Source organism: Oncorhynchus clarkii, chromosome 2, assembly GCF_045791955.1.
Source record: "Oncorhynchus clarkii lewisi isolate Uvic-CL-2024 chromosome 2, UVic_Ocla_1.0, whole genome shotgun sequence".
Classification (NCBI taxonomy): Eukaryota; Metazoa; Chordata; class Actinopteri; order Salmoniformes; family Salmonidae; genus Oncorhynchus; species Oncorhynchus clarkii.
The window spans coordinates 32380282-32522120 of NC_092148.1; the positions used below are offsets into that span (position 1 = coordinate 32380282).

Genomic DNA, 141839 nt, shown 5'->3' on the forward strand with positions numbered 1-141839 from the left:
CAACAGTGAAGAGGCGACTCCGGGATGCTGGCCTTCTAGGCAGAGTTGCAAAGAAAAAGACACATCTCAGACTGGCCAATGAAAATAAAAGATTAAGATGGGCAAAAGAACACAGACACTGGACAGAGGAACTCTGCCTAGAAGGCCAGCATCCCGGAGTCGCCTCTTCACTGTTGAAGTTAAGACTGGTGTTCCCGCCCTCTTCGACACATACAGCACCCGATGCCATAGGAAGGCCAAAAAGATCAAGGACATCAACCACCCGAGCTACTGCCTGTTCACCCCGCTATCATCCTGAAGGTGAGGTCAGTACAGGTGCATCAAAACTGGGACCGGGAGACTGAAAAACATCTTCTATCTCAAGGCCATCAGACTGCTAAACAGCCATCACTAGCACATCAGAGGCGGCTGCCTATAGACATAGATTAGGAATCACTGGCCACTTTTAGAAATGGATCACTAGCCTCTTTTAATAATGTTCCGTATCTAGCATTTCTCATCTCAGATGTACAGTATAAACTGCACTCCACACTATTCTAGGTATCTTAGTCACTTTTTAATTGCGTTTATATATCGCATCACCCATTTCACATGTACAGCATATACCCTATTGTATTCTATACTACACCACTGACTGTTAAACAGCCATCTCCTGCACATCAGAGGCTGCTGCCTATAGACATAGACTAGGAATCACTGGCCACTTTAAGGAAACTAAACACTAGCCACTTTAATAATGTCTCCGTATCTTGCGATACTCATCTCATATGTATATACTGTACTCTATACTATGCCACTGTATCTTAGTCCAATGCCGCTCTGACATATATGTATGTATTCTTGATCCATTCTTTACTTAGATGTACGTGTATTTTGGGTAGATGTTACGAAACTGTTAGATATCTATCACTTGTTAGATATTACTGCACTGTCGGAGTTAGAAGCACAAGCATTTCGCTACACCCGCAATAGCATCTGCTAAACACGTGTACGTGTATGTGACCAATACATTTTATTTGATTATAGCGTATGGTTCGGCAGCCCAGACCTCATTGGAAAGGATAGATGTCATACAGGGGCAAGGACTCAGAATATGTATTGGGGCGTTTCGGACCTCCCCAGTGGCTGCACTACAGGTGGAGATGGGGGATATGCCATTGCAGATTAGGAGCCAGCAGCTGGCAATGAATTATTGGGTCAACCTACAGGGACATGGGGTGTCTTCTCCTGCGAAAGGGATTTCACAGGCATGCTGGGAACATGAGCGAATACAGAACATGAGCTTTGGGTGGGTAATAACCAGGCAAAGGAGATGGGACTGTACGGAAGGGAGTTTAGTCCAACAGTAACTGTTCCTGTAAATCCACCACGGCTAGTCCCGCCTCCAGTCGTTGATCTAGAAGTGTTGGAGAGACTAGACAAGACCTGCTTTACGAGGTACAACAAACCCATGGCAGGATTAGAAAAATGGGTAAACAGATACGACTTACTTGGGTCCCAGCCCATGTGGCGGTGGAAGGGAACGAGGCAGTTGATGTACTGGCTAAACAAACACTTATTAGTTGGGATGTTGATGTTGTAGTTTCAATGAGCAAAGCAGAGGCAACAAGCCTGATATGGACAGTGGATGGTGCAGAGATGGCAGGAGCAGTGGAATAGAGATACTAAGGGCAGGCATTTATTTAAAGTACAGAGGAAAGTCGGGGAGGGGAGGACGGCAGGAAGGGACAGGAGAGAGAGGAGGCTATTTTTTTTATATATACAATATTAAGGGTGGGACACAGCCGGTTGAATAAGACCTTAAATGTGATAGGAAAGTATTCAACAGGAAAATGTGATTATTGCCAGGAAACAGAGACCGTGGAGCACGTCTTGCTACAGTGTGGGTCAGAGGGAAAGAGAGAGGGAATCAGAGGGAAAGAGAGAGGGAATCAGAGGGAAAGAGAGAGGGAATCAGAGGGAAAGAGAGAGGGAATCAGAGGGAAAGAGAGAGGCTGAGATGTAGTGTGAAGGAAAAGGGATACAGAAGATTAGTTTAAATATTATATTGAGTAGGACGTCATTAGATTTAGTCTAAAAATATTTGGTTATCTATTTAGTTTCTCCCTGACTCTGGCACACATTCCAGTACAGTAGGTGACGGTAATGCACCGTAACGTTGGATGCCAATCGCTGATAAACCACATCGAAGAAGATAATATTTTGCCACCAGATGGCACTATTTTAAAAGCAACCATCTGGTCCGCTCAGTCAATTCAATTCAATTGACTTTATTGACATGGCAAGTTCATTATTACTTACTTACATTGTCAAAGTATACATATCGAAAAATAAAATAAAACTATATATTTATATATAAAATATGGTGGGATCAACAGCAATAATAATAGTAGTAGTGGACATGGGATTACCATTAACAACAACTACAACAGCAATATTCATGAGAACAACAATACATTAAAGCAATGGTAGTAGACCAGTGTCAACATGACTGAGATATATGACATGACGTGGTATGAAAGACAAAACAAAACAAGATGGGAAATATTATCGACATTACTTTGCACTTTTCACTGGCTGTCCCTCAGGTTGTGGCAGGAGGACACATATTTGTCTGCCAAAACTGCACATTTTGGCTTTTCACCCAATAAATTTTAGATTTTTTCTTCATCTTTTATAGCTTCAAATTATTTGTATTGAATTATAATTTGGGGAAAGAAATGTTCTCTTAGGTCTGAGTATTTGTCACAGTGTAATAGGAAATGCAGCTCTGTCTCTACCTGTCCCCTGGAGCAGAGTGAGCACAACCTGTCCTCTCTGGGCAGCCAGGTTTGTCTGTGGCGACCGGTCTCTATAGCCAGACTGTGCTCAGCCCCTTGTCAGTCAAGACAAACACTACCCTCCTCCTTTTCACGTTTCGTCCAATGAGCAGGGATGTTCTCCTTTGCTGTCAAACGTGCACTGACCGCGGAACTGAGCGATTCGGGGGACAGGCTATCAACTTGAGTTTGCTTACCAATAAGGTTATTTGTTGCTTTTATTTTATTTGAACATATTTGTAAACTAGTTTTTTAAATAAAGGTAATCGCACGGTTGCCCTTGCACCACTTAACTACGTTAGAGTTGAGTCGGTAGATAACGAAAAACAGGATAGAGGCCTAACGTTACCGCTTTACAGTCATGTTGTGGTAACTTTAGCAGCAGCTAGCATGACTCTTCATAGTCATACTACAGTAAGTTAGCTCTTATGTGTTAGGTTTGCTACCTAATTGGGTCAAACTTTAGCAATCTTTTTAGTTTGTGCTCCGTTGGGCCCGTTTTTAAGTAGCATTTATCTTGAAAATATGCCATAAAGAGCTAGTGAACTAACGTTAGCTCGCTTCTAAGCTAGCGTGCAATCGGTTGTTCATGACTGTGACGCTAGCTAGCTAACATTAGTATTAGTCAGAAAATCGGTCCCTGCCCTGGGACTCGGCATTGAATGAGCTTGACTCAAAACACTCCACACTAGGGCCAAGTTTAGTAGGTCGAACGATGTAGATATAATTGATCTGACATGATTCCTTATTTTACATGTCAGTGAATATTTTCCCTACTGCCCTACTGAATGTGCCCAGGTTAGCCTACAGTAGCCGACTATTTGAGGGTAACGTTAATTGGCTACCTAAATAGCTACACTGTGAAGTAGTAGCCAAGTGTCCAAAGTCATGATTATCTGACAATGGCATGGAGTGTCCTAGTGCCCAGCCTAGGAAGGTTACTACTATGTAGCTAGCTAGGCTATTTGTAAGTACTGTTGTGTCTCCCTAATAATCTCTCCAAATAGCACAGCATATCAAATACAAATAGGTTAGATCTCAAATAATACATTCTCAGTGCTTTTAGTAGGGCCAATTTCATAGTCATATTAAGCAAGGCCCATTTAATGATGTAAAAGAATAATCTGCGTCTGACTAGCTTTGACCAGAAGGGTGTTTTTCAAAACACTTGCCTACACATCAGTTTACGAGAGTGAAAATTGAATTACTGACTTGGAGTCTTGCCACAAGGGCTATTCATATGATTGTTTGGTTAGACAGAGCTACAGGCATACATTAATAAAGTATTAAAGTTGTCTTGCTATTAAAAAAAAGAAGCTGATCAGCCTCTCAAATGTAAGATATGCAGTATTAACTGTTCATTGAAGGCCAACTATTTTATTCAAGACATTCTGTCTGTTTTTTCCTTTCCTATCTTCCCCCTTTCTCTCACACTCTTGCATTATCTGTCATTACTTCTCTTATCCTCATTTTGTCTTTCTCCTACTCACTTCTGTTTGCCTTCTGTCTTTTTAGCTCCTGCACATACTCTCACTCGGTCTTTCTCTCTCTCTCAGATGGAGGTAGAGCAGCTCCTCTCTCTCTCAGGCCCGGCGTTGGCCCAGGCCATAAGCTCTCTGCTGGAGACACCAGGCCTCTACGTGTTCTCAGACATCCTTGAGCTGCCCAACGTCAGAGAGGTAACACACACACTCACATGTAAGCACACTCACAAACAAGCACACCGTCACAGCCATTATCAAGGCACAGCTCTCACAGGAGGTGGTATAGCTAGAGACCATAACAAGCCCCCTCTATCTGTCCCCCACCACCCACCTTCTCCTCTACCCCAAGCTGGAGACAGGCCCGCACGCACCAGTGTATCAGCTACTCAACCTCTTCGCCTATGGAACCTACTGTGACTATAAAGGTATGACAGTGGCAGGCAACGCTGCTGTGTAAAGAAGTCATCTAATATCCCTGGAGCTGTTTTATTATTAGCAGTATTTCTCTCCCCGCCAATTGACCCTGCAGGCCAGGCTTCTCATCACTGTTGTAGGTTGTCACAGCCCCCTGTAACTTACAGAGTCAACCACAATACTTTATTTTGATCCTATACGAGGAGCCAAGTGACAATTTTTTTGCACGACAGAGGTTGGTCCCCAATAACCTCTCCTTTCTCTAGAAGTATGCACTTGTTCACTTTCCTTTGTGGATTTGGAATTAAATAACTGGTATATGTAAACTCCCTCTAGCATTCCTGGTGAAAAAATGGGGTCCCCAGAAATCTGGTTGGAAAAAATGGGGTCCCTGCTGAAACAGTTGACTACCATTGCTGTAGCCTGCCTACACCAATCCAATGCTTGTACATTTGTGGGAAGTAATGACACTTCAGGAGGAAGGAGAGATTATTGGTACTCAACCAGGGACAGACTTCTCTCAGGCATTTTGTTAGACATTCATATTGGTTGTAATTGGTTGCATTGTCACAAACTGCCAAATGAAATCCTGAATATCCTTTGAAATACCTGAATATGTAAAGGACTTGTCATTCTTTAGCAACACATTTAGTAACAAGACTTAATAAGAGACAAGAAAAAACGGAAGAGAGAAATACAAATATTTTTATGTCAACACATCGTATTCACTTCATAGTGCTTTTTAGAATTGCAAAATGGAGCACTGAGGAAAAACTGTCAATACTCAAGTTTTTTTTAAAGCAACCACATACGCAGGCAACACACACTCAAATGATTTTTCATTGTATTCCCTTGTGGAATTTAAAAGGCAGCAGCAGTTTCTGCCTGGACAGAGCCTGTACCCCTGTGTTTGTAATGATGTGTCCTTGTTATGAAAGGTCCCTGTCATGATGTGTCCCTTTCTGTTGCTCTCCCGCTGTCTGTTTCTTTTCCTTGTCTGTTTGTGGTATGTTATTCTTTCAGAGAGGGCAGCCTCTCTCCCAGAGTTGACCCCAGCTCAGAGGAATAAACTCCGTCACCTCTCCATCATCAGTCTGGCATCCAATCTCAAGGTAGAGTACAACCCATTCATCTGGTTTTAAATTCCTTACTCTGCTAGCTTTAGTACGCTCAATGTGGGTCACTCACATTATAATTATGGAAATAGTTGACAATGATATGTAATATAATGATAGCCATCATCCGTTTGCCATTTAATCTGAAGGTAACGCTCTCTGGACTTATCTTGTCTAGTTTTTCTGTTTATTTTGTTATTAAAGAATTGCAGGTCAAATAATAATTCTGTGCAGTTTTTCCATGGACTCCAATAGCCTACCTACAATTGTAGTCCTAACAATACTCAGAAAGCTTCAGTACCAAAAATAGCAAGTAATTCACTCAACTTTGATTTTAATGATGTGGTTATGAGACAACTTGCTTTGTAACTTTGACACATTAACAAGATAAATTACTCTGTGTTGTGAAGGACTTTATTAAGAGCCTGTCTGTGATGTGATCTAACTTTATTTATATCACATAGATGAGAATGATAGCAGCTGAGAATTAAATCATTATGAGATACTGTGTTAAGTATCCTGTCCTTTCTTCTTTGAGCTCTCTGTCTCTTTATGTATTTGTTGCTCTCTGCTGTCTATTCATCTAACTCTAAGATTGGCTCTCTCACCACCTCATTTCAACCCTATCCCCATTTCATATTTTTTCGCCCTCCCCCGTCTCTCTTTCTACCTTGCTTTATGCCCATCTCTCATTCTCTCCACTCTCCCTAATAAATAATTTATTGATTCATTTCTCTCTTTCTCTATTACTCTCCCTTCTCCCTCCCCCATTTCTCGTCTCGTCTTTCTCTTTCCGTCTTATTTTTTTATATTGTCATAGTATAAGTATGCCACATTGAATGTCTGTATGGGCACACCTTAACGCAAAGATTCACCCATTAAAATGTTATATCGTTATATCTCTGAGCGATGTTCTATCGGTTCCCGGGGTCATTTCATGTTTTCATGTGTATCTGAGTTATTTGGCCGGCTCTATTTCTGTGCTTTAACGGTGAATCGCTCAGATACACATGACAACATGAAGTGACCCCGGGAATCGATAGAACATTGCTCAGAGATGCACAAAAGCATTCCAAATGGGTGAATCTATCCTTTAATTGCCCAATAAAGACCTAAAGCCCCCATGCAGTCTTTGTCATTTTATTTTTAAATCATCATTGTATGTCTAATAAATCACTGTTTATTAAAAGAAAATAACTACAAAATATATTTGTAAGAAAATATGTCCCCGAGCCTCCTTTGGCCCTTGAAATGCTCAGTTTGATCGTGTGGGCGTTAGGAAACAAATTTGAAGATATTTACATACACCGCCCTGATTGGCTGATAGGATGGCCTAGAGCCCACACACTTACCCTTAACAGTCATTGGTCTATTTAATCATATCACATTGTGGCATTATAATGTGGGCCAAATGATCCATCCCACCTGAACAGGCTGAAATTCCAAGCATTTTTTTCAAACAGCTTTTACACAAAGTGCATTATCATAATTTTCACAATTTCTGAATTTCTGACCGAATAGTATGGAAATATATAAATAAATAAAAGTTATATCCAATTTTTTCTTGCACTGCCCCTTTAAAACTCCAAACTCCCCTCCTCTCTCTGGTAGCTATTTTGATGTAATGGTTTTGTAAATTTATATTGACCCGCCCTCCCTTCCTCTACCCCTCTCTTTTACCTTTCCATTCCTCACTCGTACATCATCTCTTCTCTCTCCTCACTGAAGTAATAAAGAGCATCTCAAATTCAACATCTTTCTCTCTCTGTGCCAGGTAACTTCTATTGACCCAACATAGTAGAATTTGACGTTCTTTCTTGCCCTCTGTCCCCACCACCCTCACTCAACTCCCTCCTCACTGACATCATAAAGAGCATCTCAAATTCAACATCTTTCTCTCTCTCTCCCTGTGCCTGTTCACTTATATTGACCCAACATAATAGAATTTGACATTCTCTGTCTCCCTCTTCCCCCAGTGCCTGCCCTACTCTCTGCTCCTGCAGCAGCTGGAGCTGAAGAACGTGCGGGAGCTGGAGGACCTGCTGATTGAGGCGGTCTACTGTGACATCATTCAGGGCAAGCTGGACCAGAGGAACCAGCAGGTGGAGGTGGACTGCAGCGTGGGCCGAGACCTGGGGCCCAACGAGCTGCCCAACATAGCAAACACACTGCAGGAGTGGTTAGTTAGTGATATGTGTGTGCGAAAGAGCCGTGCATGTGCCAGGGTTTTGAGTCAATTCCATTTCAATTCAGGAAGTAAACTGACCCCCCCCCCAAAAAAAAATTGAATTGGAAGTGCAATTTCAGTTTACCTCATGAATAGACTCCAACCCAGGTGTGTGTGTGTGTATAGGACAAGGTTAAACTTTATTTATAGAACACATTTCTTACAGTGGATGCATAATAATGACCAATACGATTTCTAAATGAGACAAATTAAAATAGTAAAACAATAAAATAAAAACAGTGGACATGATAGATACAATAAATTATGTATAGAATGGGATAAAAATAGATAGTATGATCAGTCATATCAGTGTCTAAATAATTATCTCTCTCTCTCTCAGGTGTTCAGGATGTGAGGCGGTCCTGTGTGGGATCGAGGAGCAGGTAACCAGAGCCAACCAATACAGAGAGAGCCAGCTGAAGGTCAAAGTTCAGGTGGAGACAGAGGTTAGTACCAGTAGCCACTTTTCTCTGGGTACCGTCAAAGATCATCTATTATATTGACAAGATAGTCAAGTGACAGCTCTAACAATGGAAATACATCTCCTCAAAGATGGAAGGCAGGCTGGAGGCGGCGAGATCTGGTGGGTCTATTCTAGCTAATGAGGCACAACTCCGATATAAAGTTGTTTTGCCACTTGCTGAAATGGCACCTGCATCCACTTATATCATTGCATTTGTAAACAACTTAACCATTACAATAGCACATTAGCAATTAAATGTTTTGTTGACCAAATTTGACACCCATTAATCTCAATGCAAAAATTCCTCACTTCGTTGTCTTATTTTCGTGGACAGGTTTTGGCTGGAGTAAACCCTCTCGCTTCTCTTCTTCTTCTCTGGTAGAGGTGAAGCCATAAGCAAAACGTATACTCATTACTCAATGACCTAATTCAGTGTCCAATTTAGAGCTCTGTCCAGTGTCTTTATTTAGGCTGTAGGCCAGAGGTGGCTTTTCTGTCCTCTGAGTCAGTCTTTTTCAGCTTGAGGTAGAAGTTACTCTCCAACCTCTTCTTATTAGAAATAATAACAACACCTTAAGCTTTTCACACTACTGAGCCAAACCAGTGCCAAGCCAAGCTGTATTGGGCTGGCCTGGTTACGCATCCACCATAGCTGCTGGAAAGGACCTTGTGAGAAGAAAATATCCAAGACAGCCCAGTACATTCCGAGTCGGCCTTAGTTTGAATCAGGCACTTCTGTTCTGTCCTAAACTCCATTAGTTTACCTTTCCTTCACTCTCTCTCAGGTGTCAAACCTCCAGAAAACGCTAAAGGCCAGCTCCGCCTCCCCGTCGTCCGGCCCCGCCGCCGCTGGAGCCGCATCCAATCAGGATGCAGACCAGCCGGCCGAGCCACGAGACCCCGCCTCCTCTCAGGAACCACGGCAACCGGGCAAGAAGAGTTCAAAGGTCAAAGGGTAAGTAAGGTGATGTTCCTTAGGTCAATCCCATATTTTCATTGTTTGTGTGTCCATTCTTTTGGGATAGGTGTTACCATTTGATGTTGGTGGGCTATCCTCAGGGTCATGTTCTTTAGGGCAAGCAAGAGAAACCATTTTTTAAACATTTCGCATCAAACAAAAAAATATTAGTCCAGGTAATACCTGTTTCAGTCCTAGGTGTCTTATGAACATGACCTCGTCCTTCCAGGGTCACGGCAGAGGTGTGGTTCAAGCCAAGGCAAGAATAAACATTTGTGTGTATTTTCAAAAACATTCCAATCACTTCAGACGAATTCAAACGGCACGGAATCGATTATGCAACCACTGGATTTCATGTCATTTCACAGCATCTTCAACTCAAACACAGTAATATTTTGGTTGTTTGTACAACAAACATCCATTTAAACGCCAGCTGCCAGTGGAAGTGGGAACAGTGACTGTGTGTGTGTCTGCATAGCGTATCTTCATTAGCCTGAGAGGCTGTGCTTTGTAGTGGTACTCACAGTGGTACCAGTGGCCCTCTCTCTTCTGGGCCAATTACAACACTAATTCCTTATCTGTCCTGGATTATTTTTTTATGTCACTGAAGTGAATAAAAAAATATAGAAATAAAAAAGCTTCAGGTGTTAAAAGGAAATGTTTATTTTTTATTACATGAGTTTTTCTGTTCCAGTTAAACGAGTGATTATAATTCATTTACTAGGGGACATTTTGACAATGAAAGAAAAATGTAGAGATGATTTAAGATTCTTGGTGGCATTGGACTTCACTGAAAACAGTTTAACTGGAGATTTGGATTGCCTCACATGAAAAGCATTCACAGTATCTACTGTAAACCACCTTCTCGTGGTAGGAGTAGTACAGTAATAGTAATTTGTTTGCCAACATTGTAATTGAAACATCCCTGCAATAATATGTGGCGTAATGAGTTGAACCAAAGGCCATCATAAACAAACCTTGTTCATAACGGTGTTGTGTTACAACTATCATACAACTTGAACTAAAACAGCCAGGAATGTATTTGCTTGATTTGAGAAATTGGCATATAATACAAAGCAGGTTCAATGAGTTAGCCAGTCCGTCTCCCCCATAATATTTAGGCAAGTTAGCTGGCTAACTGATTTATCCATCGCCCTATACTACGAATCTGGTTTGAGAAATTAGCGAGGTAACTTTGGTCAACTCTGGGTTCAACTTGGGATAACCGGTGACATGAATGTGGCTATATTTCTATAGCAAAGAATCCTTCAGAACTAACCTGCTCTGGGACAGACTAGGGCTAACTCGTTTTATTTGAATAAAGTGTCTGAGCCGCGACTTAAGGATCAATGAAATCAGATTGCCTCCCCCCGTAAATATTGCGTCGTCATCCTCTTCATTTGAGGAAGACGACTCATTTAAATATTTTATTAATCAAATGTTTTTTTTGTGTACATATTTTTTTTAAATGTTAAAATACCTAGCACATTACACATTTAGTAATGACAGAATGCATTTGAAACATCACGCACAGTAAAACATTTGTACGACTTAATCAAAATATGTTATCGATAGCACACCAAAGACGGCATTCCGATACGTGATAAAAGAAAAACGGCACTTCTAACAGCCCATTTCCCACCATAGTCTGCTGAATTAGCAAGATAACTTTTCTTTCATTCTGATTTCGGGCACAAATGAAAATGTGACACCGACTGGCCCATGGATTTACGTGTTAGCATTGTCTTTGTAAAGAGTTCGCCGTTCGAAATGAACACGCAGTTACAAGCTCAGCTCGAGCAAGCGGCGGGTGCACGATCAATATCCACCTTGCACCTTCGTAAAATGAATAAAGGCCTGAGCTGGAATGTGAAGCTGAGTAGATCTAGCTTGTCTCTTGTACAGGATGCGAACAGGTGACTGACGTTTCGACGTCAAGCTGACATCTTCCTCATACCCCTCTTCTGTTTAGTGAAGACAGGAGTGTATTGGAGATCGGCCTTTAAAAGCCGTTTGAAGTGGGGACTGTGAACATGCGCTACCTGTTATATAATATGCTGGTCTGCTCCTACCTGTAGATTTTATTCAGACTGCATGAAATGAGAGGGGATACAGAGACGGGGAGATGGAGGGTGGGGTCGGGATTCATACACCAACCCAATGTGGGTATGTGTGCTGCATGCGGTGGTCTTACACGCTAGACCAGCCGCAGTCATTCATATATTTGTTAAAAAAAAAATAGTTTTGTGATTTAGGGGACATGCAGGGATCAATCATCTAGCGTATTGTTTCTCGGTCCTGGGGACCCCCAAGATGTGAATATTCAGTTTTTTTGCCCTAGCACTATTACAGCGGATTCAAATAATCAAAGCTTACTGATGAGTTTGGGAAACGCTGATCTAGCGCGAGTTGCAGCGTGTGAAATGACCTCGGAGCAGAGCGACAATCTGCCTTCAGGAGAAATTCCACTTTGATACCCGCCTACGTCTATTGGAGAGCGGCGTTTATCTGCTGCAACGTGAAGAAGAAACGGCTGCTTGTTGGAGACCTCATTTTAGGGTAATGTAATAACTGTTGTCTGTTTTTGTTTGGTCTCAGGCTCCGTGGAAGTGGGAAGATCTGGTCCAAGTCCAACTGAAGGCAGAGATGCAGAGAGACCCGGGAAACACCCCCACTGATCCACTGTCAGATGGATGGACAGACACATAGACCCACACAGACTCATAGACCGATAATGTGACCAATGCACAGACAACACTAAGATTTACACACACATCCATGCACGCGCATACACACACACACTGTATGTGTGTGTATGTCTGTATATATGTATATACAGACACTGAGTCAGACAGACACACTTGCAGTGTCTGACACCCATTCTGATAGGTGTGTACACACAACCAGACAGACGGACTATCTGCACTGTGTATATACACAGACCCAAACCCATTCTAACATGTACACAGAGACAGACAGAGAGAGACAGACTGAGTATAATCTTTTCTGGGCAGAGCTTCGCTGCTGGCTGTATTATCAAGAGAAGCAGAGCCACAAGCAGTGAAACTGAATGTGCGTATTTGATGTGTGTACTCTGTGTTACACTTTTTGTTTGTTTGTATTTTTTTCTGCTGAGGATTGAGTCGAGACGTATAAAATCAGGATATTAATTGTTGGTAATAAATTGAACCCCCTCTATTCATTTAGTCTCTGTTTTTTTGGGCATACTTCAAAGTGCAATTGGAGGTTGCATCACTAGCTAAATGTTAACTCACAGAAGGGGGATATCTGTGTTAGGTCAGACCCTTAATTAGGTTATCCCCAAAGAGACTAATATATTAGAGCGCTGGAACTACCCTTGTGATCAGTCGGCTTGGTTACACACACTCTCTCAGCCTCATTTTCTCTGCCACATACACACATCAGACAGACACACACACATAGGGCATTCATATTTGATATCGGTATATTTTGCCCAAAGCTTCTATTTCACCGTCAAAATTGCCTGTCGGAATTGTCTGCCCTCCCTCCCCCCAATCACACGCTCCAAATTTCATTTTTCACGTTCAATCCTGTTCGGGTCTCTTTTTCGCTCGCTCGCTTTCTTTCTCTCTCCTCAGCCTCCCTCTGTTTTCTCTAAAAACCCTCTCTCCCTATCCTGCATGACGTTAATGGTAGCTATTAACTCCCATGGAACCCACAGAGAGAGAGAGAAAAGGGGGATGGAGAGACAGGGAAATTATCCTATTCCGTTTTAACCCCATTTCCACTTCCCAACTTTTTTTCTCCCCCTTTCCGTCCCTCTCTATAAATAGCCGTGTTAATTTCAGTCAGTGTGATTGAGCTTCACTGTTTCACAGTTTGCTCGGTTCCTACCAGATGGGAGCTGTGAGTTCTAGCAGCTGTACACCTAGGTGGCGAAGTGGTCTAAGGCACTGCATCTCATTGCAAGAGGCGTCACTGCAGTCCCTGGTTCGAATCCTGCATCACATCCGGACGTGATTGGGAGTCCCATAGGGTGGCGCACAATTGGCCCAGCATCGGCCATCGTAAATAAGAATTTGTTCTTAACTGACTTGCCTAGTTAAATAAAGGTTACGAAAAAAAAAGTGTGTTTATGTGGCTGTGAGAGGGATACTTTGTGCGTAAAACTTCAGATGTGACTTTGCATGTGTATACCTAACTGTGTGTCCTTCCTTAAACACACAGACTACGGAGCTCTACAGCGTCTGCTGGTTGGACTCATAATCAGCCAGTAGTTAACTTTGGAGTGGACTTCAGCCAATCAATTACTTTGATTGATCATTAAAATGCCCAGAGGAAATGAAAAAGCAACAGCAGACACTGTCCTCTGTCTCTCTCACACCGCAGCTTCTAATACTTCCAGTAAATGTAGGATTTTCTATGGGTATGTCTCGACAGTGTAAAGTGGCTTGCTCTCCTGTATCTTATTACAGATTCGAAAGCACATTAGTTTAGGATGATGTAGTGTAGACCTGACAAGCATCACCTGACCTAGGATAAAATAGAGAAGAAGAGAGATTGTCATGATCAGGAAGTATAACTGCACCAGTGCCATATATTTATATTTTAATACATGGCTCTGATCTGCACTAGAAGCCAAATGGAACTCGCAGTTAATGGATTTGAATGACACAATTAGAACACATGGCTCCCATGTGTATTTCCTGGTCTCTTTTATGACAATCTCTCTTCTCCTTCTCATCATAAAGTTTAGTACAGATGCTAGGTTGGAGATAATGGTTAAGACATAATAATTGTAATATCCCATATGTCTTTGCATAAATGAGGTAGGATTCTAAACGAAGGGATTGGGGATGTTAGTTAGCAACAGCACCTGTCCCATGAATCTGTTGCTTTTTCATAAGTCTCCTCATGGAATTATTAGGTTGTCGTAACCTGGGTATCTTCAACCTAGGACGGATGAAGGAAAGGAGGCAACTCAGGCCAGTTGAGATACATCCATTGTTCTCCTGTAAGGCTGGCCCTCGCACATTGTCAATTCTATCTTGACCCAAAGCCACTGGCCAGTAAAGTCCAGTCGGATACCATGGTAAAACACCAGTGTTGAGTTTTTATTGTTTTTCCATCATACAGTGGAACCACACGTCTACAGGTATGCTACTGAGAACCAAGGAACACTAGACTGCAGAACGACACGAGTCACGTATGATGTCACAACACTATGTGTACTAGTGTAGTGGAAGTCCAGAGGGTCATTTCTCAAAGCTGGTGGAAGAGTTGGACAGGTAAATTACCCTAACATCCTACAGTAAACACTAGTGTAAGCTTTGAAGTCAGTGAAGAATTTTGATAGAAACAACAGATGATGGTAATATGACTCATTAATTCTGGACTGAATCATTTATACCCATTATGTTAACCTGCAACCACCATTGATTGTACCACATGTATCGTTTGATTGTACTGATTGCAATATATGCAAACATGTATTGCACATTGTTTACACCACTATTTTCATATACAACAAGGATAACTTTCCGCAAGTTCCCTGGTTTTCCAGAAATCCCGGTAGGGAAATTCCTGTATTTCCTTCCCTCCTAATTCCAGGAATCTTCCAACCGGGATTGGCTGGAAAACCTGGGAGTTTTGGGAAAAGTACAGAATTTCACAACCCTATATAGAGCAGTACTATATAAAACACTGCTCATCCCCATGCTCCAGAGACAAAATAACACGCTCACAAAGGCACAACAAAGAGAACCGGCAAAGAAGCGAGAAAATTAAAGGAACAAATGAAGAGAATAATTTATGGAATAAAAAACACCCAGAAAACACATTGCGAATGTGGAAGCTGCAGTGGGCCTATTTGCATTCCAAGCTTCCAAGCGGGAGTAAACAGCGATTTTTGGACCGTGTCATGTTAAGAACATTGGCTGCTGGCGAAAACATTGCCAACCAGCTTTGTGAAATACCCCCTTCAGTCCTAGGCAACAGGGATTGTTTTAACCCTTCACCAGCTAGCTGAAAACCTATATTTCAGTTTCAGATAACACACATATTTCACGTTCAACTAAGTTTCAACAACCAAGTCCACTATTTCATCATAGTTCAAGGTTCAGCTACACAAGATAGCTGTATGAATATTCCAAAATATTCCCCATATAGCTATGCGGTTTTGGCACCGGCGGGACTGAAACGTTCTATTGATATCTAACACTGTTTGCTTGTGAATTAGTCAAAGCGGATAAAGCAGAGGGAGCTGTACGTGTGTTGCTGCTACAGCCCGGGGCAGTACAGACAACGGAATATAAAACAGAGCGGAAGGCTCAGTCGGTCGACAGTGACAGAGAGCCATAGGAAAGTGGAGAACAGAGGCGTGGGAGGATGGCAGCAGGAAGGAAGGGATGAGATCGGGCTTTTCTCCGTCAGGAAGAAGGGATGGAGGGAAAAAGAGGTTTTGCCATGGCTGGATACCTGGTTTCCTGAAGTTCATTTTCACAGTCAAAGATAAATAGAAGAACGCGGTGGGCCACGGCGGGCACACCCTCCGGCGGTGTTGACGTTCTCCGTCGCATCCCGTAGAAAAGCCTCAGAGGTTCACCACGGGGATCCTGACGGAGAAAGAGAGAGAGAGAGAGAGAGAGAGGGGGCAGAGGAAAATGGTTAAGGGACAGGAGAAGGGTAGAACTGGAAAAAGGGTTAAGGGACAGGAGAAGGAGAAGGGTAGAACTGGAAAAAGGGTTAAGGGACAGGAGAATGGTAGAACTGGAAAAAGGGTTAAGGGACAGGAGAAGGGTAGAACTGGAAAAAGGGTTAAGGGACAGGAGAATGGTAGAACTGGAAAAAGGGTTAAGGGACAGGAGAAGGGTAGAACTGGAAAAAGGGTTAAGGGACAGGAGAAGGGTAGAACTGGAAAAAGGGTTAAGGGATAGGAGAAGGGTAGAACTGTATAAAGGGTTAAGAGATAGGAGAAGGGTAGAACTGTATAAAGGGTTAAGGGACAAGGGGGTAGAACTGGAAAAGGGAGGAGGGGAAAAGAGCACTTCTAGAATTAGAACATAATACGTTATTAGTATTATATAACACTAGAGTAGGGAGAATTTGGAGTAGGTGAAAGAAAACTAGAGTAGGGGAAAGAAAGAGAGAAAAGTAGGACTGGAGCGGGAATGGGGGGTAGAAAGGACAAGAAGGAGAGGAGAAACGAGGAGAACTGGAGTAGAGTCCAATTATCCTGATTGAAATTAACTTTAAATCCCCGGCTATAAAAACATCATTTCATGGGTTGTGCGCTCACTGCTTCCAGAGCTGTGTGACTCATAGGAGAGGAAGTTCTTAAACACACACACATCTCACATCCATAACACTTCAGGCCTGTGTACTCCACAGAGACTAACACTGACGCCTAATTATGCACATATACCATTATGATGCTCATACACCACACGGGGAGAGGGAGCAAGCACTCCTTGACACATCATCCACTCACTGACAAACACACACACACATGCATCCACACATATATCCATGCAGACATTCGCAGACAAATTGATTCAGACACAAAAGCGCGCACACACACACACACACAAATCAATGTACTAACAACTCCACACAAATACACACAAACACTCTCCCTCTCTCTCCAGTGAGCTGGTGAGGCGACTCATTACCTCTCCCTGTCGGTAAAGGAGGGGGTGCCGTGCAGCGTCTGCCGGCTGTCCTCCAGAGCCAGGGAACGCGGGAGGGCGAGAGAGAGAGGGGGGGCCACGCCACGGGAAAGCGGGGGCGGGTGCTGGGAACAGCTGCGGTCGTAACTGGCAGAGAGAGAGAGAGACGGAGTAAAAGAGAGAGACGGAGAGCGAGACTGAGTGAGAGGAAAAGAGGGAATGACATGGGCATTTAACAGCGGCGAACACATTACAACGCCTCTGAGAGAGAGTTAATGCACTCATTTGACTCATTAAAGCGCTGTCAGACGAGAGGGAGAAGAGGAGAGAGGTTGCAAGAAAGGGAGGGAGGGAGAGAAAGAGTGTGGTGGTCGAGGTTGAAATAGCGGGTAGAGAGAGAGAAAGAAAGAGGGTAAAGAGGTGAAGGAAACAGAGGGTGTGAGAGAGGTAAATAAAAAGAGAAAGGGGGGATACCTAGTCAGTTGTACAACTGAATGCCTTCAACTGAATTGTGTCGTCCGCATTTAACCCAACCCCTCTGAATCTTAGAGGTGCGGGGGGGGCTGTCATAATCGACATCCACGTCTTCGGTGCCCGGGGAACAGTGGGTTAACTGCCTTGCTCAGGGGCAGAACGACAGACTTTGACCTTGTCAGCTCGGGGATTCGATCCAGCAACCTTTTGGGTTACTGGCCCATTGCTCTAACCACTAGGCTATCTTCCCGAAACGGGGATCGGGGGGGGGGGAAATGAAAAGGAAGAAAGGGGGAGTGATGAAACGAGAGCGTGAGAAGAGGGGATACAGGGCTGATGTGGGGAAACATTATTCCAATCACGTGTATGAGTTATGATGTTGTTGGCACAGTGAGAGTCACAGGTACACCATACACACAGCTCTTTGGAGCACTCACACACACAACAAAGACTTTTTCACAGCCACACACTGTAGATCAGACATGCAGTTCCAGTCATGCAAACTATTCACATATGCATGTGTGTGTGTACTCACGCGCACACACACACACACACGCACACACACACACACACAGTGAAACGTTCTCCAACATCGATTGCTTTTCCATTATCACAATCAACAGAATTCTATTCAATTCTATACGGTCTTGTCTCTATTCAATCCCCTACTGTAATCCGTCAAACACCTATTCCATTCCCACTGTAACCTTCCCTCCATTCCTCACCACAATTTACCCAATATGTATATTTACAGTCATACTGAAACTGCAACAAAAGCCCACACTTACACAAGACACAGAGAGAGAGAGAGAGATACTCTTGCTCCAATTAAGCACTGCAACAACACTTGTTTCCAGCACAATCACTTTCAACCAGCCTACAGTGGAGACAGAGAGAGAGAGAGATAGCGGGAGAGAGAAAGAAAAAAAAAGAGAGAGAGGGAGAGGGAGGGAGGGAGCGACAGAGAGAGATGGGGCTTATCGTGTATCGGCACACAGTGAGCAGAGGGATTATCTGAGGATCTGGAGCTGGCCCGGGCAGTGCTGGGAGTAATAGGAGACTGGGGAAGAAGATAAGAATACTGTGTGACGATCAAGGATCAACCAGAACCCAGTATTACTGAAAGGTGATGAAGCTAAATTAAAGTAAAGGATGAAGAATGGGGATGAGAAAGAGAGAGGGGTGGGGGGGGGGGGGGGGGTTGAAAAGAGAGAGTAGAGACAGGAAGGAGAGAGAGAAATTAAGAGTGACAGAAGGTAAGAAAAATAAAGCAGGGGAAAGAGACAAAAAGAGGGCAAGACCGAGAAAGAGATGGAGAGACAAATGGGAGAATAGGAGGAGTGAAAGAGTGAGAGAGCAGGTGGGAAGAAGAGACCTCCATTGTCAAACAACAGAAGCGAACAGCACGAGCCCTCCTCCACATTCCAGAGGTCAGAGTTTTCATTTCACGTTAGAGTATGCACAACGCACACCCAACTGATTTTGTAGGTGAATGGTACATCAAAGATGATATGAAAACAAAAGAGAACACAGCGTCAACCCGAAGTGGTTGAAATTGCACCACCTTCAACCTCTGAAAGCCTTTAAACATCGGGAAGGTATTTTCATCCGCTATCTACAGTAGATCCGAGTTTTACCATTCCCATGTTCAAACAAATAACACTGTTGAAGGTCCCTGATGTACATAACAACTATGTTTCAGAGAAGGGGTAGAAAGAAAAAGAGAGGGGGGGGGATTCTTACCAGAGTTTGGCTGTTATGATGACAGCAGTCAGGATGAGCAGAGAGGAGATGGTCACTGTGACGTAAAACTGAGGGTCCACTGGAGAACACGCATGCACACACACACACACACACACACACACAGAGGAGTTACCGTTCACATGGTTGGAAATCAGCACAATAGAAGCACAATAGAAGAAAACCAGTGTCATGTGCATTAGAGCATGCAACGGAAAACGCTTTGAAATGTTTTGCAACCAAAAACAAAAATGTGTGTTTCTTATTGGACAAGTCCAGGTAGACCATCCCTGTTTCAGTCATTTCTCTTCCGTTTGGTGCCTTATGAATATAACCCAGGTCAACTGCAATGATGTAAGAAAAAAACACAACTCTGCTTTTCGAGAATTCCCATACTGTCAGTAAAGAAACTCAAAGGAGAATGAGCCGATGAAGTCATCCATTACATTGCTTGGTGTGTGATGTCACCCATTTCCTTTTGGTGTGTTTTTGTGAGTTCAGAAAACTCTATTAAGCATTCTCCACCACCAAGACACAGCCATCCATCCACACAAAGCCAGCCCAGTGGGAATTGAAGTTACTCCCTGATGCCCTCAGAGTTCTTCTGATGTCTTTGTTCCAAAACACTCTATTCTCATGCCCACCAACACAAATCCTTTCTTTCTTTAATCTTTACTGATTTCTATGGTGCCCACCTTCCTCAGGCTCTCTCTCCTCCGCCTCACTTCCTCCATCCTCCACTCCCTCTGCGTCCGGGGCCTCCAGCAGATCCAGGGGCTCCTGGGGCAAAACGCTGCCCGGTGCACTCTGATGATGCAGCCAGGCCTCAGCGGTTGTCGTGGGGACTTCGTGGCCATGGTGGTACAGGTCCGCTTCCTGGCTGGACAGGAAGTGATGCGTCTCGTCCTCCAGGGCTAGTGTGGGGCCCCAGTCCACGGACCAAATAGGGGTGGGTGTGACCTGTCCTGTGATGGACAGCTGGGCTGAGAAGGCCTCCACCTGCCCCTCGCCCTCGTCGTCACGGTTACAGGTTGAGGGTCGCGTCACCGCGGCAACCAGGAGAAAGAAAAGGCAGCGGTGGGCGGTCAGTCGTTTGACAGGAGAGATGGAGCTGAGAGAGAAAGAGAGAGAGAGAAGAAAGGAAGGAAGGAGAAAAGAAGAGAAAGACGGAGGGAGAAATAAAGAGAAACAGAAAGAGGTGGGAGAGAGAAAAAAGGGAGGCAGAAAGAGAAATAGAGCACGATTAACACTACAAATGCATTGTCCACTGTCTAACTGGACTCCTCATGCAACATGCATACAACCAGAGGGTCTGACTCTGTGTCCGTCTAAACATCCGCTCACTCTCTCCATCTTACCATCTCTCCATCGCTTCGTTCTGTTCACTGAGCCCCAACTCCTCCGATCATCTCTCTCTCTGGGAGGAAAGAAGAAAAAGAAAAGAGAGAGAAAGAGAGAGAGAGAGAGGGAGGGTTCACTTCTCTTCTGACACTGATATTGAAAATGTAAACAGACACTCATAGACGGCAGTACAGGAATATACACACACCCCTCTCTCTCGCTCTCTCTCTCTCCTGGGCAGTGGCACTCCTGGCTGTCCAAAATGAGCGCTTAATTTTGCCACATGCTTATACAGTTCGCACATCAGACATGCAAGCACACGGCTGTGCACAAAACATTCATCATACGCATTCATGGGGCCAATATCCCATAAGGTGGTACTTTTAGCTCCAGAAAGATTGACTTCATATCTACTACCGCTGTCACTCAGTCAACCAGACAGGAACACACACTCTCTCTCTCTCACACACCCACCAGCAGACAACTCACTGTCACACAAGCACGCACACAACATTCACTCAGACAGATATCAGTTAACATGCCTACCTCTGGCTGAAGAGAGAGGGAATGAGGGAGACGGTGAGAAAGGGGGAGATATAGAGAGCGAGTAGGAAAAGGCATTGGTTGCCTTAGCGACAGAGACATGTAGAGTCAGAGAGAGAGAGAGAGAGAGCGAGGAGGAGGACGGAGGGAGACTGTAGGAAAGATTGAAATGCTAATTATGCTTTTAACTCGCTCAATTAAAAGGACAGCAAAAAAAATGAAATGTACTTGAGGACGGAAATAATGAAGATACAGAAGATGGCGTTAATGTTCTCATTTTGGGGGCAGAGGGAAAAAGTATTCTGTTATGTTCAGAAAACACTGATACAAGCCAGAGAGTGGCGAGACAGAGAGGTGGAGGAAAATCAATATACATTAATTTACACAAGGACAGGTTGAGTGGGGTGATAAACAGAATAACTAGTGTTCATAATAAATGAGGTGCCACCACAGGGATACACAATATGAAGGAGAAATATTTGGAGGCAGGAAGGTCACAGTATGACAGCTTTATTGCATACATGAAACGACAACATTTACATAGAAAATGATCTGTCTCTCGCTCGCACTAACTCCCTCTCCGTATGCTCTCTTTCCACCTCCGCCACTCTCTCAATCTGTCACACACCCCCCCACCCCCCATCGTTCTCCTCTGTCCCCCTCACTCCCTTCCTCTAGCCTTCGTTACTTCACTGCGAGGAGCAGCGTCTTGGGCATGGTGGCGGCGAGAAACTTGCTCTCACTGGAGAACACAGCGAAGCCACGACGTTGAGCCCGACTCTGGTGCATCTTGGGATGTGTAGTCCTCTTCTTTGTCATCATCGTAATCTACAGTAATGTGGGGAGTCATAGTTAAACGCGTTACATCCTTTTCCAGTTCATGCTCTTTTAAAAAGTTGACATGTTCAATCTTCAGGGCTCGATTCAATCTGTAGCGCTGAAGATCTTCGCTGTAGGTCATTTCCGATTGAGCCCGACATATGCAGCGTTTGCCGTGAATGCATCGCTTTTACATTTCTACCCCTCTGTAGAGCAGGTCTTCAGCGCTACAGATTGAATCGAGCCCATATCTTTATCAAAGCGATCAGTCTTGAAGTTACTTAGCTATAATCTTACAGCTACGTTTTGGGGTGTGATTTATATAGATTTGTCTACAGCTGAAGCTAAAGGAGACACTTTGAACCAATGGCTTCTTGCAGTAGAAACCCTTTGAGACGTGTTGCTTTGAGTTTTTCCTGATCTATGTATATTACTTGTGTGTGTGTGCGTGTTTCAGCCCGCTGTCACCCCCCTCCTCACCATCACTGTCCTCCTCGTCCTCGGAATCTCCCTCTGATTCTATCAGGGAGGCGTCCAATCGGTTGTCTCGCTTCGTTGTGACATCACCCCTGTGACAACATCACCATTAGAAACTGGGTGGTTCGAGCCCTGAATGCTGATTGGCTGACAGCCGTGGTATATCAGTGTACCACAGGTATTAAAAAACATTTATTTTTACTGTTCTAATTATGTTGGTAACCAGTTTATAATAGCAATAAGGCACTTCTGGGGTTTGTGGTACAGTGGGGCAAAAAAGTATTTAGTCAGCCACCAATTGTGCAGGTTCTCCCACTTAAACATATGAGAGAGGCCTGTAATTTTCATCATAGGTACACTTCAACTATGACAGAAAAAATGAGAAAAGAAATCCAGAAAATCACATTGTAGGATTTTTAATGAATTTATTTGCAAATTATGGTGGAAAATAAGTATTTGGTCAATAACAAAAGTTTCTCAATACTTTGTTATATACCCTTTGTTGGCAACGACAGAGGTCAAATGTTTTCACACACTGTTGCTGGTATTTTGGCCCATTCCTCCATGCAGATCTCCTCTAGAGCAGTGATGTTTTGGGGCTGTTGCTGGGCAACACAGACTTTCAACTCCCTCCAAAGATTTTCTATGGGGTTGAGATCTGGAGACTGGCTAGGCCACTCCAGGACCTTGAAATGCTTCTTACGAAGCCACTCCTTCGTTGTCCGGGCGGTGTGTTTGGGATCATTGTCATGCTGAAAGACCCAGCCACGTTTCATCTTCAATGCCCTTGCTGATGGAAGGAGGTTTTCACTCAAAATCTCATGATACATGGCCCCATTCATTCTTTCCTTTACACGGATCAGTTGTCCTGGTCCCTTTGCAGAAAAACAGCCCCAAAGCATGATGTTTCCACCCCCATGCTTCACAGTAGGTATGGTGTTCTTTGGATGCAACTCAGCATTCTTTGTCCTCCAAACACGACGAATTGAGTTTTTACCAAAAAGTTATATTTTGGTTTCATCTGACCATATGACATTCTCCCAATCATCTTCTGGATCATCCAAATGCTCTCTAGCAAACGTCAGACGGGCTTGGACATGTACTGGCTTAAGCAGGGGGACACGTCTGGCACTGCTGGATTTGAGTCCCTGGTGGCGTAGTGTGTTACTGATGGTAGGCTTTGTTACTTTGGTCCCAGCTCTCTGCAGATCATTCACTAGGTCCCCCCGTGTGTTTCTGGGATTTTTGCTCACCGTTCTTGTGATCATTTTGACCCCACGGGGTGAAATCTTGCGTGGAGGCCCAGATCGAGGGAGATTATCAGTGGTCTTGTATGTCTTCCATTTCCTAATAATTGCTCCCACAGTTGATTTCTTCAAACCAAGCTGCTTACATATTCAGTCTTCCCAGCCTGGTGCAGGTCTACAATTTTGTTTCTGGTATCTTGGCCATAGTGGAGTTTGGAGTGTGACTGTTTGAGGTTGTGGACAGGTGTCTTTTATACTGATAACAAGTTCAAACAGGTGCCATTAATACAGGTAACGAGTGGAGGACAGAGGAGCCTCTTAAAGAAGAAGTTACAGGTCTGTGAGAGCTAGAAATCTTGCTTGTTTGTAGGTGACCAAATACTTATTTTCCACCATAATTTGCAAATAAATTTGCAAATAATAAAAAAAATGTTTTTCTCATTTTGTCTGTCATTGTTGAAGTGTACCTATGATGAAAATTACAGGCCTCTCTCATCTTTTTAAGTGGGAGAACTTGCACAATTGGTGGCTGACTAAATACTTTTTTGCCCCACTGTATATGGCCAATATACCACAACTAAGGGATGTATCCAGGCACTTTGCGTTGTGTCGTGCATAAGAACAGCCCTTAGCCGTGGTATATTGGCCATATACCACATCCCCTCGTGCCTTATTGCTCAATTAGAAACCGACAGCCCATTATTCTTGTTATACTGTGGCCTGGGGTTATCTAGTGATTAGCATCACCCCCTCAGCACAAATATGAAATGTAGTTTATTTGATAATTAAAAGGTGTCAGGCTGTTCTAGCCAGAAGGTTATTTCCACTGTGGTACTCATATGTCAGTAGCCTACAAGCACGGGATCAAATCCCAGTTCCATCGCTACTTCGGAAGAAACTCTCTTCTCTCTTCCCTGTTATTCTACACTGTCCTATATGTTAAACAAACAAAAAAACACACAAAAAAGAAGGGAGTCTCCTCTCTTTTACAAAAACGACAAATAAATATTATTCAACTGACATTGGTTTGGTGTAAAGTACATAAAGAAGTGAGGTGAGGGTCACATGAGTAATAGTGAACTTTTTGTCAGGTGCACCCATAAAGAACTTCAGAGTTCTAATAAACTGCAAATCATTAAAACATCAGATCAGTATTCATTGACCTAGAGGAGTACTGACAGAAAGGTGTTGAGCCCACCTCTGCTTCCCGGAGCTGGGGAGCTGCTCCCACACCGTAAGGGCGCGACCTCCGGTGACCCAGCGGTGACCCCCACTGCCCGTGAGCCATGCCGCAAAGCAAAGGATTCTCGGAGCATCCGCCCAGGTCAGCGAGGCCAGGTACCTGCACTGAGGTAGAGAGAACACTGGGAGAGATGGAAGGAGAAAAGGGGAGAGAGAGAAAGAGAGAGAGAGAGAAGGAAAGAAGGAGAAAAGTAGATAGAAAAAGTTGATGAAAACCAAAATAGATTTAGGGAACAATGCATTCTATGAACAGCGTGGCTCTATAGGTTGGCAATTGTACCATAATATTCAGGGAAGAACCAGTTGTGTTAGCTTTACTCACAGTTCAAGGTGCTTTCCCCATTCGTCAAATCATAGCATGAGCCAATGAGGAGTCCCCCCGTCTGATGTACACAATCTGTTACTCCAGCGATGCTGCTGTGATTGGTTAGCCTGGACACGGTGCCTGTGGTGATTGGACAGAGGAACGGTAAACATCAGATAGTACACAGATCTGTAAGGTCTAGCACTGTACCATATTAAGCTGGCTCTTCTATATAGTGTGCTCATGCACACACACGCACACCGCTTCGCACCTGTCCTCCAGTTGAGAATCCTAAGGTTGGCTCTGCCGTAGGCAACGAAGAGCCTATCACCACGGGGACTGAGGGTCAGACGACCTTCCTGACTCCCGCAGCCCGTTACCGTTGCGTCCCAATGATGTAACAGCTGCAGGGGGTCGCGGTTGGTGCAGAGCCCCTCCCACACAGACACCCCACCCTCTGCTGAGCTGCTGAACACCAGGGGACCCTGGGACTGTGGAGGATAGATAGGGGGCAGTTGTCATGGAGACTGAATGCAGTGGCTGAATACAATGCATGGATACGTGTGTGTGTGTATGTGTGTGTGAGTGCATGTGTGTGTCTGTGCGTGCATGCCTGCGTGGTTTCACATGGTTTCGCATAATTTATGAACAAAGGTGGGGATGGTGCTTTCACTGCTTTGGCTTAAATGTGTTGAGCATATAACACTACATAAATGTAAGTCTTAAAGGCCCAGGGCAGTCAAAAACGTGATTTTCTTGTGTTTTATTTATATTTCCACAATATGATGTTGGAACAATACTATGACATTGCCAAAATTATGATAATGCCCTTTTAGTGTAAGAGCTTTTTGAAAAGGCTGCTGAAAATGTCAGCCTGTTTTGGTGGGATAGCGTTTTGGCATGTCTGGTATCAAATGAGTTAATAGACCAATAAGAAAGACAGTTCCATACCTCTCTTCCAATAACAGCTAGTTTTCAGTTTTCCCCTCCCCACTCAGACCACTCCCAGACAGAATTGTCTCTTTGCTAATTGAAAACAATCACAGTAAGGTACTTAATTGTTACCAATAAATGATTTGATATTGAGATAACCCAGCTGCATTGGACATTTAAACTACATTTAAAACAGCCCCCAAGGAACCTGTATACAGTGCCTTGTAAAAGTATTCATACCCCTTGGCGTTTTTCCTATTTTGTTGCGTTACAACCTGTAATTTAAATTGAATTTGGATTTCATGTAATGGACATACACAAAATAGTCCAAAATGGTGAAGTGAAATGAAAAAAAAAAAGCTTGTTTCAAAAAGAAAAAAAAACAAGAAAAGTGGTGCGTGCACATGTATACACCCCCTGTGCTATGAAGCCCCGAAATAAGATCTGGTGCAACCAATTACCTTCAGAAGTCACATAATTAGTTAAATAAAGTCCACCTGTGTGCAATCCAAGTGTCACATGATCTGTCACATGATCTCAGTATATATACACCTGTTCTGAAAGACCCCAGAGTCTGCAACACCACTAAGCAAGTGGCAACACGAAGACCAAGAAGCACCACGAAGACCAAGAAGCACCCACGAAGACCAAGAAGCACCCACGAAGACCAAGAAGCACCCACGAAGACCAAGAAGCACCCACGAAGACCAAGAAGCACCCACGAAGACCAAGAAGCACCCACGAAGACCAAGAAGCACCCACGAAGACCAAGAAGCACCCACGAAGACCAAGAAGCACCCACGAAGACCAAGAAGCACCACGAAGACGAGGAAGCACCCACAAAGACCAAGAAGCACCCACAAAGACCAAGAAGCACCCACGAAGACCAAGAAGCACCCACGAAGACCAAGAAGCACCACGAAGACCAAGAAGCACCCACGAAGATGAGGAAGCACCACCACCACCAAACAAGTGCCACCATGAAGACCAAGGAGCTCTCCAAACAGGTCAGGGTAAAGTTGTGGAGAAGTACAGATCAGGGTTGGGTTATAAAAAAATATCAAACTTTCAACATCCCACGGAGCACCATTAAATCCATTATTAAAAAATAATTTGGGAGACTCCCCAAATACATGGAAGAAGGAACCCTGGTCAGATGAGACTAAAATTGAGCTTTTTGGCCATCAAGGAAAACGCCATGTCTGGCGCAAACCCAACACCTCATCAACCCCTGAGAACACCGTTTTTCGTAGGCAGGGACTGAGAAACTGGTCAGAATTGAAGGAATGATGGATGGTGCGGGGAAATTCTTGAGGGAAACCTGTTTAAGTCTTCCAGAGATTTGAGACTCGGACGGAGGTTCACCTTCCAGCAGGACAATGACCCTAAGCATACTGCTAAAGCAACACTCGAGTGGTTTAAGGGGAAACATTTAAATGTCTTGGAACAGCCTAGTCAAAGCCCAGACCTCAATCCAATTGAGAATAGGTGGTATGACTTAAAGACTGCTCTACACCAGCAGAACCCATCCAACTTGAAGGAGCTGGAGCAGTTTTGCATTGAAGAATGGGCAAAAATTCCAGTGGCTAGACGTGCCAAGCTTATAGAGGCATACACCAAGAGACTTGCAGCTGTAGGTGGCTCTACAAAGTAAGGACTTTCGGGAGGTGAATAGTTATGCACACAAGTTTTTTTTGTGTGTGTGTCTTATTTCTTGTTTGTTTCAACAACAAAAAAATATTTTGCATCTTCAAAGTGGTAGGCATGTTGTGTAAATCAAAAAATAAAATATTTATTTTAATTCCAGGTTGTAAAGGCAACAAAATAGGAAAAATGCCAAGGGGGGTGAATACTTTCGCAAGCCACTGTAGTCCATTTCTGATCCTCTATCCTCGCAAATATAATGTATTTATTTTTGAAAGTAACGACGAAAAGAGCACCGAATACTCTTTTGGACTTCTGTGGAATCTATATATCTTAATTTATTTGACATTTATTTCCACACTGCCTACAAGTGTGTAACATATAAGGAGAACAAGATATTTGGTCCGTTGGGCTGCCATTTTTGTTTCTGCCTCAGCTCATTTGTTTGGCGTGACAACAACTAAGTTGGCTAAAGCACACACATCTGTCAACAGTACGGAAATATTTGCTTTAATTTCAACAAGGCCTTGATGAAAACACAAGTTTTTGATCATTTGGGCAGAAAACTAAAATTAGCATTTGTTATTGGACCAGTTTCAGTCCATTTTCTTCCGTTTGAACACAACCATAGTTACAGAAGCACAATAGCTTAAAAGCCTAGAATGTGACACTATTGGCTCTTGATTATGGCAGCCACCTGTAGGGAGGTCACAGCCTCCTCATGGGCGTTGATTGATTGACAGTTGTCCATGGTTTGCCAGCTCCAGGCCTGTACTTTACCCCCATCTGCAGACAGAGAGAGGGAGAGGGTAAAGAGTGAGTGAGGGAGAGGGAGAGAGGTTGATAGAGAGAGGGGGGTGAAGGGAGAGAGAGAGAGAGCGAGATGGAGTGAGAGATGGAGGGAGGGTGAGAGTATGGGAAAAGAGAGAGGGGAGGGATGGTAAAAGAGCAAGAGAGAGAGAGAGAGAGACAGGGAGAGAAAGAGAGGTTAAGTAGGCCTGACAGTTGCTGGCAGACATTACTGATGTCTTGCATAAATACCTGTGAGCTTGAGTCTCCTCACTTGTCTGCCTCTGTCAGTCTGACGACACTTACTGTCAACTGCAGGGTTAGGCAACCCTGGTCCTGGAGTGCTGCAGGCACTTCATGTTTTTTATTTAACCGACATGGAAGACCAGGTGTGTTGAATTTAGGCAATCACTGAACTGATCAATTAGGCTAGTTGGAACAAAATCCTTCAGTACCTGCGGCATCCCAGGAACAGGGTTGCCTACCCCTGATCCACTGAGTCTGTCATAGACAGTCACAGACACACAAACATATACGTACACCCCCCCCCTCACACACAGAAACTGCATCCACTCAAACCTGATCCTGTGATGATGTAGCCATCGCCTTCAGGCACAAAGCAGAGAGCAGTCACCGCGTTAAAGGTGTAGATGGACTTTACACACTGGCCTGGATGGAGAGGGGAACACTGATTTCATTGTCCACAACACGCACAGGGAATTACGTAGGCACACACACACACACACAGACGCACACACACACAGACGCACACAGGGCACTCACCCAGACAAAGCTGTAGGGCTCAGACTGTGTATGTACGAAGTGAACTAACCAGTGCTTAAAGCCCAGATCCTCACACAACAGTCCGCTGAACCACTCAGGATGAACCTCTCCTTGTCTCCCAGAGACAGTTCCCAGGCTAGAGAGAGAGAGAGAGAGAGAGAGATTGACAGTAGGGAGGAGAGGGGGGGGGGGAAAGACAAGGGGGTGTTGAAATGAAGAAGAATATATGGGGGAGGGAATTGTAATAATTTTATTTGTTGTCATTGTACAGTTCATAGTCAGTATGCATATAATTATCGTCCATGTTGTTATTGATTTAATATGATGTGTTCCCGAGTTCTCGTCTTGGTAATGTAAGCCTGACTTATGCCAAAGTAGCTCATGGAATCAGAGAAAAAACCTGGAGAGCGTGAGATAGAGATACGGAGAGGGAGAGCGTGAGATAGAGATACGGAGAGGGAGAGCGTGAGATAGAGATACGGAGAGGGAGAGCGTGAGATAGAGATACGGAGAGGGGGAGCGTGAGATAGAGATACGGAGAGGGAGAGCGTGAGATAGAGATACGGAGAGGGAGAGCGTGAGATAGAGATACGGAGAGGGAGAGCGTGAGATAGAGATACGAAGAGGGAGAGCGTGAGATAGAGATACGGAGAGGGGGAGCGTGAGATAGAGATACGGAGAGGGGGAGCGTGAGATAGAGATACGGAGAGGGAGAGCGTGAGATAGAGATACGGAGAGGGAGAGCGTGAGATAGAGATACGGAGAGGGAGAGCGTGAGATAGAGATACGGAGAGGGAGAGCGTGAGATAGAGATACGGAGAGGGAGAGTGTGAGATAGAGATACGGAGAGGGAGAGCGTGAAATAGAGATACGGAGAGGGGGAGCGTGAGATAGAGATACGGAGAGGGAGAGCGTGAGATAGAGATACGGAGAGGGAGAGCGTGAGATAGAGATACGGAGAGGGAGAGCGTGAGATAGAGATACGGAGAGGGAGAGCGTGAGATAGAGATATGGAGAGGGGGAGCGTGGGTGGAGAGACAGAAAGGGCAGAGAAGTTCAAGTAGTGGCACGATCCCTCTTTCAGTCAGAATGAGAGTAACCCAGAGTGTCTACTGCTGCTAGTTCTCTCTGTGGATTTGACCTGATGAACTAAAACTATAATTACACTGCCTGAAATATAAGGGTGTGTGTGTGTGTGTGTGTGTGTGTGTGTGTGTGTGTGTGTGTGTACATGTTTTACTATATTTGTGAGTACCAGCAGTCCTCACACGAATAGTAAACCGGTCCTCACTTGTATACAGGCTATTTTAGGCTTAGGGGTTAGGGTTAGAGGTAGTGGTTAAATTTAGGGTTGGAATTAGGGGTAAGGTTTAGGGTTAGGAGTTAGGAGTTAGGGTTAGGAGTTAGGGTTAGTATAGTAAGACATACTGTAGGTGTGTGTGTGTCCGTCCATTCCCTACCGAGTCTCCTACAGTATTCAGGCGGAGGGGCAGATAGACAGGTGACTCCACCAGTGTGACCTCCCAGATTCCGCTGCTCGGTTGCCGTAGGAACGTGCCACACCTTTACTGTTGTGTCTCGACTGAGAGAGAGAAATAGAGAGAGAGATGGAGAGAACAACAGAGTGAGATGAAATGACTGTGAGAGACAGAGAGAGACAACGAGAGACAGAGAGTGAGAGCAGACAAGCTTGAAGTAGATCAATAACACTGTTCAGGCGAGAATGGCTCTCAGTGTAGGAGGAGAAAGTTAGCATATTAAGAGTTACAGAGAGAGGAGGGAGAAAGAAAGAAAGAAATTAATTGAATTATTCACAGTTATGCGATCTATTATTAAATCGGAGAATGACTCACTTACCTGCCGGAGATCACCAGGTTGTCAACAGCAACCACACAGGTGACGATGTCACTGTGACCCTCCAGCGACCTCAAGCGAAACTTGGCTTTCTCCCATGATGCTTTGAGAGATGTAAACTCGGCATCTGAAAAAAAGGGACCCATCATAATCACCATGAACCCAGAACCCAAGTCTTGCGTGAACTTCTTTACAAAGGGACAGATTCAGACTTGTACGCCTTTCTTATGCACTTCTCAGTAGTTGGTATTCAGATGTGTGTGCGTAACGGGCTTTGCGCAGGTGCGTAACGGGCTTTGCGCAGGTGCGTAACGGGCTTTGCGCAGGTGCGTAACGGGCTTTGCGCAGGTGCGTAACGGGCTTTGTGCAGGTGCGTAACGGGCTTTGTACAGGTGCGTAACGGGCTTTGTACAGGTGCGTAACGGGCTTTGTACAGGTGCGTAACGGGCTTTGTACAGGTGCGTAACGGGCTTTGTACAGGTGCGTAACGGGCTTTGTACAGGTGCGTAACGGGCTTTGTACAGGTGCGTAACGGGCTTTGTACAGGTGCGTAACGGGCTTTGTACAGGTGCGTAACAGGCTTTATACAGGTGCGTAACAGGCTTTGTACAGGTGCGTAACAGGCTTTGTACAGGTGCGTAACAGGCTTTATACAGGTGCGTAACAGGCTTTATACAGGTGCGTAACAGGCTTTATACAGGTGCGTAACAGGCTTTATACAGGTGCGTAACAGGCTTTGTACAGGTGCGTAACGGGCTTTGTACAGGTGCGTAACAGGCTTTGTACAGGTGCGTAACAGGCTTTATACAGGTGCGTAACAGGCTTTGTACAGGTGCGTAACAGGCTTTGTACAGGTGCGTAACAGGCTTTGTACAGGTGCGTAACTGGCTTTATACAGTTGCGTAACAGGCTTTATACAGGTGCGTAACAGGCTTTGTACAGGTGCGTAACTGGCTTTATACAGTTGCGTAACAGGCTTTATACAGGTGCGTAACAGGCTTTATACAGGTGCGTAACAGGCTTTATACAGGTGCGTAACGGGCTTTGTACAGGTGCGTAACGGGCTTTGTACAGGTGCGTAACGGGCTTTGTACAGGTGCGTAACGGGCTTTGTACAGGTGCGTAACGGGCTTTGTACAGGTGCGTAACGGGCTTTGTACAGGTGCGTAACGGGCTTTGTACAGGTGCGTAACGGGCTTTGTACAGGTGCGTAACGGGCTTTGTACAGGTGCGTAACGGGCTTTATACAGGTGCGTAACAGGCTTTGTACAGGTGCGTAACAGGCTTTGTACAGGTGCGTAACGGGCTTTGTACAGGTGCGTAACAGGCTTTGTACAGGTGCGTAACAGGCTTTATACAGGTGCGTAACAGGCTTTGTACAGGTGCGTAACAGGCTTTGTACAGGTGCGTAACAGGCTTTGTACAGGTGCGTAACAGGCTTTATACAGGTGCGTAACGGGCTTTATACAGTTGCGTAACAGGCTTTATACAGGTGCGTAACATGCTTTGTACAGGTGCGTAACAGGCTTTGTACAGGTGCGTAACGGGCTTTGTACAGGTGCGTAACAGGCTTTGTACAGGTGCGTAACAGGCTTTATACAGGTGCGTAACAGGCTTTGTACAGGTGCGTAACAGGCTTTGTACAGGTGCGTAACAGGCTTTGTACAGGTGCGTAACTGGCTTTATACAGGTGCGTAACGGGCTTTATACAGTTGCGTAACAGGCTTTATACAGGTGCGTAACAGGCTTTGTACAGGTGCGTAACGGGCTTTGTACAGGTGCGTAACAGGCTTTATACAGGTGCGTAACAGGCTTTGTACAGGTGCGTAACAGGCTTTGTACAGGTGCGTAACGGGCTTTGTACAGGTGCGTAACAGGCTTTGTACAGGTGCGTAACAGGCTTTATACAGGTGCGTAACAGGCTTTATACAGGTGCGTAACAGGCTTTGTACAGGTGCGTAACAGGCTTTGTACAGGTGCGTAACTGGCTTTATACAGGTGCGTAACGGGCTTTATACAGTTGCGTAACAGGCTTTATACAGGTGCGTAACAGGCTTTGTACAGGTGCGTAACTGGCTTTATACAGTTGCATAACAGGCTTTATACAGGTGCGTAACAGGCTTTATACAGGTGCGTAACAGGCTTTGTACAGGTGCGTAACAGGCTTTGCAGGCATGGTTCCATTGCATGCGCTGAATACATTTAAATCAACCGCTGAAAACCCTTCCACTTGATGGCCGACAGACTTCCCCTGGAGTTTTCATTCAATATGGTTTTCAGTACAGTTATATACAGCCATCCCTTTAAATTTGATGTACCTTTAATTAGAATTTAGTCGACAGACTCACTAGAATATATTGAGAGAACTGTTCCCGAAAATTAGGGATCAATGAAAGAAAGCCATGTAAGTACACAAATATTTGTCTCCTTCTCAGCACCAATTGGTCGATTTAAAAATACTCTTGATCTTTTTAGGGTTCGGAAAGCATTTATGAATAATAAAAAAAAACAGGTTTGGAGAGCCTTTACGCAAGAAAATATATTGGTGAATCAAAAATACAGTGGTTTGATTCCTCCTGAAAGTTGCCATATTCAATTAATCAATCCATGAAATATTGAAAGGTGAGAAAAGTGTACAATTAGGGTTGAAAAGTGGTCCTATAAATCAATACTTTTAAAAATGTTTTCTGTTATTTTACCAGGTAAGTTGACTGAGAACATGTTCTCATTTATAGCAACGACCTGGGGAATAGTTACAGGGGAGAGGAGGGGTATGAAAGAGCCAATTGTAAACTGGGGAGGATTAGGTGACCGTGATGGTTTGAGGGACAGATTGGGAATTTATCCAGGACACTCTTACATACTCTTACGATAAGTGCCTTGGGATCTTTAATGACCTCAGAGAGTCAGGACACCCGTTTAACGTCCCATCCGAAAGACGGTCCCCAACCACTGCCTTGTGGCATTGGGATATTTTTTACACCAGAGGAAAGAGTGCCTCCTATTGGCCCTCCAACACAATTTCCAGCAGCATCTGGTCTCCCATCCAGGGACTGACCAGGACCAACCCTGCTCAGCTTCAGAAGCAAGCCAGCAGTGGTATGCAGGGTGGTATGCTGCTGGCACTGTGATGAGAACAGTCCAGTCGTTGTGAACCGTGCCAGTCTCCAAGTTTAAACTGCTGCATGTACTGTATGTATGGCCTGCAATCCATAATGTTTCCAATAGGATACATGTCGCAAATGACTGCACAACTTGTAATACGTTAGCCCAATATGATCCACAATTACTAGCGATCCTCAGGAACGTGACAGAGGAAAGAAAGGTAAACTAACTGTGTAATGGAATGATGCAAAATGTAAGGAAACAAACACTAAAGTGACCGTAAAAAATATGTGTGGGTATAACTGACAGTGGCTACCGATAGTGGCTAATATTTAACATGATACAAATTGTAAAACACAGAGGAAAAAAAGTAGACATAATTCAAACACTCTAGAAAACCAGAAATCAACTCTAGGTTTGGTGCTATACTCTCATTTGCGGATGGCTACAGAAGCCTATAGTTTAGGTCTCCCAACGTTATTCTAGCAAGTTATAAGGCCTTCATTTTATAAACGTCACTGTGGGAAAGTTGATATGTGGATATGCTTTAGTTTGCTGCCATATGACTGGTTTCACATTTGTCTCCAGCGATCATCAGTTCAAATAGATCTGAAACCATTGTCATTAATATTTACAACCCCCTTATCTAAGCGGCTTACTTTACCTGGATCTTACCAACAGCTCTTATCAATTTGTAAATTACAGTGCACGGAGAACGCTGACATTTCAAACGGAAAAAATAACAAAGATGTTATTCCACTTGGAACCGACAGGTTGCTCGACCTTATTCATCGTTACATCGCGCATAAAGGGGATGGCATTATGAGGGAATGAAGTCAAAACTGATCTAGGATCTGTTTTGCCTTTGAGATCATAAAGAATAAGACAGGGAGGGACCAGGGCAAGTATCCACAAAGCGTCTCAGAGTAGGTGCAGACCTAGAATCTGTCTATACAATCTTATTCAGTATGACCTAAAAGGCTAAACTAATAGTAGATCAGCGCCCCTATTCTGAGACACTTGGTGAATACAGGCCCTGGCCTCCGGCCTGATCAGGGACATTGGGAGAGACTATAATAGCCATGGTTGACTCAACACTTCTCTAACCTTAGTTGATCAATAACTACTGTACACGTATTTGTCAGCTCTAGAGCATGAAACTAATTATGTTTCTAGGAAACAAACAGTACAAACAGATCAGGCTTGTGTTCAGTAGGCACGAAGCTGAAGAAAACCGTCTGAAACAGGTAGGTACGATCTGAACTCATGAAATGGTAGTTTTGGTTTGTCGTTCTGAAGCGTTTTGCTACAGTGTGCCAACAGTGGACCCTAATGAACACAACCCAGGTGGGAAAGACAGATCAATATTATTCTCTTTCCTTCAATCACAGTACATTTGTGAGATACCAATGAGTATGAGAATGTGTCTACATAATCTAACAAACCCTAGTTTAAAGATAACCCCACCTTCCTGGTTTTCCTTGGGGCTTGTGTCGGTCACAGCTAGACAGGGCTCTGACTGCTCTTCCCCTGCTCCTGTCTCTCTCCGTCCTCCTGTCTCCTCCTTTCTTCCTGTCTCTCCCCTTGTTACCGTCTCCTTCTGACTGCCTGTCTTCTTCTGTCGGCCTGTCGGCTCTGCTTCTCCCTTGGGGATCTTGGTAGCAGAGGGGCTGTGTGATGGAAGAGCCTCAGAGGTGGCTTCACTGTGCCCGAGCAACAACAAAAAAACACACCAAACACCAAGAGTGAATTGACAGTGCAGTCACATTCAGGAAAATGTTATGTGCACAGACATACAGAACAGTGCATAGGCTAAGCCATAGACACACAAGCAAGCTTACAAATAAGGATAATCCTTTATTACATTTCTATAGCACTTCAGTACAAGTATAATCTCAAAGTGCATAAATATACAGTTGTCACCATGGCGTGGAAAAACAGATTGATGTTGTCGTTGTGTCTTTGATTAACAGATTATCACTATCATTTTCATTATCGTTTATACTACTTTGTGATAATGACATTTACCCTGGTATTCCCTTGATATTTCAAAGCCCTGGGAGAGTGTGCCCAGTCGTAACTCTGTGGAAGGAATCCCTAAGTGATGGCTACACGACGTTCTATCCCCTCTACTACTCCAATACATTAGGATGCCTTGAAAGAATGACTGACTGACTTTGACCTATGTCGGCTAGACTCAAGCCAGATCAAAGCATCAAAGTGAATGTTACAGCTTGTGAACAGGGAAGTTAATCTCCCCTATCTCCCTCTAGCTCTCCCTCCCTCTCTCTCTCTCTCTTTCCTTACACTTGTCTTTTCATCTTCTCATGTTTTCCTCCTCCCACAATCCCCGGAGTTTGCTGGGGGCCAGAAAGCTGCAGCAGAAGTTCAGCCAATCTGGTGCGGAGCTCCGCCTTCCTGGAGATCTGAAGATGGAGGGGGGGGGGGGGGGGCTTAGATTTGTTTGAGCCCATAATTTAGGTTAATAATAACATGCATGACCGTAGAATTCTCCCTGGGTACGTCTCAATAGTCCAATGTCGCTCCTCCTTCATCTGTACTGATCTGAGAAGAGATGGACTGATAAAAGACAGTGAGTAGACATCCGTCCATTATAGTACTGTCACCGATCCTATGTTTCCAGATCAGAGCAGATGAAGGAAAGGAGACAAAACGACCACTGTAGACTATTGATATGTGTCCCCCAATGATTTGTATAAACCCTGAATGACTGACAGGGGGCACTGTATTGAAGCCACCGCGCAGCAATCTTGGCACTCCTCCTCAATTGTAAAATAATATTTCGGAAGCTACTGAAATGCATTTATTAATGTTCATTTTTGACACAATTATTATATTACAGGCACCTTAATGTATACTTTCAAATTATATTATGTGAGGTAAACATAATTTAAAAAAAATAAAGATCTACAAAGTATTTATTTTTTTGCGAGCAGTAATGTTACTGTCCCCACTACAATATATATTTTTTTAAATACATGTAATTTTGTCCTAGAAACAATTAATTGAAATACTGCAGAATTCCATTCATTCCTATGGAGGTCTCCTGCTAGGGAGTGCCAATATGGCCGACCGGTGGGTTCAAATCCTCTCACAGCATCAGCAATCCAAGGTTTATAAACGCAACCCCCTCCCTACAGTTTACAAGGTGATTCAGATTGCCAAAACCCCAATGACACCAAATCAAGATTAGAAAGGAATGATACATCTCGACACAAGAGAAGGGTATCATTGTTATGCTTACATTTGATATATTCAATTAGTGGCAGTGTAGATGAGGTTGATCTAAAACTCGGCCAAAACCCAATGAGAACGCTAGATTTCCGAAGATTGTGATCTAGCGAGCCTATGCTCTATCTCACATGGGTGAAATGATTTAATGATCAGCTGTTCAGTCTTGGTGTGCTCCAGCTAGGTTGGCCTCAATTGAACTCACTCACGACCGAGACTGTAATAATATCAAATGTAACCTGCAAGATTGTATTGGAGGATTAAGGTGCTACATCAAGATCTCTCTTGGGAGCGAGTACAGTCATATCCGGGAGTATTAGTACCATGGGAAATCTATTCAGGATTGTGGAATAAGCACCGGTGCGCTCATGACACGACTGATATTAAAACTATGGCTGAAGATGAGAAGTGAAAGTCGTGTTCTGTACCTTAACTCTTTCTTCTGGAGTGAGAGATTGAGAAATGTTGATCTCCAGATTCTCAATCTGTCTCAGTTTCTTCTGGAGCTTTCTCACCTCCCCCATCTGAAACCCTTATTCTACAAGCACCAACAACTGTTCCAGATTAGTATGTCTACAATGTTTCACTAGGCTTGTGGGTCATGCAACATTCATGTTTAAGTGTTTCTACCGTGTTTCACTAGTTTGTTGTCCTTTCTCTGCCCAGTCAATCGTTTCCATAGACGTGTCTCATCGCTGATGACAACAATGGTGGATAGCCTGTGTGAGCGTGTTTGAGGGGATACATTTGAGCAAGGATCTGCGCAAATTCGCTAATCTTCACCACATAATGAGCAGTAGTTTTTCCCGGGAGATGATCTATGTAGATCAGTGATCCTGCGCAGTCTGACTGCAATGTAGTAGATCTCAAACAAGCACGGGCGCTTTATTAACTTCTTCTCTGGTCTCCCGGACAGTTACCGATATTGCTCTGGTTTACAGTGACACTAGGTGGAATGGAGAGGAACTTAATTTACAAAAATCCAAATACCAAGGCAGCGTTTAATTTTTATTACATGTGCTCCCTCATTTCGACCATCGTTCACTTTTCCCCTATAGTGACTGATTTGATAAGATTTAATTTGGTGTTATAACTGAATAATTATTTATATTCAGTGTATGAGAATAGGACTTGGTCTTCAATAATTCCGTTTGTGAGATAAAACATTTAAATAGCAATTTAATTCAATAACAAATAAGTGCTCAACCATTACGCCAATATGCACCATTTGTTATAATTAGTTGTAATAACATCCATAGTAAACATTATGTATATGTCTAGTCTGTGTATAGTGCCTAGAAAAGTCTGGATTTCTTCACATTTTATTGTGTTACAAAGTAGGATTCAAATAGATTTAGACTAATTTTCCTATTTGGCAACTATCTACATGAAATACTTTATAATGTCAAAGTGGAAGAAAAATAAAACACTACTATACCTTGATTAGATAAGTATATACCCCCTCAGTCAATACATTTTAGAAACACCTTTGGCAGTGATTACAGCTGTGAGTCTTCCTGGGTAAGTCTCATAAGAGCTTTGTATACCTGTATTGTGCCACATTTGCCCATTATTCTTTTCAAAATTCTTCAAGCTTTGTCAAGGTGTCAGGGATTATAGCTAGACAGCCATTTTCAAGTCTTGCCAAGCAGATTTAAGTCAAAACTGTAACTTGGCCACTCAGGAACATTCACGGTCTTCTTGGTAAGCAACTCCAGTGTAGATTTGGCTTTGTGTAGTAGGTTATTGTCCTGTTGAAAGGTGAATTCCTTTCCCAGTCTGGTGTAAAGCAGACTGAAGCAGGTTTTTCTCTAGGAGATTGCCTGTGTTTAGCTCCATCACATTTATTTTCATCCTGAAAAACTCTGCAGTCTTTGTCGATGTCAAGCGTACACATACCATGATGCAGCCACCACCATGCTTGAAAATAAGGAGGGAGTTACTGAGTGATGTGTTGTGTTGGATTTGCCTCAATCATAAGGCTTTGCATTTAGGCCAAAATGTTTATTCCTTTGCAGTGTATTTTTCCCCCAGTATTACTTAGTGCCCTGCTGCGTACATATGCATGTTTTGGAATATTTTTTCTGTATATTTGTATTATTCTTTTCACTCTGTAAATTAGGTTACTACAACGCTGTTGATCCATCCTCGTTTTTTTTTACCATCACAGCCATTGAACTCTGTAGCTGTTTTGAAATCACCAACGGCCTCATAGTGACGTCCCTGAGCATTTTATTTCCTGTCCTGCAGCTCAGTTCAGGAGGAAGACTGCATCTTTGATGTGCCTAAGTAGTTTAATACATCATCCACAGCGTAATTATTAACTGGACCATGCTTAAAGATATATTTCATGTCTGATTTGTTATTGTTACCCATCTACCAATCACTGCTCTTCTTTATGAGGCTTTCGAAAAGCCCTCTGGTCCTTTTAGCTGAATATGTGCTTGAAATTCAATACTTGACTGAGGGAACTTATAGATGTTGTATGTATGGGGGACAGAGGAAGGGTTAGTCATTCAAAAATCATGTCAACCCCTATTATTTCACACAGAGTCAGTCCATATAACTTAATATGTGATTTGTTACATTTTACTTACTTTTCATCATATCCAATTACGATCTTGTCTCATCGCTGCAACTCCCCAACGGGTTCGGGAGAGGCGAAGGTCAAGTCATGCGTCCTCCGAAACATGACCCACCAAACCGGGCTCCTTAACACCCGGCTGCTTAACCCAGAAGAATGTGTCGGACATTGTTGAATGTTCAACTGACGACTGCAAGCGCCCGGACCAGTACAAGGAGTCGCTAGAGCGCGATGAGCCAAGTAAAGCCCCCCCTCAGCCAAACCCTCCCCTAACCCGGACAACGCTGGGCCAATTGTGCGCTGCCCTATGGGACTCCCGGCCACTGCCGGTTGTGAAACAGGCTGGGATCGAACCCGGGTCTGCAGTGCACCATTCGGGAGTAGCCCCAAATGTTACTTCGAAACTAATTTAGGATTGCCAAACGAAGGGGATAAACACTTATGTGACAACTATAGTTTAGTTAAACATTTTCTATTAATTTGTACAAATGTGTAGAATTTCCTTTTCCCTTTGACATTATGGAGTATTTTGTGTAGATCAATGGCAAAAAATTACAATTAAATATAATTCAATCCCATGTTGTTAAAGTTCAAGGGGGTACAGACTTTCTATAGGCATTGTATGTGTGAAAGCATTTTTGAAAACAGGTGGAGGTATTGCTTTCCATTCGACATCTTGTCTCTTCTATGTTCTGCTGTGCGTTTTCCAGCACTATCAACGTTTTGTCATTTTTCCAAGGCTTAATGCCTAGCCTATCCCTAGCCCACAATATGTCATAGGCATCGTCTGCATGTGGCTCCATCTATCAGACAGAGAAAGAAAATATCAAGAAGAGTGTAGATACACAACTTTATTTGTGTCACGTTCTGACCTCTATTTCCGTTGTTTTGTATTTATTTAGTATGGTCAGGGCGTGAGTTGGGTGGGCAGTCTATGTTTGTTTTTCTATGTTTTGGGGCATTTCTATGTTTTCGGCCTAGTATGGTTCTCAATCAGAGGCAGGTGTCATTAGTTGTCTCTGATTGAGAATCATACTTAGGTAGCCTGGGTTGCACTGTTTGTTTGTGGGTGATTGTCTATGTTATTGGCTTGAGTCAGCACAGGTCTCATTTTGTAGCTTCACGGTCGAATTTGGTTTATTGTTTTTGTTACTCTTTTGTACAGTGTTCAGTCTTTCTTTATTAAAGATTTTACCATGGATACTTACCACGCCGCATATTGGTCCTCTGATCCTTCTCGCCTCTCCTCTTCAGACGAAGAGGAGGACGGCCGTGACAATTTGTGTATCTGTATGATTATTACAAGATCATTTGGGTTAAGTCTTTCATGGTGTTCAATCATGGAAACGGGTCAGCTAGGTCTACAGTACCAGTAAATATAGTAGGCCTAGTCATAGAAGTTATTCTTATGTTGTTGCCACTGTTGTTGCAGAAGTTCTGCAGAGTCCTGTGCAAGGAGAGCATACCAAGTGTTACATTCGAGTTTGAAGTAAGGCAGGTGCAACCATCAGCCCCAACTGCAGCAAAAACGGAAGAGTCAGAGGTGCTTGCCCCCGATTGCCTACAGAGAAGATAGAGGGAAGAGAGAGAGCAAGAGAAGGAACTGAATTTCGACACTCTTAGAAAAGGGGCTACCTAGAACCATAAAAGCTTCCTCTGCTGTCCCTGTATGATAACCCTTTTTTGGCTCTATGTAGATCAGATGTAGAACCCAACTTACCCAACTAACCATCGTATAACCTTTTAAGAACCCTTTGGTGATAAGTTACTACCTAGAACCAAAAAGGGTTCTCTCGGACAGCCGAATAACCCTTTATGGGTCGTTCTTGAATTGCGGTGGCATTTACATCCACGAAAAACACTTCAAAATTACAAAGAGTTACCCATCATACATGAACTGTTTATCAGTCATAAAACATACTGCAAGTGCTTTATACTGCAAAACGTTATGTTTAGGCATTGTTTAAAGTACTTAGGCCAAGCAAATTGGCTTGTATCAGTAGTGACCCAGTACAACTGTAGTGACATGTTTTAGGGGTATTTAAAGCTATCAATCTATGTATTATTTTTGAATTCTATAAAGTAAACAAAAGTATTAAACATCTTGTATAGCTCAAAAACAAAACAGGCTATTAAAATAACTATTATTTTTACAAATATAATATGTGTCCCTAAGTTTTATCCTATTGGTGTAACAACCTTGAAAATCACTCATTACAAAGATATACAAGGACCTTCCATTCCCTCCAGTTGCAAACCATTGCACTGGGAAGGTCTATATTAAAAACAATTATTAGTTAATCACACCCTTTTAGTGTCTCATACATTTGAGGATTCCATTGATCATTTGGTGTGTCTAAAGAGTGTAATTTGTGTTACACCTTTTAAAGGTAGGGGAAATACAAAATTATGAAACAAAAACAGTTTAGTAAATTATTTTTAAAAGGGTTAATGGCCTTAGATTCGAGCACCTGTGTCCTCCATTTAAGAAAATCCTCAATGACCAAAATGTTGTCATTGGAGTTACCGTCATTGGTGTAACTACTCCTGCTGGTGACACAATGTTATATTAATAGTAAAACATTATTAAAAGGCATTAAGCTACCATATTAGTTCACTTAGAATGGGAAGATGTACCCAATACATTTAAAAAAATAATAATAATTGAGAAAAATGAAGTACATTTTTTCCAAAAGGCCAAGCCCAAATGCCACTGCATTTCAAGAACAACCCTTATTGTAGGTAGGCCTATAGACACATTAGCTCAATCAATTTGTAAAAAAACAAACAAGGGAATACCCTGTCTGGCATTTTGGTTCCATTCACCTGAAAGACAAAGGAAATAGAACCATTTTAGACATTTCACAACAATTTAGGCTGTTGCTTAAACGTTAACACAATACCTGGAAACGAATCATCACAGGTAAGTGCTATTCATGATATGTATACAACTTCTGACCTCTACATTGCTGAACTCTACAATTAATATGGCTAATCTCTACTTAATACTTTACTAATATTGATATTTTGGTTCTTACATTGACTGTGGTTGAAGGATGCCTCACCTTGGCCTCTGTGAACACAGACAGCACCAGCAGGATGAAGACAGCACAGACCAGAGCTTCGTTAATGTTGAAGAGGGTTGAGTCTCTGAACAGCAAAAGTTTATATGTGTTTATTTCAGCTAGAAGAGGATGGGTCTGAAAGGGGTGTGTGCACCATGACTGCATGGGCACAAGTACAGAGATCTGTTTTACAGTCATGAGCAGTGTAAATGAACTTTAATAGGGCCTACAAATACTTGTTTTGATATTTGGCACTAGTGGGTATTTTTGTATTCTTCATTTTTTTCCATATATGCCAATAGCCTATTTAATGTCTTGTATTGTTTTGTTTTGTATAGCATGCAATGGTATGTGTTCTGATGTAGGGCTAGGTGTGTGACAACTTTTGAAACAAAAGTAGACAAGTGTTTGGGTACATCATTCCATTTATATCAATGTTTGTCGATGGATGATCACAATGTCATACTTTGAATAACAATGTATCACTTTGGCTGGTTCTTCACCGTGTGAAGGAGGGTGTATTTAATTCTGGAACCAGCAACGAGCCAATGAAATGTCACGATCCACGTTACCAATGGCAACGAACTCCAAACAATCATCTATATGTAAAAGAAGAGCGAGCATAATATTCCAACCTACAGAATCTAGAGTCATTCACTTGTAAGTCATTCATAAATTCCTAGCATGACAAATAAACGTTGATTTCGTTTATTAAGCCTATTAACTGAACCAAGTGTACACTTTCAGGACTTTTATTTTGCGTTTTTAGCTGCTATGTGCTTGCTTGTCAACCATGTCAATGTCAGCCAGGTGCTCATAAACATTGTTTTTTGTTTTTTTAACTTGCATTGTTGAATCACAAAATTACCTCTACACTAGTCTGCTAGCCATTTGTGAATCCTATCGACCCCAAGTGTTTTATGAACGTAAGGAGATGAGCTCACCACTTTCAATGTTGAGGAAAAACCGACGTGTGCCTCTTCCCGGGCCCATGAACCAGCAAGGGTATGTTCAAGAGAAACCAAAGTGGATCTTTTCCTAGACAATAAGTATTGAAATTAGATGGATTTTCATGTTCATTTGCATTACTGATGATTGCTAATTTTTCTCAAATAGGAGAAGAGTGCCTTTCAAGGAGAATCCATTTTCAGGTATGGGATTCAGGTCTTTCAAAGACGATATTTTTCTTGAGCAGATGGCCAGGAGGCAGAACATAATTACAAATAATTTGTAGACTGCAAATTGACCACAAGAAGATATAATATTTTACTAAATCATAATAATTTCAAACCTTGCTTAGGTTGGGTTGGTATATGATCACATACTGTATCTCTCTATTGTGCATGGGAATGCTTTGGAACAGATTTCCAAAATTAAAATAACTTGGAGCTGATTTGCTGGTGTTTTTACAGTCTTTTACGGCTAACAATAAAACATTTAAAAATAAATATCATTTTAGTATCCTTTTTTGCTCATAAAACTTGAATGGTCAAATAAAATCACCCACGCAGGCCGTCAGTTGGGGAACCCTGCTATAGTCTAACTATGAGATATCCAATTATTTGAAACATATACTGCCTCTGAATACAGCTCTTTAAAAACCTGGGGTCATTCTGGTTGTGTTCTTGTCTTTTCTTTCCTTTAGAATATGAAGCTACTCTGCTGAATGATGTATCTGCTTTGAATCACCCTGCGCCTCAGGCTCAAGCCACTGATAGTGCCTGTCCTTCCAAATCAAAAGCCAAACAAAGGAAAAGCAACAGTTGTTGTATGTTTGTTTGATGTCCTTACAACTCGCCCTGTGCTGAAATATTCACAACCACAACCAATCACATTTCGACAACATTAGAAATCTCATGCATGGTTGTTAGATCAGTATGTGGTGTGCACTGACCACAAAATAATGTGTCTGATTTTCCTAATACAGCACTGTGGTCACAAATGTGGGTTTCCAAAAAGCCCGTTTGGGTTTCTGATAATGCACAGTAACATTGAAACAGAGTGTTCTCAGAATCAGTAAAAAATGTATGCGTCATTGTACCTTAAGACACTTTGGGGAAAAGAACGTCTGCCGAGTGTCACACAGTAGCCTTTATTATACAGGTATTACGCTTCCTGATCTAGTGAACTCTGACTGAACCCTACAGATGCACCCCCTAGTGATTTTGAGCTGATGTCCTCTATGATACAAAGGCTGACCCTGCTGGAGACCAAGGTGAAGACCCAAGCCCTGGACATTGACCACAAGGTGAGCCAAGTACCACACACGTTCAGACAAAGAAATTACATTGTACATTACATTTGAGGTATTTAGCACACACTTATCCAGAGCGACTTCCAGTGCAATCAATGGAAAAAAAACGGTAACAGAGCTTCTGTGAACACCTCCAGCGAGACAGCGTTTTGGTTAGATCTGAAATTGACCTCAACCACATCAACCTCTGTGATCCTCCGCAACAACCAATCAGAAGCATGCATTTTAAAGGAAAGCTCAACCACCGAATGCTGGTGAAGTTGCACGTACAGGATGCCTGTCACACAAGTATCATACATACATACACAAGTATCGGTATGGTATGTATGAACAGTAGCTAAATGGTGCTACTAAAGGTTTTCTAAACAAAAACAAAAACAAGAAATCTGCCAAATGTGTGAATGTTGCATCAGTATTCTGTGTTGGACCTTTGTTCGTTGTAGTTTTCATGACAATAGACTTATACTATAGTTATACTTATACTATAAGTGTGTGCTATAAGAGACTTCTCATATTTTGATTGGCAAGATACTTATTATAGTTTGTATGATGAGGTAATAAGAGACCTCCTCAAGCAGCAGCATATTTTCCAAAGTTGATACTGGCCCAAAGCTCTAACCACTAGGATACCTGCCGCCACTCTAACAGTGGCAGCCACCCCTGTAACAGTGTAGCTAACTACTGCAATTACCCATTCAATGTTTCACCAAAATAATATACAGCGTACAGTGCATTCGGAAAGTATTCAGAGCCCTTGACCTTTTCCACATTTTGTTACTTTACAGCCTTATTCTAAAATTGATTAAATTATTGTTTTTTCTCATCACTCTACATAATGACAAAGCAAAAACAGTTTTTTTTAGAAATGTTTGCATAACTATCCAAACACTTTGCTATGAGTTGAGGTCAGGTGCATCCTGTTTCCATTGATCATCCTTGAGATGTTTCTACAACTTGAGTGGAGTCCACCTGTGGTAAATTCAATTGATTGCACATTACTTGGAAACGTCTCACAGTTTACAGTGTATGTCAGAGCAAAAACCAAGTCATGAGGTCAAATGAATTGTCTGTAGAGCACTGAGACAGGATTGTGTCGAGGCACAGATCTGAGGAAGGGTACCAAGAAATGTCTGCAGCAATGAAGGTCCCCAAGAACACAGTGGCCTCCGTCATTCTTAAATGGAAGAAGTTTGGAACCACCAGGACTCTTCCTAGAGCTGGCCACCCGGCCAAACTGAGCAATCTGGTGAGAAGGGCGTTGGTCAGGGAGGTGACCAAGAACCCGATGAGCACTCTGACAGAGCTCCAGAGTTCCTCCGTGGAGATGGAAGAACCTTCCAGAAGGACAACTATCTCTGCAACACTCCACCAATCAGGCCTTTATAGTAAAATGGCCAGACGGAAGCCACTCCTCAGTCAAAGGCACATGACAGCTGTTTGAAGTTTGCCAAAAGGCACCTAAAGGACTCTCAGACCATGAGAAACAAGGTTCTCTGGTCTGATGAATCCAAGATGGAACTCTTTGGCCTGAATTCCAAGCGTCACGTATGGAGGAAACCTGGCACCATCCCTACGGTGAAGCATGATGGTGGCAGCATCATGCATTGGGCGCTCAGGACTGTGAGGGCTCAGGACATCTGACTGGGTCAATGGTTCACCTTCTAACAGGACAAAAACCCTAAGCACACAGCCAAGACATCGCAGGAGTGGCTTCGGGACAAGTCTCTGAATGTCCTTGAGTGGCCCAGCCAGAGCCCAAACTTGAACCCAATCGAACATCTCTGGAGAAACCTGAAAATAGCTGTGCAGCAACCTTCCCCATCCAACCTGACAGAGCTTGAGAGGATCTACAGAGAAGAATGGGAGAAACTCTCCAAAAACAGGTGTGCCAAGTTTGTAGCGTCATACGCAAGAAGACTCAAGGCTGCAATCGCTGCCAAATGTGCTTCAACAAAGTACTGAGTAAAGGGTCTGAATACTTATGTAAATGTGATATTTCAGTTACATGTTTTTAATACATTTGCTACAATTTTGCTTTGTCTTTATGGGGTATTGTGTGTAGATTGAGGCGAGAAAAGGCAATTTAATACATTTTATAATAAGGCTGTAACGTAACAAAATGTGGAAAAAGTCATGTGGTCTGAATACTTTCCGAATGCACTGTATATATTTTTCAACCCAGTACATTTATATGACTTTTCAGACTTAGATATAATACTTTTTTACAAGGCAGTTTTGATGTAGTGAACTACTTTTTCAAAGTAGCTTCAGTTAAACAAACTATATTTCTCTTAAGGGTAGCTTTACTGTAGCTCAACTTCTTCCAGTGTGAAGTAATTGGTAGCTTGGTAAACTATATTTTCAGAGTAGCTTCCCCAACTCTGAAAACGGATACTAAAAACAGTAGTAGTCTATACACATCCGGCTAGTATTCTATTCATGAATACATGCCCAAATATTGATATATGTACAGACCAAGCTCTTGACTTGACAACATATCAATGTTTAATTTGTTATTTTCTATTTGAAGGAGAAAATAATTACATCTCTGGAGGAGAAAATTAAGCTTCTTCAGAAGTCAAAAGGTAGTTATTTCAGCCTACCATATATATCATACAGTTCTGGAACCACAGAGTTCCAGTCACAACACATGTAGGCCTAGTATGCATGTATTTATAGGAATACAGCCCCATGTAGGCCTAGTATGCATGTATTTATAGGAATACAGCCCCGTGTAGGCCTAGTATGCATGTATTTATAGAAATACAGCCCCATGTAGGCCTAGTATTCATGTATTTATAGAAATACAGCCCCATGTAGGCCTAGTATTCATGTATTTATAAGAATACAGCCCCATGTAGGCCTAGTATTCATGTATTTATAAGAATACAGCCCCATGTAGGCCTAGTATTCATGTATTTATAGGAATACATGTAGGCCTAGTATTCATGTATTTATAGAAATACAGCCCCATGTAGGCCTAGTATTCATGTATTTATAGAAATACAGCCCCATGTAGGCCTAGTATTCATGTATTTATAGAAATACAGCCCCATGTAGGCCTAGTATTCATGTATTTATAGAAATACAGCCCCATGTAGGCCTAGTATTCATGTATTTATAGGAATACAGCCCCATGTAGGCCTAGTATTCATGTATTTATAGAAATACAGCCCCATGTAGGCCTAGTATTCATGTATTTATAGGAATACAGCCCAATGTAGGCCTAGTATTCATGTATTTATAGAAATACAGCCCCATGTAGGCCTAGTATGCATGTATTTATAGGAATACAGCCCCATGTAGGCCTAGTATGCATGTATTTATAGTAATACAGCCCAATGTAGGCCTAGTATTCATGTATTTATAGAAATACAGCCCCATGTAGGCCTAGTATTCATGTATTTATAGAAATACAGCCCCATGTAGGCCTAGTATTCATGTATTTATAGGAATACAGCCCCATGTAGGCCTAGTATTCATGTATTTATAGGAATACAGCCCCATGTAGGCCTAGTATTCATGTATTTATAGAAATACAGCCCCATGTAGGCCTAGTATTCATGTATTTATAGAAATACAGCCCCATGTAGGCCTAGTATTCATGTATTTATAGAAATACAGCCCCATGTAGGCCTAGTATTCATGTATTTATAGAAATACAGCCCCATGTAGGCCTAGTATTCATGTATTTATAGGAATACAGCCCCATGTAGGCCTAGTATTCATGTATTTATAGAAATACAGCCCCATGTAGGCCTAGTATTCATGTATTTATAGAAATACAGCCCCATGTAGGCCTAGTATTCATGTATTTATAGAAATACAGCCCCATGTAGGCCTAGTATTCATGTATTTATAGAAATACAGCCCCATGTAGGCCTATACACTGTTCTCTACTTCCGTCACTGCCCTCATCTCTGTTAAGTGAAAAGAAAAGATATTAAGAGTATGGAACAAGTTATGTTTGGTTAACCAAAACCATTCTGTTTCTGTGATTTTTAGAGAAAAACAGTGATAGGAGCAGAGAGGATGATCTCATAAAAACATGCCACAAGCTTCAGGGCCAGGTATCGGAGATGGAGGTAAGATCATCATCGCCATGGTAATACAACGGAGCAATGTTTTTTTTTGGTCCTCAGCGAACAGTTTGTTACATTGCACAGACGTAGATGGACCACCCAGTATTGAAAGCCATAGAAGCACTAACCTGTGTCTGTGTGATTTACAATATATCTTAATAAGTCAGTGCATGTCCAATTTAGACTTGAACTTTTCTACATACAGTATAACAGAGAAGTTGAGTTGTGGTGGTTGAGTCATCTCTAAGTCTGTTCTAAATAGTTTAGTTCACCTCTTTAACTGATGTCACTGCAAACTTTTCTTTAAACTCACAGTGGGTTTTTCCCCACTCAGCGGTTTCTGAACGACTACGGCATGATCTGGGTGGGGAGCGGAGAGGAGCGTGACACAGCCAGTCAACAGGAAGTAGAGGAAGCTGAGCAGACCCAGAGCTCCGAGAAAGGGGTGTGGCAACCAGGTAAAGGAACCAGGGAGTTATTAAGTGCTGAGCCTTATGCTGCAGATAGAAATCTAATTAACACAGCTGCTAAGATTCCCTGTTCTATCTGACAGGCAATCATATTCTTTCTACGTGATACATTTCTATCTGAACATGCTGTAACAGTACACCCTCCTTAACAGGCAGCTAAGTAAAACCTAATCGAATCACATCTTCAAACGGTAACTTCCAACAGTACAAAGGAGCTGCCATTGTTTCAATGCGCCAGTTAAAGTTTCACGAGCTGTGCTCATGTGATGCCTGGATGATTTTCAAACAGAAAATCTTAATTATGCATTCACTTATTATGGTGGTCTGTCTTTTGCAGAGACCTCTGTGGCCAGGAGGAACTTCCAGATAAACTTTGACCTGGTGCTCCAGAACATCCAGCAGTTGAACATCCTGGCTGGGGAGGGAGAGTCCTACGTCAGGGTCACGTCCAGAGGGGCACAGCTGGCCCAGCAGCAGCTCATTCCACTACGGCTCTACAGCAATGGCATCTTCATGTTCAATGGGCCCTTCCGCTCTTACCAGGAAGCCAGCACACAGGTACAGATAGAGACTATATAGGGAATACTCGCTATACTCCGACTGGCTAGTCAGTACATAATCTCATCACCCAGAACCAAATCAGCTACTGTTAAGGTTATTACGAGAGAGTACAACACACACCAGGTAATGAAACAGACTAGATATTTGAACCAGGCATGCTTTTTGATACATTTTCACAGAAGATTCTTTGATTTCAATGTTTCGACTCTCTCTCAGATTGTAGCAGACAGAATAAGTACAGAAAGCTCAGTTCGTATATCAGTCCAATGTGTCTGACACCCTGCCGCTCATGACTTTGCAGCAGTGCATGCAAGACCTGATGGACGGATACTTCCCTTCTGAGCTACAGGACAGGTTTGCAGACGGGGTGCCCTTTCAGGTGTGTGTGTGTGCTTTGTGTGCATGCGTAAATTTCAAATGTGCTTACGGTAGGAAAACGGACTACATGGACAATGTATTTCCTGTTTGTTTTGTGGTGAGTAGTGGGACGTCCTCTTTCGGTGTACACAGGTTCACGACAGACGAGAGGAGGAGTTCCAAGAGAGGCGACCGTGGGCGGAGTTCCCTGGGAAGGGGCAGGCTGTGGTTGGATGCACAGAGGGGGAGAAATCAACAGACAGCTTAGAACACGCCTACTGTACCGTCTCCCAGATACCCGGTCGGTCCCCTCTGTATCGCTTCAATTTGTTCCCAAAACAAATGATACACTTTACACTCTAGTTGAACCAACTGCAGGGGTGGAATCTCAATTGTATTTTTTGGGATTCCTCGAGTCCTCTCTCCTCGCCTCCTCCTGAACATGCATGAGATGGGGAGAAAGCGTGGATCTTCTTTGGGGAGGCGAGGAGAGGACACAAGGAATCAATTAAATAATTTAATTTAATATTTGAAGTTGGTTTAACTATATGTATATCACTTGAGATTCACCCCAAGCCTCTTTTGCTCTGACTTGAACATTGACTTACCCACAGGCAGAAAACTGACAATGGACCAATTCCTGAACAGGCTGCCCAAGGTGGTGGTGAAGGCTGGTAGGGTGATTGACATCAGGGACTCCGTGAAAGCCAGTCTACAGGTGAGACTGAGATCTGTTGCATGTTTCAGCATATACCTGTAGATGATGGACACGCGTATACTATATGCTAGTAAATGCCTGTGTCTTGTGTTTAGGGCTCTTCTGATGCTTCAAACAGCCATGCTGTGACCCTCATAGACACACCAGAGCTACAGGCTATGAAAGCGAGGTATGCAGGTGTCTAGAAGTATTCACAATACCTTCACTTCCACCACTAGGGGGCCTTGCGGGACCTTGTGACAGAGGAGACCCTGGAAGAGGGACACACATTTACTAATGTGGATTATGAACCTGTTCTCTCTACTCTAACTCAGGTTGGAGTTGCATGAGACTGATCCCCATAACTCGGTCCGTGATGTCACCACACTGAGGGTGAAGTCAGAGGATGGCGAGCACACCTACATCATGAAGATGCATTTCTCAGAGACCATAGGTCATCTGCGCCAGTATCTGGACAAGCACAGGTGGGTTGGGAGCCACAAAATGCTGTGCAGAGTATTTTGCCCAGGAAGTCCATCAGGTTCACAGTACTTCATCTCAGTCACAGTGACTTTTGGGTCATGTTAATCTCGGACGCCCAGAACTAAAATCTTGCATTCCGCAAAAAATGGAAGAGGCAAATGGAAGGGGGAAAAAGTAAGGAACTTGTATGTCGACCCTGCATTAAATAAAAAAAGTATACCCGTTTAATTTAAGGACCCAAAAATTGACAGCTGTGCCATACAGATTGCAAAATAATTGGGAAGAGATTTTTCGATGTACCAATTCCATGGCACATGGTTTATGAACTGATACACAAAATAACACCAGATTCAAAACTTACAAGTTTTTCAATTTAAATTATACAAAATTCTTGCAACAATAGAATGTTATGTACAGTGCCTTCGGAAAGTATTCAGACCCCTTGACTTTTTCCACATGGAATAATAAATAAAAAATCCTCTGCAATCTACACACCATAATGACAAAGCGAAAATAGGTTTTTGAAAATGTATTAAAAATAAAAAACATATCTTATTTACGTAAGTATTCACAGACTCTTTGCTATAAGAATCGAAATTGAGTTGAGGTGCATCCTGTTTCCATTGATCACCCTTGAGATGTTTCTAGAACTTGATTGGACATGATTGGGAAAGGCACACACCTGTCTACACTACCGGTCAAAAGTTTTAGAACACCTCCTCATTCCAGTGTTTTCTTAATTTTTTAAAACTAATTTCTATATTGTAGAATAATAATGAATACATTGAAACTATGAAATAACACACATGGAATCATGTAGTAACCAAAAAAAAGTGTTAAACAAATCAAAATATTTTTATATATTGGAGATTCTTCCAAGTAGCCACCCTTTGCAATGATGACAGCTTTGCTAATTTTCCAACCATCTTGAAGGAATTCCCACATATGCTGAGCACTTGTTGACTGCTTTTCCTTCACTCTGCAGTCCGACTCATCCCAAACCATCTCATTTTGGTTGAGGTCGGGTGATTGTGGAGGCCAGGTCATTTGATGCAGCACTCCATCGCTCTCCTTCTTGGTAAAATAATCCTTTCACAGCCTGGAGGTGTGTTGGGTCATCGTCCTGTTGAAAAACAGATGATAGACCCAAACCAGATGGGATGGCATATCACTGCAGAATGCTGTGGTAGCCATGCTGGTTAAGTGTGCCTTGAATTATAAATAAATCACAGACAGTGTCACCAGTAAAGCACCCCCAGACCGTAACACCTCCTCCTCCATGCGATACGGTGGGAAATACACATGCAGAGATCATCCGTTCACCCACACAGCATCTCACAAAGACACGGTGGTTGGAACCAAAAATCTCCAATTTGGGGTCCAGGCCAAAGGACAGATTTCCACCGGTCTAATGTCAAGCAAGTCTCTTCTTCTTATTGGTGTCCTTTAGAAGTGGTTTCTTTGCAGTAATTTGACCATGAAGGCCTGATTCACACAGTCTCCTCTGAACAGTTGATGTTGAGATGTGTCTGTTACTTGAACTCTGTGATGCATTCATTTAGGCTGCAATTTCTGATGCTGGTAAGTCTAATGAACTTATGCTCTGGAGCAGAGGTAACTCTGGGTCGTCCTTTCCTGTGGCGGTCCTCATGACAGCCAGTTTCATCATAGCGCTTGATGGTTTTTGCGACTGCACTTGAAGAAACGTTCAAATTTCTTGAAATGTTCTCTTTTGACTGATTGTCATGTCTTAAAGGAATGATGGAATGTCATTTATCTTTGCTTATTTGAGCTGTTCTTGCCATAATATGGACTTGGTCTTTTACCAAATAGGGCTATCTTTTGTATCCCACCCCTATCTTGTCACAACACAACTGATTGGCTCAAACGCATTAAGAAGGAAAGAAATTCCTCAAATAAACTTTTAACAAAGCACACCTGCTAACTGAAATGCATTCCAGGTGGCTACCTCATGAAGCTGTTTGAGAGAATGCCAAGAGTGTGCAAAGCTGTCATCATGGCAAAGGGTGGCAATTTGAAGAATTGGCTATTTGAAGAATATATTTTGATTTGTTTAACACTATTTTGGTTACTACATGATCCATGTGTTATTTCATAGTTTTGATGTCACTATTATTCTACAATGTAGAAAATAGTAAAAATAAAGAAGAACCCTTGAAATGAGTATGTGTCCAAACTGTTACTGTATGGCAAATAGAAATCAAAACTGGATGGTCTTCAGAGATAATGAGAGGGGTTGAGGGGAGCTGAAGGATGGTACTAAAAACAAACAATAACTAAAGGAAAATATACTGTGTCTGTAAAATGTATATAGTATGTACAGTGCCTTCGGAATGTATTCATACCCCTTGAGTTTTCCCACATTTTGTTAGGTTACAGTCTTATTCTAAAACGGATTGTTTTTGTTGTCCCTCATCAATCTGTACAAAATACCCCATAATGAAAAAGCAAAAACAGGATAAAAAAACCCAGTTGAATTTAAAAAATAAATACAATTAGATTATCACATTTACATAAGTATTCAGTCCCTTAGTACTTTGTTGAAGCATCTTTGGCAGCGATTACAGCCTTGAGTCTTCTTGGGTATGACGCTACAAACTTGGCACATCTGTATTTGGGGAGTTTCTCCCATTCTTCTCTGCAGATCCTCTCAAGCTCTGTCAGGTTGAATGGGGACCGTTGCTGCACAGCTATTTTTAGGTCTTAAGAGATGTTCGATCGTGTTCAAGTCCGGGCTCTGGCAGGACCACTCAAGGACATTCAGAGACTTGTCCCGAAGCCACTCCTGTGTTGTATTGGCTGTGGGCTTAGGGTCGTTGTCCTGTTGGAAGGTGAACCTTCGCCCCAGTCTGAGGTCCTGAGGTCTCTGGAGCAGGTTTTCGTCAAGGATATCTCTGTACTTTGCACCATACATCTTTGCCTCGATCCTGACTATTCTCCCAGTCCCTGCCGCTGATAAACATCCCCACAGCATGATGCTGCCACCACCATGCTTCACCGTAGAGATGGTGCCATGTATCCTCGAAGTGATGCTTGGCATTCAGGCCAAAGAGTTGAATCTTGGTTTCATCAGACCAGAGAATCTTGTTTCTCATAGTCTGAGAGTCTTTAGGTGCCTTTTACAAACTCCAAGTGTGCTGTCATGTGCCTTTTACTGAGGAATGGCTTCAGTCTGGCCACTCTACCATAAAGGCCTGATTGGTGGAGTGCTGCAGAGATGGTTTTCCTTCTGGAAGGTTCTCCCATCTCCACAGAGGAATTCTTGAGCTCTGTCAGACTGACCATTGGGTTCTAAGTCACCTCCCTGACCAACGCCCTTCTCTCCGATTGCTCAGCTCGGCCTGGGCGGCAGGCTCTAGGGAGAGTCTTGGTGGTTCCAAACTTGTTACATTTAAGAATGATGGAGGCCTCTGTGTTCTTGGGGACCTTCAATGCTGCAGAAATGTTTTGGTACCCTTCCCCAGATCTGTGCCTCGACACAATCCGGTCTCGGAGCTCTACGGACAATTCCTTAGACCTCATGGCTTGGTTTTTGCTGAAATGCACTGTCAACTGTGGGACCTTATATAGACAGGTGTGTGCCTTTACAAACCATGTCCAACCAAATTAATTTACCACAGGTGGACTCCAAACAAGTTGGAGAAACATCAAGGATGATCAATGGAAACAGGATGCACCGGAGCTCAATTTCGAGTCTCATAAAGAACTTTCTTCTGAAACTCGTCAGTCTATTTTTTTTCTGAATACTTATTTCCGTAAGTATTCATAACAAGAATAGACTGACGAGTTTCAGAAGAAAGTTATTTGTTTCTGGCCATTTTGAGCCTGTAATCGAACCCACAAATGCTGATACAGGAGTGATGGTTGCTGATAATGGGCCTCCATATGCCTATATAGATATTCCATTAAAACAAATCAGCCGTTTCCAGCTACAAAAGTAATTTACAACATTCATGTCTACACTGTTTTTCTGATCAAGATGATGTTATTTTAAATGGACCAAAAAACGTGATTTCTTTCAAAAACAAGGACATTTCTAAGTGACCCCAAACTTTAACGGTAGTATATATATATATATATGTATAAATAAAAAAATAACACATACAGTACCAGTCAAAAGTTGACACCTACTCATTCAAGGGTTTTTCTTTATTTTTACTATTTTCTACATTGTAGAATAATAGTGAAGACATCAAAACTATGAAATAACACACATGGAAAAATGTAGTAACCAAAAAAAAGTATTAAACAAATGTAAATATATTTTAGGTTCTTCAAAGTAGCCACACTGCCTTGACAGATTTGCACTCTTGTCATTCTCAAAACCATGAGGTTGTCACCTGGAATGCATTTAAATTAACAGGTGTGCCTTGTTGAAAGTTAATTTGTGGAATTTCTTTCCTTCATAATGTATTTGAGCCAATCAATTGTGTTGTGACAAGGTAGGGGGAGTATACATAAAAGTCTGATTTATTTAAAATTCAAGGCACACTTAACCATCATGGCTACCACAGCATTCTGCAAGAATACACCATCCCATCTGGTTCGGGCTTAGTGGACTTGTTTTTCAACAGGACAATGGCCCAACACGCCTTCAGGCTGTGTTAAGGATATTTGACCAAGGAGAGTGATGCATCAGATGACCTGGTCTCCACAATCACCCGTCCATGTGTTATTTCATAGTTTAGATGAATTCACTATTATTCTACAATGTAAAAAATAAAGAAAAACCCTTGAATGAGGTGGTGTCAACTTTTGATTGGTACTGTATTTCTTTAAAAACAATATGGGGAAATGCAGACAATTACATTGTGGCTTTTATCAATCTATTTGCAATATTAAAGCTGATCCACCCCCTACATAAAAATAAATAAATAAATAAATAAATACATCAAATATATATATATACACACACACACACACACACACACACACACACACACACACACACAATTGTGTCAGATGCTTGATTAAATTCTTGGGGAGATGTGCTTGAAAAATGTACTAACGAGGCTAGCGAAGTATCCACTCCTCTAAATGGGAATCGCGATTTGTCCAAATGATCAGTGACGAAGAATCTGCATGGCAGAACAAAGTCGCATCCCAGTCTGTTTGACATGTTATGAAAGCCCTGTCCTGTCCTATTCCATCACTATCAACTCTCTCTCCCTCACAATTTCAGATGGACAGATGCCACAGCGTATGATATCATCAGTGCGTTCCCACAGCGCTGCTACAGTGAGGACTCTCAGACACTCCTCTCCTGTGGGCTCACTCCCAATGCTGCTCTGCTGCTTAGGACTAGGCCAGGCCCTCGTCAATGACAGAGCAACAAATCACCCTGTCACTCTCCTCATGGTTATAAAATACTGTATTTACTTTCATAAACATGTATATTCAGATCGGATAGGGATGTGACACTAAGGGGTGCCAACACTTACAGAACAATCCTTTTCAGGATCATCATGACATGGGAAAATCCTAATTTCCATAGGGACACATGCATAATTATTGATGTAGATAATTCAACTTGAACCACCAAAAGGTAGAGTTAGCGAAATAACATTACATGAGCAAGATGCAAGACTCGCTCTCACACACACAGTATTTGTACAAGGGCATGGGTTTCTTTTCATACTCTTAGGGACCAAAACAGCAGAGAGGTTTAGCCTGGCGCGCCAATGATCTTAGTTGTTGCGGAAAATTGGCCCACTATGCATCTTCGTCATATCGCTGACTCTACCTTTAAAATGTAAGGATTTTAATCAAAGAAAATTACAAGATCAAAGCCAACTTATTGAAAACAAACTTTATTTCTAAAATGTGTAAATACAATTAAGGATAAAAAAATATATTCAATATAAACATTTACATTTTTGCAAAATATTTGACACAAGGCAAGTTTATATAACTTTGTTAAAGCTCAAATGAGAACTCACATTACTCTCATCTAGACAATGTTAGACATCCAAATGTCTGTCCCAACTTAGTGCCATGATGTTCGTCAACTGAAGGAAAGCATTTGACGTGACGTTCCATCAATAAATCAAACCACTGTTTTCTTTTGCTCTTCGAACACTGAAACAAACTAGATGAAAGTTAGTGTTGTCATGTCGCACATTTTTTTTTTCATGGCAAAATACAGGCATCCATTAGTTAAGTTATTAACTTGGAACCAAAACATTTCTCGCTATTAGATGGAAATAAAATAATACTATCAACACGGATAGCAGAGACATTTTGCTCGTACAGATATGGGCACCAAAGTGAACACAGTGTATCAGGACAAAGTAGGCACAGGGACTCACCTGTTAAAATACAGTATGTTGCTCTGTAAGACAGACCCTTACCAACAAACCAGTACCACAAAAAGTGTTAAGGAGTGTGTAAAATGGCTTCAGTCCTCATTGCCACGGACCGTTATCCCCAAAACTAGCTGTGAGGGAGATATCTTCTTCTTAGAGGACAACCCACAAAGAAATGTTTCAGGAATGTATTGAGTTGCTCTGTTGGCTTGAAACACTAAAATAAGTAAAGTTTTGAGAAAGAAAGCCACTAGCAAATTTTACTGGTGACGACAGCAAAAGCGCAGAACCTTAACAGTTTTGATCTACAGATTGATCATCAAAGCAAGCCCACTACCTGAGAGAGATATCTGCAAACATGAAAAAAAAATGTAACTGTGCTATTGTACAGACGGGACGGATGTCCCTGAACAATATCTCAGTTATACTGCTGACAGAATGTCTTTTCAGTATTAGCCCTACCACTGTTAGCAGCCACCCACACGCCAGACTTCAATGCTACAAATGTACCATTTTAAATAATGGTGGGTTAGTAACATTCCCTGTTGAATCACTCAAAAAACACAATTAAATATTTTCAGTTGATTGTCAACCACATCCAACATTATTTCCCCAGAGGGAAGATTTAAATAATAAGTGCTATTTATTGAAAAAAGATAACACAACCCCATCTATGTGTGTCATAAAAAGAGCGGAGGGCATATTTGACAACAAAGACAAACATTTATAAAAACAAAAAAACACACTGGTTTGAGAACAGTTCTTCCACCGTAAGCCCTTTGACTGAAATGCATGACCCCGATCAAGGATTCCTTCCCCAAAGGGCCAACATGACATTCCAGTTCATACTCAATGAAGAGAGTAGAAGAAGCAAGGCCAATATGGAAGCCTTACCCCATTAGGCTGATGGTTCAGTCTGTTTTAGAGAAGCTAGCAGCTGGGGCTACTGGGTAATGCAGTTCTCTCCCATGTCCTGGGCGTAGCGGTCTGAGACAGTGGTGCGGAGCTCCTCCAAATCACGACGCAGCTGCTGGGCTTCAGTCAACTTTCCTCTGGAGGACCTCAGGACTCAGCCAGTCCTCCACCTGCTCTGCCATGGGCGGGGGAGCTGGAAAGAAGACTAAACAGTTACTTCACACTATGAAAGTTACTTATTTTTTCTCTCAGAATGTAGCCCGTTCATTTTTGAACGGTCTTCAATTGGCAAAAATGTAGCGCAAATGGTTTTCAGCACAAAAACATAAGGCATCTGGCAGATGTAAAGTCATCCTAAAAAACACAAACACACACCCCTTAAATCACCAAACATTTTCAGGATTAGGTGACCGGACCTGGAAGTATGACGACAACGTATTACAACACTTGAAAAACCATGTTACACATGTATATAGCTGGAAGTATTCTGTGGCTGCAACACTTACATTGATCAAACATTAATCTGTGACTTTTACCATCGCTCAAGCTGCAACTGATTAGAAGCGTTTCAGGTTTAAGTGAAAAATAGAGGCAGCCTTTTTCGTTCTTCTTTAAATGCTACTAAACCTGTCGCGGCGCGGTGGTCATCACTCACAGGAAACGCCAAGCAGCAGCGAGAGGTTGGGGTCTCGGCCCTGTGACCGCTGGGTCAGGACGTTGTAGAGGGAGCGCAGGTCGCAGAGGCATGAGGCCATCTCCCCGTGGAGACGTTGGGTGAGGCGGGCCCTGGCCGGCCGCAGCGAGGACGACGTCCGGTCCAGGTTCACCTTCTCCGAGTCCTCCAGACGCTCACTGAGGGTCAGGTTCTGCTCCGTTAGTTCCTGGTTCTGGGCCGACAGCTGGGAATACGCAGAAAACACACCGTTGGGAATGACAGAAATAGGCAACATATTCAACTCAAAGTTCTTCCTACACCTAAAATAGTTGGGTGCTGGAGATACAGCTTACTTTACAGCTTGTAAAATAAAATGGACAGTTACAGCACTCCAAAGGTTCAATTTCAATACTTATGTGCATGCTTAATGAACAAGTATTGAAATTTAACCTGTTTTCCAGTTCATCATTTTATGCATTAGGACAGAACATGAGCTCTGGAGGTTCTCAAGACAATTCCACTCAGAACATGGAACAGAGCATTATTTCCAGTAGTGGTGTAGTCCTGTCCTACCATCTCACCTCCTTCATGGCTGTGCGGAGCTGGAGCAAAACCTGCTCTTTAGAACAAACCTCCTCTCTCAGAGCATGGGAGCTGCTCTCCTCCTGAGACACCTGCTCCTCCAGGGTCTACACACACACACACACACACACACACACACACACAAGGTTGGATATGGGTTAGGCATGGCTTGTAAGACCATATAGGTTACTAATAGAGATATCATCCAAGGTGTGAACAGATTCAATTTGTATCACGTACTACGATCTGGGTGCCCAGTTTCGTCGTCATCCTCAGCTGCTTCTCTATGACCTGGAGAAAGAGAGAATGGAATGTTTTAGAACCAGCACTAGACGACAACCACAAAAAGCAGCACAACATTTCAGAATGTAATGTACCGGTGAAATGTCAAATGTAAAAGCTGAAGTAGGCCAAGAAAGAAGGAACAAGATGAAAAGACTGGCCTTTTTAAGTCTCTGCTGTTCCTCTCTCAGGCTGCTGTTCTCCCCTCGGTGTTTCTCCACATCCAGAGAGGGTAACCTTTCCCCGTCCTCCAGGCCCTCCTGCACCCGCTCTTGTAAACTGACACACACAAAACTAATGACCAAAACAGGTCATTATACAAACAATGTAGGTTATACGAGTATGCATGCATGTTAAAATGAGTATGTGTGTACAGTCGTGGCCAAATGTTTTGAGAATGACACAAATATTAATTTCCAAAGTGTGCTGCTTCAGTGTCTTTAGATATTTTTGTCAGATGTTACTATGGAATACTGAAGTATAACTACAAGCATTTCATAAGTGTCAAAGGCTTTTATTGACAATTACATGAAGTTGATGCAAAGTCAATATTTGCATTGTTGACCCTTCTTTTTCAAGACCTGTGCAATCCGCCCTGGCATGCTGTCAATGAACTTCTATGCCACATCCTGACTGATGGCAGCCCATTCTTGCATAATAAACACTTGGAGTTTGTCAGAATTTGTGGGTTTTTGTTTGTCCACCCGCCTCTTGAGGATTGACCACAAGTTCTCAATGGGATTAAGGTCTGGGGAGTTTCATGGCCATGGACCCAAAATATTGATGTTTTGTTCCACGAGCCACTTAGTTATCACATTTTCCTTATGGCAAGGAAAAGGCATTGTTCGTCACCAAACTGTTCCTGGATGGGAGTAGTTGCTCTCAGAGGATGTGTTGGTACCATTCTTTATTCATGGCTGTGTTCTTAGGCAAAATTGTGAGTGAGCCCACTCCCTTGGCTGAGAAGCAACCCCACACATGAATGGTCTCAGGATGCTTTACTGTTGGCATGACACAGGACTGATGGTAGCGCTTGTCTTCTCCGAACAAGCTTTTTTCCAGATGCCCCAAACAGTTGGAAAGGGGATTCATCATAGAAAAGGACTTTACCCCAGTCCTCAGCAGTCCAATCCCTGTACATTGTGCAGAATATCGGTCTGTCCCTGATATTTTTCCTGGAGAGAAGTGGCTTCTTTGCTGCCCTTCATGACACCAGGCCATCCTCCAAAAGTCTTTGCCTCACTGGGCGTGCAGATGCACTCACACCTACCTGCTGCCATTCCTGAGAAAGCTCTGTACTGGTGGTGCCCCGATCCCGCAGCTGAATCAACTTTAGGAGACGCTCCTGGCGCTTGCTGGACTTTCTTGGGCACCCTGAAGCCTTCTTCACAACAATTGAACCGCACTCCTTGAAGTTCTTGATGATCCGATAAATGGTTGATTTAGGTGCAATCTTACTCGCAGCAATATCCTTGCCTGTGAAGCCCTTTTTGTGCACAGCACTTGTTTCCTTGCAGGTAACCATGGTTGACAGAGGAAGAACAATGATTCCAAGCACCACCCTCCTTTTGAAGCTTCCAGTCTGTTATTCGAACTCAATCAGCATGACAGAGTGATTTCCAGCCTTGTCCTCGTCAACACTCACACCTATGTTAACGAGAGAATCACTGACATGTCAGCTGGTCCTTTTGTGGCAGGGCTGAAATGCAGTGGAAATGTTGTTTGGGGATTAAGTTAATTTGCATGGCAAAGAGGGACTTTGCAATTAATTGCAATTCATCTGATAACTTTTCATAACATTTTGGAGTATATGCAAATTGCCATCATACAAACTGAGGCAGCAGACTTTGTGAAAATTAAGGTGTGTATCATTCTCAACTTTTGGCAACACCTGGTATGTGATCATGTCAGAATGAGTGTATAGCTGTGTACCTGGTGACAGTGGTGAGCAGCTCCCTCTCCCTGCGTCTCTTCTCCTCTAGCTGGTTGTCCTTCTCCCGGGTGTGTGAGCGAGCCTCCTCCAGACACACCTCCAGCTCTCTGACCCGGCCCTGCAGCTGGAACGCCCGCTGCTCCACCTCCGACAGCTAAAAACACACACAACGAATATCAGAAGATTTATACATCTTATTAATGTGATTCCTGAGACAGTGAACACCAGTTAGCAATAAAAAGACGACCTGGGACGTGACCGTAGAAGCACCCAGTCATTTTGACGAGGTAGGACGCAGTTGTATTGAGTGAGATTAAGGTATGTGTGTGTAATGCGGTCTGTGCCGGTTTTGACCTGTTTGCTCTGGCCCTGGTAGTCCTCCATTGTGGGCAGGTCAGCGAGGTAGCGCTCCAGAGTCTCGATGCGCTGCTGCTTCTCTCGGTTCTGCTCTGCCTCCTTCTGGTCCTTCTTCTTCAGGCTGTTGATGTGCTTGTCCCGGCTGCGAATCTACACACACAACGTCAAGTACGGAATAGCGGTCACTTTAAAAAAATATATATAGAACATTTCCCGACTGCAACACCACACACACCCATTTATTAAGTCACATGAAATAACTGCCACGTTGTGTAATTCCAAAAGGGAATCAGTTTATATAATTAGCAACTGGACTATCAATGTAGCAGTGTGATGTTGTGGCCCGGCGCTCAGGTTCTCACCCTCTCCTCCTGCTTTTTCATCTCCTCGGCGTGCCTCTCGCTGGTCTCCCTCAGCGCATCGTTCAGACGCCGCGTCTCCGCCTCCACGGCACCGAGGCTGCGCTCTGCCTCCTCCAGGGCGGCACAGTCACCGCGCTCTGCAAACTGGGCCCGTAGGAAGGCATTCTCCCTCTGAGCCTCCTGGAAGACACACAGGAAAGACTTCGAGGTCATCCGTGGTCGTGCGGTATCAGCTCATGAAGTATGTGTGTGGCACTGGATAAGAGAGATGAAAAATGCCAAAGAATGTGCGAGTGTGTTCAGCTCACCTGCAGTCGGAGCAGACAGACGGCGCCGGTAGGAGCGCCGTGGCCGAGCAGGGCTCCGTGGACCTGCAGCTCGCTCTCCCGCAGCTCCAGCTGAGACATCTGCTGCTTCTGTCTACACAAACACAGCCCAGAGTAAACCCCAGTGACATGGTCAGATACCACACACACTTCCCCTGATCCAGCCCACTCTAAGTGTATAGAAAATATTTTGCTTTTCTGGGTAGGGCATTAGATATCCCTCACCCCAGGACACTTTAAAGGAGCGTCTTCATGGATCCGAGCTTATTTTCAGCCTACCCAACACCCAAGGCTCTGATGAAGGCGTGCTACGCCAGAACATAGGTCAGTTTGTCCCCCCAAAAAACCCAGCTCTATGCAGGCACTTTTTCCCTTATATTCATGGATAGTCACCACTTGAAGTGTCCTGGGGTGAGGAATACTTTCTTGGGATTACCGCGCAGTCGCGCACCTGATTCTTTTGTTCAAGCAGCGCCGGAGTGAGTTTGGTTACCTTTTCAATCTGAGGTAATAGGTGTGTACCTCACTATGGCGAGCGCCTTCTCCTTCAGAATGCTCTCGTTGACTTTGATCACCTCGTCCCACTTCCTGGTCTCTGGTGGCATGGAGGGGGTGGAGTAGAGAGCAGGGTACTGGCCCACTCCAGCAGTCATCATCTGCGCAAACACATTGGACATGCCCAACTCAACTATAACGAATACCGAACAGCCTTATCACCAAGGAGGAGGCCATCTTCTTTAAATTTGGCAACATTCAACCATTTTCCTCACTTAAAAAAGTGATTCCATTGTCCCGACATGCATTTTGAGCAGGTCTAATGTTGAGAACTACATGTGTACTCCAGAGTGAAATGGGGTCAGTCTCAACGCTTTTTGGTCCAACTGCTCAGCTTACCTGCATCTGCTCCACTTGCATGCGGAAACTCTCCAGCTGCTGCTTGTGCTGCTGTTGCCAGCTGGGCAGCTTGCTGCATCTCTCCTGCAGCATGGGTTCATAGGCCTTGGCCTCCCTCAGCAGAGCCTGGGTCTGCAGATTTTTTTATTTTTTTATTTCACCTTTATTTAACCAGGTCGGCAAGTTGAGAACAAGTTCTCATTTACAACTGCGACCTGGCGAAGATAAAGCAAAGCAGTTCGACACATACAACGACAGAGTTACACATGGAGTAAAACAGACATACAGTCAATAGTACAGTATAAACAAGTCTATATACGATCTGAGCTAATGAGGTGAGATAAGGGAGGTAAAGGCAAAAAAAGGCCATGGTGGCAAAGTAAATACAATATAGCAAGTAAAACACTGGAATGGTAGATTTGCAGTGGAAGAATGTGCAAAGTAGAAATAAAATTAATGGGGTGCAAAGGAGCAAAATAAATAAATAAATTAAATACAGTAGGGAAAGAGGTAGTTGTTTGGGCTAAATTATAGGTGGGCTATGTACAGGTGCAGTAATCTGTGAGCTGCTCTGACAGTTGGTGCTTAAAGCTAGTGAGGGAGATAAGTGTTTCCAGTTTCAGAGATTTTTGTAGTTCGTTCCAGTCATTGGCAGCAGAGAACTGGAAGGAGAGGCGGCCAAAGAAATAATTTGTTTTGGGGGTGACTAGAGAGATATACCTGCTATACCTGCTATACCTGTGCTACAGGTGGGAGATGCTATGGTGACCAGCGAGCTGAGATAAGGGGGGACTTTACCTAGCAGGGTCTTGTAGATGACATGGAGCCAGTGGGTTTGGCGACGAGTATGAAGCGAGGGCCAGCCAACGAGAGCGTACAGGTCGCAATGGTGGGTAGTATATGGGGCTTTGGTGACAAAACGGATTGCACTGTGATAGACTGCATCCAATTTGTTGAGTAGGGTATTGGAGGCTATTTTGTAAATGACATCGCCAAAGTCGAGGATTGGTAGGATGGTCAGTTTTACAAGGGTATGTTTGGCAGCATGAGTGAAGGATGCTTTGTTGCGAAATAGGAAGCCAATTCTAGATTTAACTTTGGATTGGAGATATTTGATATGGGTCTGGAAGGAGAGTTTACAGTCTAACCAGACACCTAAGTATTTGTAGTTGTCCACGTATTCTAAGTCAGAGCCGTCCAGAGTAGTGATGTTGGACAGGCGGGTAGGTGCAGGTAGCGATCGGATGAAGAGCATGCATTTAGTTTTACTTGTATTTAAGAGCAATTGGAGGCCACGGAAGGAGAGTTGTATGGCATTGAAGCTTGCCTGCAGGGTTGTTAACACGGTGTCCAAAGAAGGGCCAGGAGTATACAGAATGGTGTCGTCTGCGTAGAGGTGGATCAGAGACTCACCAGCAGCAAGAGCGACCTCATTGATGTATACAGAGAAGAGAGTCGGTCCAAGAATTGAACCCTGTGCCACCCCAGATACAGAGAGCTTGGGTACACACCTGCTGACACAGCCCCAGTTCCACCTGGCTGGCTGCTCCTCTGGCTGTAGGGGTCTGGAGCTCTGGGGACCCCCGGCCATGTCTCGGGGAGAGCCTTGTAAGAGTGCTCCATGGCACCCCTGTAGGCCTCCCTGCTTCCCTCGGGAGTCTCCCCCAGGCTGGTCATCTGGAGCTTGAGTCGGACGTTGGGGCAGTAGCCCGCCAGCAGAGCAGATTGGTTAATTGTGGGCTCCATGGCGGGCATGTTGAACCTCTGGCCCTCATCCATGGTCCCCCGAGGGGAACAGAGAGTGGTCTAGTCTGTTCACCAGGCTGCGGCAGCGGCTCAGGCAGTCCGGCTTGGGCCCGGTGGGGTCGACTCGCCCCGCGCCGCCTTGTGCCATGTCCAGGTTGGGCAAAGAGGCTGATTTGGAGAGGGAGGACGACTTCGAGTTGGAGGTTCCACCGGAGGTTCGGGAGCCTGAGGAGGGCCGGTGTGCCTCGGCAGAAGCCTGGGAATCTTCTTGGGAACGGGGCTGGGGATTGGAGGCCGGTGGTCCGGCCGTGGAAGGCATGACATGGGCAGTGGGGATGGGAATCTGACTGCGGATGGGCTGGAACGAGGGGCTGTTGCTGGAACTGCAGAAATCTGGGTGGGGTAAGAGAAAGGAACCGTTAGAGTTGGGTCCGAATTTGAAGCAGCATTCATTTAGTAACAATAAAAGGTACTTTGCTTTCACTGGGAAGTGGTGAACAAAAACTGCCACTCAGGTGGCATTGAATTCAGTGAATGGCCTTAAACAGTACAACTCTTCATTTCTCCAAACAATCTCTGGCTTAAGATTCCTTTACAGAGAGTTGGTATGGTGTACGTACCCAACACCAGCCACACTATTCTCAGATGGTGATGTGAATCATACTACACACTGTGACTGGGGTCAATGGGTGGCCCAGATGACACCACTAGTACTGACTGACCTGGTAAGTAGACCTTAAGCAACCCAACTTAAAAGTAACAGGTCGTTACTAGAACATGCATCTTAGAGGTCGTCCCTGGTCCTTTCAATGCATTTTTTTTTTAAAGGGCAGTGTAATTCAAATAAATCTTAAGACAGTCGTGTTTGCTTGAATTCATTGCAGACAGAAAAGACCATTCATTCACGAACCAAGAAACCCATTGCGGTCTCCTTACCACATGCGAGAACAGACAGGCAAATAGCCTAACCTCAGATCATTAGACTACACATCAAAGAAATTCATTTTGATAGTGTCATAATGGCTATATTTTGAAATGGAAACCGTTAGGCACATCAGTTTTCAAATTAAGAAACCTCTGCATTTAAAGCACTGGAAACTAGTTAAAAAAAAATTTAAAAACTAGGCCTGTGTGACAGCTAACAGCAGACCCCATACACAAGCCCTACTTCATTACATCTATTTAAAGAGAAACCGACAGAGTACTGCTCACCTGGCACTCAGTCCGACACTGGGAGAAAAGTGTTATTAGACGTGACATTTTTTAACAACCCAGCGGAAGGGGTGAGCTGCAGCAGCAAGATGTTATATACGGTTGCCGAATTCCTTCCAATGCATTTTTTTTCTGGAGGCTCGAAGGTTCTAGGCTGACAGCAGTGTAGTGTCGCGGACAGGAAGGCCTTGTACAGCAGGGAGTATTGTCCTAGAGAATAACCAAGCCAGGCTGCCCTGTACAGAGCTCGGAGCAACCACCACACACAAACAGGCAGGAAAGGTTAGGGGTATTTATAGCCCCACTCTCAGGTTACAGAGTGATCTGTGCTGGCTGCTTATTTAAGCACCTAGCCCTCTCCCATCGTCCCGCGCACGTCACATGCGTACACCCCAAAAGCGAGACTAAAAACAATGAAAGGGAGGCTAAAAAAACTCCCCCCAAAATGACGTGTCTCATTTTGGACAGAGTCGTGCTTAGAAAAGGCAGGGGGAAATAACAAATTAGTGAGCACACAACGGGAAGGAACTGGCAAAGACAGAGGCTCTTCCAGGGAAAACATTCTTCAAATGAAAAATGTTCAGGTGCCCTCGAGGCTCGACTGATTCACGAGTGTCTGGCAAGGACAAGTCCAAACAGAGGGAGAACAAACTAAGCCTATGTGGAATTGAAGTTGAGCGTTAACTCTCCAGCAGGTAATGGTTTATAAGCTCACTCAAAACCTAATTCGGCAAATATATGCTACCCCAGCAGTACCGGAATAACTGTGACCAAAACATAAATGTATCACACACTGAAATACACAATTGGAAAGTAGGATACAATGAGGTGCATTCAAAGACCAAACAACTTCGTCCAGGGCCCCAAAAACATGCATCAGTGCCTATGAAGGATGACCTGTCAGAGTGACCTTTGAACTCTGACACTACACTGACCCTTTCCTTTGATGGTTTAGACTGGAGTAAGGGAGTTGAAGGAGTCAAGACTCATGTTGCTAAGCACTTATCAGTTACAGCACGGGTGTATCAGCGGCACTAGCTTGCTTGACAGTTGGGCCCAAATAGACGCGTCTCGTTAAATGCAATTCTCCTTTTAGTGTTCAATTGTGAATGCAGATGGCATGGCGTTATTACAATAGTTTAATGGACTCACCCCAATTATTTGAAGAAAAAAAAACTATAGACTCACAAATAGGCTTACCACAGGCAAACACACAGACATACCAATAAAGCACTCCAGTCTCACCTTCACTAGGGCATACGGACAGTACATACACCTCCAGTCCTAGTACTTCCCAAATTATGTTCTAATATAAACCGCATTGGGTGCAGCTAAGCTGTGAGCATTAAATGTATCACTCAGCAAAGAAGAAGGGGGCAAGGGTTCAGAGTTTCCATTTAGCCATCCAGTCCTAGCATTCCACCCCCCTAACCCCCAATTAGGTTGGCAGAGCCACCTGGTAAAGGAATGTAATCTACCCCTGTAAATCTCCTGAGCATCCAAGGATCATGAGCACATCACCCTGCATATAAATAGGCTATAAACAACAACATAGAGGATGCTGACTTAACAGTCGCAGAGAGAAAACAGCAAGCTGCTGTGGATTTCTCCTTTTCGTTCACATCAACTGCTCTGAAATTTATATGGTAGGAAGGGGTCAGGTACCCTAGCTGTTAAGAGTGTTGGACTAGTAATCTGGGTAAGAGAAAGGAAACCCAGCTGAAATGCATACATGTGTGAAAAGCACAACCAACATCCACAAGGTGACACTAATAGCGCCGCCCCCCTTCATTTTGATGAGGCTAAAGGCGCCCGCACAGCTACATAGGTTCTGTTTGCTCCAAGAAGAACTTGGTTAGGCGAAGCGACAGTGTGTTCTCATACATATTCTGCTTAAAAATAAAATAAAAACATATTGTTTGTCCCACTTGAGCCACCGTAGTAACATTGCCAGAAACCCTTCCTCAGTATAACCTCTATTAATCTAAGGTAAATCAAGAAAACTGTCATTACTTTTGACGTTTTTGCCGAGGACATCTTAGTTATGCAGTATTTCTCAAGTGAATTGAATGACAAACACTCCTACTTGGAGTAGTACTGTTGACCAATCACCAACGAAGGGGCGTAGACTTTTTTGCTACCCAACTTCAACTTGCCTCAAGAAAAGAATGTAGTGTGCACGAACAGCCGGAAAAAAACCTGCCAAAGACCAAAATGTCATAATATAGGCAGGCGCAAACTGTTTAGACTGGGAAGCTTTACCTGTCAGCTTAGACTCCAGGTATCTGTGAGGTGGTCATTCCACCTGTCAAGAAAAGAGCGTGATAATATGAGTATCTGTGTGAAGTTCTGGGCCACATTCAGTTGCAGATAGAAATGCCATAAATAGATGACTCCTTGTTCTACATGTTGGAGATGCATGTTTGTTCTACATAACATATTTATATCTGGTCGTTTCAAAACGTTGTGTCCTGCTGAACCTGCTCCTTGAGTGGACAACGGTTCTAGCCCTAGAATAATGTGATGTGCAGAACAGTGAGAGAAAAGTATAGGAAGGAACAAAACACAAGCCCTTCCCTCCCCCTTGTTATATATCACAGCAATTGCTCAAGAGGCTACAAAGTAGGGCCACAGCAACATCAGGAATTTCAGTGAGTATTTCTGGGCAGACACAGATCAACTGTGCTGGCAAGAACACGCACCTCGAAATTACATAACGGGGGCTTGAGTGGTTTAATGGAGGGGTGTGAGAGAGTCTAAACTGAGCCAAGGGGGATGCTATACAGTTGTATCAGAAACACAGTATCAACATTAGCTGAAGATCCCATATTCCAGTTGACGTTAGTCCAAATGACTGGAAAACAGCTGATTCTCGCTCTGATTAAATTCGCCACACAGATCTCGCTTTCTATCTACCTAGATATAGTTTATGCCAGTTAGATATTGGTATATTGGCTAGCTAAATAACGTTAAATAACGAACACGGTCAGTAATACCCAGGATCCTTGGGACGTGCATTCACTAAAACCTACCCCTTATCTTAACCATTTTAAAATGTTAACTTCAATAGGGCGGAAGAATAGCATGGACCCTTTTTCTGCCATACCTGAAAATGAACTCCTTGAGTGTGCCGAGATTAGCACATGTGTAATTTCGGGTCGAGAATACGTTCTCCTCTGCCAGCTGCTGTTCTAGAGTTTAGCTAGCTAACCGTCTCTGTTTTGACTCAAACAACACTACAAGCTGCTAGCAACTGCAGAGTCCTTCCCATTTTAAAATAGAAGGGGAACGTTCCATTTGTCTAGATCTGATTATGATAGAATTGGTAGACGGTGCAGTAGAATTAATGAACATAGAGCAAACAAACTTCATTTATTGTCTTGAGACCCAAGTAAATTACAACAGAAGTCATTTCTGTGCCTTTGTAGCATTGCGGGCCTGAGAAACAACATAAGAAACACATACGCATATAAACATTTAAGAAAGAACAAAACGAGTTAAGCAATTATCTCAAATAAACGTTTGGCATAAAGCATAGTAGACTATTTCGCATTTGGAGGACATATCGATCACAGTGTTGACTTATCAGTCACCCCAGAACAGTAGTTAAGATTTCACAGTCCGGGAGCTAGTATTGTTCACCTTGGCATACAGTGGTGAACGTCTTGATGAGTTCGAGCAAACTTTGGTTTTGTTGACTTTGGCATAGACAGGGAACGGAACTTCCCCCGTTTCATCTTCCTCCTCCAGGTGGTTGCTGCCGTCTGCTGTCTGTTGTTGAGAAGCCTTGTTGTCTGTAGTGGGCCATGGATTACAAACCTCTGTGGCGACAACGTCATACACTACGGACCCAGTGTAGCTGCTGTGTCTTCGGACACTGCTCTTCTCCAGCTCAGGTAAGGGAGGCAACTGCCTCAAAGCCTTCTTCACCGGCCTTGGGGTGTCCTGCCCTGGGAAAGACCCTGCATAGAGAGAAAAATAAACAGTGAGCTGAGTGTGATGTGGGGAAACATGTCCAACTCCAAGTGTGATGAACAACTGACTCTGACCTCTGTGCTCTCTTTGGGACTGGGTTGACTTTCTTTTTGAGGATGCTGGTCCAATGATCTTCCTTAGTTCTGAAGTCTTGGCCTCAGTTGAATCTGGGGGCTGCAATGAGCAATCATATAAGTATCAGCAGAGGGAGCCATTGGTTTCAGTTCAGTTTGATTATTCCATATATTTGAATTCCAGCTTTACGTTAAGTTTTTATTTATTTACTATTTTCTGGAGCAGGACATCCACAAACAACAGTTAATGGTAATGTAAATGAATTGGTAAGGTGAATGGGACATTCCCAGGTATTTTGTACACTGACCCTTTCACCAGAGATTGGTCCCATTTCAGCCAATGACAACCTGGATGTCTTTCTACTAATGGAAGAATGCAGACAGGATGTCAGCAATACCTTTAAAAAAAATGCTCATAAAGGGCCATAATACAGGAAGAAGTATTACCTTTTTGAACGGATCGCACATATCATTGATACTATGGGAAGCAGAAGGGATAGAAGACACAGGCTCCACTGCAATGGTGACAATAGTCTCCACACAATCTCCAGAACCATGGCATTGACTTCCTGACATCCACAGAAGAAGAAAAAAAGCACACTTAGTTCCAAGTTTCAGTTTATGGCACAACAAATCGATCATAGAATTAGAGGCTTAGTGCTGCCTGGGTGAAAACAGGTGTACAAAACATTTTGAAGGTAGTCTTTGGATGACTCGTGATAAAATTTTCATATTTGAAGAAATACCATGTCACTCCTCATTTTTGAGGTAAGTTAATGCCTTTATGATCTTGTCATGTCCACAAGGATCATTAAAAGCACATACGCACGTGTTTTGGCTGCTATGCCTTCTTCAGAGTGTGTAGAAGAAGCCTCTGTGCCAGGCTTTGCCAAGGGTTAAATCACACATTCAGAATTTCTCTTAAGAAAGAAGTTGAACATCTATAGAATGGGTGCTTACCCTTGGATGCCTGTCTCCAGCTTGTGAACGGAACACTTTGCCTCACCAAGACAGACCACCAGCTGTAATAAATAGAAGCTGCAAAGAAGTTTGGGGAAATTCAGCACTACCTCTTTGGTTGTTATTTTAATTGCACAGCAGCAAGGTTCACCTGTGACTTCCGCGAAGCTGAGTTCTCTGCTTCTCTATTTCAAAAAGTCAATACTCTAAAACAGCTTGCTCTCCTCATCTGCACTGATCTGATATCATAATGTTGATACAACGGTGAGCACTGGTGAATGTCTACAGGGGCGTTCCACTTTATGAGACGATTGTCCATGCCACTGGACCAGTCTCACTGACATACAGTAATATCATGATTGAGAGTAATGAAATGCCATTTCAAATCAAATCAGTTTATTTGACGCGTACTTCGAATACAACAGGTGTAGTAGACCTTACAGTGAAATGCTTACTTACAGACCCTAATCAACAGTGTGATTTGTAAGTTAAAAAAACAGGTATTAAGTGAACAATAGATAAGTAAAGAAATGAAAGCAACAATAAAAAGACAGTGAAAAATAACTGTAGCGAGGCTATATACAGGCACCGGTTAGTCGGGCTAATTTAGGTAGTATGTACATGTAGGTATGGTTAAAGTGACTATGCATATATGATTAACAGAGTAGCAGCAGCATAAAAGAGGGTTTGGTGGGGGGGGGGGGGGGGGGGGGGGCAATGCAAATAGTCTGGGTAGCCATTTGATTACTTGTTCAGGAGTCTTATGGCTTGGGGGTAAAAACTGTTGAGAAGCCTTTTGGTCCTAGACTTGGCGCTCTGGTACCACTTGCCATGCGGTAGTAGAGAGAACATTCTATGACTGGGGTGGCTGGAGTCGTTGACAATTTTTAGGGCCTTCCTCTGACACCGCCTGTTGTAGAGGTCCTGGATGGCAGGCAGTTTAGCCCCAGTGATGTACTGGGCCGTACGTACTACCCTCTGTAGTGCCTTGCGGTCGGAGGCCGAGCAGTTGCCGTACCAGGCAGTGATGCAACCCGTCAGGATGCTCTCGATGATGCAGCTGTATAATCTTTTGAGGATCTGAGGACCCATGCCAAATCTTTTCAGTTTCCTGAGGGGGGATAGGCTTTGTTGTGACCTCTTCACGACTGTCTTGATACATTTATATATCCAGATTTACATTTACATATGTATCAGGATATATCTATTATTTTATGAATAATTTCAGGATTAATTTATTATTAATTCATTATTTTGTCCCACAGGCCACACTCCTTCATACATCTCACCAGGAAAACAGTGCTGAATGTCATTGCTGATCTCATGTTGCATTAGGTTAATAAGTAGAAAATACAGACCTGGATAAAGTATCCAATTTTCATACTTGAGGAAAAGTAAAAAGTAAAAGTCACACAGTAAATACTACTTGAGTAAAAGTCAAAGTATTTGGTTTTAAATATACTAAAGTATCAAAAGTAAATGTAATTGCTAAAATATACTAAAGTATCAAAAGTAAAAGTATAAATAATGTCAAATTCCTTATATTAAGCAAACCAGATGTACAATGTTGATGATTTTTTTAATTTACAGACACTTAGACATAATTTACAAATGAAGCATTTGTGTTTAGCCAGTCCACCAGATCAGAGGCAGTAGGGATAACCAGGGTTGTTTTTCTGTACTTTTGCTTCACAGGGAAAATGTATGGAGTAAAAAGTACATCATTTTCTTTATGAATGTAGTGAAGTAAAAGTAAAAGATGTAAAAAAATATAAATAGTAAAGTAGAGATATCCCCCCGAAATACTTAAGTAGTGCTTTAAAGTATTTACAAAAAATACTTTCCACCACTTTTTCATTTGTGGAATTGACCTGTCACTCAACAGTACAGTCGTGCGACGAAGAAAAACAGCGGTGCAATTCACAGAGCGGTGCACTCGTAATTTTTTCCCTAAAAATCATATCCAAAGGCTAGTTCACGTCAGCTATTTTACGTAAGGGTAGTGGGAGGGTTCAGTCAGTTGATAAACCCATGTAAGTAAGCATTGCCAGTCAACACTTGTAAATTCTTTCCAAAAATATGTCATATGAAGCGCTCTTGTTACAGTTTGTCTTTCATTGGTAAGGAGTAGCTAAAGTGTTAGATAGAGAACTAGAGCATAGAGAATTCCCTGTTCCTTTATTAAATAATCTCATGTTAGCTCAGCTAGCTAGCAATTGTAGCTCAGACAGTAACTGGCTGGATAGCTGGCTCTATCGTAATCTGGACATTTTGGGCAATTTTTTAAAACGATATCGAGTTGAAGCCCAGACGACACAGGTACAACGTTTTTTTTTAGGGAATGATAGAAATATATAGTTAAGATGACGGAGCTGTGTCTGTATTTTTGGGGAGGCTAACCTAGACTGCTGTCACTGTGCGTATACGGTTTGTTGTTATTGGCCATTGGTAGCTAGCTTCCCAGCAGCTAATCCAGCTAGCTACCGTTAACATTAATTGGCTAATGTAAACCACCAGTCGCAATGGCTAGTAATTAGGAAGGAATTTTGTGTACATAGCTGTCTGAAGACCACCGCTTGGCTAGTTGAGATATAACCAGTTGTTGTTCTAGTTAGCTAACAGTTATGTTTCAGTATTTAAACCTCAAACACTTGGGAACCCCTCATCAATTTAGGTGTAAATTACTCCAGTGTCCATTGACTGACGTACCTAGTAGAGGAACAAACATCTATGTTTGCACATTAATCCTATTTAAGTAACCATATTCTTTTGTGTGATGTCTGTTCTATTCTATTTCTCAAATTGCAGCCCATTCTTTAGAGACTGTGCAGATGCCATCTGACCTTTGACCCTCGGACCCTGCACCTCTGGTCCGTGCTCTATGACTTGCTGTGAGGCCATGTCTGCTGTGAACATCACCAGAGATATCCTGCACAGGCAGATCAGGGTGAGTCTAATGTTTTAAGCCCGTTTTTATGAAATAAACAAACTGCCCTAACTAATTCCCACAGAATTTAACATTTTCATATTTTCTTTTCAGGATACATGAGCAAAATCAACAACTCTGAAATGCAATCTATTCACCAAAATGCTGTAATTATGTTGGACAGAGTGAGACAGGAGATTTTGGGGAGAGACAGGTGATGTTTTGCCTTAATGTCTGCAGGACAAGAGAGCATTGGGCTTCCAAAGGCAGTATCATGTCACAGACCCCTTCATCAGTAGACTTGGACTGGAGGCAGAGTTGCAGGTGATTTGTGTGCGTGTGTGTGTGTGTGTGTGTGTGTGTGTGTGTGTGTGTTACTGCACACATACAACATTAATTCCTTTGCCAATCTGACAGCCTGTTACTGTTGTGTCAACAGGGCCACACTGGGTGTGTGAACTGCCTGGAATGGAACGAACAGGGAGAGTAAGTCCTGAGCTGAAACCAGGGTTCTATTTAAATGACCATATTTAACACTCCTACATTTATGTTGGCCTATCTGTAATGTTTACTCTTGTTCTATGCAGTCTGCTGGCATCGGGCTCAGATGACCAACATTGCATCATCTGGGACCCCTTCAAACACAAGAAGCTCACCACTATGCACACAGGGCATGCAGCAAACATCTTCTCTGTGAAGGTAAAAACATAAACTGCTTGATGGGAAAATCTATTTGTGTAGAAAATAAGCTTCTTTCTTATTTTATCCTCTCCTTTTCCCCCCGTGCCCTCTTGCAGTTTCTCCCTCACTCAGGTGACCGTATCCTCGTGACGGGTGCAGCGGACACCAAGGTTCACGTGCACGACGTGTCGGTCAAGGAGACCATCCACATGTTCTCCGACCACACCAACCGCGTCAAGCGCATTGCTACGGCCCCCATGTGGCCTAACACCTTCTGGAGTGCTGCGGAGGACGGCATAATCAGGTCAGAGCCCCAGTAGCTAGCTAACCATTGGAGCATCCTTGTCGCATCCGAATATGTTCATTGGTTAAGGTGACACTGTGTCAGATACATTGTCAGATGCATCATGTTATATCTACTGGCTTGTAGTAGAATATTGAAGGTGAAAAGATGACATGAAACAGTAAGGTTGGAGTGGAAGTGTTATGCCATGGGCCTCTTTCTTACCTCAAGCTGTTCCCTACCAGTTCCTTGGCTCTCCCAGGCACCTCTTCTCTGGGTCTCTGTGGCCACATGCCTCCAGCAGCACTTCCATCACACACTGTCTTGGAGGTTAATGTATCTCCAGATAATACCCTTTAACTACCCTTCAAAGCTCAGGTGGGTGGGCATTGGGGACTACTGCAGATGCGTGGTTGGCTACAGGCAATGGTTCCCATAAGGGGGTCAGCTCAGACAGAGGCAGTGGGGGGGGGGGGGGGGGGGCTTTAGTATCTTACTCTCTTTATAGTACGTCACTGCCTGACTGCCCCCGCTGCTTATGACTCAACTGGCCAATGTTGCAATCGTGGCTTGTGTTTTTTTTTTTTTTGACTAACCTAACCAGTAGTCTACAACTTCAAAATATGTCTCCCACGTACAGATAGTGTAGTAGTTAGTCGTTTCTTTTTGAACAAGCTGGCTTTGGACACAAATTGCAGTTTTAATTAAACCTTGCAATTAAACCTTGCAAAAGTCTAGTATTTGATTAAAATTCAAAACAAACAATATTTTAAAGAGCTTAGTTCTGACTCTCTGGAGATGATTAATGTCCTCATGATGTGCTTTCTTCTATTACTATTTTAGGCAGTATGACCTGAGGGAGAGCAGTAAGCGTTCAGAAGTGCTCATCGACCTGACGGAATACTGTGGTCAGCTGGTGGAGGCCAAGTGTTTGGCTGTCAACCCGCAAAATAATAACTACCTAGCCGTGGGGGCCAACGGGCCCTTTGTACGCCTCTACGACATGCGCATGATCCACAACCACAGGTGTGTAGTAGTCAGGCTCGAATCCTAACTTGAGATCGATGCATGTGACTCATGTTTCCATTGACCTGAAAGTCCAAGTCATCTCAAGTCTGACGTTAGGATTTAGCTCTCGCTGCCTTTACTGTCAAATTTGAGTTTAATTGAATCGTTTTTAATTTCATATCACGTAAAGGAATATGCACGACTATTGGATAGAACGTCTAATATGTCTCCCTACTACTCTGGGCTATCATCAGTCATACCAATGTTATTTTCTCAGCTTTGAGACTTCTTATATACACAGATGGAGCATGATTTGGTAATAATTTATGTTTCTCTCCTCCACTTCCATTCACAGGAAGTCTGCGAGTCAGAGCACATCGGCAGGAGTGCACACATTCTGCGACAGACAGAAGCCCATCCCAGACGGAGCGGGGCAGTATTATGTCGCAGGTGTGTGTGTGTGTGTGTGATCGTATGGTTTGGCTTATTGCACAAAATGTATTAATTTAAAAAAAACCCGCTGTGAACACTTTCTATGAAGCCCATACAGTATCTACAATGCATTATAAACAGTAAAAACACACATGGACAATGTGTGGGTTATAACGCAGTCATTTTCAGTATATGGAACTAAACTAGTGGGACAGGTAAGGTGATTCTGTATGCCTCTCACCCAACTTCTTCTCCTTGATCCGTTACCTCAGGGCACCTGCCAGTGAAGCTCCCTGACTACAATAACCGCCTGAGGGTCCTAGTGGCCACCTACGTCACCTTCAGCCCCGACGGCACCGAGCTGCTAGTTAACATGGGAGGAGAACAGGTAAGGCTGCTTCCTAGAAGAGGAAACGTCCTAGAAGTTAAACATCCAGGTCAGCTCACCATCTATTTCTCAGATTGTCAGGTTTGAATTGCAACAAGCATACTACTTTATGCAAATCATTAAAGTTGATGATTACCAGTGGTTGGTTCAAAAGGGTAACTTTGCCAGGAATGTGTTTTCTCTTGTCTGCAGGTGTATCTATTTGACTTGACGTTCAAACAGAAGCCGTACACCTATCTGCTTCCCAAAAAGTGCCAATTAACAGGTATGACTATGGAAATAGCCCAAAGCTTACTACAGTATTTGGCCATTAAAATGACATATACAGAATGTATTATTTATGACCAATGGAGTGGGGTAGTTGCTCGCTGAAAGTCTGCCCATAGTTTATATGCAGATCTGGGCATTAAAAAGTGAATTCTTCAAAATGCCTTGCAGCAGCAATCTACATCAAGGTACATTGTCTATGTGACAAATTACTCTCTCGCAGGGTGACATCAACCACCAAGGTCATTATCAATCACTTGACAATAACCCATGTAATGAAATGCATTTTTGACAAATGTTCCTGTCAGTGCAGTTACACCCACTTTGCGGCAAATGTTCTTTACTGTGCCGCAGTACAACTTTGTAATGCCCAGAACTGTATGGGGATTTCTAAATTCTTGATATCCCAACAGATGTTCAGAATGGAAAGACAACCAACGGTGTGTCAAATGGAATTCACTTGCCAGCCAGCCGACTTCGATTCGCAGAAAGCAAAGTTTTCTCTGGGTAACCTTTTTTCTCATGTTTGATTTTAAGCGTTCATTTTCACCCATATGTTACATTTCGCAACAGCCTAGCCCCAGTGTATTTATAGAAACACTACGGTAGGGTGACATCCCTAGTTTCTCTCTTATCACATTCTCATCTCGTCCTCATCTTTCTTCCCTAGTTCTGGCGAGCTGCCTCTTCACTTGGAGCGGATAAAGCTACAGGCCAACGACGCGTTTGCGCGGCAGCAGTGGACGCAGGCCATCCAGTTCTACAGTCTGGGCATCCACGAGGCCAGTCACAACGCCATGCTGTACGGGAACCGCGCCGCCGCCTACATGAAGCGCAAGTGGTAAGGCAGCTTTTTCGACCTAGAGCCCGAGCTAACCCATTAGCCTTGTTTACTCTCCTTCTGTGTTTCTCCTATTACAGAACACGGTCATGTTCAGTAGGGCATACTGTAGCAAAATGTTTTGCAACGGAAGAACAAAACAAAACTTTGAGTTCAGGTATAACGTCCTTGTTTCGTCACGTTTAAAGCGGTTTACCACTATGCTGGTATGTGTGTGACTGTGTGGTATTTACTGTTGTGTGTGATGTGTTCTCTCTCTCCCCCAGGGACGGTGACCACTATGATGCGCTGAGGGATTGTCTGAAAGCCCTGTCCCTCAACCCTGGGCACCTGAAGGCCCACTTCCGGCTGGCACGCTGCCTCTTTGAGCTGAAGTATGTGGCCGAGGCTCTGGACTGCTTGGATGACTTCAAGGGCAAGTTCCCCGAGCATGCCCACAGCTGCGCCTGCGACGCCCTAGATAAGGATATCAAGGCCGCCCTCTTTTCCAAGATGGACTCTGGTGAGAAGGGGTTAATGGTGATGCTGGGTTGGTTAATCGTCTATTTCCCCCCACAAATAAAGTGTGATTTTGGCTGACCTCTGACTTTTCCCATCACCTTTCCACATTGACTTACAATATGTGTTTTTATATGATGTCGATTCAATTCAAAATACCTTATGTATTCCACAAGGGCAATTGTGCAAATTAATACAGTGTTAATTAGAGTACGGATATTTTCTTTGTTTATTTCCATGTCGTGTCTGTTTGTAGCTGAGGACAAAAAGGGCAACAGCTCAATCCGCTTCCACACGTTCAGCAGGAAGGAGTCCATCCCGGAAGACGAGGTCGTCTTGAGAGAGCGCAGCTACGACTACAAACACCGCTACTGTGGTCATTGTAACACCACCACAGACATCAAGGAGGCCAACTTCTTTGGCAGGTCAGTGGAGCATTTTAGACACTGATATATTATACGTTCTAAAAACACTATGTTAATATTAGTTGTTGACCTAAAAAAAAAGCATGAGCTGACGGCGCACATTTTTTTTGTAGAGGTGCTGGCTAATGTATAGTCAACCCTGAAGAAGACACTGCATTCTAAAACGTTGGTTATGTTTCCCCATTACATTTTTGGGAGGATACAGTGCATTCAGAAAGTATTCAGACCCCTTTACTTTAAATCAAATTTTATTTGTCACATACACATGGTTAGCAGATGTTAATGCGAGTGTAGCGAAATGCTTGTGCTTCTAGTTCCGACAATGCAGTGCTTCTAGTTCCGACAATGCAGTAATAACCAACGAGTAATCTAACCTAACAATACCACAACTACTACCTTATACACACACAAGAGTAAAGGGATAAAGAATATGTACATAAAGATATATGAATGAATGATGGTACAGAACGGCATAGGCTAGATGCGGTAGATGGTATCGGGTACAGTATATACAGTGGGGCAAAAAAAGTATTTAGTCAGCCACCAATACATATTTTCCACCATAATTTGGAAATAAATTCATTAAAAATCCTTTATGGATTTGTTTTCTAATTTTGTCTGTCATAGTTGAAGTGTACCTATGATGAAAATTACAGGCCTCTCTCATATTTTTAAGTGGGAGAACTTGCACAATTGGTGGCTGACAATACTTTTTTGCCCCACTGTACATATGAGATGAGTAATGTAGGATATGTAAACATAATATTAAGTGGCATTGTTTAAAGTGGTTAGTGATACTTTTTTTCCATCAATTTCCATTATTAAAGTGGCTGGAATTGAGTCAGTATGTTGGCAGCAGCCAACTTAGTGGTGGCTGTTTAACAGTCTGATGGCCTTGAGATTGAAGCTGTTTTTTTAGTCCCTCGGTCCCAGCTTTGATGCACCTGTACTGACCTCGCCTTCTGGATGATAGCGGGGTGAACAGGCAGTGGCTCGGGTGGTTGTTGTCCTTGATGATCTTTTTGGCCTTCCTGTGACATCGGGTGGTGTAGGTGTCCTGGAGGGCAGGTAGTTTTGCCCCCGGTGATGCGTTGTGCAGACCTCACTACCCTCTGGAGTGCCTTACGTTTGTGGGCGGAGCAGTTGCCGTACCAGGCGGTGATACAGCCCGACAGGATGCTCTCGATTGTGCGTCTGTAGAAGGTCGTGAGTGCTTTTGGTGAGAAGCCGAATTTCTTCTTTGCTGCTGTGCCTTCTTCACAATGCTGTCTGTGTGGGTGGACCAATCCAGTTTGTCCGTGATGTGTACGCCGAGGAACTTAAAACTTACTACCCTCTCCACTACTGTCCCGTCAATGTGGATAGGGGGGTGCTCCCTCTGCTGTTTCCTGAAGTCCACAATCATCTCCTTTTGTTTTGTTGACGTTGAGTGTGTGGGCCCTCACCTCCCCCTGTAGGCCGTCTCGTCGTTGTTGGTAATCTAGCCTACCACTGTAGTGTCGTCCGCAAACTTGATGATTGAGTTGGAGGCGTGCATTGCCACGCAGTCGTGGGTGAACAGGAGAAAAAGGAGAGGGCTCAGAACGCACCCTTGTGGGGCCCCAGTGTTGAGGATCAGCGGGGTGGAGATGTTGTTACCTACCCTCACCACCTGGGGGTGGCCCGTCAGGAAGTCCAGTACCTAGTTGCACAGGGCGGGGTCGAGACCCAGGGTCGAGTTTGGAGGGTACTGTGGCATTAAATGCTGAGCTGTAGTCGATGAACAGCATTCTCACATAGGTATTCCTCTTGTCCAGATGGGTTAGGGCAGTGTGCAGTGTGGTTGAGATTGCGTCGTCTGTGGACCTATTGGGGCGGTAAGCAAATTGGAGTGGGTCTAGGGTGTCAGGTAGGGTCGAGGTTATATGGTCCTTGACTAGTCTCTCAAAGCACTTCATGATGACAGAAGTGAGTGCTACAGGGCTGTAGTCGTTTAGCTCAGTTACCTTAGTTTTCTTGGGAACAGGAACAATGGTGGCCCTCTTGAAGCATGTGGGAACAGCAGACTGGGATAAGGAATGATTGAATATGTCCGTAAACACACCAGCCAGCTGGTCTGCGCATGCTCTGAGGACGCGGCTGGGGATGCCGTCTCATCCTCAGAGCATGCGCAGACACATTTTGTTACGTTACAGCTTTACTCTAAAATTTATTTTTTAAAATAAATAAATGCATCATCAATCTACACACAATACCCCATAATGACCAATCAAACAGGTTTAGACATTTTTGCAAATGTAAAAAATAAATAAAAATAACATTGCATTTACTTTGGCAGCGATTACAGCCTCAAGTCTTCTTGGGTATGATGCTACAATCTTGGCAACCCTATATTTGGGCAGTTTCTCCCATTCTCTGCAGATCCTCAAGATCTGTCAAGTTGGATGGTGAGTGTAGCTGCACAGCTATTTTCAGGTCTCCAGAGATGTTTGATCGGGTTCAAGTCCGAGCTCTGGCTGGGCCACTCAAGGACTTTCAGAGACCCGAAGCCACTCCTGTGTTGTCTTGGCTGTGTGCTTAGAGTCGTTGTCCTGTTGGAAAGTGAACCTTCGCCCCAGTCTGAGGTCATGAGTGCTCAGGAGCAGGTTTTCATCAAGGATCTCTCTGTAGTTTGCTCCGTTCATCTTTCCCTCGATCCTGACTAGACTCCCAGTCCCTGATGCTTCCACCACCATGCTTCGCTGTACGGATGGTGCCAGGTTTCCTCCAGACTTGACATTCAGGCCAACAAGTTCAATCTTGTTTTCATCAGACCAGAGAATCTTGTTTAGATGCCTTTTGGCAAGCAGGTTGTCATGTACCTTTTACTGAAGAGTGGCTTCCGTCTGGCCACTCTACCATAAAGGCCTGATTGGTGGAGTCCTGCAGAGATGGTTGTCCATCTGGAAGGTTCTCCCATCTCCACAGAGGAACTCTGGAGCTCTGTCAGAGTGACCATCGGGTTTTTGATCACCTCCCTGACCAAGGCCCTTCTCCCCCGATTGCTCAATCTGGCCAGGTGGACAGCTCTAGGAAAAGTCTTGGTGGTTCCAAACTTCTTCCAATTAAGAGTGATGGAGGCCACTGTGTTCTTGGAGACATTCAATGCTGCAGAATTTTTTTGGTAACCTTCCCCAGATCTGTGCCAGGACACAATCCTGTATCGGATCTCTACGGACAATTCCTTTGACCTCATGGCTTGGTTTTTGCTCTGACATGCACTGTCAACGGCGGGGCCTTATAGACAGGTGTGTCTACGGTTGTGAAGGGTCAGAAACCTTCTGGTAAATTTACGGAATTTTTCCATGGGAAGTTAAGCCCGTGAATTTGGGGAATTTTGCTTAAATTAATCAGAAACGTTAGCTTATAACAACAGTGAACCTTTTTTGTGGGATACACATAAGGCAATTCTAGGTCTTATTTTGGTTAAACTATCCACAATTCAATGGAATTGCAACCCTCTGCATGCACAGTGCATTCTTCCATCACGTGTACAGCTGATTCTCAAGATCTTGCACACTAATGAGATGCTATTGAGCCCACACTACTACACTCTCTGAGCCAAAGACTACATGCTTTCTGGTAAGTTTTGATTACAATACTGGGTGGGGTGAATATATTTTATGACCTATATGATTTTTTGTTAACTAGTAAATAGTAGCCTACAACAAAGTGTTTTTTAAATACTTTCTAACTTGTTAACAATTTCTATTAGTTCGTTTTTGCTACCATGTGGGTTTTAGCTTGCTTGATCCTGCTAACGGAGGAGTGTTAATTCACCTGTTTCCATATGTTTCATTTTAAAATATTTATCTTACGAAGGAGTTGTTTAATCTAACTGCTTAACTATTTATCTGTACATGGAATTGTATTTGTTTGTTTTTTACTCATTGTTTTCTAATCTTTACAGGAAAATGCCACGGGTCACTATGTGATGTGTGGAGACATTACACTGCAGCTAATGTAGAAGGAAAAGCTGTGTACGTTTGCCAATACTGTGCCAAATCATATGTGAAAAATGCAACAAAGATGCAGAATCATCTGGCCAAGTGCATAAAGTTCCCTCAGCGCTCACAACAAGCAACCTCTGACAAAAGTCCCTCTACTTCTATTCAAGGTGAAAATTATGAATCAGACACCTTATCGATAGCAACAGGAATCAGAAGTTTTTTTGACTCAATGGAGGAACGTAGTCAGAGAAAATGTTTATGAATGTCTTGCTTGAGCTGTGTATGCAACTTGTTCACGTCTGATGCTCACAGGTATTGGAAGAGATTTCTGAATGTTCTTTGCCCAGCATACACCCCTCCAATGCTTTATCTACTAATTTGTTGGATGCAGAGTTCAAGTGAAGTTCAAGCACATCATAGAGAAAGCAGACTTTATTGCAAACATCTCTGATTGGTGGTTGAATGTTCATGGGCAGGGAATAATTAACTACATCTCAACCTCTCAACCAGTATTCTACAAGAGCACAGACACAAGGGACAAGAGACACACCGGTCTCTACATTGCAGATGAGCTGAAGGCAGTCATCAATGACCTTGGACCACAGAAGGTATTTGCACTGGTGACAGACAATGCTGCGAACATGAAGGCTGCTTGGTCTAAAGTGGAGGAGTCCTACCCTCACATCACACCCATTGGCCGTGTTGCTCATGCATTGAATCTTCTCCTCAAGGACATCATGGCACTGGAAACAATGGATACACTCTACAAGAGAGCCAAGGAAATGGTTAGGTATGTGAAGGATCATCAAGTTATAGCAGCAATCTACCTCACCAAGCAAAGTGAGAAGAATAAGAGCACCACATTGAAGCTGCCCAGCAACACCCGTTTGGGTGGTGTTGTCATGTTTGACAGTCTCCTTGAGGGGAAGAAGTCTCTCCAAGAAATGGCCCTATCACAGTATGCTCATATGGACAGCCCCATCAAGAGGATCCTCCTGGATGATGTATTTTGGGAGAGAGTGACAAGCAGCCTGAAACTCCTGAAACCTATAGCAGTAGCCATTGCACATATTGAGGGAGACAATGCCATCCTGTCTGATGTTCAGACTCTGCTTGCAGATTTAAGAGAAGAAATCCGTACTGCCCTGTCCACTTCACTGTTGCTCCAAGCAGAGGAAACTTCAGTTCTGAAATGCATCAGAAAGCGTAAAGACTTCTGCCTGAAGCCCATACACGCCGCAGCGTACATGTTGGACACAAAGTATGCTGGCAAGAGCATCCTGTCTGGTGCAGAGATCAACAAGGCCTGTGGTGTCATCACTACTGTGTCTCGCCACCTTGGCCTGTATGAGGGCAAGGTTCTTGGCAGTCTGGCGAAGTACACTTCCAAGCAAGGGCTTTGGGATGGAGATGCAATATGGCAGTCGTGCCAATATCTCATCAGCCACCTAGTGGAAGGGACTTTGTGGATCTGAGGCTTGTTCCCCTGTTGCCTCCATCATCCTCCAAATCCCACAAACATCAGTCGTCTCAGAGTGCAACTTGTCCTTGTTTGGGAACACACACACCAAAGCACGCCACAGGCTGACCAATACAAGGGTTGAAAAATTGGTGGCAATCCGGGAAAATTTGAGGCTTTTTGAGCCTGATAACGAGCCATCCTCAACAAGGTTGGAAAGCTACAGTGAAGATGAGGCCTCAAAGACTGATGTTCAAGAGGTGGACATTGAGGAGGTCCAGGGAGAAGACATGGAAGCCTGAGAGGAAGACAACCAAAGCTTTAGTCTCTATACTGTCATTTTACAGATGTTGAAAATGTTTTTGGGAGATGTGATGGATCATTCAATATCTTTTGTTCCATGAAATCATCCCATGTGAAGAGTCAACTTATTTAATTAAAGTTAAATTCGTAACAATTTTATTATTTTTCTATTGGAAGGATTTAATCATTTGCAATTGTCTACTTATGATAAGGTGAAAGGTTTATGTGTCTGTCTCCATATGATATGGTAAATATATTCAATGCATCTACATTTAAAAATGGTATTAATATTAATTTGCATATATTTCCGTTAAATCCTATACATTACAAATGGAAAGATTCCACCTCTGCCTATTGCCCAAAATGTGTGTGCCTTTCCAAATCATGTCCAACCAATATAATGTATCACAGGTGTACTGCAATCAAGTTGTAGAAGCATCTCAAGGATGATCAATGGAAACAGGATGCACCTGAGCTAAATTTCAAGTCTCATAGCAAAGGGTCTGAATACATATGTAAATAAGGTATTTTGCTTTGTCTTTATGGGGTATTGTGTGTAGATTGAGGATTTTATTTTAAATTCAATTTTAGAATAAGGCTTTAATGTAACAAAATATGGAAAAGGGGAAGGTGTCTGAATACTTTTCATATGCACTGTATATAAATGTACAGCATTTTTTTTTAACCTTTTAAAGAAAACATGATGCTGTTCTATAGAAACGTTGGTGCCTCCTGAAGAACTTCATAACACGTTCATGAGCAGTTCATAAGGTATCAAATTGTGGTAGTTGACATAAGAATAAAATAATGCTCATGTACTGCTTATGAACTTTTTGATTATGAATGCATTATGAAGTCCTTATTTAAGTACCCTTCAAATGAAATGTTACGGAAATGTCTCTGCCACCTGATCAAACAATGACAAGGTTCAGTAGTTGACTCTCAGTCCCTTTGAAAAATATAAAAGCAACATGTAAAGTTTTGGTCCTGTTTCATGAGCTGAAATAAAGATCCCAGAAATGTTTCATTCGTACGGATTTCTCCACAACCAAAAATTGCACAATGTATTTACATCCCTGAGTGAGCATTTCTCCTTTGCAAAGAAAGTCCATCCATCTGACAGGTGTGGCAAATCAAGAAGCTGATTAAACAGCATGATCATTACACAAGTGCACCTTGTGCTGGGGATATTAAAATGTGCATGGAGCATGCAATTGGCATGCTGACTGCAGGAATGCCTACCAGAGCTGTTGCCAGATAATGAAATGTTCATTTCTCGACCATAAGACGGCTCTCTCGTTTTTGAGAATTTGGCAGTACGTCCAACTGACCTCCCAGCCACAGACCATGTGTATGGAGTCATGTGGGCAAGCGATTTGCTGACGTCAACGTTGTGAACAGAGTGCCCCATAGTGGAGGTGGGGATATGGTATGGGCAGGCTTAAGCTATGGATGATGAATACAATTGCATTTTATCTATGGCAGTTTGAATGCACAGGTCTTGAGGCCCATTGTGCCATTCATTCGCTGGCATCACCTCATGTTTCAGCATGATAATGCACGGCCACATGCTGCAAGGATCTGTACACAATTCCTGGAAGCTGAAAATGTCCCAGTTCTTCATGGCCTGCATACTCACCAGACATGTCACCCGTTGAGCACGTTTGGGATGCTCTGGATCGACGTGTATGACAGATTGTTCCAGTTCCCGTCTATATCCAGCAACTTCGCACAATCATTGAAGACTAGTGCGACAATATTCCACAGGCCACAATAAACAGCCTGATCAACTCCATACGAAGGAGATGTGTCGCGTTGCATGAGGCAAATGGTGGTCACTCCAGATACTGACTGGTTTTCTGATCCACACCCCTAATTTTTTTTTTTTAAGGTATCTGTTTCAAACAGATGCATATCTGTATTCCCAGTCATGTGAATTTATTTAAATTGACAGATTTTTCTTATATGAACTGTAACTCAGTAAAATCTTTGAGATTGTTGCGTTTGTATTTTTGTTTAGTGTGTGTATATATAATCCCCCCCACCCACAGTAAAGGCCAGTACATTGTGAGCGGCTCCGACGACGGCTCCTTTTTCATCTGGGAGAAGGAGACTGCTAACCTGGTGCGGATCCTCCAGGGGGACGAGTCCATAGTCAACTGCCTGCAGCCTCACCCCAGTTACTGCTTCCTGGCTACCAGCGGCATCGACCCTGTGGTGCGGCTCTGGAACCCCAGGCCGGAGGTCATTATCAACATTATTAAATTCTATTAAATTCAAATAACTTAATTTCCCCAATGAGCAAACTTCTTTTGTGTGGAATGGTAGGCTATATACAGCGAGAAACAGGACCAAGGACACTATGCATAGAATAGATGCACTTAAGAAGCAATCCATTCAATCACCAACATGATTGATTCTCTGATTGAGAGGGTTGTGGGGTTACGTTTGCAAAAAATGTTTTTACTGCCAATGCATTAAAAACTATCAAGGTTTACGCAATAAATGAACCCAATAGTACATCTGGTTATTGGATTGTCACAATTGAGGCTGCAGTATGATCTATCCTTTCCTATGGCCTCCTTTTGTAGTAGTCTGATGTAAAAAATAATAATAATAAAATAAAAAATAAAAGGCTGACTTTACAATACACCAGAAGTGAACCCTTTTCTTACCTTTCTTTCTCTCCATCCTTTTCCCCTCTGTCATCCAGACGGAGAGTGAGAGTGGGAACGGGCGTGTGGTGGAGGACATGGAGGGCGCCGCTGCAGCCAACCAGCGGCGTATGAATGCCGACCCCCTGGAGGTCATGCTGCTCAACATGGGTTACCGCATCACGGGCCTCAGCGGCCGCGGGCCAGAGGGCTCGGACGATGAGGACAGCTCAGACGGCCAGGTGCAGTGCCGGCCCAGCTAGACTAGCGGGCCCAACACCACATACAGTATGGAGGCAGCAGGACGCAAGGCACTCCTCCCCTACCCCCTCCCAAACCCTGAGGCTGTCTGTGTGTGTGTCTGTGAGGAGGGGAAAAAAGCACCATAGATATTCTGTTTGTCAATGTTTCATTCACCCCTGTAAAACGAAAGCAACATTGAGTGAATGTCATGTCACAGCTCTGCACTATGCACTGCCCTCCTCTTTCACATCCCGAGGCAGGATTGGAGGAAACCAGTTTGGCGAGGGGATTCCACGGGGGTGACGACGACGACCTTTCACCTTTTTTTTAAGAACACCAACGACATCACCTCGGCATCTCCCTCCGTTGCTCCGAGGCTGGGGGTATTGGGCCTATACGGTAAAGAAGCACTCCATCACTCCCCAATCTCTCACTATGAGCTAGGAGTCAACCACTTCTAAACCCTCTTCAAGGAGGAGCGCGTTGGAGGGAAACACTACAAGCAGAAGCCCCCGGCCTCTGGTAGTGTAGCCTACAGACGGCTCAGAGGTTAGAGGTCAAAGCGAGGCCCCGATAGTCGGTGTCCTCATTGGAGGATGAGATTTGAGGCCACAGGAAGTTGCTTTGTTTCATCTCTAGTGGGCTTTTCAATTGGAGTATAAGAGGTCACACTCAGCCCCTCTCCAGCTCTGAAAGTCTCTACATAAAGTTTTTGATTTACAATCCTTTTTTTAAGTTGTTGGAATATTGGTCAACAGGAAGAGAGCACAAGAAGTCTTGACTTTAAGTGTTACCCAGTCTTGAAGTGTTTCTCCAACTCAAATTAAATGTGTTGATAGGATTGTGCTCCTTGTTTCTTTTAAACTCGGTCTGACAAAAAAAAAAAATTTTTCTCTGCATTTGTACTAAGTTTTGAGAGTAAAAAATGGCCAAGGATCCATGTTGCATTTGCTTTGTCTGTTGAGAAGTTCTTGTGGCTCTATATGCCTATTTTATTGACAGGTATGCAAAATGTTTCCCTTTTACTTTTATTATGTAGGTTAAGACAAAGCTGTCAGACTGAAGCAGTAGCTCCTCACATTTTCTCCAACACTTAGACATTTGCTCCTCTGTCATTTGTTGACAACAATGTAGAGACGGATAATTCTAAGGGAGGGTTGTGGGGTTACGTTTAGGGGTTTGATTTAATTGATAGTCAGGTGTTGATTGGTCAGAAAATCTGTCAAACTTTGTTGTACTAAAGGTTGCAAAATTCAGGTAATTTCCACAATTTTCCCAGTTTTTCGAGATATCCCGGTCGGTAGATAACCGGGATTCGGATGGAATAAGCACAAAATCGGGAATCTTTCAACCAGTATTTCTAGAAAACCTGGGAATTATGGGAAAGTTAACCTATGTTGGACTGACGCTCTGAACAGAGAGAAGGAAAGTGAAGAAGAGAGAATGGTATTTCACTATCCTAGGGCAATACCACCAGTCCTAATATCATTCATGCATGGCATAGAGACAATTTCATAGACACTATCCATTTGGTGTCTTTTGGGGTTCAGGATCCCTACACGAGCACTTTCAGCTTTTCACAGAAAGTTTTGGGGGAAGAATGGGATAGGGATTTTTCCCTTCCTGTAGCTTTGGAGCCAGCATGAGTCCTCTGCTGCAGTTGGAGTTTTGCTTATGAGGTTATATGAGATTTTGTCTAAAGGTAACATTGTAAAGGGCAAATTTGGACAATGAGCCTCTTGGTCCTCTGGCCGACCAGCAAACCTCCAGCTCACTGATGACGTGGATTAAAAGAAAACCTAAGGATGGAATCCTCTAACCCTAGGCTTCCATGTATAATTTTTGTTAAAAAAAAAGTCATTTAAGACATTTTTTTATCTGTTTGTTTTCTTTGGGAAAAATCCAATGACAAATTTTGCTGCAAGAGAAAAATAAAAGAGGTCTAATATTGTTGAACCACTTGTCTTGAGTTTGTGTTTCACCTCCGACCTGTATTTAACCAGGGTAATGACGATTTGGATTGTATTACTAATGTTTTCCACCTGCACACTGTTCCAGATGCAGAAATATAGGCTACACACAGGTCCACAACTATCCACTCAGCAGTGGTGTAAAGTACTTAAGTAAAAATACTTTAAAGTACTAATTAAGTAGTTCGGGGTACCTGTACTTTACTATTTAGCCAATTTTTACTACACTACATTCCTAAAGAAAATAATGTACATTTTACTCCAAACATTTTCCCTGACTCCCAAAAAAACTATTTTAATTTTGACAGGAAAATGGTCCAATTCACTTATCAAGTGAACATCCCTGGTCATCCCTACTGCCTCCGATCTGGCGGCCTCATTAAACACAAATGCTTCATATGTAAATTATGTCTTGAGTGTTGGAGTGTGCCCGTGGCTATGTGTCAATAAAAAAATAACATTGTTTCATTTGGTTTGCTTAATATAAGGAAATTTTAAGGGTTTATACTTGTACTTTTGATTAATAAATACATTTTAGAAATTCCATTTACTTGAAATACCTAAGTATATTTGAAACCAAATACTTTTAGACTTTTACTCAAGTAGTATTGTACACGGTGACTTTTGTAATTTTCTATTAAGGAATATTTCCTTTTACTCAAGTATGACAAGGTGCACCTTGTGCTGGGGACAATAAAATGCCACTCTAAAATGTGCAGTTCTGTCACACAACACAATGCCACAGATGTCTAAAATTTCAAGGGAGCATGCAATTGGCATGCAGACTTCAGGAATATCCACCAGAGCTGTTGCCATGGAATTGAATCTTCATTTCGCTACATTAAACAGCCTCCAACGTCATTTTATAAAATGTGTCTGGATTCTGGAACCGGTCTCACAACCGCAGACCACGTGTAACCGTGCCAGCTCAGGACCACCACATTGGACCTTTGAGAAGTAGTTTTTTGCTAAAAAAAGCTATTTTCCCATTTTAATTGAAATCTAAGATGTTACCAAGAAATGAATTGATATTGATATAACAACGTCTGCATTGGGCATTTAATTAATATCCAGGCTGGCTTTGTGAGATTTGTTGCATGACTGCTTTGCAGGCCGTCGAACGCGGCCGCCATACGCGCCTACGCATTTTCGTGATGTCAGTTGAGCAGCGACAGGCTACGGCACAGCGTTAAAATTACTGATGGCGCAGGAGGCGGACGAAATAGAAATAATGATTAATTATCACGGGGGTTTCGAAAAAATAGACCGGAAAAACAGCCGTTATCCTTATTGCGTCGTTTGGACACCTATTCCAATACTGTCGTGAGTAGCCACTTTTCCGGTTGTTTTCTCTTGCTCTCACCATCTGAAATGGAGACACTATTTACGTGGTCATGTTGATAAACATCAATGGTCATGTTAGGCGATCACATCTTTTGGATATTTATATCACTAGCTTGCAATATAGCTAGTGAATTTCCAAATACTATGTGGGCTGGAATTAAAATGCCCATACCGTTAGATGCCCTATAATATACACGCACTCTTTATTCCCAGGACCCCCCAATACAGTGCCGTACCTCTGTTTTGTTCAGGTGGTTGCTCCCCTTCATTGGTCACATGGGGATCTGTACTTCTGCAGGCGTGATAAGAGACTTCGCTGGATCGTACTTAGTGTCTGTGAGTATATGCAGATCATGCATTATGACAGTAGGCCTACAGCTTTATGTGCATAAGCCTAATGTTATTATCGGACCATCTGTTTCGATAGTTCCTCAAAATGTCCCATCTTTCCTTTCAGGAAGATAATATGGCCTTTGGAAGACCAACAAAGTAAGTTGGCTTTGTTCGTTCAATGCTTGTAGCTAGGCTTGGCATATTGTGCTCAAAATTGACATGCCGGCATTGCAGTTAGGTAGTAAGGCATCTGCGGCATTGTTGTCTCTTAACAGGTACTGGAAGCTTGATGTTGATAAGGTGTGTGGCACTGGCTCAGCTGCCTGGGACAAGGCAGTGCAAGACGCATCGGAGGAGTACAAATGCAGGCCGGTATGAACATTGACAGTGTCATAATAAGACAGGCAGACAGACAGGTCTAGTAGTGGAATTATATTTCCTTCGTAGGTTCTATTGAACATCTCCAGTAAAGGCCTATTGAACATCTCCAGTAAAGGCCTATTGAACATCTCCAGTAAAGGCCTATTGATCATCTCCAGTAAAGGCCTATTGAACATCTCCAGTAAATGCCTATTGAACATCTCCAGTAAAGGCCTATTGTAAGGGGCAAAGGTATTTATATGTACATGTTTTGTACAATGATTGTAAAGGCCCATTGTAGCGATATTGACAAAAAACGCCTAGAGTTAGACCTGACTAGCCTTCTTCCTCTGTCTCTTGTAGCACAACCTCTGCTGTGATAACTGCCACTCCCACGTGGCCCTGGCCCTTAACCTCATGCGCTACGACAACAGAACGTCCTGGAACATGGTCAACCTATGCCTGCGGTCCCTTATCCACGGCAAGCATGTCAGGTGAGATACCATGCAATCATGCAATGAAGAGGTACTCTACTGTATGTAACAGAGTATGCTCATTCCTGTCCTAACCTAGGCGTGAACACTGAACCTTCTGTACAACAATACTTGCCACTCACAAAGCATCATTCTGACTGACCAATCACTCTATGTGTATGTGCGTTCCCTCTGGATCATTTGACTAACTGGTGTGGAAGTAGAATCAGACATGCTGATGAAATGGGCAGAAGCAAACTATGCAAAACAGCACCGAGTCTGAACAAGCAAGCATGCACCTGCCAGCAGGCAACTCTCTGCAGGAGGGACAGAGGAGCTCCAGACACGGGGAAACATATGCTGTTGAGAAACCCCCTCATTATTCTCCCCTGACCCACATAGGGAGCTAGTGTCACTGCTTTGTGCAGCCTCCACATTATCGTCCGAGGGCACCACGTCCTTAAACAGTGGGGCGCCGTGTAATTCATCATTGCCAGATGTGGCCCCCTCATCACCACATCAACTCTCTGCCGGGGCTCCCACTGCTGGATCGGGAGGAGGGGGGGTACAAGGGTGGAGAACGGGGAAGGAGTGAGTGAAGGGAGTAGGGTAAACCTCTGGGAGATTAGAGAGTTGGTCTGCCCTCAGTGCCCTGTGTAAATTACCCTGGCTTCTGGGAAATTTAACCGACTGCACTTCTTTACCTGTCTCTATATACTGCCCTACAAAAGCCAAAGGCAATCCTCAAACATTTTTTTGCCATAAGGTAAGGACTGTTTCATCACATAGAATGTTTATATCAAAAAAAAATATTTGACTTAGGTCAAATCAGTGGTCATGGTTGATATGCATAAACAATTCAGAATAATATAATACATCAGTGCATTATTACTTATCTACCGACAACATATTTGTCTGGAAAAGCAAATCAACTTTGAAGCAATTTTTCTCAGTTTCACTGTTGCGTAGTTACTGCTCTTTTAATGGTGGAACAAAGCCAAAGGGCAGTAACTTCAGTTACTGCGGTTTTCCTTGGTTTTTACTTGGATTTTGTAGTTACTGCAAATTTCAAACTCAAACTTTTTCTGAAACGGAACATAATTGAAACAGTTGATTATGTCACAAGACAAAACAGATACTACAACGCCTGATTTCAGTCTTAACGGAATTTTGACAAAAAAAAAGTGTAGTTACTGAGTTTTGACCTTGTAGGGCAGTATAGACGACAAATGTCTTGTGTTTTTGACCGACAGCCAAAATGTGAGGATTTAATGACTCATTACTACTCTCACTGTGCTCTCTCTCTCTCCCTCTGTCCTTCCCCAGCTGTGTGTCGTTCCTCAAGACCTGGCTGCCCTTCCTTATGTTGACTGGAGCCCTCGTCACCTTCATCCTAACGCTCAACCTGCACTGACCACACAAGGGACACGGAGAGGGAGACGGAGGGGAGAGATAATACAAGGGATTTTCCTGCTCCGTTGTAATCATAAAAAGTGAAAGAAGAAGAATAAGCGTTTCGATGGGACACTTCTTTGTGCAGTGCTAACATTCACACTCTCATGAGGGCAGTTATGTCCAGCTGTTCTGGCTTGTTTCAAAGTACCTTTTACTAGATTCAGAAAGGAATGTCATATAAATGAATGTTTGGCTTGGGATAGTCATAACCATATACAGTGCCTTGCGAAAGTATTCGGCCCCCTTGAACTTTGCGACCTTTTGCCACATTTCAGGCTTCAAACATAAATATAGATAGATATAAAACTGTATTTTTTTGTGAAGAATCAACAACAAGTGGGACACAATCATGAAGTGGAACGACATTTATTGGATATTTCAAACTTATCAAATTTATCAATTTATCAATTTATCACTTATCAACTTAACAAATCCAAAACTGAAAAATTGGGCGTGCAAAATTATTCAGCCCCTTTACTTTCAGTGCAGCAAACTCTCTCCAGAAGTTCAGTGAGGATCTCTGAATGATCCAATGTTGACCTAAATAACTAATGATGATAAATACAATCCACCTGTGTGTAATCAAGTCTCCGTATAAATGCACCTGCACTGTGATAGTCTCAGAGGTCCGTTAAAAGCGCAGAGAGCATCATGAAGAACAAGGAACACACCAGGCAGGTCCGAGATACTGTTGTGAAGAAGTTTAAAGCCGGATTTGGATACAAAAAGATTTCCCAAGCTTTAAACATCCCAAGGAGCACTGTGCAAGCGATAATATTGAAATGGAAGGAGTATCAGACCACTGCAAATCTACCAAGACCTGGCCGTCCCTCTAAACTTTCAGCTCATACAAGGAGAAGACTGATCAGAGATGCAGCCAAGAGGCCCATGATCACTCTGGATGAACTGCAGAGATCTACAGCTGAGGTGGGAGACTCTGTCCATAGGACAACAATCAGTCGTATATTGCACAAATCTGGCCTTTATGGAAGAGTGGCAAGAAGAAAGCCATTTCTTAAAGATATCCATAAAAAGTGTCGTTTAAAGTTTGCCACAAGCCACCTGGGAGACACACCAAATATGTGGAAGAAGGTGCTCTGGTCAGATGAAACCAAAATTGAACTTTTTGGCAACAATGCAAAACGTTATGTTCGGCGTAAAAGCAACACAGCTGAACACACCATCCCCACTGTCAAACATGGTGGTGGCAGCATCATGGTTTGGGCCTGCTTTTCTTCAGCAGGGACAGGGAAGATGGTTAAAATTGATGGGAAGATGGATGGAGCCAAATACAGGACCATTCTGGAAGAAAACCTGATGGAGTCTGCAAAAGACCTGAGACTGGGACGGAGATTTGTCTTCCAACAAGACAATGATCCAAAACATAAAGCAAAATCTACAATGGAAGAATGGTTCAAAAATAAACATATCCAGGTGTTAGAATGGCCAAGTCAAAGTCCAGACCTGAATCCAATCGAGAATCTGTGGAAAGAACTGAAAACTGCTGTTCACAAATGCTCTCCATCCAACCTCACTGAGCTCGAGCTGTTTTGCAAGGAGGAATGGGGAAAAATTTCAGTCTCTCGATGTGCAAAACTGATAGAGACATACCCCAAGCGACTTACAGCTGTAATCGCAGCAAAAGGTGGCGCTACAAAGTATTAACTTAAGGGGGCTGAATAATTTTGCACGCCCAATTTTTCAGTTTTTGATTTGTTAAAAAAGTTTGAAATATCCAATAAATGTCGTTCCACTTCATGATTGTGTCCCACTTGTTGTTGATTCTTCACAAAAAATACAGTTTTATATCTTTATGTTTGAAGCCTGAAATGTGGCAAAAGGTCGCAAAGTTCAAGGGGGCCGAATACTTTCGCAAGGCACTGTATATAGAACTGATATAGCATCTGCTAAATTACGATAATTTAAATGTTAATACCCACTCAACATCATTTTACTTGGTAATTGTTTACTATATTTTATCAGACCGTGTTCGTTTTTCATGCAGTAAGTTCTCTGAAGCAACATGCCTGGGAATGTTAATATACTCTACAGTAGTCCATATGCATGACCACTCATTCGATAGAATTACAGAAATGATGGGCAATAAACTATACCATAGGCTAGTAAAGTCAAATCAAATTGTATTTGTCATGCTTCGTAAACAACAGGTGTAGACTAACAGTGAAATGCTTCCCATCAATGCAAAGAGACAGAAAATATAGAAAAGTAATAATAAATACAGCGTAACGCTAACCTTGCTATGGGGTAGCAGTACAGAGTCGATCTGCACGGGTACGAGGTAATTGAGGTAGATATGTACATATGACTAGGGATAAAGTGACTAGGCAATAGGATAGATCATAAACAGTTGCAACAGCGTATGTGATGAGTCAAAAATGTTAGTGTAAAAATTGGGTCAATACAGATAGTCTGGGTAGTTAATTATTTAACTAAAATATTTAACAGTCTTACGGCTTGCTGGTAGAAACTGTTCAGGGTCCTGTTGGTTCCAGACTTGGTACATCGGCACCGCTTGCCGTATGGTAGCAGAGAGAACAGTCTATGACTTGGATGTCTGGAGTCATTAACTGCCTGTTATTGAGGTCCTGGGTGACAGGGAGCTCGGCCCGAGTGAGGGCGGCACGTAGCCTCGAGCTAAGAACGTTGGGTTCGAATACCGGAACCACAATACCGGAACCCTGCGGGTGCCTCAGGGGAGTTGGCCACGCAAAAAACATTTCCATTACACACTTGTGTGTAACAGGACAAATATAAGCACCGGCGAAATTATTATATGTACTTGGTCCTGGGCACTACCCTCTGTTTAGTGTTGTTATTTATTGGAACCAATATAAATAAATGTACATAATATGCATAGCCTACTTGTTCTTTGTTTATAAACTGTTAAATCATATCACACAAATACACCACAGAGGTCTACTCTTCTGTGTAGTATAATATTTTTCGTGTCTGTGCCTTTAAAAAACGTTCACTGTTCCTCTCCTTGATTCTGCGCCGGTATTTCAAGTCAAGCTAACAACTTGCCGGTCCTGTTGCTCAGCAGACGAAACATCCTTCTCACTCAATGCAGACACAAACCATTGGGCTATCATTTGGCACCATCTAAAGAAAGGTTAACACCTCATTATACCGTTATGCCGGAGTCTTGAGTTTTTTTCCCTCCTTGATGTGCATGACATGGCGTAATATGACTCACCGTTAACTGCTCCTTCTGCATATTCTGGTATTTATCAGTTTATAACGTTTCTGTTGAGTTATGCATAATTTGGTAATCCTTGTACTTTTTGGTGCGCTACTCTGTGCGCCCCACCAGTGCTTGGAGTGCCCATCAGGCTGCCAATGCTTTGCTGGCACGCGCACAGTGAAATGCGTTTCCAAGGACCTTCGCTCCATACCACAAGATATTCCAGGATACACAAGGAATGTGATCATCACAGGACACAATATATTCAGAATTGGATCAGAGACATTTCAAGAACTGAAAAATGTCACCACCATCATTTTGAGCAACAATAGGTGAGTAGATATTCTCATCAAAGATAATTGTGTTCTGATGTTTCACTACAGACCAGGGTTCAATCTCAGGCTGTGTCACAGCCAGCCGTGCCCGGGAGACCCATGAGGCGGCACACAATTGGCCCAGCGTTGTCCGGGTTAGGGGAGGGTTTGGCCGGCCGAGATGTCCTTGTCCCAACGCGCTCTAGTGACTCCTTGTGGGGGTCCGGGCGTCTGCAAGCTGACCCTGGTTGCCAGTTGTACAATGTTTCCTCCGACACATTGGTGCGGCTGGCTTCCGGGTTAAGCAAGCAGTGTGTCAAGAAGCAGTGCAGCTTGGCAGGGTTGTGTTTTGGAGCATGCATGGCTCTCGACCTTTGCCTCTCCCTAGGTCATACCGGAGTTTCAGCAATGGGACAAGACTATAACTACCAATTGGATATCACAGAATTGGGGAGAAATAGCAGGAAAACAATAAAATTATTGTTTCATTCATCCTGAATGCCATCACACCAACTTATGAAATGTTTAGATACCCTATTTGAGCATGACAATAATTCAGCAAACATTAATTCTGAGTCCAATATGCGATTTGGGGACTGTAAACATGGTCCATCTGTCTTCCCAGAATCACAGAGGTTGCGTCCCACAGCTTCTCTACCCTTTCCTACCTGCGCTCCCTGGACATGAGCTGCAACCATCTGACTCTCATCCACCCTGAAGCCCTCAACATCCCAGGGAGTCCTCTAAAGGAGCTCAACCTTAGCCGCTCCCTCTATAACTACACCTCACTGACAGATCTCACCACCGCACTGCGCTGGGGAGGCCTAGGAGGGTTGCTCAGCCTAGACCTCTCCGGGAACCGCCTGGTCTTCCTACCCCCAGGGATGTTCTCCCACCTCCCTAGCCTGCAGCACCTCTTCCTTGGTAACAACTCCCTAGCATCGGTCTACAACGGCACCTTCTTTGGCCTGCGCCGCCTGGAGCTGCTTGACTTGACCCGCAACTCTTTCAGGGCGTTCCAAGGTGATGCTCTAGGGGAGCTGGAAAGGCTGGGGCAAGCCCCCCGCATCCTGCTGAGCCACAACCCCTATGTCTGCACATGTGAGATCCAAGACTTTGCTGTGTGGCTTAAGAATTCCCAGGCTCAGGTGGGGGATGCAGAAGCCCTGACCTGCGCCTCACCCTGGGAGTTTCAGGACAGGCCCCTGCGGGCGCTCGGGGTCCAAGTTATCGGATGCCATGCTACTTCACCACCTCTGGTCGGAATCAGAGACGAGGTGGGCGACCTCTCCCTGCAGACCTCCTACGTCCTCTTGGGTCTGGTGCTGGGCTTTGTGGGCATGGTCTTCCTCTTTGTGCTCTACCTCAACCGGCAAGGTATTAAAAAGTGGGTGGTGGAGACGCGAGATGCCTGCCATGAAGTGTTGGAGGGGTATCACCACCGCTATGAGATCGACACTGACCCACGCCGGGAATACCTCTCAAAAGACGTCAGAGTCGAAGAGAAGCCACCGACAAACGGTAGTTTTGGACAGCCTCACTCAGATAACCGCTTATCACAGCTACCCACTGACACCTGTTTAGTTCAGATCCCCTCAGACACACAGGTCAAGCCAGGCTCCATCTCGGTGGATTTGTGATTCCTCATTCCCTGGAATGGAACTGGACTGGAGTGGACTTGCATTCAGGTTTGGGTAGGTTGCTTTCTAAATGTAATCTGTAACAGTTACTAGTTACCTGTCCAAAATTGTAATCAGTAACGTAACTTTTGGATTACCCAAACTCAGTAATGTAAATCGGTTTACTTTCCCCTTATTAGAAGTAGATAAAAATGATCCATACACACACATTTGGTGTGTCATCATAGTGGTCTCTGACTTGTGGTCAGACTTCCTCTGGTGGAACTCATTTAAACCTGTTCTTTTATCAATGCTGAATTAAATGTCATTGAGAAAACAGCAGAAAGTAATCATCTAGTTTTTCAAAAGCATCTGTAATCTGATATTTTGGGCTGGTAACATAACTGATTAAAAGTACATTGTTTAATTTTGTAATCAGATTACATATAATCAGTTTCTGCCCAACCATGCACACATGTGAGGGATTTACCTGTATCATACATTTCTGTACAATATGTTGAATATAATTACATAACTTATGTAAGCATAAAAATGTATAACAGTTCTACAGTTTATCCTTACATAAGTGATGTAATTACACTATTTAATGGAGAGACTATTTTAAGTGTGAACAGCCGGGCTCGTTGTACCTGCATAGCCTTGATGCCTATCTTGCTGTGGCCACATTTTTACTAACTTGCATAGATTTAACCAAGTTGCTATCCGTCTTTGATGTTGTATGTATTATTATATTATACTTTGTGGGTCTTATTGACATATCTAGATGGAACCAAAGCAACATAGCCTATCTGAAGGGTCTTGACTGCAAAACTAACCTTGAACGTCTACTCTTTTTGGAAGATTGAATGATTCTACACTGCACTAAGTCATATCTTCGTCCTTAACTGACTTTGTAACCAGACGTGACAGGGCAAGACAGAAACAATGGGCACATATTTCCAGAGTGCAGAAGTGATGTGGTATTGAAGTGATGAAGCAGGATCTAGTGTGGTGTATAAACTCACATGCATAACTTACCAGTGTTATGTAAAGATAATTTAAATGAAACAATTGTAAAACCCCTTTGTGGTGCTGAATAAAAACATGTTTTCAAGATGTTATCCAAATCACATTTGTAGTAAGTTTCCATTTAGTCTTAAAGTAACTTTACAACTCTACAGGGAGCTGTTGGAATGACCACTGCTCCATTGCCCCATTCTGTTACTATGTGCAGGGCTAGTGTGACTCTCCTGCTTAGCGCAGATGGGGAAAGGGAGATGATTAAGTGTGTCTGTAGGGGGAAAGTGGGACAAGATGAAGGATGGTAGTCAGAGTTGCACCTGCTGGCTCTGCAGGTATCGGCGCATCTCTCTATCCTGCGTGTGAGTTTAGTTGCAGGACTTTTATAACTAATGATCGCTATTGACCAAAGCAACACTGACAGTATATATTCATGTCCAACCTCAATGCTACTGGCTCTGGTGTGTGTGAGTTTATCTATTCAGTAAGCATATTTTAGTGATCTTATTATATGACATAGCATGCAATGATGTCTGATGCGTGGTTGCAGTAATGTAAAGTGCAAATCCTTTTACAGATTGATTGCTTGCTACACACCATACCTAAAGTATGATCATGTTTTCAAGGATGTCATGTCCACCTTTTAAATTTGTCATTTATTAAGTGGTATCTTCAGCTAAAAGGACATCTGCTCAGTCATCCCAAGGCAAGTGACGTATTGCACTGATACACTAGTGACAGCCTCGGTTGCTGTCAAAATGATGGCGGTGTAAGGAGGACGTGGTTCCGCACTGGCAGGATTTCTAAAACACCTGGAAACGCTGGCTATCATCAATAATCCCAGCAAGGTCTACATGCACTCTACTGAAGACAGTAAATGGGCTGAGATTAACCATGCACTGACTGAGTAAGGTCAAAGCCAGTCCTCTAATTACATGCACTTGGAGTAGAAGAGGCAGCGCATTCCTCCCGGCTCACTCATTATTTGTTGGAAGAGAGGGTCATAACCTACAGAAAGTCTGCACAATAAAGGAGAGGAGATAAAAGGTTCGTAAACTCAAAGCAAACATGACCTGGAAGCGTTTCAATGGTTTTACGTGACTGATGAGCCCATGTTTTTCTCTATGCTTTTTCAGCTACTGGAGGTGCATTGCACCCTTATTTGAATTGGAAACAGAAATCTATGATATAGACATTGAATGTGTTTAAACAGTTTATTTTCACCCTTTTACCAAGGAATAAGATCACCTCACCACACCAGCTACATTTGCCAGGCAGCTGTTTTACACCAGCAAGCTCCACTCACATTAGTTATTTAATGCAGTCAAGTGGAAAATATACAGAAGTTCTGCCACTTTTAGGCTGAGGCATGGCTATTATTGTGTGACTAGCTCCTATAGTGGGTTTAGGCCAGGGTTTTAAAAAAATGGACTCTTCAGGAATCCAACCCGTTTGTGTCAAATCAGTCAAATGTATGAGGGTGCCCTCTACTGGCATGAGTCTATACTATGTCTCTGTTAAAAATGACCATATAATTAGGCCACTAATTCTATTGTCATATCTAACAACGGAATGGCATGTACCCTTCTGTGACACTGTATTGCAGCGACACAACAACCCAATTCCAAGAGTCCAATCAAATGAAATGAACATCACAAATCACCTGAGGGAAGGTTGCTTTTTCAATTTGTACTTTGTTATAGACAAATTACTTTGAAGTTTGACTCCGAAATGAAGTTGGTCAGTATTGTTATCTGGGTGGGTGTTTTTGCTTTACAGATGTTTAGGCAGTTTAAAACCCTGATGCCCCCCTTGATCCCGAAGCAATGGGCCAGCACCCCTCCCATCAACATAGACACGCAGCTAGTTTTGAGAAATATCTATGAACACTGGACAATGACACAGTCCACCACCGGACAAAGATCTCACCATACCATCAGAGATGCTAATACACCCAGGTTTGGACACATGTTTGGAGAACCTCTTACCCGACTAATTGAGCTTGGGAGTGGGGAGAGAGCAGGATCGAGCAGACCTGTCTGGATGAGAAAAGTTGGAGAAATGTGAAAGATGTGTATTTTGGGCCTCTGTTCATAATATAATCCTCAATTTATGTATTTATTTATTTGTGTATTTTATTTTCCATTTCAGAATTTTTTTCCAATTGATCGGTCTAGGCTATTTATTTATTTTTGTGTTGCAATTTTCAATTTCTCTATTTAATTTCCACGTTTAATTACTTCTTGACTGAAATGTATTTATTTCAAGTGACACTGGGCGTTCCATATCTCTGATGCTACACATATCAGTAGATCTCTGGTCAGATACTTCACAAATTGCACCGACTACTGGATGATAAACATGTCATATGAATAGATAGCCTGGTGGCCGACACACTGCGAAATGGCGGAACTGGATGTGGAGCTTGAATATGAGGGGGGTGGAAAAAAGGATGAGTGGACTTTTGTCCAAAAGAATGGAAAGGGGAGGAAGGTTGTTTTGGTAAATGTGTCTAGTGCTTCAGATACCCCATCGTATCTAGTAGGAATGTGTTTTGGGGGTTAACAAGATATCCCCAACTTAGTGGATCCGTGTGGACCCCAACTTAGTGATCCCGTGCGGCTCAGTTGGGCGGCCCTTGCAACGCCAGGATTGTGGGTTTGATTCCCATGGGGGACGAGTGTGGGGAAAAATGACAAAAATGTACCCACCCACTACTGTAAGTTGCTTTGGATAAGAGTGTCTGCTAAATGACTCAAATATAAAAAAATATCGAAACTGGTGAAGAAAGCAATGGGTAAAGTAAAATCATGAGAAGTGGGCTTGTTTTGATTTCTTGTGTATCTGTTGATCAGTTGAAACTGATGAATATGATGTGTCGTGCTTTGATCTTCGAAGCAGGGCACCTGCCATTTATGGAGTAGAGGAAGAATTTGACTTTGCTCTATGGAATTAGATTCATGGAGTGGTCGATGCACCTACAATTCATTGCGTGGTAAATGGCAGGAAGGAGAAGAGTTTGTCTGTTCTTGTGTTTTTTGATGAGTTTCTCCCTATCCAAGTGCAGCTGGGATAGACTCAGTCGGTATTAGATAGAACATCGTGACCCTTCCCGCCTGTGGGGGAAACAACCTGTGGTCACCATTGGTTCACAGCAAAAACTTGACCTCTTTCAAAAGCAATTTTCTTGTTGTCTGCTTGTTTTAGTCAATTACAAAACTATACTGATCAAAAATATAAACGCAACATGTAAAGTGTTGGTCCCATGTTTCATGAGTATTTTTTTCTGTAATAAAGCCCTTTCGTGGGAATATAATTACAAATATGTTTATAACTACCGCACGGCAAGCAGTACCGGAGCTCCAAGTCTACGTCCAAAAGGCTTTTTAACAGCTTCTATCCTCAAGCCATAAGACTCCTGAACAGCTAATCAAATGGCTACCCAGCCTATTTGCATTGCCCCCACCCCCCTCTTTTACGCTGCTGCTACTCTCTGTTTATTATCTATGCATAGTCACTTTACTTATCTATTTTTTTACTTAACACTTATTTTTCTTAAAACTGCATTGTTGGTTAAGGGCCTGTAAGTAAGCATTTCACTGTTGTGTTCGATGCATGTGACAAATAAGATTTGATTGAGACTGCAATTTGACCACAAGAACATAATAATTTAGAAAGGCTTAAAATGAGGGTGTGTTTCGTGTAGGCTTACCCTGGCGTGATATTTTGATAACCATGCAAGTCTCTCTTGGACAAGGTTACATATCAATATTTTCAGCTTTCTTTACTCTCAGACTCTAAAATGCTAATTAGCATCAAAGTACACATCATGCAAAACTACAAATCCCTGCAAGCTCCTGCAAGTCTAACTGACAACTTTGCTAACAGGTATTGTGTTAATTTATAACTTGCACAAGACAGTTCACAGAATTGTACATTTTTTAAAGAAATTTCGCCAATTTATTCATTACTACACTTAGATAGTTAATCCAGAGATTCTTACCGTTGCCTTGATTTTTGATGTTTTCACTATTATTTTACAATGTAGAAAATAGTCAAAATAAAGAAAAACCCTTGAATGATTCGGTGTTCAAAAACGTTTGACCGGTAGTCTCGATTCACATCATCAGGTCTAACGGTCGTCTGGCATCAAACTGCGCATGTGCAGGCCGTCAAATCAAAGGCACTCCTTCGATATAAAGTAGTTTTTGCCAAAAATGACAACGTGTTAGTTTTCCACTTCCACGAGGTTGGAGTAATAACATGCCCAACTACTACAGACGTTGGCTCGAATCTGGTTTGTGCCGTTACATTTCAAGAAAATTAACAACTAAGAAGAATGTTCCACTTCTCTCATTGACTTTATAAACCCCAAACCCCGGCCTGGTCTGTTTGGTCTGTTTCTGGGGCGTTCCCGGAAGTCTCGCGATGTTGTACCTCTGGGTTTAGAAACTCTGTGATTGGCATCATGGCATTTAGCATTTAGCATTTAGACTTCCGGTTTTCAAATGTTGCCTTCAAAATACAAGTCCACGGTAAAACGCTATGTGTATGATACGAAATCAATATTTTTTTGCAGCTTTGCATAGTGCATAATGTTAAAATTATAATTACACGGGGGAAAACTAAAGGGAAAACTAAAGAGAATTACTACTTTATATAAGATAAAGAAAACTAAAAGGTGGAGCACATTGAGAAATGGTTGGAGCTTAAGTAAATCAATATCAAGAACATTATAATAGCCTATTTGTAAAAAATATATAATTATTTTGATAGTAGGATTCTAGTTTATTTACTGGTACTATTGTTGAAGAATGCAATTTTGTTTAAGAAAAGTAACTGTATTTTTTTTGTATTGAAAAAACAAATTGCACTGTACAGAACAAACTATTGATTGGTCCAGTCTACTTACTAACTAGAGTCCCTAGAATACAAATCAGATGAGTTTGAACTGTGGTCAGCTTGAAATGGGGTGCCTGGAAACTATATGGTACATATATAGTACTGTTCAGGAAAAACAATTATGTGTGCCTTATGTAAAAGTGGGGTCAGGAGTACTCAGTAGGGTCTGTAGAATATGGTGTTATTTCATGAGGCTCTGAAAAATACAGTGTTGCTGGACTTTTGCTCCACCCATTCCATTGGCCACAATGTGAATCACTGTATATGGAATACATATTGGCTTTTAGAGCAAAAACTATTCTAGGTGCCGCAGTAAAAGTACTGTAAGAAATAATCAGTAGGCTCTGTAGAAAATATATATGGAGTAATTTCATGGGGCACTGAATAATATGAAAGTGTTGCTGGACTTTTCCACTACCCATTCCATTGACCACAATGCGAATACCTGTGTATGGAATACATATTGGCTTATAGAGCAAAAACTATTCTAGGTGCCACAGTAAAAGTACTGTAGGGAATACTCAGCAGGGTCAATATAATCCATAGGGTGTCATTTCATGGGGCTCTGAATAATATGGAGTGTTGCTGGACTTTTACTGTGGTCAAACAGCTTAAAGGGGTTTGCCTGGACACTGTACAGTACAAATATAGCACTGTACAATGATTGATTGTGTGTCCATAAAACCAGGATCCAGTCTACTCACTACAGTCCCTAAAATACAAAACAGGTTTGAACAAAAAGTCAGGTCATAGGAAGCTTTATGTTGACATTTGAACAGTGAGACACATATCAGCACCACGGACAGCTACCATTTTAGCATGTTATGTTGTCGCCGTCAGCCAAATATGTGGCCCAAAAGCATATGAATGTGATTTCATATTTTAGTCATTGCTAGACCACACACTGGTAAAGAGAACATGTATTACCTGTCTCAAATAAACTTGGGTGGAAAATACTCAGTTGGGGTTCTACTAACCAAATATGTTCCGTTTTCAGGGGGCTGTGTGAAACAGCCTGCTGGTTATTACTCTGTCTTTCTTGTAATGCCTACATTGAGTCCTGCATGTTGAATTAATTCCAAAACAATAAATGAATTGTGAATATCCGTTGGAAAAACAAAACCCGTAACACTTTTTTTTTGTTGCTTACCCTAGCGTGAAATGAATTGCCATTCCATACACAACTTTCATGCCCTCTTGCCTTGCGCTAATGGTAGTGCCAAATACGGATTATTAGCAGGGGATTTGTTAAGAAGCCAACTGCTTCAAAGACTGCAACACTGATGGGCTGTCATACCTGTATGACTGTGACACATGTATACATTCTGTTGCTAGTGACAACAAGGTGAGATTAAACAAAATAGTACAATCAGAGAATGTAAACGAGGCTCAGGTTCAAAACATATTGCCTGTGGAGCGTTTAAATGAGGGAATGTCAACTGCTCAGAGAAGACCCTCAGACTGCCAACTAAATATGCAAAGTGTACAGACTTTTGAGGATAAAGAACTTGCTTCTGATTTTCATCCGGATGTAGCCAAGAGTTCGTATGAGGAAGTGTCAGTGGTGCAGCTCAATCAAATCTCAGACACCCAAAATATTGGGAATGAATAGTACCACTTAGAGACAGAGGGTGTGTTGCACCAACATGATTTAAACTAATCTAGGATTAGATCTAAATCTAGGTTTTGTAAATCTAGGTTTATAATTAATCAGAGATGTGTTTGCACCAATTAATTTTAAATCTGGATCAGTAAATCTATGATTAATAGTGGGTTGCACCAACATGGATTAACTCTTAAACTGGGTTAAATCAAGGTTTATCTATTAATCTTGTTGCACCAAATGGCAGTATATCTACTGTGGAGAGACCAAAACGTTCCTCAGAGTTCCTCAGAGAATAATTAGAGACAGGTTGAATCCTGTTGAGTTTAATGATACTTAACTCATTATTAGTAGGCTATTTACGTGCCCATTTTGTACAACAACTAAATTGGGGTTTATGATATGCCCAGCCTTGATACGAGTGATGATGTTGTGCAACATGCTGTAACGGGCCTGATAACAGTAACATTGTAGTGAAGTTGCATTAACGTTAGTTTTAACGTGCATTATTATAGCCATTGATCTTTACCAGTTATTTATGCTTACTAAATAAATACTGTTGGGTCGAGTTGTCCGTCGTCATCATAGGGGTTATGAAGAGGGGCAAACTGCTGGGGATGAGTCTCGAATATCTTATGGGTGATAGGATCAATTCACTTGGACGGAGGCCCCCCTCCGGTTCCGGTCTACTGCATCCTTTTTGGCTTTCACTTTAATTTTTTTCCCAGCACGCTTTCATCCGATTTGAGAAATGGTGACGTTTTTTTTAAGGGCCATGATCAGGTGGCTAACGGACAAAAATAAATGAATAAATAATGTTAAGTAATGACAATAGTAAATAATATTTTATGCTATCTGTCACGTTCTGACCTTAGTTATTTTGTTATGTCTTTGTTTTAGTATGGTCAGGGCGTGAGTTGGGTGGGTTGTCTATGTTCTTTTTTCTATGATTTGGGATTTCTGTGTTTGGCCTGGTATGGTTCTCAATTAGAGGCAGCTGTCAATCGTTGTCCCTGATTGAGAACCATACTTAGGTAGCCTGGTTTCACTTTTGAGTTGTGGGTAGTCATTTCCTGTTTAGTGTTTTTTGTTGTTGTTGTTGTTGTTGTTGTTGTTGTTGTTGTTGTTGTCGTCTTTCACCTTACGGGACTGTTCGTTTGTTATTTATTGTTTTGTTCAGTGTTCTAGTACGTAATTAAAAGCTATGAACACTTACCACGCTGCGCATTGGTCCTCCTCTCTTTCTCCCAACGACGAACGTTACACTATCTAGCTTGGTTTTTAAACTAGCTAGCTAACGAATGAGGTTTCTGTCTAGTTCTGGCAAATAACAGATTTGATTTCAAATCAGCCAACCCATGAGAACATTTCACGATGGAGTTGGAGGAGTTCTAACCTTACATTGTTAATATTTTATCAAGGAACAGCAACCGTGTGGCCTCATTTGTCAAATCGTCCAGCTACTCCGTTTCAACTCACGAAATACCTCTTATATTGGTGCAACATGTCACTAATCATAGTTTAAAACCGTTCATCATAGAGTTACTGATCTAAAATTAAGAAAATGGTCAAACTATTCAGTCAAACGTAACACTACCTCATGTGTGCGGTGTGAAGCATGCTTGATTATTGAACTCTCTGCAGTACTTCATTACTACAGACCATTTTTATGTTGATATAATGCATTATATTTTAGAAGGAGGTGCACCATTTGAGGTCAACTTGTGTTACAGTATATACAAGCCAACTTTGTGACTGCAAAAGATGTGTAAGGTAGAGTTAATTCATTTAACTATGGCTACACAGAGAGGAGGAATCATCCACCTGCACTCAAATTGGATGATGGGAGCAATGATTTGGGTCTAAATGCTATTCAGTCTTGGTGTCTGCTCTGTAATTTGCCATTGATATTTGGTGATCTGGTACAGAAAGATGATAAATACTGGCAGCTGCTTCTGTTACTACTACAAATGGTAAATATTGTGTTTTCTCCTATACTAACAGAGGGCATGACAATCTATCTGAAGCACTTAATTGCTGGACATCATAGGCTTTTCAAGTGTTTGTTTCCAGATAGAAATCTGTTACCGAAACACCACTTCATGATACATTATCCTCGTTGTATAAGGAATATGGGGCCCGTTCTTCAGTCGTGGTGTATGCACTACGAGGCTAAACATAATTTCTTTAAAAAGCAACTGAAGAGTTATGAGAATGTGATTATGAGCTTAGCCAAGAAACACCAAAATGACATGGCATATAATTGGGAAACCTTCAGTCAGGATAGACTACCTATAGGTCCGGGAAAGGTGTCAAGGCTCAATGACCTGAAAGAAAGCCACGAGATTGCTGCCAAGTTGAATGTCTCAGTGCACACAAATGTTTTGTCAGTTAAATGGGTAAAGCACAATGGTACATATATGGTCATATATGGTGAAGTAGTCATTGAAATGCCAATATTTTACAAAATGAAGGCTATTGTTCAGAAAGAGGAAAATGTTTTTTTGGTTGGGTCAGCTCTTGAAACTTTTTGTTTTGATGATCATTTGCATGCATTTAAAGTTGTTTTGAAGCAAAGTCCACCATGCGTGGTATTTCATGTAAATGACATCATGTACCACAAATTTGCTCAGGTCATATGGAGCAAGGGATTTTTTTTTGACTACATTGCCCCCTACTGTCACTAGATAAAAGTTTAAACCAGAGCTGATACTTATGGTTAGGTTGTGAGAAACATGTTTGTTTTTAATGTAAACGTCAGCATTTTTCCAACAAACCTATTGATTTTCTCATGTCAAATGGAGCAGGGGATTCTTTTGACTACATTCTACTGTCACTTTATGACAGTTTAAGCCAGGGCTGAGACTTAGGGTTTGGTCATAATAAACATAGTTGAATGTTGAAACAGCTTTGCTTGAGTTTATTGTGAAAGTGCTTTTACAAAATATAATTTCCATTTACTTAGGGGAAGAGTAAATACATGAACACATTTTTACTCTAATAGGAGTCATCGTAGATCAACACTAGCGAGTGTCACTATAACACTCAAAGTGTTGATTACCTCTTAGTGTTAAATGTTTATCAACACCGGCCAGTATAGTTGAGTGTTAACTTTTTGCACTCCTCAGTGTTAAATCAACACTAGAAATTCAACACTTTGATCAGTGTACTTTGTACTCTGTGTAGAGTGCGACCATATGTACTCGCTGACAGTGTTAAATGTAACACTTAAAGTGTTGATTTAACACTTTCAAATTTACTGTGTATAATGCATGTTACAACTAATGTTAATTCTACTTCACTACAATCTTACCGTTATCAGGCCCGTTACAGCATGTTGCATAAAATCATCATTCGTACCAAGTCTGGGCATATCATGAACTCCAATTCAATTGTTGTACAAATGGGCATGTAAATAGCCTACTAATAATGAGTTAATTATCATAAAACTCAACAGGATTAAACCTGTCTCTAATTATTCTCTGAAGAACTTTCCACAGTAGATATGCTGCCATTTTATCAGGTTAAACACCTCAAGTGACTGTTTAGAATTCATCTCCAATCTAAGTTGATATATTATTTTTAATTCATTGAGCAACAGGCTTAGAATATATCTAAGTTTAAAGTGAAAATTAAACTTAGATTAGAGGAAGGATTTAATTTAACTGGGATTAATTTAAAACTAGCTTTAACATTTGGTGCAACAAGATGAATAGATCAAACTTGATTTAACCCCGTTTAAGAGTTCATCCATACTGGTGCAACCCACCCAGAAAGTTGTGGTAAAGGTCTATCAGATGAGGAAATATGAAGCTCTATGACAAAATGTAATTACATGAGCAGCATGTAACTGGAGAGGTTGACGTCGAAATAAGAGGATACACTGAAATGTGTTCTTTCAGATGAGGCAAATTTTGGATTCAGGCATACCACTCCAAATTCAGGCATACCACTCCAAATTCAGGCATACCACTACAAATAATGGTGTGTTACATTGACTCGTGAAGAATGGGAGAGTACCTTTCGGAGAGAAGTGGTAGGTATTTCAAAACGTTCTCATGGGTAGGCCTATTTGCAGGAAAGATTAAAGAGTAGAATCCTTACTGTGTAGTACATTTTCAACATCATACATTTTCAGACACACACGTATATATATATATATATATATATATATATATATATATATATATATATATATATATATATATATATATATATATTTTTTTTTTTTTTAAATAATCATTTTTTATAGCTCCATAGAGGGAGAAACTTGCATTGTAATTTCATAATACTGCCGCATATAAGGTGTACAAGGAATTAACAGCCAATGCCAACCTCCGCTGTTTGGCTGCGTGTGTTGAGGAACATAACATCTGAACAACGCACAAATAACTTTTGGGATTCTGCTCAAATCAAGTCACTACAATTACTGAAAGAAAAACTTAAAAATGAAACATCGGCACAAATAATCGTTTTTCCAGTACAGTGCTACATTTGTGCCGTATAGTGTTCAGGCAACCCATTTTTAAATGTTTGCCCACAGTAAAAGTAGATCAAGTAGACTGCATACTATTCAGTACACCATGAAATGATACAACATATAGATTGCACAGACCCTACTGAGTACTCCCCACTCCACTTTTACATCAGCACAAATTATACTTTTTTCTCTATGAGCCCTTATGTAATGCATATACAGTGATTTGCATTGTGGCCAATGTATTGGCCGTAGTAAAAGTCCAGCAACACCCTGTATTATTCAGAGCCCCATGAAATTACACCATATATGGATTCTACAGACCCTACTGAGTATTCCCTACAACATTTTTATTGCGACACCTAGAAATAGATTTTGCTCTGGTTTTCTGTTCTACTTGATAACTAATTGCACCCACCTGATGTGCCAGGTCTAAATCGGTCCCTGACAATGAAAACAAACAGTGGAGCTAGCTTCCAGGTCCAGAGTTGAGTTTGAGGGCGGAGTGTTCTTATTGTGGGCAATGGAATGGGTGGAGTAAAAGGCCAGCAACACTCTGTATTGTTCAGAGCCCCATAAAAAGACACCATATATAGCCTACATTCCACAGACCCTACAGAGTATTCCCTAAAATATGTTTTTACTGTGGCACCTAGAATAGTTTGTTTTACACGCCAATAATATTCCATATACAGTGATTTGCATTGGGGGTATTTGGCCTTGGAACATGTTTTAAAACACACGTGTTGCAAATGTCACTTAAATATTTATATTGTTCATGTTAAGGCAATTATTAGTTTTTTGACATGTTCTTCTATTACGCGGGGGACTTTTATTTTGAACATCTCAGATCGTCATGTCTTCCCTCTGGGTGGGTGTTGTAGAATTTGGATTTACCTGTAGCCGCAGGTAATAACCTACACGGGCAGACGAAGGAACAGAACACTGTGGAATTTACCAAAAGAAGCATAGTCTTCAGTGGATAGGGTTGGTAGGTAGTTTATATGTCTTGGAATCGGCTGACTTTGTTGTGAAGAAAACACAGGTGGAGAGTTGAGAAACCGATACACACAAACTCGACTCAAAGCAAGAACGTTTTCCTTACGGACTTCCGTAATTTTATCGGCGTCAAGAGTTGACAAAAGTAACCCAAGCGATTTATGCGGTAAGTTGACTTTTCCGTATGTTTACCGTATGAAGAAGCTTATCCTAATTTCGAACAAGCTTAACTCTAGCCCGACATAAAGTGACCTTATAGATAAGGTGTTTGTTTTTTGAAAAGTCATATTTAATAAACTTTCCCAATTTCTTTATTAACCTACAAAGGTAGCATACCTGGGTAGCCTACGCGATCAAAACAGACCGAGTGCACGCACGGAAAATGTATCCAAAACAAAGCCGTTGTGACAATTCCACAAGCCGAATTGATACGCGATTTAGATTGACTTGAAATATATCAGAATTTGACTTTTCCTTATGGCATGCTCTCCAATTGCATGTATTAGCAAAGTAGCCTACAACAACTAACTATGGGCTGTATCTCAAAATACAGTATTAGTACAATGTTTGGCGTCAATAGTCTACTTGTTGCAACAGGAAATGATTCATGTGACTGTGACTGGCAAAAGAGATGATTAGTAAGCATAATAATTACTGTGTTTTAGATATTTATTTAACTCTGCAAGTCAGTTAAGAACAAATTCTTATTTTCAATGACAGCCTAGGAACAGTGGGTTAACTGCCTTGTTCAGGGGCAGAACGACAGATTTGTACCTTGTCAGCTCGGGGATTTGAACTTGCAACCTTCCGGTTACTAGTCCAACACTAACCACTAGGCTACCCTGCCGCCCCAGATATGACTATAAAGTGTTTATATTCCATTGTTCCCATCATATTGAAAGGTCCCGGGTGCTTTGAGCCATGCCTGGCCACAGCACAGGGGCTCCTCAGAAGTCCCGCCACGACAAACAGCACAGGGGACACAGCACCAGGGCTGACGGCTACAAGCAGGGATACACCATCTCTAGAGACAGTACTGCCAGCCAAGAGCCCTACAAGGACCCCCATGTCGACCACAATACACGGGAACAGTATAATGGTGACCACACCCGTCACTCTGAGGGCCAGCAAGGCCGCAGGGGAACCCCCCCAACACGACGCGTCAGCGGGCGGGGGTCAGAGACACTGGGGTTCATCCCTGGCTCAGCGGACTCACCCCAGAGCACAAATGCATGTGGCTCCTGTGCCTCTATGGGCTGGAGTGGCTGCAAGGCTCTCCTCTGCTGTGTCCTCACCTGTGGCTTCTGTGGCAGCCGGGATCTCTGTCTGCCTGTCAACAACGAGAGCTCCACAGACCACCCCGGCAAGGCTGACCCTGAGCAGCCCCACTCCCCCAACGGCGTGGCCGTGACCAACCCCACCTGCGGCATCCCTCTGGAGCCTAGCATCAAGCCTGCCAAGCAGCCCTCCAAGCTGCCTCCCAGTGACAGCTTCCGCTACAAGGACGTCCGCATCGGGGGCCAGACGGTCGTCTATCCCACGTCGTCGGGCCCCAAGCGGACGCGTCCTGGCGGCAAGGGCGACAGCCAGCGTCCCGTCAGCAACACCAGCACCATCTACTCCCGGGAGGACCTGGATCTGGACGACCTGAGCGACAGCGGCACGGACATTGACTCGCTCATCACTAAGAAACTTCTAGAGCTCTACGCGCTGCACCAGATCGACCAACTGGCCAAGTGCACGTCGGACTCGTCGTTCTCAAGGAAGACCAATGAGATCAGCGAGCTGATCTGCAGCATTGCTCAGGACTACAACCTGGAGCAGCGGGAGGCAGAGTGCAGGCTGGTGCACGGCGTCATCCGCATCAGCACGCGCAAAGGCAAGAAGAACAAAAACTCAAACTCCCAGGCCCAGGAGCCAGTGCACCAGCAGCCGCGAGCAAACGGGAGGAACGACCGAGGGACCCTCCTTCCTGACAGTGGCAATGAAACAATGACGTACACCTTTAACAGCAGTGAGAGTAAGAGGGTTACCACATTCATCTATACATTCAAAATAACTAGTGCATTTCTGGTATTGAGAGTCTTGAGTGAATAAGGGTGATAAGGTTTTGTCTTTCAATTTAAGTCAGAAAATCCAACAATGAATTCTTTGAATTACAACAATGAATTACTTTCCCATTTAACCACCCACCTTTCCCCTATTCTTACTTCACATGTTTGTTGCAAACCAAAACTATAATCATACTCTCCATAGATGACTCTGCTGAAATGCTTTTGGCGCACTAGTGTTTGTCTCATCTCTTCGGTATCATTGAGTCTCCGTTTTCTTTCATATACATCTATGTTTGAGTAACTCTACATTGTATTTTTACCACAGTGGAGCCTGAGGTGAAAGTGTCGGAGCTGACGCGGTCGGACGAACTAGCCAGGAAGATGAGGCACTACAGTGGAATAAGTAAGTACTTCTGTATATGAATTCTCAAAGTCTCACAGTAGGAGGGCTGATATTGGGTCAGTTTAGTATTTTTACATCATAATGAATGAGATTTCTAGGACATGGGGTACCTGATTCTAGATCAGCACTCCTCTGAGATTCTTTTAGAAAACGTGCCCGAGTCTAGCTAGTCTAGGCCAAACCTGCTCGTACGGTAACATTGTTTGCCACTTATTTTACAGTATTTAGATTACTTCTATATCAAGACCCTGTACTTCCCTATACCATAGATGGTGCACTGTATAACATGCAGTGCATTCGGAAAGTATTCAGACCCCTTCCCTTTTTCCACATTTTGTTACGTTACAGCCTTAATCAATTTTGGAATAAATACAATGTTTTTAGAAATGTATTAAAACAAAAAAAACAGATACCTTATTGACACAAGTATTCCGACTGTTTGCTATTTGACTCTAAATTGAGCTCAGGTGCATCCTGTTTCCATGGATCATTACTGAGATGTTTCTACAACTTGATTGTAGTCCACCTGTGGATATGATTTGGAAAGGCACACACCTCTATATAAGGTCCCACAGTTGAAATGTGCATGTCAGAGCAAAAACCACTGCATGAGTTGGAAGGACTGTCCCTAGAGCTTGCCGCCCGGCCAAACTGAGTAATCGGAAGAAGGGCCTTGGTCAGGAAGGTGATCAAAAAGACGATGGTCACTCTGACAGAGCTCCAGAGAGACAACCATCTCTGCAATACTCCAAATATCAGGCCTTTTATGGTAGAGTGGCCAGTCTGGAGCCACTCCTGAGTAAAAGGCACATGACAGCCCTTCTTGGTGTTTGCCAAAAGGCACCTAAAGGACTCTGACCATGAGAAACAATATTCTCTGGTCTGATGAAACCAAGAATGAACTCTTTGGCCTGAATGCCAAGAGTCACATCTGGAGGAAACCTGGCACCATCCCTACGGGGAAGCATGGTGGTGGCAGCATCATGCTGTGGGGATGTTTTTCAGCGGCAGGGACTGGGAGACTAGTCAAGATCGAGGGAAAGATGAAGGGAGCAAAGTACAGAGAGATCCTTGATGAAAACCTGCTCCAGAGGACTCAGGAACTCCGACTCGGGCAACGGTTCACCTTCAACAGGACAACAACCCTAAGCACACAGCCAAGACAACGCAGGAGTGGCTTCGGGACAAGTCTCAATGTCATTGTGTGGTTCAGCCGGAGTCCAGACTTGAACCCGATCGAACATCTCTGGAGTGACCTGAAAATAGCTGTGCAGCTACGCTCCCCATCCAACCTGACAGAGCTTGAGAGGATCTGCAGAGAAGAATGGCACATCTGTATTTTGGGATTTTCTCCCAATCTTGCAGCGTCATACCCTAGAAGACTTGAGGCTGTAATTACTACCAAAGATGCTTCAACACAGTACTGAGTAAAGGGTCTGAATACTTATTGTAAATGTGATATTTCTCTTTATGAATTAGCAAACATTTCTTAAAAACCTGTTTGTTTTGTCATTATGGAGTATTGTGTGTAGATTTGAGGGGAGGGAAAAAAACTATTTGATCAGTTTTAGAATAAGGCTGTAACGTAACGAAGTGGAAAAATTCAAGGGGTCTGAGTACTTTCCGAATGCACTGTATATCTCGAATCTGAGCCAGCATCTATTTACAGTGTGTTGGGTTCTGTAGCATTTCAATGTAATTGTTCTAAACTGGAAATAATCTCCCATATCTGATCCAATACATGTTTTCAGAACAATAACACATTGTTTCCTTGTTGTGGTTCATGGAATGGTTATCTTTACTTGTCCTGGGCAGTGTTCATTTAGGTACCAAACGGAAGAAAACGGACTGGAACAGGGAAGGACTAGCTCGACTTGTTACAAACGCTCATTTTCCATTGTAAAAGGTTTTAAAACGTTTCTAGCTGCGTGCCCTAATAAACGCAACCCTGGGTTCTATGCGGCAGGCAGCAGAGGAAGTAGGCCTAATCTCTGGGTTGACTGTTCCGGTAAGTCTATGGTTAACGCAGCTGTAGTGCCCAGTGCAGCTGCAGGCGTTTTCTAACCTCTCTGATCACCAGTGGCATATCGTGCTTTGACGTGACTCCTGGAGAATAAAAGCCTTCTCATTCCTCCTTTTTCCATGTGCTGTTTTCTCCTGGCTATTATACCACCTCCCCCTCTCTGCCACCTTATACACCCCTTGCATCCAATCTCAGTTCCCCCATTTGCTCAGGGTAGGTAGTGTATGTCGTCCCCTCGGGCAGCGTATCAGGTGACATTAAATGCCTGCCACATAATGGTCAACGGTTTATTATGGAATTTGGGGAGTAACCCTGACTACAGCTTTTTTTGTTATACGGTGGTGAGAATAGAAGGTGAGGGGCGGGAGTCTTGTTACAGCGCCTTTTGAATGGAGGGACATTGTGGTGTTTTCACACCATATGCATCTGTGGGAGTGTGCCAGGATATCATCTGTCAGAATGTCATTTTCTATTTCTATTTGATGAAGGGCCAGTTTGCTGGACACAGATTTAAGGCTAGTCCTGGAAATAAAAATGCTCAATGGAGAATATGTAGCTTTTAGATCCAGGACTAGGCTTAATCAGTGTCCAGGAAACCGGTCCCGTAAGGTATCGTGTGGTTCAGTAACCATTTAAAGCGGTAACTTCAACTATTGCTATACCTTGTAGTCTCTGTCCATTCCAATGCTGGCTGGTAAATGTTTCTCTCTATTCTGGCCCTCCTAGATGACTCCTCCAGCTCAGCTGCAGCCTACTCTCACTACCAGCATGACACAGAGACTGACTCGTCAGGGGCCCCATTGCTGCACGTCCTCTAAACGTCATGACAAGGTCAACACAACGTCCAGGGCACAACATTCTCACGGGCCTCAACCGAAGTGGGGCCGGCTGTTGTGTGATGGTGGGAAATGTTTGTTGATCAGCCTATTGTTCCTCCAACACTGTCATGCTTCCCTGGAACTGTAGTAGAAGGCCATCTATAGAGACGGAGAGGATCTTAAGTGTGGGACTATTGAAGCCATCTCTTCACTCTGGTGTGGAATCAGCATGTCCTTCCAAACCATGGAACCGTGAGTGAGGCCTGCTTGCAATGGGGAAGGGAGAGATGGTGGCACCACTCTATGGGTGCACAATTGGCACATATCTGAACATCCGAAAAACAACAGGATTTTTTAAATATTTTTTTTTAACGGGAAAACTATGGACTTTTTTGTATTTGCATGCTATGTTGTAAGTTGTTTTTATACCAGTTATGTTGTTGCCTTGCCACTCCAAGCAGAGACACTAAAATCACTCCATGCCATTTTAACTCTGTTCTCAGTAAAGTGACTGATCCTAATGCATAACCGTCCCTGTTTAAGTGTGCATGTGACAGTGCGTTAGGGCAAATTGACACCCTACCATTTGGACCCAGTAGCAGGTTTAGCTTCATAATTTACTTTCAGTGTCAAAGGAGTTACTTTGTACAAAACTTCTTCTTTTTTTCTAAGTTAATGTTGCTTCGTGGTTTGTGTAAACATCTCATTTGAAAATGTAAAGGGGGCATTTGGTCACTTTTTAAACAAAAACAAAAAAAAGTAAATCTATAGGTACATTTTTTATAAAAATAAAAAAAGGAATGAATCCGCTTGCCTGTTTATGCCAACTTGCTACTGTTTAATTCAACTTTTTATCTAATATATGATAACTATATTAACTTAAATCTAATAGAGTATGCTTATTGTTTGGGTATGTACATTGGATTGCATCCTAACTTGAGATCGAGCTCCATTGACACCTGTGTTTAACTCAAGTCAAGTATTCGGATTCGGGCCATTGAGTCTTGAAAATTGCTCTGTGCTGCTTATGTTTATGCACAGATGTCTATTATTGAGGAAGACTTGGGATTTTGTGTTTTTGCTGTTGGGCTAGTCTCTCTGTCATTTGATCAGATGTATGTTAATGGTTAGCTATGCAGCAGAAGGGGCAAAAAGAGCTAGTGTTGGCTTTACGTTTTGAAGAGGCTTGTACTGGTTGTTTATTGTCAAGCTTTCAATCTTTCCTTGTAATGTGTTAACTTATATTATTTCAGCACTAACTACTCCTGCACACTTGTTTTCCCTGCTCACCCTGTCACAGCAACATGCCTGTGCAACGTTGTCGGGCTACCTTATCAGCACCTCTGTATTTCTCCCCGTCTCTCAAATTACTGCTGTCATACCCCCCCCCCCCCCGGTCAGTGTGTTGTTAGCCTATTTCCGCCCTCAGAGAGAAAGGAGGAACTCGTTTGACTGGTTTTGACAAAAGAAAGGATATAAAAATCCTGCTGTCTGTCCTGAGTAGTTCATCGCAGAGGGGAGCATTATCAAGAAAATGAACCTGCTTTTGAGAATTAATCAGTCGCAAAGCTCTGTTGGGGTTTGTTCCTGTTTTCCCTGGCTCTGCCCCCTCTGCATTCCAGTTCTACCTGTGTGAGGTGTCATGAAATTATAGTTATTTCACAACTGACACCTCATGCCAGGTCACATGACCGTATACATACCTTCTCTAAACCGATTGGCGCAGAGAATGTATCTTTTCTTGGATGTTGACACATTTTAATAAGCATACAAAACTCCCAAGTTGTCCGTGGATAACGGATTTGTGTCATTGAGTTTATCATCTTGACTCATGTCTGCCTGATTATGTTTGGAAGAATTGAATTGTGTTAGGAACATTAACCTAATGAAGGTTACATCCGAATCCTGCTTGTCCTGGTGTCAGTTTAAATGACCACCACAGGAGGGAGCAGCATACCACAATAACTGAAAACTGTTGCCCTGCTCCAGCTTAAAGGGGTAATGCACCTGCTGATTTCGGCCTTGTTTTTTGGCTTGCTCCTCAAGAAATGGTGGCGGACGTGACTGAAGCCAAACGCGAGTTGGTTATGATGTGTGGTTGGATATGGGTGTGTGGTTGGATATGGGTGTTTCTCGAGTGTGTGGTTGGATATGGGTGTTTCTCGGGTGTGTGGTTGGATATGGGTGTTAATCAGGTGTGTGGTTGGATATGGGTGTTTCTTGGGTCTGCCCTTGCTACACCAAGACACACCTATCTGTCAGAACCTTGCCCGCAGCTGTTTCTCCTCACGCAATCACCAACAAAACCTCCAGCAGGTTGAGTTTAATAAATACAGGCAGATGTATGGTGAGACGCCGGAGGAAGCTTTGGATAGGTCAGTAGCATACAGAGTAATATGAGAAGAATGCAATTGCTGAATATATGTCGATATATTCTAAACTAAGTGTTCTGATAACTTTCATATGTATTAACAGGTTCATGTTGAATAAACAACATAATTCCACAGAAGCAGTGTTCTGCTGATGTAAGTGTGCATCATTCATTGAAATTCCCAGCCGATACAGGTATTGTGCCTATTGACAATTTTGTCTGGTGGTAATTGGAGCTGTCTTGGCAGACATGTCGGAGTGGTTATACCTTCCTGTGTGGTATCCCATATACAACATGAGTTCCCTGATCCTGGTGCAGAATACACAGGGTGTGTGTATGCCAGGTCTCGCCTGTACATGTACGTCAGTCCAATCATTTCGGAAGTCTCCATGTGCTGGCTCCATACATCTGTCCGTGAACGCATACACACACACAGTCACTTCTATTACCAATGTGTTGTGAAATGTAATGTCATGTTTGTAATTGTATCTAACTGCCTTAATTTTGATGGACCCCAGAAAGAGTAGCTGCTGCTTTGGCAGGAACTAATGGAGATCCATAATAAGTACAAATGGCAGTTAGGTAATATCTGACATAACTCAATATTAGGAAGGTTCCTAATGTTTGGTGTTGCATTCTTAGTGTCTATTATTATTATTATTATTATTATTATTGTTCACTTCTTTTTGACCTGCACTGTTGCAATTACATGTGACTAGAAGCATTTTTTTAATCTAAACAAATAAATAAAAGAAGTGAGGCTGGAGGTGAGGTCTTTGTTAGAGGTCCTGGGTTCGAGCTTCGGTATGAGCCGAATCAGGAGGAAGTGGTACTCGCTAAGCAGGCTGCATCATGTCCTTTCTTTCGACGCCAAACCCATTGCTGGTGTGCGTGGCCAAAGAGCTCTATTTTCAGGTTAAACAATAAATGTAAACGCCTGGAGTTTGCTAAACAACATTGGCACTTGGATTGGAACCTGTGCTATCGTCAGATGACATGAAAATAGAGCTCCGTGGCCACGCACACCAGTAGTGGATTTGGCATTGAAGGAAAGATGCATATGCAGAAAATGACCCCATAACTACTGTAAAATATGGCTATTTTGCTTCCACTGGTCCTGGGGCCCTTTTATGGTCAACGGCATCATGAACTTTACTTAGTACCAGGACATTTCTGCTAAAATCTGGTTGCCTCTGCCAGGAGGCTGGAACTTGGTAGCAAGTGGATCTCCCAGCAAGAAAATAACCCCAAGCACATATCAAAATCCACAAAGATTAATTGACCACAAAATCAACATTTGGCAATAGCCATCTCAGCCCCCAGACTTGAACCCCATTGAAAACCTGTAGTTTGAATTGAAGAGGGCAGTCCATAAGAGCAGATGAGGATATCAAGGATCTGGAAAGATTATGTATTGGGGAATGGACTATTTCAAGCTCTGTTTTTCAGGGTGAAATCTGAATTTGAGATCCACAAGTGTGATTGCATGGAAACACCACTGACCCAGTGAAGCTAAGGTATTTTCTGAGCCTGGAGTGATTTTACATCTAGGGTTCAGGAAGCTACATGAACTTAACTTTGTATAAAATCATACATTGATGTCAATTAAATATTTGCTTTTGTATCATAGGATTTGGACCTCAGTGTGTAAAATTACACTGAACAAAAATATAAACGCAACATGTAAAGTGTTGGACCCATGTTTCATGAGCTGAAATAAAATATCCTAGAAATGTTCCATACGGACAAAAAGCTTATCTCAAATTGTGTGCAGAAATTTGCTTACATCCCTGTTAGGGAGCATTTCTCCTTTGCCAAGATAATCCATCCACCTGACAGGTGTGGCATATCAAGAAGCTGATTTAACAGCATGATCATTACACAGGTGCACCTTGTGCTGGGGGACAATAAAAGGCCACCCTAAAATGTGCTGTTTTGTCAGACAACATGATGTCACAGATGTCTCAAGTTTTGAGGGAGCGTGCAATTGGCATGCTGACTGCAGGAATGTCCACCAGAGCTGTTGCCAGAGAAACTAATGCTAATGTATCTACCATACGTCGTTTTATAGAATCAATAGAATAGAATTACAACCTAATGTTAGACGGTGTGACGCTCGACACATGTTGAGATTGTATTCTTTATTTAAGATATACATAACACTGTGACATTTTTCGTTCAAGCCCGACCTTGGCTTCGTTAGACTGAAATTATTATCCCTCCTCATATCTTATTGGTATGATAAGGAGAGTGACTGTTATTGACTGTTGAGACAGTCACTATGCGGTTCCGTTGAGGCTGTCTGTCGTTGCTGCGTTGAGCCACTCGTCAGAGGAGAGAGGCAGCAAGATGACGGAACAGGGCACCCAGCTGGTAAACCACCTTCCAAAGTGCCCTCTGTACCAGTGAGGTAATACAGATAAAGCTTGCCGTAGCTTGGGGTCAAACACAATATGAATCGACAGGAACTGGAGCAGGAAGATGGAGACTTGCGGAGCACTCTCACACTACTGTGATAGCCTTGTCTAGGTATGAAAACATCACTGATGCTCCACACCACTCATTCCCAATTCCCAACACAGATTCCCTCTAGCCCAATGATTAGGGGGGAGAATGTGGGCTTCGAATTCTGCACATATTATTCCAGTGCCCTGCTTATTAGTAGTTACTTTAGAAGAGATATGTTTAAATTGAGCTTGAAGAGCTCCTTGAATGACAATGCCAGCTGTAATATAGACCTCTTGAACAGGAGACGTTTAATCTATTGTGGCTTGGCTAATGGTGTTTGTATTCTTGTCTCGCTAACCATATTCCAAATTGTAAAGACATAACCCAATAATTGTATAAAAATATATTTATAAAAAATATTCTGGAGGCTGTCCCAGAAATGATTTACATTATTCATGCAAAAATACACAAAACAAACAATGTATCTAAACGGTATTCTGAAAAATATACATGATTGTAAGGAATGTGTATTGTAGACCGTAGTGTAGTCTGATATAACCAGTAAAATGTCTGTTAACTACCAGCCATTGTGACTTCAATTTTCTACCAAAAATGTTGCTAATATACAGTGAATGTTGCTAATTCATAGTTGGATGTAAACAATAGCAAACTGTTCTCATATTTTCCAGAGAAAAAATAATAATTTTCCTATTTGGTCAGACATTTATTACTGGGAATAAAGAATACACATTTATTTTGTTTCCCCTTATAACGAGCTCTTATTTGTCAATCTCTTCACCACATGACCAGACACCTCCAACTCAGTCACGGGGGCTCAATATCCCTCACAGTGGGAGCCCAAACCCCTCAAGCTTAAGCTTCAACTTGTCCCAGCGGGAAATTATATCAGGTCTCTGTATATCAGCCTTACAGTAGCTACCTGCTGAAGAGCATATCGACCAGGAAGTCCAGTAGATCTGCTTGGCCAATGACAGGACGGAAGAAGAGCTCGGTGATGAGGTTGGGTGTGATGGTTTTGAGCATGGAGGCCGCGAGCAGGATACGAGCGAAGCGGCTTCGGTCCGCGGGGTGGAGCGGTTGGACCACCTCCCTCAGAGCATGCTGAGCCTCCTGCTGTAAGCCCTCCACGAATAGAGCTGCCTTTAGGTCTTTCACATCTGTTGAGGAGGACAGAAATGTATCATGAGTGGACAAGCTACGTGTTATACACAGTGGTACAGTACAGTACTGTTCCGTTATATATGACATTGCAATTGATTTTTGTAAACCTAGTGGTCAGCTGGAGTCATTGAAAGTATTTTATGTTTTGTTGCGTGCGTTAAGCCTTAACAAGTCTTATTTAATGTTTGAATTCTGTATGTAGGGAGGTTTATTAGATCATCAAGCAGCTGTGGGGAGGTAAAATCCCTACCAAACAAACACCATTGACTGGTTGAAATGTTGAAGCTTTAAGGCAAACCTCACCTGGGTTAAATATCATGGTGCCCTTGAGGTATGCGTACTCCTTTGGACTTAAATCCAGACTCCAGAACTTTTTTAGGCATGACTTGAGTTTGTTCACACCAACCAATGTGGGCTGCTCTCTTTCCGTCTCTGAGCTCTCTTGAGAATTCAAGAGGATTCTTTTCAGCATGCTATCGGCAGGGGTGTCGACGATGTCAAAGTTCATGCCTTCCTGGGCCAGACCCAAAATAAAGAGTGGCGCCCAGCAACTTTGGAGGAGCGATAGTTGATCGTTTGGTGGGAGTTGGTTGAAAGCAGGTAAGTTCTTCATAAAGTGAATTGTTTTCACCAGCACTCCCGATGCCTCTTGGCAAATGTCTGCTGGACTTTCCAAGCACACTGTCCGTCGCATCTCGCAGTTGCATCTATGAGGTATCAAGTTGTAGTTCAGGTTGTTGTGGCTTGACTTGACATTTTCTTGATTGAGGATGTTGTAAAGGATAGCATTTGACTGCCTGACATTGTAATCTGTACATTGACATACGTTATCCATTTTGATGAGATACAGAACAAACTCTCAAAAACAAAATGAAAAGCTGAAATACATTCAAATGCTCTTGTCCTACCAAGACAGGCTCTTGTTGAGGTGGTGTGTGGTTGTGCGGATGCCTTACACCATGCTTCTACTTATAAGGCCAACCCACTGAGCTAAACTTGTGCACCTTGACCTGTCAATACTCCCTCGGCGAAAAAACAAAGAGCCCCTAAAGAGCAGACAACTCAACTGACGGCGTCCCCTAAAGAGCAGATAAGGTATTCTTATTGAAAACCAATGGATAGAGCATATCCATATTGGGCGGGGTGAGCCTAATCTGTGAGACTCTGTCATTACCCAAGGCTGTACCAAGCTACCAAGGACTGTGGGAGTACTCAAGCACACTGTATATAGCTTTCTGCTCATTGCCAGCTCACACCTAAGTTGAACACGGGCCAATATAAGCAGGTAAGGGAGCACTGACCTGTCAGCTAAGTCCTTGAGAGATGTACCCAACCTTTAGTTTAGTTCAGACTTACATAGGGCTAAATATACCAAAAACAGTTGGCCTGCATAACCGAATGGATTTCTTGACTAAGAAGGACGTTACATTACATCTTACATTGAACAAAAGCTTACAAATTAGTTTTATACAATGCCAGGAATGGCAGACGGAATAATAGTGAAACAGAGTGGAATTTAGTGTGGATTTGGAAGCTACAGCCCTTCTGCCCTAAACTCTGATCCCAGTCATGTGTCCCCACTGTATATTCCACACTGACTCAGAAGCCTATCTCACCAATAATGTGTTTTCTGGGCAAATCTGGCCAGCAGACTTCTCGATACCCAGACCCAAACTAATAGCAGACCCCGACCAAACCAATACACAACCTTTTGAGACCCACACCAAGAACCAAACTCTTGAGACTGAAATCCAGACCAAGTGTATTGAGAGCCTGACAAGCCCAAAACCAGTTCAAATGTGGAATTAACAAGATCCAGAACGAGACCAAGAGTAAGACCAATCTGAAGGAGTCCCGTCCGGTTTCCACAAAAAGCAAGGTGCCCTGACACTTTTGTGTTGCGTCACTACTTTTAGTCACATAACTTTGACAAGAGATATCTTGACCACACGAGTTGAGAGACTAACTATGATCTGGGACCATAAGCTGAGGTCCCGACCTAGACCTGAACATTGATGCTGGGACCCAGACCCAGTGACCAAGACCAAGACCACATTTACCGTATGTGGCATTGTGTGATCCCAAAACCACAAGATCAAGATTCCATCTCAACCATTTAAAGTATGTAAATATATTTGAAGTTTTTTGCCAAAAAAACATGAACTTAAATAATAAATTGATAGATTTTAAACATGTCTGTCATTGAACAACCCCATGACATTGATTAGATAGTGAAAAAACACAAACGTGAAAAATTGATGGATGTGATTTGTTATCTTTGCAGTGCCTAGTACAGAGGTTTGAACCAGATAAGCTGATTACTTTATTAGTCTGATAAATTAACAGGATGTGAGCATGTGTCATACAGTGAGTTTGGAAAGTATTCAGACCCCTTGAATTTTTCTACATTTTGTTACGTTACAGCCTCGTTCTAAAAGTGATTCAATTGTTTTTTTGCACCTCAATCTACACACAATGACAAAGCAAAAACAGATTTTTTGAAATGTTTGCATATGTACTAAAAAAGTCTAACTGAAATATCACATTTACATAAGTATTCAGACACTTTACTCAGCACTTTGTTGAAGCATCTTTCGTAGTGATTACAGCCACAAGTCTTCTTGGGTATGACGCTACAAGCTTGGCACACCTGTATTTGGGGAGTTTTTCCCATTCTTCTCTGCAGATCCTCTCAAGCTCTGTCAGGTTGGATGGAGAGCATCTTGTCGCTGCACAGCTATTTTTAGGTCTCTCCAGAGATGTTCGATTGGGTTCAAGTCCGGGCTCTGGCTGGGCCACTCAAGTACATTCAGAGACTTGTCCCGAAGCCACTCCTGCGTTGTCTTGACTGTGTGCTTAGGGTTGTTGTCCAGTTGGAAGGTGAACCTTCGTCCCAGTCTCAGGTCTTGAGTGCTTTGGAGCAGGTTTTCATCAAGGATCTCTCTGTACTTTCCCTCTTTCCCTCGTTCCTGACTAGTCTCCCAGTCCCTGCCGCTGAAAAACATCCCCACAGTATGATGCTGCCACCACCATGATTCACCGTAAGGATGGTGCCAGGTATCCTCCTGACATGATGCAGCGCTTTAGACCGCCTTAGACGGCTGGGTTCTTGGTCACCTCCCTGACCAACGCCCTTCTCCCCCGATTGCTCAGTTTTTCTGGGCGGCCAACTCTAGGAAGAGTCTTGGTGGTTCCAAACTTCTTCCATTTAAGAATGATGGAAGCCACTGTGTTCTTGGGCACCTTCAATGCTGTAGACATTTTTTGGTACCCTTCCCCAGATCTGTGCCTTGACACAATCCTGTCTCAGAGCTCTATGGACAATTCCTTTGACAACCAGGCTTTGTTTTTGCTCAGACATGCGCTGTCAACCGTGGGACCTTATATAGACAGGTGTGTGCCTTTCTAAATCATGTCCAATCAATTGAATTTACCACAGGTAGACTCCAATCAAGTTGTAGAAACTTGAATGATAAACGAAAACAGGATGCACAAGAGTTCAATTTCGAGTCTCATAGCAAAGGGTCTGAATGCTTATGTAAATAAGGTATTTATGTTTTTTATTTTTAATAAATAAGCAAACATTTCTAAAAACCTGTTTTCGCTTTGTCATTATGGAGTATTGTGTGTAGGTCAACAATTTAATCCATTTTAGAATAAGGCTGTAATGTAATGTAAAAAAAAAAAAAAAAGTCAAGGGGTCTGAATACTTTCCGAATGCACTGCATGTGTTTGGGTAAGGATGTGTAGTATGGGAACCCTGGTTACCACAACACTATTGCTTCAATATCTTTTATACTTGTTATAATATTTTATCAAGCTAGTGTCTCTGATACACTGTTTCAACTATCAAATAGTGTTTCATAGCTATCAAAATGTCTAAATCATAGATTTCATGCTGAAAGTAGTCAAGGTCAAGGTCATGAGCTGAGCGACTGCAATAAAGAGATTGCAGGTGGAGGCCACCGATGGTATCGCCAGTCACCTGAATGCTTGCATGACTTCCACTTTTAGTCACATAATTCTGACATGAGACGGTGCCCATTGGTATATTTTGAGTAGTCTACCCAAACAGACGAAAAAACATCAACATGTTACGTCTGTGGGATATGAGGGTTATGAAGAACTATTCTACCGGTGTGCTGGTTTTTGCATCAATGAATATCTGGACGAATCACGATTTTGTCGGGGTATACCTAGACCTGAATTTCAGAAGGGGAGGGGATTTGGCCCATGGACGTGGCTGGGAGGATTTTAGAGGAGGGTGTGGAAAGAGGATCCACCCTACCAAAGAGGATCCACCCTGGTTCCACCACTCGCACTAGGCCAAACACCTCAACCTCTCCGCAGGAGGCCAGCGCTCACGCAAGATGTGGTTGATGCAAGATGTGGTTGATGCAAGATGTGGTTGCAGAAATACATTGGTGAAGTGGTGTGCATAATGGTGTGCATAATTGGTGTGCATCTAACTTGAAATCCATAATTTCAGACATAGTCCTTATTGAGTAAGGATGATGAGACAAATTGGCTAAAAAGGAAACTGAATTTATGATAGACAACATTTCTCTGGCAACAACCTGTTACAGTCTGCACAGGGAGGTGTGAGATTGGTATTGTGGTGTCTTCTAGGGCTTTTGTAATGTATCTGTATGCTCACGGGCCTAACTAGCTAGTTTAACAAAAACATGGGGATATTTTGCCAGATACATTCTCTACAGGGAAATAGTCAGACATGCATGTCTCCACTTCCCAGGCCAAGCATCCAGGCATTGTAACTCCTGAGGCATGCTGGCAGTTGTAAATGCCTTTGATAAGGCTTGTTTTTTTATTGAGGTGAGGAGCAGCCTGAGACTGGCACGGAGGACAGACGCTTATCACCGCAGAGATAGTAAAAATCAAACACTGGCAGAATGTCGTAAGGGCTGCATTCTTTGGTATTTTTGGAGAACAAGACCCCGAAGATGCTACATTTGCTCTGAGACGTGTGACACATCGCTGTCACCTGAGGAATGTCCTTGCAACAAGTTGTTGACATGCTTTATTGCTTTCACACTGCTTTTAATACACCCCAGCCAATGTCTAATGCCTCTACTTTCAGCTTCTTACACTGTTTATACTGTGTTGGAAAAACAGAAACAGTTGATAGTAACAGCAATCACTACTGGAACATTTTCTAGTGAGGATGTTAATTGCACAGTTCAACCACGAATCAAATTATTGTCATGAACTTACTATACAACTGTAATTATCGTGGTATATTTCTTTGTCATATTCATTTTCCCCCTGAACAATATCACTTATTAAGCACAATGATAGATATTAACCAGCAACATCTCTCCTCTCTGCTACCAGGGTCATTGAACTCTAGAGTGGGATATACCATCCTCTCTGACTCTGTGTGTGACGGGCACAACTCTTATTGGCCTTGATCTACTGTGCATGTCACAAAGGTTCACATGAGTCAACATTCATATGGGCACCAGACCCGGTCGGTGACATCGCCGCCTCGTGACAGCATGTCGAACTCCCAAAACGGCACGTTCTCTAGTTATCTGAAGAATCTTGTCCATGGACTTGGAGCTCCCTCAAACGTGTACAGTATCACTTACAGTAAGCCAATATCAAATCAAATCACATTTTACTTGTCATTTGCACCGAATACAACAGGTGTAGTAGACCTTACTGTGAAATGCTTTACAAGCCCTTAACTAACAATACAGTTTTGAGAAAATATAGTTAAGAAAATATTTACTAAATAAAGTAAAGTAAAGTAAACTAAAGTAAAAAAAAAAAAATGTCAGTATGTTTATTCGTATATCATGACACTTGCCTAAATGATGTGATGTTCATTGCTTTACTGATTGGATGACTACTCTTTTTTGCTTTTTCTTATTTCCCTATAAATTCAGTTTTATGGGAAAATACACGTATTTGTTTCAATTCCTCACGAGTTTGCTGCAGTTTTGGAGACATATGTTGCCACTCTATTTGAATGTGATCTGTATTCTAAACTCTTTCTGAAGTTGAATTCAAAGTTGAGTGACCCTTGTGAAAAGCACATTTCATCAGCCCAATTATCTATACTTTTCAGACTGAAGTGGATTTTGTGTCACTTGGTGTCAGCACCCAGAAGCCACCTATATTTCCCGTTTTATTGTCTCCAATTCAAAAATACTGCCATAAAAGCAGAGTTCAAGGCCAAGGAGAGGCCTTCCTCTTTGTTGTCTCCAGGTTGCTGAACTGTGATAACCTACAGGTATTCTACAATAGTTGTGTCTAGGGCAAGACAGTAGTAACAAGGAACTCAGAAAGCATTTGATAGTTTATGACTTAGTCACAATTAAAATGGATTTTCACTGCATTGCATGACATATGTTGTTATGTTTTACACAGAGCGTCCTTATGGAAAATAAGGTTATGATTCATGGATTCAAAAACTTTATGGATTATTACAAATATGCCAATCTGTAATATATGTTTTATTATACAGTAAGCAACCTATTGTTTCAAAGTCTACGTTGGAGGGACAAATCCTGTAAAATATAACCATCTCATTCAAGAATTAAAATGGATTAACATGCCTAACCACTTTGAAGATGCAAAATATTTTTTATTGTGAAACAAACAAGAAATAAGACAAAAAAATGAGCATGCATAACTATTCACTCCCCAAAGTCAATAATTTGTAGAGCCACCGTTGGCAGCAATTACAGCTGCAAGTCTCTTGGGGTATGTCTCTATAAGCTTGGCACATCTAGCCACTGGGATTTTTGCCCATTCTTCAAGGCAAAACTGCTCCAGCTCCTTCAAGTTGGATGGGTTCTGCTGGTGTACAGCAATCTTTAAGTCATACCACAGATTCTCAATTGGATTGAGGTCTGGGCTTTGACTAGGCCATTCCAAGACATTGAAATGTTTCCCCTTAAACCACTCGAGTGTTGCTTTAGCAGTATGCTCGGGGCATTGTCCTGCTGGAAGGTGAACCTCCGTCCCAGTCTCAAATCTCTGGAAGACTGAAACAGGTTTCCCTCAAGAATTTCCCTGTATTTAGCGTCGTCCATCATTCCTTCAATTCAGACCAGTTTCCCAGTCCCTGCAGATAAAAATATCCCCACGGCATGACGCTGCCACCACCATGCCTCACTGTGGGGAGGTGTTGGGTTTGCGCCAGACATAGCATTACCCTTGATGGCCAAAAAGCTCAATTTTAGTCTCATCTGACCAGAGTACATTTTTCCATATGTTCGGGGAGTCTCCCACATGCCTTTTTGTAAGGCGTGTAGGTGTAGCAGGTAAGGCGGAGTCAGGCGCAGGACACAGAGATGAGTAATTCACAGAACTTTACACAAAACAACAAATATTCCAAGAAGGAAAATAATCAAGCTCACAAATACAGACCAACTTACAACAAACAAACACGCACAAAACCATGGGGGAACCAGAGGGTTAAATAAGGAACATATAATTATGTGAATGGAAACCAGGTGTGTACAATGAAGACAAAACCGTCGTCGCTGGGGGCTCCGGACTGGCGACCGTCATCGCTCGGACTGGAGGCCGTCGTCGCTGGGGACTCCGGACTAGAGGCCGTCGTTGCTGGGGGCTCCGGACTGGAGGCCGTCGTCGCTGGGGGCTCCGGACTAGAGGCCGTCGTCGCTGGGGGCTCCGGACTAGAGGCCGTCGTCGCTGGGGGCTCCGGACTAGAGGCCGTCGTCGCTGGGGGCTCCGGACTGGAGGCCGTCGTTGCTGGGGGCTCCGGACTGGAGGCCGTCATCGCTGGGGGCTCCGGACTGGCGACCGTCATCGCTCGGACTGGAGGCCGTCGTTGCTGGGGGCTCCGGACTGGAGGCCGTCGTCGCTGGGGGCTCCGGACTGGAGGCCGTCGTGTCTGGGGGCTCCGGACTGGAGGCAGTCGTCTCTGGGGGCTGCGGACTGGAGGCCGTCGTCTCTGGGGGCTCCGGACTGGAGGCCGTCGTCGCTGGGGGCTCCGGACTGGCGACCATCATCGCTCGGACTGGAGGCCGTCGTCTCTGGAGGCTCCGGACTGGAGGCCGTCGTCGCTGGGGGCTCCGGACTGGCGACCGTCATCGCTCGGACTGGAGGCCGTCGTTGCTGGGGGCTCCGGACTGGAGGCTGTCGTCGCTGGGGGCTCCGGACTAGAGGCCGTCGTTGCTGGGGGCTCCGGACTAGAGGCCGTCGTCGCTGGGGGCTCCGGACTAGAGGCCGTCGTCGCTGGGGGCTCCGGACTGGAGGCCGTCGTGTCTGGGGGCTCCGGACTGGAGGCAGTTGTCTCTGGGGGCTGCGGACTGGAGGCCGTCGTCTCTGGGGGCTCTGGGGGCTCCGGACTGGAGGTCGTCGTCTCTGGAGGCTCCGGACTGGAGGCCGTCGTCTCGTGGAGTGGGCTGGAGGCCGTGGAGGCGCGCAGGCACAGGACTCACCAGGCTGGGGAGACATACAGGAGGCCTCTTCCTTGGCAGAGGCACCGGATACACTGGGCTGTGGAGGCGCACTGGTGGCCTCAAGCGCAGAGCTGGCACCACCCGTTCTGGCTGGATGCCCGCTTCCACCAGGCAAATGCGGAACGCTGGCACCGAGCACACCGGCCTGTGAATGCTCAGCCTCGACACAGTGCGCATCACCCCATTGCATGGGGTCTGACCAGTCACATGCTCGCCACGGTAAGCACGGGGAGTTGGTCAACCTAAGAGCAGCACCTCCTAGCTCCATAGGTGTCGGAGCGGAGTTGCTGGGGGATGGAACTGACGGACCCTGATCCAGACGTCCGCGGGTGGCCAGCAGGTTATCCAGCCGGATGGACAGGTCCACCAGCTGGCTGAATGTAAGGATGATGTCCCTGCAGGCCAGCTCCCGATGGACATCCTCACGCAGACTGCACCGGTAATGGTCGATCAGGGCCCTGTCATTCCATCCAGTCCAGTGCGCTCCTTGTCCCCTGTCTTAGGTGAAACAAGCATTCCCCCGCCGCTCTACCCTCAGGTGGATGGTCAAAAACCGCCCTGAAGCGGCAGGTGAAATCCTCATAGTCGTTCTGCCCCCGAACAGGCAGTTAACCCACTGTTCCTAGGCCGTCATTGAAAATAAGAATTTGTTCTTAACTGACTTGCCTAGTTAAATAAAGGTTAAAAAAATAAAAAATAAAAATATAAATAGTGGTCTCCCCATACGGCGTTGGCCCACTCAAGGGCTTTCCCGGATAGACAGGAGATGAGGGCGGACACGCTCTCGCGTCCCGAAGGCAGCCGTCCCATCATATTCCCTCAGGAGCGTGAGCCGAATCCCACTGGAACCAGGTGAAGAAGGGGTGGACAGTGGTGTAGGTTGTTGTGATGATGATGGGGGCGCTGAACAACCTCCTCTCTCCCATCGCTCCAAAAAAGACAAAACAAATGGAGAATGAAAAATGGATCGGTGGCGACTAGAAAACCAGTGATGTCGACCGCCGAACGCTGCCCGAACAAGGAGAGGGACCAACTTAGGCGGAAGTCGTGACACTTTTGGCGAACACCAAACGTGTTTGCTTATTTTGTTCTTTAAGCAATGGCTTTTTTCTATCCACTCTTCCGTAAAGCCCTCTTTTTACGCTACTGCTACTCTCTGTTCATCATATATGCATAGTCACTTTAACCATACCTACATGTACATACTACCTCAATAAGCATGACTAACCGGTGTCTGTACATAGCCTTGCTACTCTTATTTTCAAATGTCTTTTTACTGTTGTTTTATTTCTTTACTTACCTACACATACACACTTTTTTCTTCTCCTCACTATTGGTTAGAGCCTGTAAGCATTTCACTGTAAGGTCTACTACACCTGTTGTATTCGGCGGACGTGACAAATAAACTTTGATTTGATTTGAAAGCCCAGCTCTGTGGAGTGTACGGCTTAAACTGGTCCTATGGACTGATACTCCAACCTCCACTATGGAGCTTTGCAGCTCCTTCAGGGTTATCTTTGATCTCATTGTTGCCTCTCTGATTAATCTCCTCCTTGCCTGGTCTGTGAGTTTTGGTGGGTGGCCCTCTCTTGGCAGGTTTGTTGTTGTGCCATATTCTTTTCATTTTTTAATAATGGATTTAATGGGGCTCTGTGGGATGTTGAAAGTTTTTTATATTTTTTTATAACCCAACCCTGATTTCACTTCAACCAGTTTGGACTATTTTGTGTATATCCATTACATGAAATCCAAATAAAAATCCATTTAAATTGCAGGTTGTAATACAACAAAATAGGAAACATGCAAAGGGGGATGAATACTTTTGCAGGGCACTGTAAATGCAGGTATTATGGGTTATGTGTTATTACAAGTATTACTGACTATGGTAACAACATTTTAGCACCCTCTAGTGTTCTTCTAGGAGAAGCTTGGTCAGCCTTTCATGCAGTTTTTTAAAATTATTACTTGCAATGGGTTTACATCAAAATGTACATCAAGCCGTCGCAGTTAAAAATCAATAACCATTTGCATTTCTACTTGCAATTATATCATGCTTCTTTGGCATAACTAATCAAAGGACCAAAGAGCAAATGTTGGTTTGTTACGTGAAATCTATTTATTGATGATGACGAGGCATCCTGCAAGGAAATCGGGCAGAGTTTCAGCAAGTGTCCAACATAGTCAGCCCTTCCTCTCTCAGTAGAGACAGCTAGGTACAAATGACTAATGAACCTAATGAAAAATTGGAGACGGGGGCTGCGTTTCTAACCATCCATGTCATATAATTTTGACTGTGATGAATTAAGCAAAATTACTGGGAAAGTAAACAGTGTACTCAATGCACGGGTATCATTTATCATCTCCTGACCTGATAGACTACCGTATCAATTAAGGCACATGCATTAATCCATTTTCAAACTTCACCAACGAACAGGGATGTGACATGGCTACGGTGATTAATCACTGACCAATGTTAACTGACACATTGTGTGTCTGTCCCAGGTTGTTTTGAGTCTTGGTCAGTGCTATCTGTGATACTTCGGATGTCCCCACCATAATGGCGCGTTCATGTGCTAGTCGGAACTAGGAAACTCTGAAATGTCCGACTTGCTAACTGGTTGCTAACTGGTTGTAGTTATACTCGTGCTGCGTTCAACAAATCAGCAAGTCGGACATTTTGAGTTTCCTAGTTCCGACTAGCATTAAACACAAATCCATCATCCTTCTTTTTAAAGTTTTTTTAATCTCAGAAAAACCAGTATACATACAATACGTATACAAACAGACAATGATAACATATGATAGGCTAGGGGGTACAACAAATTACAGATTATACAAATATTAAAATATACACACGTATTGATTGTTTTAACAGCTTTCTTATTAGAAGAACGTAGAATGGTCTCAATGTACTGCTCGAATTCCTTATAGAAAAAAATGAAGTGTTTTAAAAAAATTATTTAGCACAATTAGATTCATGAGGTAAAATTGTTTTTCTTTCTCCTTATTATAGTTAAGGAAACCGAGCAGCACATTATCCCATAAAAAAACAAAAGTCATCAAGAATATTAACAATTATAAAACTATGAACATCTTGCCATAATTTCTTTACATGTAGACAATGCCAAAATAAACGCTAAACTCTTTCTGGATGCTCAACACAGTTAATATTAATGTACAGTTAATATTAATGTATTTTTTGAGTTTCTTCAGGTTATGATTTGCAGGTTAATACTTATTGATCATTCTGAAAGAGACCTCTTTGACCTTGTTAATAAGCAGGTATTTGTTTGGTAATAACCATACTTTTTCCCAACAGATATTATTGACAAATGTATTCCAGTAAGTTGTGACATAAGGAATGGATACCATATCCCTTTGAAATAAAGCATGTATAGATCTGTTGTTCTGAGGGAGCAAGGAGAAACACATTATTCCTATTGGAGAGTCAACTGGATTAAGCAAGGGTAGTTCAAGAAGGTGAGGTCTGGTTACACCTCTAAACAACATGAGAGTTCCAGATGGAATAGCATCAAAAACCATGGCAAACTCTCTAGGTGTAACGGGGATATTGTAACGAGATAAAAATTCATCATAATTGAGTAACAATCTTCCCGCATTACAAAGTTGACTCACCAGCAGGATATGATTAGTAAACCAGTTCTTAAAAAATAAAGACGTGTTTCTATACAAAATATCCATTTTGTTCCAAATGAAATACCTATGCGGGGGGAAATTGTTTATATATTAACGACCACGCTAAGAATTCTTGTCTATGAACAGCAGATAACATTTATGAGATTCCTACAAAGTTATTGTTACGAAGTAACATAAAATTGAAGCCACCAAAACGGGAGAAGATATAACGACGGATGAAATTTCAAATTGAACTGTCCATCATGCATATAAATCGGAACTTTCCGAGTTGTCCTGAACACCGCATTAGCTTGCTAGAGTGACGTATGGTACGTGCTACGGTACGCCACTTGTGACCAAGGGGGAAAAGCGCGGACATTGAGAATACTGGGGCAATTGTAGGTAAGCTGTTAAAACTACCATCATATTGATTACTTAAATACGAGTCTGTAATTCCTAAAGCATTATGGATATTTACAATTTATGTACAGCAACTGTTTAGCTTATAAACACATGTATTTCAAAGGTCGACATTAGCTTCCTTTTTGGGCCTCTGTGCTGCCGTCGTTTTTAGGGCATAAGAGCAAACAAGTCCCACCTCTATGCCGCACTCATTGGACGACAGTGAAAATACTATTATCTGATAGGACTGGCTTCACGTAACTCAAATTTCTGTCTCTTGTGTATTTTCATGAATATTTTGAACATATTGGTATCGGAATGATGGTTGACACAAATATGAACCAGTTGGAATGAAATAGCTACATCCTAACCGACCTTGACGCTAATTTCCCAAAAGTCGAATATTACTTGACACCCTTGTTCTCAAATTAGAAGAAATAAGTTTGGAAGGATGACCCATAACGTTGAGAAGTTTTGCAGCGCTCTGTACCTAAGGTTACTTTAGCTACTTTTGGCAGCACTCTGGCATTGGTAGCAACTAGCCAGTGGCAGTGTGATAGCCGACCAACAGTGTCGTCAAATTAGCTGACGTTAGTAATTTTGCTGCCAATTTATATGCAGAACATCGACCTTAACTATCTCGTACATGCATAACCACCGGACCAATCATGCTAGCAAGCTAGTTAGACCCTCGTGGCTGTAACTGGCTAACGTCAGCTAAAGCTAAGCTAGTTAGCCAAGGAGTTACTAGGTAAGAAAGCCTCCACTCCCAGTTGCAAGAGCCTAGCTCTGCTTAACACTCCGCTCAGTCCAGGGCAACATGGAGACGGACTGAAAAACGAGTCTTAAGCAGGAAAATAAAGTTTGAATTCGTGCAATTATATGTGAAATGTACCCGATTGTCTGTCAAGTGATTAGCACACTTCGTCAGATAATTGTACTCCCAAATTATTTTACTTATTTTTAGTCACACACTGTATTTTCTCACTCCAGTAACCACCTGACTTTCTTCCAAGTCTTTAAATTACACTGAACAAAAACATAAACGCAACATGTTAAGTGCTGGTTTCATGAGCTGACAAGAGATCCCAGAAATGTTCCATACACACAAAAAGCTTATTTCTCAAAAATGTGCACACATATGTTTACATCCCTGTTAGCATTTCATCCTTAGTCAAGATAATCCATCCATCTGACAGGTGTGGCACATCACAAGCTGATTAAACAGCATGCTCATTACACAGGTGCACCTTGTGCGGGACAATAAAAGGCCACTAAAATTAGCAGTTTTGTCACAACACAATGCCACAGATGTCTCAAGTTTTAAGGGAGTGCGCAATTGGCATGCTGACTGCAGGAATGTCCACCATAGCTGTTGCCAGATAATTACATTTTAATCTATCTACCATAAGCCACCTCCAATGTAGTTTTAGAGAATTTGGTAGCGTGTCCAACCGGCTTCACAATCGCAGACCAGGTGTAACCACCCAGGACCTCCACATCCGGCTTCTTCACCTGTGGGAGGGGCCGGTGCAGAGGAGTATTTATGTCTGTAATATAGCTCTTTTGTGGGGAAAAACGAATTCTGATTTGCTGGGCCTGGCTCCCAAGTGGGTGGGCCTATGCCCAACCATGGCAGGCCCCCTGCCCAGTCATGTGATATCCATAGAGTAGGGCCTAATTTCCTTATATGAACTGTAACTCAACAAAATCTTTGAAATTGTTGCATGTTGCGTTTATATTTTTGTTATTACCGTGTAATCTCTCATCAATTTGGACACTATCTTGAAATAAATCAATACTTTGAAGACATGTCCTGGCAAGGCATGTGAGAGGGTGGCTAGACTGGCTAATGGAGCAGGTGGGAAGAGGTTCAGGTGAGGTTTAGTTCATTTAGATGAACATTTATTTTTAATGATTGCCTGCTTTTAAAGCAAACTTGACCACGCATATAATTCATTTGATGTATTATCTAAATGTTTGAGGAGAGTAGTCATAAAATTTGATGGGGAACAAAATGAGTTCATGTAATGTCACGGTGGGGATTATATTTTTGGCATCAGGTTGAAAAAGATATTGCATAGCAATGAGATTTTGACCAAAATTCTCACTAGCGATTGGCACCCCATCCAGACAGATGGTGCCTAAATGTAGACTACAGTAGACAGGTCACAAGAAGGGAGAGTGAAATATCTAAGCCGGCTAAGTTCTTCTTAGGAGACTCATCTGTGTCAACCATCAGCTGTACTAAGTCTATTGTATAATGTTTATAAATTAGGTGTCTGAAGTTAAATATATTTAAAGGGGAGAGGTAAATAGAATCTATGCCTAATTAATTGTAACCTACTTCAATTTATGCTACTGACCACTCACTGCCTTTCCCTGTTTAAAAAAAAAAGTATTATTTTTTTATCAAATGTAACATCATATGCATGCAACGTCAACCACCTTATCATTGAAGTTTCATTCTAAAATCACTAGATGGCGACCGATACCTACATTTGGCCGACTTCGTTTTTGAACACGCAGAATGATCTCTGAGTAACCTACTCCAGCTATACAATTTGAAACAACATTTTGTTATATGAAACACAGTATTGTTATGTTATATTTATTTTGTTCAGCTAATTTCACAGTCAATTATATGAGGATTGCCCATCTTAAATTTTACTTTACAGGAACAGGATCATAACTTAATTGATTGCTGGAACAGAGTCCAATTTCCTCTTCTCATGTAAAGGCATCAGGAGTTGTCTAACATGGACAGAGAATTAAGGTCAGGGAAGGAGATTAATGAGGACACGGTGCCTCATCATGGGGACACAGGACGTGTCTCCACAGAGGAAATGGAAAGTGGAGGAATTCCTCCCCTAGCAAAGAGGCCCAGGCCTGATGATGTCACAGCTGACAGCACAGGAGAGATTGAGGAGGACACCGGCGGTAAGGTGGCTGATGGGAAGGAGTCAGACCAGACCCCTCGGGTTGAGGTGAACATTACCCCGGAGACAGGTTACGGCTGTGCCTGTCCCATCTGTGGCTTTGTGGCCAAAACTCCAACTGCCTTGAAGATTCACTCCAAGAGGAAGCACACCGGTCGAGGAAAGACCAGGGCTGTGAGCTCAGCTGAGGTACTTGTTGAAATAGATGGCTCCACAACCGGAGCAACAGCACCGACTTCGAATTACAAGACAGGTGGAGACACTGAGGAGAAAGTGAGCAGCAGTGAGAGACAGCAGGATGCCACAGAGAGTCAGAGCCAGGGCACAGAGCCAGGGGGTTCTGAGGGGGAGGGGACTACAATAATAGCCCAAGACGAAATTGCTGAGAAACAAGGGACAGGGAGAGATACTTTTGATATGAAGGTGACTCCAATAGCTGCAGAAGAGGAGCAAGAAAAGACCCCCGGTAAGAAGATAGTAGGTAAACGGGGCCCCAAGCCCAAGACTATACATGCTTGCAGCTACTGTGGTCACGAGTTTAGGGACAAGCCAAGCCTAGATACACACATCAAGAGACGCCACACCAAAGAGATGAATTACTTCTGTGAATTCTGCTTGTACGCCTGTGTGGCAAAGTGCGACTACGAAAAGCACTGCCTTAGTAACAAGCACAACAAACGAGTCGCGGAAAGCAGGGAATCCTCTGGCCTCGCGTCACCCACGGACAAGAAGACAGCCGAACAGGCTCAAATCTTTGCCTCCACGACGACTCAGACCCGGGCGTCCAAGCGTGCGCTCGGTGCCAGGTTCCAGCTGCAGTGCGAGAGTTGCGAATTCAGGGTCAGCAACTCTGCTTTGCTGGAGAGCCACGCTCGGCTAAAGCACCATGGCGAGCATCGCTTCCTCTGTAACGTCTGCCACTACTACACCGCTACCTCCGAGTGGATGGACACGCACGTGTCCTCGGAGAGCCACCAGCGTGTAGCTGAGGAGAAAAACACAGGGTCCTCCTTTGAGGAGTGCGTTGAGAAGGTGAGCAGAGATTCGATCGGTGACGACATGCTGACAGATGACGTGGCAGTAGGGGTCACCGGACACGATGGAGAGCTGCAACCTGATGTTAATGAGGAAGCTGTTGAGGCTGCGAAAGTCGTGTTGGAGAACATGGAAGAGCACATGGACGAGAAAAGCCCCCCCAAGAGGAGGAGAGGCAGGCCAAAGGGGCCTGCTGCAACTACATGTGAATACTGTGGCCTTCTCGCCTCCAATAGTACCAATCTAAACGTGCATATTCGTCGTAAGCACAGCCGGCAGTACAGCTTCACCTGCAGGCTTTGTTCTTACAACTGTGTGACGAAAGGCGACATGGACCGACACTGTGTCACAAAGAAGCACCTTAAACGCGTGGAGGATGCTAGCAGCGATGGCCAAGTGGACCTGGATACATCAGTGCAGGTCGTGAGTAAGGAGTCAGGCTCTCAGGCCAGCGAGGGTGAGGCTATACATCAGAATAGTCCAGTCAGAGAAGGGTCCAAAGGAGAGGAGGGGGCCACGGACAAAACAGGGGAGCTGTCACAAGACGGCGCCAAAGCACAAGTGAGCAGCCCGAAAAAGAGCAAGTACGACTTGGTCAACTCCTGCAGCCATTGCAGCTTCGTAGCTCATTCGATTCCCTCCCTCGACCTCCACGTGAAGAGGAGACACACCCGGGACTTTGAGTTTGTGTGCCTGGCGTGCAGCTACTACGCGGTCACGCGTCGGGAGATGTCTCGCCACGCCGCCACGGACAAGCATAAGCAGAAGAGTGAGGTCTACCTAGAGAACCT

The 141839-nt window shown here is 43.0% G+C and overlaps 11 protein-coding genes and 1 pseudogene across 18 annotated transcripts in view; 7 read left to right on the forward strand and 5 right to left on the reverse strand.

The window, feature by feature from the left end:
* The first annotated feature begins 2924 nt into the window (after positions 1–2924).
* LOC139366881 (COP9 signalosome complex subunit 7a-like) lies at positions 2925–12678 on the forward strand. Its single transcript, XM_071104590.1, has 8 exons — positions 2925–3023; positions 4376–4498; positions 4653–4728; positions 5741–5829; positions 7809–8011; positions 8400–8505; positions 9308–9477; positions 12079–12678. The coding sequence occupies exons 1-8, from the start codon at positions 2925–2927 to the stop codon at positions 12116–12118; spliced, it is 906 nt and encodes a 301-aa protein (XP_070960691.1). The 3' UTR covers positions 12119–12678.
* Positions 12679–15835: 3157 nt separating this feature from the next.
* On the reverse strand, positions 15836–21315 carry LOC139366882 (uncharacterized). 2 transcript variants are annotated; one of them, XM_071104617.1, is made up of 6 exons: positions 21231–21315; positions 20702–20760; positions 20039–20454; positions 19347–19425; positions 17133–17276; positions 15836–16076 (listed from the first exon to the last, which is right to left on the reverse strand). In XM_071104617.1, the coding sequence occupies exons 2-6, from the start codon at positions 20710–20712 to the stop codon at positions 16055–16057; spliced, it is 672 nt and encodes a 223-aa protein (XP_070960718.1). In that variant the 5' UTR covers positions 20713–20760; positions 21231–21315; the 3' UTR covers positions 15836–16054. The 2 variants fall into 2 exon arrangements, with proteins under 2 accessions (XP_070960718.1, XP_070960707.1); XM_071104606.1 differs by lacking the exon at positions 21231–21315 and having other exon boundaries at positions 20702–20820.
* Positions 21316–21705: 390 nt separating this feature from the next.
* On the reverse strand, positions 21706–38509 carry LOC139366873 (uncharacterized). The gene is made up of 14 exons (XM_071104577.1): positions 38307–38509; positions 38105–38214; positions 36732–36850; positions 35892–36127; positions 31323–31446; positions 30926–31047; positions 29515–29601; positions 29262–29351; positions 28591–28679; positions 25588–25807; positions 25335–25457; positions 24969–25134; positions 22527–22615; positions 21706–22055 (listed from the first exon to the last, which is right to left on the reverse strand). The coding sequence occupies exons 2-14, from the start codon at positions 38198–38200 to the stop codon at positions 21967–21969; spliced, it is 1650 nt and encodes a 549-aa protein (XP_070960678.1). The 5' UTR covers positions 38201–38214; positions 38307–38509; the 3' UTR covers positions 21706–21966.
* Positions 38510–44082: 5573 nt separating this feature from the next.
* Positions 44083–57574, forward strand: LOC139377254 (UBX domain protein 11). Its single transcript, XM_071120263.1, has 14 exons — positions 44083–44330; positions 44442–44476; positions 44971–45093; positions 45473–45573; positions 48110–48164; positions 49585–49664; positions 49996–50119; positions 50469–50689; positions 50994–51071; positions 51203–51350; positions 51664–51767; positions 51863–51936; positions 52082–52231; positions 57433–57574. The coding sequence occupies exons 1-14, from the start codon at positions 44260–44262 to the stop codon at positions 57572–57574; spliced, it is 1506 nt and encodes a 501-aa protein (XP_070976364.1). The 5' UTR covers positions 44083–44259.
* Positions 57575–59304: 1730 nt separating this feature from the next.
* On the reverse strand, positions 59305–71250 carry LOC139377265 (centrosomal protein of 85 kDa-like; annotated as a pseudogene).
* Positions 71251–71425: 175 nt separating this feature from the next.
* On the reverse strand, positions 71426–72927 carry LOC139366917 (uncharacterized). Its single transcript, XM_071104673.1, has 5 exons — positions 72829–72927; positions 72316–72437; positions 72177–72231; positions 71869–71968; positions 71426–71781 (listed from the first exon to the last, which is right to left on the reverse strand). Exons 2-5 carry the CDS (start codon positions 72423–72425, stop codon positions 71426–71428), a joined length of 621 nt encoding a protein of 206 aa, XP_070960774.1. The 5' UTR covers positions 72426–72437; positions 72829–72927.
* On the forward strand, positions 71627–91160 carry LOC139366888 (WD and tetratricopeptide repeats protein 1-like). 7 transcript variants are annotated; one of them, XR_011626818.1, is made up of 17 exons: positions 74825–74861; positions 75637–75775; positions 75995–76078; positions 76194–76240; positions 76342–76453; positions 76552–76739; positions 77562–77744; positions 78082–78176; positions 78431–78546; positions 78739–78811; positions 79227–79320; positions 79484–79654; positions 79921–80156; positions 80409–80577; positions 84506–84712; positions 88359–88551; positions 89021–91160. XR_011626818.1 is itself a non-coding variant. In XM_071104636.1 (16 exons), exons 2-16 carry the CDS (start codon positions 75710–75712, stop codon positions 89222–89224), a joined length of 2031 nt encoding a protein of 676 aa, XP_070960737.1. In that variant the 5' UTR covers positions 71627–71715; positions 75637–75709; the 3' UTR covers positions 89225–91160. The 7 variants fall into 7 exon arrangements, 4 of the variants coding, with proteins under 4 accessions (XP_070960737.1, XP_070960745.1, XP_070960751.1 ...); XR_011626814.1 differs by lacking the exon at positions 74825–74861 and adding an exon at positions 74956–75147; XM_071104636.1 differs by lacking the exons at positions 74825–74861; positions 84506–84712 and adding an exon at positions 71627–71715.
* A 1186-nt stretch (positions 91161–92346) lies between these two features.
* Positions 92347–95177, forward strand: LOC139380974 (transmembrane protein 222-like). The gene is made up of 6 exons (XM_071124182.1): positions 92347–92497; positions 92770–92854; positions 92976–93007; positions 93127–93223; positions 93575–93705; positions 95011–95177. Exons 1-6 carry the CDS (start codon positions 92376–92378, stop codon positions 95096–95098), a joined length of 555 nt encoding a protein of 184 aa, XP_070980283.1. The 5' UTR covers positions 92347–92375; the 3' UTR covers positions 95099–95177.
* A 3239-nt stretch (positions 95178–98416) lies between these two features.
* On the forward strand, positions 98417–100298 carry LOC139380980 (trophoblast glycoprotein-like). Its single transcript, XM_071124194.1, has 2 exons — positions 98417–98676; positions 99284–100298. The coding sequence occupies exons 1-2, from the start codon at positions 98417–98419 to the stop codon at positions 100296–100298; spliced, it is 1275 nt and encodes a 424-aa protein (XP_070980295.1).
* A 12899-nt stretch (positions 100299–113197) lies between these two features.
* On the forward strand, positions 113198–119369 carry LOC139380987 (keratinocyte differentiation factor 1-like). Its single transcript, XM_071124208.1, has 4 exons — positions 113198–113444; positions 114181–115298; positions 115658–115735; positions 118485–119369. Exons 2-4 carry the CDS (start codon positions 114200–114202, stop codon positions 118574–118576), a joined length of 1269 nt encoding a protein of 422 aa, XP_070980309.1. The 5' UTR covers positions 113198–113444; positions 114181–114199; the 3' UTR covers positions 118577–119369.
* Positions 119370–123117: 3748 nt separating this feature from the next.
* Positions 123118–125505, reverse strand: LOC139380993 (nuclear receptor subfamily 0 group B member 2-like). Its single transcript, XM_071124219.1, has 2 exons — positions 124881–125505; positions 123118–124573 (listed from the first exon to the last, which is right to left on the reverse strand). Exons 1-2 carry the CDS (start codon positions 125410–125412, stop codon positions 124332–124334), a joined length of 774 nt encoding a protein of 257 aa, XP_070980320.1. The 5' UTR covers positions 125413–125505; the 3' UTR covers positions 123118–124331.
* A 14256-nt stretch (positions 125506–139761) lies between these two features.
* Positions 139762–141839, forward strand: part of LOC139366926 (zinc finger protein 407-like) — a 177541-nt gene continuing 175463 nt past the window's right edge. Inside the window, 1 exon segment of the mRNA XM_071104684.1 lies at positions 139762–141839. This exon segment is cut by the window's right edge and continues 354 nt beyond it. Within this exon segment, the coding sequence (XP_070960785.1) occupies positions 139834–141839 (2006 nt within the window). The 5' untranslated portion in view covers positions 139762–139833.

Bases quoted from the DNA above. Each gene is read 5' to 3' on its own strand.
- LOC139366881 (XM_071104590.1), top strand. From the start codon at position 2,925: ATGAGCAGGGATGTTCTCCTTTGCTGTCAAACGTGCACTGACCGCGGA. The intron at 3,024-4,375 runs GTTATTTGTTGC...TCTCTCTCTCAG, and splicing joins TGAGTTTGCTTACCAATAAG to ATGGAGGTAGAGCAGCTCCT. The intron at 8,506-9,307 runs GTTAGTACCAGT...ACTCTCTCTCAG, and splicing joins AAGTTCAGGTGGAGACAGAG to GTGTCAAACCTCCAGAAAAC.
- LOC139366882 (XM_071104617.1), bottom strand. The intron at 19,426-20,038 runs GTGGGCACCATA...CGTGTTCTCCAG, and splicing joins GGAGAGAGAGCCTGAGGAAG to TGGACCCTCAGTTTTACGTC. The intron at 16,077-17,132 runs GTAATGAGTCGC...TTTCTCCGTCAG, and splicing joins TCCTTTACCGACAGGGAGAG to GATCCCCGTGGTGAACCTCT.
- LOC139366873 (XM_071104577.1), bottom strand. From the start codon at position 38,200: ATGGGGGAGGTGAGAAAGCTCCAGAAGAAACTGAGACAGATTGAGAAT. The intron at 31,447-35,891 runs GTGGGGTTATCT...CCTTTTTTTCAG, and splicing joins CCCCAAGGAAAACCAGGAAG to ATGCCGAGTTTACATCTCTC. The intron at 29,352-29,514 runs GTTAGTTCACTT...CTCTCCATCCAG, and splicing joins GATCTGGGCTTTAAGCACTG to GCCAGTGTGTAAAGTCCATC.
- LOC139377254 (XM_071120263.1), top strand. From the start codon at position 44,260: ATGAGCTCACCACTTTCAATGTTGAGGAAAAACCGACGTGTGCCTCTT. The intron at 45,094-45,472 runs GTATGTTTGTTT...TGAACCCTACAG, and splicing joins AAGGAAAAGCAACAGTTGTT to ATGCACCCCCTAGTGATTTT. The intron at 48,165-49,584 runs GTAGTTATTTCA...TGTGATTTTTAG, and splicing joins GCTTCTTCAGAAGTCAAAAG to AGAAAAACAGTGATAGGAGC.
- LOC139366917 (XM_071104673.1), bottom strand. From the start codon at position 72,425: ATGGTTCTGGAGATTGTGTGGAGACTATTGTCACCATTGCAGTGGAGC. The intron at 71,969-72,176 runs GTCAGTGTACAA...TGCTCATTGCAG, and splicing joins GACCAATCTCTGGTGAAAGG to CCCCCAGATTCAACTGAGGC. The intron at 71,782-71,868 runs GTCAGAGTCAGT...CTCTCTATGCAG, and splicing joins GTCCCAAAGAGAGCACAGAG to GGTCTTTCCCAGGGCAGGAC.
- LOC139366888 (XM_071104636.1), top strand. From the start codon at position 75,710: ATGACTTGCTGTGAGGCCATGTCTGCTGTGAACATCACCAGAGATATC. The intron at 77,745-78,081 runs GTGTGTAGTAGT...TTCCATTCACAG, and splicing joins CGCATGATCCACAACCACAG to GAAGTCTGCGAGTCAGAGCA. The intron at 78,547-78,738 runs GTAAGGCTGCTT...TCTTGTCTGCAG, and splicing joins TTAACATGGGAGGAGAACAG to GTGTATCTATTTGACTTGAC.
- LOC139380974 (XM_071124182.1), top strand. From the start codon at position 92,376: ATGGCGCAGGAGGCGGACGAAATAGAAATAATGATTAATTATCACGGG. The intron at 92,498-92,769 runs GTGAGTAGCCAC...TGTTTTGTTCAG, and splicing joins ACACCTATTCCAATACTGTC to GTGGTTGCTCCCCTTCATTG. The intron at 92,855-92,975 runs GTGAGTATATGC...CTTTCCTTTCAG, and splicing joins CTGGATCGTACTTAGTGTCT to GAAGATAATATGGCCTTTGG.
- LOC139380980 (XM_071124194.1), top strand. From the start codon at position 98,417: ATGCATAATTTGGTAATCCTTGTACTTTTTGGTGCGCTACTCTGTGCG. The intron at 98,677-99,283 runs GTGAGTAGATAT...CTGTCTTCCCAG, and splicing joins ATCATTTTGAGCAACAATAG to AATCACAGAGGTTGCGTCCC.
- LOC139380987 (XM_071124208.1), top strand. From the start codon at position 114,200: ATGCCTGGCCACAGCACAGGGGCTCCTCAGAAGTCCCGCCACGACAAA. The intron at 115,299-115,657 runs GTAAGAGGGTTA...TTTTTACCACAG, and splicing joins CACCTTTAACAGCAGTGAGA to TGGAGCCTGAGGTGAAAGTG. The intron at 115,736-118,484 runs GTAAGTACTTCT...TGGCCCTCCTAG, and splicing joins GAGGCACTACAGTGGAATAA to ATGACTCCTCCAGCTCAGCT.
- LOC139380993 (XM_071124219.1), bottom strand. From the start codon at position 125,412: ATGGATAACGTATGTCAATGTACAGATTACAATGTCAGGCAGTCAAAT. The intron at 124,574-124,880 runs GTGAGGTTTGCC...CCTCCTCAACAG, and splicing joins CACCATGATATTTAACCCAG to ATGTGAAAGACCTAAAGGCA.